This window comes from Cyprinodon tularosa, unplaced genomic scaffold (assembly GCF_016077235.1).
Source record: "Cyprinodon tularosa strain WSP-4 unplaced genomic scaffold, ASM1607723v1 ctg106, whole genome shotgun sequence".
NCBI lineage: Eukaryota > Metazoa > Chordata > Actinopteri > Cyprinodontiformes > Cyprinodontidae > Cyprinodon > Cyprinodon tularosa.
In genome coordinates this window covers 739,273-883,451 of record NW_024037849.1, presented here as the reverse complement: position 1 = coordinate 883,451, position 144,179 = coordinate 739,273, and the positions used below count along the sequence as shown (strand labels likewise).

The following is a 144,179-nucleotide window of genomic DNA, read 5'->3' as shown; positions in this document are numbered from 1 at the left end:
GTGGTGACTTGCCGTTCTGGGATTTTTTGTTTCTCTTTAGTTTTCACTTAGCGTTAGGCTTTGATTATGTGATTATTTTGTTACTGTAACTGTATAATTTTTGAATCACTTCTTGGTTTTACTATTCCTGTTTGGTGTTTTTTCAGTTATCTCCAGTCCGTTCCCCTCTCCTCTCGTTTTCCCCTTGTTCAATTTTTATTTTCAAGTAATTGTCCTTATTTGCCTTTTGCTTCATTTAAGTTACTTTCTAGTTTTAGTTCAGTCCCTTTCCTTTCCCTTTAGCTGCTTCTGTCCACACCTTCTCCCAATTAGCTGATCACTCCACTCATAGTTCTGTCTCCTATATATACATTGCTGGTTTCTCTTCATTTTATTTATGTATGTTTCCCTCAAGTGTCTCTTTGTGTTTGTTGCCAAGTTCCCTGCCAGTTCAGTCTGGATTTATGCTTCTGTTGCTTTCACTTCATCATTAAACTTACAAAAAACCATCTCTGCTTCCATCTCTGCATTTGGGTCTTCTATGGCTCAATTTTAGTTGTCTGTTGACATAATTCAAAGTAACCTGGAGTAAAGCAGCTAAATGAGGTGAAAGGTCAGAGGTGAAGATTTTCTGTGCACAATGAGGCTACAATGGCTGCAAAAATATGAATGGAAAGTTCTTTGGTGGTGATGCAGCTGAAGGCTGTGCTCTCAAAGAGGTCATTCAGGAAGGAGAGAGGAGGGGACAAGCAAGTCTACCTCCAGCCCCCTTTATAAACATGCTTTTTACTGCATCTTGACTAAACTCCAAAGGAAAAACAGAAAACCAAGGATTGGAGATACATCTGGTTTTATTTGATCTTTTTTAGCATTTCCATCTGATTTACTTCAGCTTTTACTCTGTAAAAAAAAATCCCACATCAGAAAAATAATACTTTTTAGTTTTGTTTTAGTTTTCAGCACCAGCAGCCATGTACAGCTCCAGCTACTCCCGTGCCAAACTTGGCCCGGAGTCCAGACAGCCACTGTATAGGAACAAAGGAAAGAGCTGCGGCTACTACATGAGGATTGTTTTTTTCTTTTCATCCCTCATCCAATCTCTCATTATCGTCAGCCTTGTGCTCTTCCTCATCTATGGACAGCCAGAAAAGTCTGCAGAGGAGAAACGAGTCGAGGTTAGAGAGTTCTTCTTTAGTAACTGTTGATGATTTATTTAGTGACTGCCTTTATGACTGAATCATTATAAAGGAATCTTTGTCTGATTATGTATAAAAGAAAAATCTAAAGTGTCATCTGTCACACAGACTTATTGACCTATTGGACTTTTTCCTTTTGCTGATGTGGATGATTCATTTTTTTCCCTGGTTGTATGCAATATTGTTCACTGATGCTGATTATTCTACTTGTTCAGGAACTGGAGCAAGGCTTTAATAAGCTAAACGTGAACAACTTTGAACTGAAGAAGGAGAAAGCTGAGCTCGAAGCTAAGCTGGCTGCTCAGAAAGCTGAGAAAGCTGCTCTAGAGAAACAGATGGCAAAACAGCTAAACGAAACTACCAAAGTAGAAAACGAGCTCAAGAAAAAGATTGTAAGTATAGAGGATAAACACTGGGAAGATGCTTCAGTGTATTTTGCCATGTATTGCACTTTAACCTTTTTAACAGAAACAAACGACGTTTGGTAAATTTAACATTGTGTTGGATAAAAAAAAAAAAAAAAACTTTCTTTAGTTTCTCATTTTAGCACCTTTGCAACACAAAAAAGTTGCTTTGTATCAATTCAACAGCTGCCTTTTTTTTTTCTTTGAATAGACAACCCTTCAAAATACAGTGACTTTGCTGCAGCGTCCAACTCGTACTTTCATCCCGCCCCCACCACCTCCCCCGGTCACAAATAACAGTAAGTAACTAAAAAAATATCTAATACTGGAATTAAAACTTAAACTATACCCCAAATATACTGAAACAAATAATAAATGTAGCTTTCAATATTCTTTAGTTTGAAATGATTATGAAACTAATGAAATCATGCATTTAAATCCTTTCTGTTTTTATATTTTGATGATATTTTGATTATCTTTCCAAACATTTTATACAAAATGCTGTAGCAGATACATCTGCTGTAAGCAAACTTCATGTTTGTGTTTGTGTCCAAAAGCATTCACTGCCATTTTTATTTCTACTCCAAACTACTAATCTGAAAGACACTGCATGAATAGGTAGTCTTATTAAAAACTACTTGCACATCTGTTCTGTTCACCTTGGATGCAAAAAAAAAAATCCTCATTTTGAAAAACTCAATACAGAGTATCCCTAAAGCTTAGGTCTAGCCTATTTCTTTTAAGTTTATAGATAACTGACTTGCCATACATTGATCATGGCACAGTTTTCCCAATACAATACATATAGTAAGAAATGTTGGAGGTGAGGATGTTCCTTCTCTTATAACGATTTAAACTGAGTTGAATTCTATGTATTCAGTATGTTTTACCATCAAGTTTAATTTAATTACATTTTTTGCATTGGAACTGAGTACAAAATCTGAATTAAACCAAAATGAATTGTTATAATAATCAGTCTATCACAGCCTAACACAGAGATTTTTTGGCCTCGGGCATCTTAACAATTAAGTTTCTTAACTAATATATACTTTTTCATCATAAAATCTCATTTAAAATATCACAAGAGAGTCAGGATGGTGTGCAAAGCTTCAAAAATCAAAATGACTCACACGTCCAAACTAATCAGAATCTACTTTTTATATTACCACTAACAAAGCTCAACTATAGAAGATTGAAAACTTTATTGTTTAAAGCTGCATTTAAGCCCATAGGATCACATAACTTTTATGTACTTTTCAAATCTGACCTGTGTTTTTTGTAACCAGATGTCTGACAATTAATCACAAATTAAACGGACAGCATACATGCTGATGTTTTGGTACCAAATCTATACAAATGAATAAATAAAATCTATGTAATCAGAATGTTAAAAAAAATTAAAATAAATAATTTCAGTAACTCAGTTTACTAAGTGAAACACATTATACAGATTAAATACACACAGACTGGGTTTATTAAATACAATTGTAGGTGTCAGAACTATATTGTTAACCTAATATAAACATTACAAAATAAAGATTTTAAATGTAATATGTGTTTTGTTATATTATTCCAACTGGCAGCAATAGTCACAAATCCTGCAGATCTAATTTAAGTCTACCAAACCTAGTAGAGAGGTAGAAACTATGCACTAAATTACACCAACATATATCATTTTTGGAAGGGGAGTGGGAATCTTATTTAACACGGAGGGAAGTCCTGCTGTCATACATACTGCAGAAAAGTTGTTAGTATTGTGGTTCTTTTTTGTGACACAAACCTTACCTTTTGAACTCTGCAGATCAAGGAATTCTAAAAGCAACCATCTCTGAAAAGGAAAAATTAATAGCCCTTGTTAAATCAAACTTCACTCAGACGGTTCAGTATCTGAGTCACGAGAGGGACAGGGCCCTCCGAGAACGAGACATCCACATCGAGGAAGCCATCAACCTCCGCAGAGATAACAACCTCCTGAGGGAACAGATAAATATCTATACCAGGTGCTGTCTACCTGTCCTCATGATGTAGTTGACTTTAAATATAAGGGACAGTCTCATGATGGCAGCTTTTCTTTCAAATCAGGAAATGCAAAGAAGACTTTGCTCAGTCTCTGGATGGGATCCAGTCGGTGACCACCAAGTTTTTGAATCAGATCCACAACATGTTCCCTCACTCGCAGACGTTCCACCTCTCCTGCCAAAGCCAGAGGGAGCAGCTGGAGAAGATCCGAAGCAGCTGCACCAACCTGTCCAGGGATGTGGAGAGCAAGTTCCAACTCTATCTGGACAATGTGGGCAACAAGGTGTGTTAATGCAGACTGTTTTTAATCACCTTAGAATAGTAGTAGAAGGAGATGAATACATTTCCAGTCTTAATAAGTATAAATACTCCAGTAATGATCCTATATCTACTGGTTTAGATTGAAGGTTTGTCTCTATGTACTTTTTTGTAGTTTAGTGAAACAGGAGGGGTGCATCAAGTTTGACACTTTTCTTTATATTTGGTTTTGTAACATTTTCATATGTAAAATCTGAATACATAGAAATATCACAACATAATATCGTACAAAATAATAAGCCGTTATTTAACCAGAAAAATCCTACTGAGATTCATAATCTCTTTAAAAAAAAAAAAAAATCCAGGACAAACTTGGCAGCAGAAAACAGAGTTATACACCATTAAAACAAATCTGAAATTATTAAAATAAACATTTTCCCCAAAAAATAAGTAAATACATTAAAGAATCCTATTGATCTTTTGCCAGCATAGTTTCTAAACATCATTTAACCTCACAGGTAAAGATCGCTGCCAAACCAACCATGGATTAAATTTCCCCTTAACAAATATTTCCTAAAACCTCCTCCAAAGAGCAGAATGAACAGGAAACCTGTTTCTCCAGGGAGGAAGTTTACTCACGACATCATTCCTGATAAATCTGGCTAAAGAGACAGATGTCCTGTGAGGCAAACCGAGGTCAAGTCTAAGGTGAAGCTGTCCGCCCTGCTGATGCAGCAGGACAAAAAAACAATGCATTTTTTTTCCCTCTGTAGAAACATTTTATGTGGACTCCAGAAAAGGTTACAAAAATATATACCGTATATATTTTTTGTTGTCTTCCTTTTGTTTATTATTTTGTACATTCTGTGTTAAAGTTGTGTTGATCAAACTATTTCAGCAAGGCTTACTTTCAGCATCTCTAGGTTAGATTTAGACAGAATGCAGAGCTTAAAGAAGAAAATAAAGTGTGTTTCTTTCTGGGTTACACAATAGAAACATGGGAGCCAATGCCACAACTCAGATGTCCATGCATGTCCACAGGGAACAGGTGTAAATAATAATAATAACAATAATATTAATTGAACTTTATTAATCTCACACTGGAGAAATTTACCTTTGAATTTAACCCATCCCTTTGGGGAGCGGTGGGCCGCCACCTTGCGGTGCCCTGTGAGCAGTGTGGGGTTAAGGGTCTTGCTCAGGAACCCAGAGTGGAGGCTGTGGGGATTGAACTGGATTTTTGCAACCTTCTCAGAGCACAAGTGCACTGCTCTAACCTAATCATCATCTGTCTTAGAAAAAAAATCATGTGTGGAAACAAAAAAACTGAGAAAACAATATAAAGATAAAATAATATGAATAATCTAGCCCAAATAAACATAGAATTCTTAATATAATAGAAAACGAGTACTGCTCTAATTGAAGGCAGGGACTTGCACAGACCAGAAACCACTGCTGAAGGGGCTCTGTGTGTATCTGCAAATGTATTAGTTTGCTATTTAGCTGTTTAGCAGGAGAGCTGTGGTGTGAAAGATAAGACAAATAATTTAATTATTTAAAATAATTTAAAGCCCTATGGGCTTTTAATACCATTTAAAGCTGGATCCTGAAATGGCCTTAAAACCAGTGTAAAGAGGCAAAAGCAGATGTTGTCTGATCTCACTGCTCCACAGCCGTGGGAAAGCTCATTTTTACTGACCTGTAAAGAAAGAAAAGGTCTTCATTCAATGTTTTCAATGTCTAAAACACAGAATAAACAAAAATCAAAAAGTAGAAAAGCAAATAAAAAACATAAAATACATCCAGGATTAAAAAAACAAACAAATATTGAGCTCAATAACAAATACTAGAAAGTTGATGTTTAAAGATTGTCCAGCTTAAAGGGATTTTGGTTTCATGCTTAGATAAGATGAGAAGATAAAACATTAGATAAGCACACAACTGGTCATTACAGACACATAACATATAATCATGTTAGATTAAAACCTCACAGAGAGAACAAAACACAGGAAGGACAATTAAAACGTAAAGTAACCATAATTTCAGCTTTATTTCAGTATCATTATTTTAAAACTTTGTGTAAAATCTAACCTGCCTTATTCCATTATATTTACACAACTGTTTATATCAAAGTATAATTCTTCAAAAACATTATATTAATTCTGGCTCCAATTATCTCATACTGCATGTATATATAAAATATATATTTCAATCTCTAGGTGGTGGAGATTCAGGGTCTCTCTAGTAAGCTGGAGGCGCACAACTCATACCTGACCTCCAGCCTGGAGCAGTGTGAAAAAAAGCACAAAGAAGCGGTCGCCAAGGCTGCCAGCGACTTAGAGCTCAAGCAAAAGGCTCATGATGACAAGGTGGGTGTTGGTAAAGTTGTTGGAAAGATTAAGGACAAGCTTTTGTTTTTCAGTACCTGTTCTCAATGCATGAACTAAAGATTTTTGTTCAAATAACTATTTTTTTAAATAGCCTGTGTCTTTTTTATTATTTTTTTTAGGTAGAGCAAATACTGATTGAGAAGAAACGACTGAGCGAGCAGAAGACACTGCTGGATGAAAAACTGGCCCTGAGAGAGAAAGAGATTCAGATGCTGAAGGAATCGATGCCCAAGGTAGGAAGCACGACTTGATACAGCTATTTTATGTGTAATAAAACAGCCTAACCAGATTGTTTCACGGAGATGTTGTGGAATTTCAGATCGTATCTTAAATTTTGGAAAAATGTTGATTGTTTGGTTAATTAGGCAGGAAAGGCTGCAGCAGCAGGAAGGATGGAAAAACAGGATAACAAAGCAGAACATTTAGTGCTTAAAATCAATCAGCAAACACTGTACAGCTCTTCGGTGTTGGAAAGCAGTTGCAGTGAATTCATAATCTATGGTTCAAAAGAAATGAAATCATGTATTTATTTACAGACTGGTCCACTAACCGCTGCTTCGCCGCAGAGTGTGCCTCAGCAGGGGAGACCGGCTGCAGCGAACTGGCCGGTCAACGGCTCAGCTGGAGTCAGTAATGCTCCAATTGTAAGTTTACATTCTAAAAACCTATGTAAACAATCCTTGAAGCAACTTTTGAATAGATCATTGGTATGTTTTGATTTTTGCTTATGAAGAAGATAAAATAAACTTTAACTTTATTGATCTCAGATTGGAGAAATGTACATGTGCATTTAACCCATCCCCTTGGGGAGCAGTGTGGGGTTAAGGGTCTTTGCTCAGACAGCCAGAGTGGCAGTCTATGGGAGTGGGGCTCGATCTCAAAACCTCAGCATTCCAAGCTCAATGCCTTAACCAATAGGCCGTCACTCCACTCCTGCTGCTCATACTGAAGCTAAATTTATAGCATTAATATCACAAAAAAGATACGATCTCAACAAGATGATAAAGACAAATGCAGAGTTGCTGCTTATCATTTGAATTAGAAACTGAAGTTTTTGAATAATAGTAAAAACTGTCCTGAACTTAAATAAGTTTGTAAATGTGGTTATTTTTCTGCTCCTGTAGAACCAAACTGTCTTTACCATTCATGCATCAAATATACTCCCATCATTTGTGTTGATAATTGTTTTCCATCTCTCAGGTTGGTTGAAAGGAGCCATCCGTCCATCCACTACCTGCTCCATCCACCTCTGGCACAGAAACAGACTCCAGTTCTAATGTACATCCTTCATCTCTTAATGAACATGTTTATAGAACAATTTGCAAACCCTTGGGGAAACCTGTTAATAGCTAATGTAACGCATCCACCTATGGTTTTAGGGTTTTAAGAATAAGAACACAATTAAAACAATCTGAATTTCACCAGGTCGTAAAGTTATTTCAGGCTTACTTTAAAGGTACATAAAATGTAAGAAATTCCACATAAAACAAAACCAAGCAGAAATAGAAAAGCTTTGTGTTTCTGTTGCATGTAAGAGGAGAAGGTTAGCAGCCAGGTGTTTCTAACTGATTATCTGCAAGTACAGTCTCTTTTCTGAAGGGCAGGACTTCTACCTGACTGCTGTGTTCAGGTATAAATTTATTTGATTAAAAAATTTAAAGTTTTAAGAGCAGTAGGATTAAAGAAGCAGATATCAGACTAGAAAAAGCTAGAAAAGTATTTTGAACATAGTTGAAATAATTTCTTCTAATGCACCACGAGACTCCAAATTTACATATTCAATGTAAATTTTAAGATGGGACAACTTTGCTTTTCTGTACGGATGAAAAGAGGCAATGCTGCACAGCACCACGTCAGGCCTGGAGGTGGAGTGGTAATGGTAAACAGTTGTACTTGGATGGTGCTTTATTAAGTCCCAGAAAGCTAAAGAGCTTTGAGCCACAACCAGTGTGGAAAGCAAGTGAAAAGCAAGTAAAAAGTTCTTGCCAAGGACACAACCACTGAGACGGGTTACAGGATGAGCTCTTCCTGTGCCCGTGGAGCCTTCAATGATTTGGCCTGTAACGCTTCCACCAGAATTGAGCACATTGCAGCAGAATCAAAGATGGACCTGTGTGTCCAGCAGCAGCATTGAAAAATAGCACAAAATTGCTCTTAGAAGCTGTGAAGTGAGGGCAGCTAAAGGTGGCTCTAAAAGCTACTGCATCATGAGGTGCATTCCGTGCATTCTCTTACCCCCAACATTTTCTTCTTTATCATATGGCTTCATATATTTATCCGTAGATACTTCAAATCTGAATTACTTTATTGAGAGCATTTAGGGTTTAAGTAAAAAAAAAAAAAGTGAACCTGGTAAATATTAAATTCTTATTGTTTTACAATACTTAAAACCAAACAAGTGTGCTCTGGTTTCCTTTTCTCACATGTCTGCTGTATTAATGTCACCCTTTCAATATGTAAAGAACAAAAAACTGAGTGACACATGTGTAAATATTTTTTTTTGAGTGTCGCTCACAGACTAAAAATGGCCTCTGACTCACTCTGAAACATTATTGTCCTCTTATTGTCTGAGCAGCAGTAAAAATGTAGACCAGGATACAGACAGCAGCTAATCTTGCCTGCTATAAGCTAAAATAGCCACATTTATGTTTCCTCTTGACTCATGGATTATACCACAACCTGCCTGCAACAGTACAGACGTAAACACATCATCAAATCTGCAGCCGGTGGCTCTGCTTCTAATTTTAGTGTTTATGGTGGGCTTAAAAAAGGGTTGAAACTATTAAGCACCCATTTTATGGCTAATTTTATAGTTTAAGTAACTAATATAGGAACCATTCTCTAGCTTTACAGCTTCCTTTTCCTTCCAGAAGCAAAGTGTACATTGGTTTCTGTGACTGGAAACAGATGCAGGTCTTTTTTACGATTATTAGGGGCTCATTCTGGTACACATGAAGAAGGAAGGGGAAAATATAGAAACATCGTAAAAAGGAAACTGTACTTATGTTCAGGATCAGGTGGAGATATAAAGACTGTAAATATTGTACAGATGATCATTTCACGCTGCAGATTTTTCTTGATTAAAATCATGTTTTTTATTCTGAAATTGTTTTTTTCCTCCTACTAACATATATAAATGTATACAAATTGAAATATCTAGCACACAATGTGATGTAATGTTGTTAACTTGCGTGATAGCATTAAACCGATGTATTAATGTGAAACTTGATTTTAAACAGCTTGACTTCTCCTAAATATGTAAATGTAGATGTGTCTGTAACTTGTTTGTGCTTGTAACTGTGATATTATTGTTAAATAATTAAAATAACTTTATTCAGTCAAAAGTCAAATGACTGCTGTGAATGCAAAAAAAGAAAAGAAAACATGTGATTGTCCTGCAGCAAAACCGAAAAACTCAACCAGTTAATCTGTTTCTAATTATTAGAGTTGAAGAGAAGCTAAAATAAACCACTACTGCAAACCTTTTGTTTGTGAAATCATGTAAACGAAACGGTTACTTGACTATCCTCAGTGTGTGCTACTTAAAAACATTTAGTTAATTCAGGAGTTAAACACTGATATATCTGCTTTAGAATAAAACCATATGGGTTCACCTAATATTAGTTGGTAAAAGGGTTATTGGTCTTTATATCCCTGCTTGTGTTTACATTCATGGCCTAAAATTAAGGCTGCTTCCATTGTACGCTGGAGTATGTCAGAGCTGCACCTCGTCACTGATCCTGTTTGTGGTGTTTAAGCAGAGAAGTGTCCGATTTGGGAACCTCAGGATCTTATATTTCTAATATATTTCTTATATTCTTTCTCCTATTTGAAGACCCAAATAGTTTCAGTTCCCACTATCTACTCTTCCTTAAGTCCACAGATAAACAGATATACACAACATGGACAAACCATGCTGCAAGGAAAACAAAAGATAAAAATTCTGCTAAAGTAAAATTATTTGAAATAAAACACAAAGGGTGGAAGTAATAAGCAAAATACGATAATAAATAGTTTAGTACCTGGCTGCAGAGCTGCTTTCCTTCAGCAGGAAAAAAAAATAAAGCTGTTCATAGTTAATCGGAAGTTTGATGAAGACAGATTGTATGAAACTGGAGCAAGAATTTAATTTCCAGCAGGACAAAGATCTTAAAACCCTAAAACACCAAGGTTTACAGAAGAATATAAACGCTTTAACAGTTACAAAACTGGTGTTCACAGACACTGTTCATCAGATTTGACTGAGACTGAAGGATTTACAAAAGAATAGGAATGATTTCAGTCTCTAATATGTAATTTTGGTGGAAGCAGTGAATGGAGTGAATGGTACTTCTACAAAATAGGGGACACTGAGGACGGTTGCAGCTCTTTTTCCTTTTCTCTCAGCTACCTCAAGAAGACTGAGCCAAGGCCAACCACTATATATATATATATATATATATATATATATATATATATATATATATATATATATATATATATATATATATATATATATATATATATATATATACAAGTTTTGTATCACATATGAAGTACTCTTTTTATATAAGTTTGTATCGAAGCAGGAACATGTTTTTTTTTACACTGTGTCCATGAGCTCTGGGGAACAGATACTGGGCATATTGAGTTCTGGGGAGGGTCAGTAGCTCTGGGGAGGTAACACAGATGAAGCAGTGATTGGTACCAGGTACTGGGCATGAAGTAACTTGTTTTTGTATCTGATCATTATGTAATTTTGTTTTTGGTTTCAGCTGTCCACGAGCCCTGGGTGGGTTCGGGGGATGCCGGTTCCATATTTTGGTTTCTGTAATCATGCGCTCCCGTCGTGAGAGGGAGCGGTCACCTTTCCTGATTGGGTGAAAGATTTTACTTTGAAGTGTGGCATAAATGACGGGGGCTTGTTGACACCGGTGGGTTCTGCTAGGGTTGCGTACGGATGCCTAGCTGCGTGGGTTGCTGCCCTGCCTGGATTGACCGGCCCTCGGATCCTTGTGTCACGGTAGGGGGACAATACAAATTGTATTGAGACAATATAATTTGTATTCAGCACCATGCCTTAATTGATGTGCTTGCTTTGCTGTTTTCTGTGGCAGAATAAAACAACACATTTTAATTCTAGCAGAAACAGTTTGTGTGTTCATCTTTATTGCCGACTAGTCCCGATCCTGCCTAAATTTCATAATACGTTACCCTACATGGATAATCTTCAAAATAGTAAAAAAGAGTAAAAAAAGTAAACTCAGTGTTTTTACTCCATTTTGTACTATATCTATTTATTTATTTTTGCACTGCTCTGAACCTCATCAATGACTTTCGCACCATCTGTCCTACACTTTTTACATTTTGATCACTGCTACACTTTATCAATGGAAATATTCACTTCACCGCTAAGCTGCTCATCCACTGTCGAAAAAGCTGTTTGTATTGAAATTTCGCTTTGTATACACCCTGTGCATACAAAATGACAATAAAGTTTTTCTAAGTCAGAATTGTCCCAATAATTATTAAAGTTTCGCAAATCAGCTTTTGATCTTTAAACATTCTGAGTTACCCAAACCGTAACCTTGGGCTCTGGAAGTGCACAACATCAGACATTCAGAAATTAAACGAAATATTTTGAAACTTTATTAAACACTATTATTAACTATACCAATAAACTAGGCAAACATTAAGCTGTTTAAACGATCCCAAAAGCCAGTTTTGAAAAGGTCAAAACTTTTTAAAAAGTAATTTTTTAAAATAATTATTATTAAACTTTCTTTTTAAACATTTTTAATAAACATTCTGACAATAATAATCTAACAATCTCTTCCTTCTCCATCAGTTAGATTCACAGAAGTGGTATTGGTAAAAATCTCCTCAACCATCACTGCAGCCACTCTTTCTTTAGCTATGACAGAACAACATGTGTTAGTTACGCACGCAGATTTCAGCACATGCTAACTATGCAACTTCATTTGTTTAACACTTTTGTAAAGCAGTAATGTTTCCTCTTAAAAGGCCAGAGGGGGAGAGACCATGTGCTCCTTTCCTTATTTCATTAGGAAACAATCCCTCAGGCTCACGTTTCTGATGGATGTGAACGCTACAGGTGAGTCTGTCTGTCTTCTGTGAACAGGAAATCCTTTGTTTAACATAAAGTGTTTGTGATTCCATGTATAGCCCCGGATACCCTCATACACACTGTTTCACATGGATACAGGGTGGACCTGGCTGGATCCAGCTACGTCAGCGCTTACATCTCAAGACGACTACTAATCAAAACTGCAGGAAGCTTACAGATAGTTGAAAGTCCCTGTAATTAGTGAAAATCTGACAGCAAAGTTGGGCATTATTCTGAAACCAAGTCAAATTATGTAAATAATAGACCAACCCGCTGATATCCTTCTTTATAGGCTATTTTTTTTAAATTGGAGTTATTAACCTTGTACTATTTCTGAAGCTATCAAATTATTGCAGTGATTAGCCTTCTTATTCTTAATCTTTTTTCATAAAGGTCAAATTAATTTTGTGTATTATTAATGTTTTGTTATTCAGTTTTTTTAAGGGCTATATAATAAAATGATGATGATGATTCACACACTTCAAACAATTAAACCATCTGAGAAGATTGCTGAAGCTGCAACATTTGGGTTAAGAGCTTTCCAATGCATAATTGAAAACTAGAAAGCAGAAATGCAGCTGCATACCACTTAACCGTTAAAAAATATAGGGTGCATTACTGGAGCTCACGGCTTTATGCAAAAGCAAACAGAAAGGCTATCTTGTGATTAAAACTAAAAAGCCTGAATGAAATAACAGATCTGTGAAAGTATTTGGGAAAAAAATGCTTTATTTGTTGGGGAGCTTAAATATTGGGTAATTATATTGAAGTATAATTACCATGTTTCAGAATGACTGCCCCATCAGGGTAAGCAGAGGCCATCATCTCTAGGATCTATACCTTAACTCCACTGAGAATCTTTGGGATGAGCAAGAGTTGAGCTTCAGCAAAGGTCAGACTCTTTAATCACCCATCATCAACCCTTGAAAGTCTTAGTTGGATAAAATAACACTGGATATAGATACATGTAACACTGTAAAAGTGTCTAACAAAATTTGTGTGTGTGAACTTTTTGATTGGTAAAATTCACATCAAAACATAGACTGACAGAAAGACTCAGAAGTTAACGGATAAATCATATAATGATAAAGAAATGTCCTACAAAATCAGCTGAATAGTAAAAGCCACAAAACCGCATTTGAAATAGAAGCTGCTTCGTCTTTAATCAGTGTCTCCATACCAAACCAAGCTGAAGAAGCTGGACAAGAAGGCCGTCTCTGTTCTAAGAACTCCTCTAGAACCTCTGAAAAAAGATGGATTCTTCAGAAAATAAAGAACATTGAGAATCCTCTTCAGAAGACTGTTAAACAACAATTGTATCTTCAGATAACTTTCTCCTCCAGATTAGGTATAAAAAAGACCGCTATGGAAGATCCTTTCGGCCCAAAGCTGTTAAAAGCAACGACTCATTGAATTATAAAAACATGAGTTACTGCATTTGATTTCCTATTGGGATCAATAAAGTATATTGGAATTGAACTGAATTCAAGAGTATTAAAGAAAAGTTAAATGAAAGGAAAAATAGGAACAACCACAACCTCTGCAGAAGTGAGAAGCAATGCCCATTTAAATGTCATCAATGAAAGTTACAAACATGGGCTACATGTGGTCTCCACACAGACCTATCCAGGACATGAGGAACATGTCAGAAAATAATAAAAAGATCAAAAGTGTAATTAAAATCCCATAGGAAATATATGGTTGATTGGCAAAGTGAAGATATGGGACACCAGAACCGACAAAGACGACGAGCTAAAGGCCACCGTCAAAACGGGGCTATTTTTATACCTCAGCTGGGATCAAGCAATCGGCGAATATTCTGTCTGGTATATGGACATACCTTTCAATAGCCCAACATTTAAAGATTGAAAGTCCTTGTTATAGAATAATTTTTTTCAACCTAATTTTGAAGTTGTTTTGCTTTTGTTAGATTACCAGAAAATTTACCAAAATAGACACTGGAATCATACATTTCAAATAAGTTTCTTTTATAAAACCAAAAGAAAACAATAGCTCTGTGCATCAGCAGAAGGATATGAACAACAATGAAACATGGTGGAGGGAGGCATCATATGGTGGTATTTGTTTTTTTTTTTTTACATTAGAAATATAGTTAGAAGCATAAAACCACATCAGCATAGGTGTGATGAAAGATAATTATAAAATGTTATAATTAAAATATTCAATAAGAAAATTAAATTAGATACTGAGTGTAGTCATTTATGAAAACAAAATGCAAATTTCTAAGCACAAATCAATGTGGCAGCAAATCCCACTTTTATCTCAAACTCATCCTGCGTTGTAATTAATCAGGCAAGACATGAAAGAGAAGCAGAGAGTTGACAGACCAAAGAGGAAAGAGGAAGGCTCACCCACCTCAGACGTAGTCAAACAAACGCAGAGACCTCAGCTGTGCCATGCTGATGCAGGCCGAATGTCGTCAGAGACTAAGAGAGAAACACGAAGCAGGGGAAGAAGGGTAAGGAGGTCAACAAGGAAACATAAATATTTTATGTTTAAGGCCAGATTGACAAGCGAACAAAGGGTGCAGAGATTTTTACCTCCTTTTCCACCTAAAGAAATGTCACTCTGACTTCTGCCTTATTGTCCTTGATCCAGAAAAAAAGGGAAACAGAGAACAGTAGAAGAAGAAAAAAAGATCAAATAAGTTTTATTGAATTCATCAAAAGCATTCTTACAACTTGTTTAAGTATCATTTTCCTGAGGACGTAACATTTACATTCTAATCAGATCCTGTTAATGAGAGAAGTACACAATATATTGAATCAAAATTGCATTATATTACAATATCAGTTTGCCTAATCATGCAATCACAAAGAACTGCTTCCATCCAATATTTGGCCAGATGTATGGTGCATCTGAAAAATATTCACTGTGTTGCACAATTTCCTCATTCCTGCTAGACAGACCGCTACAGGAGACCGCTGCCATCCAACACCTATTAACATAGCTTAAAAAAGCCACATGAGTTACTACATTAATTTTCCCTTTGGTATTTTTAGTTGGATTAAATGTCATAGCTTTATCTAAATGGTATTTAGTGGAAAGCTCTGCACATCTTTTTGCATTGTGACAATGTGGAATTTTTTGAGAGGGATTTCTGCTAACTTATCACACCTAAAAAAAACTAAGAAATCACATTTACAGTATATAAAGTATTTACAGCCTTTGTTTGATGCTTTGTTGATCCAGCTTTGCACCAGTTCCAGCAGCAGGTCCTTTTGAATATGATGCCACAAGCCTATTAAGCCTATTAATGGACGTTTTGGACAGTATTTCTTTGGAGTACATCTCAACTTTTATGAGTTAGAATGGGAGACCTCTGTGCAAAGCCATTTTCAGATATTTTTAGAGACGTTTAATCCGAGTCTTAGCTCAGACTTCGCTACTCCAGGAAATCCACAGAGTGGTTCTGAAGCCACTCCTTTAAGATCTTGATGCCTTGAGTCATTGTGATTCTGACACGAGACCGATTCTGACACTGTCTCTGATCAAAAGGGCTGTGTAGCAGATTTTCATTCAGAATATCTCTGTACATGCCACAACAAAAGTTTCCTATAGCCTGACGCTACAACCACCATGCGTTACTGTAGGGGTGTTGTTGGCTTGGTGAAGGGCGATACCCGGCTTCTTCCAAACATGAAGCTTGGTATCCATACCAAAGATTTCAAAGAGAATTTTGTGTCTCATAGTCTGAGCGTCCTTAATTTTTTTGCAGCGAACTCCAGACATCCTGCAATATGCCTTTTATTAACAAATAACATTCTTCTATAGCGATTCTACTATACAGACCTCATTTGAGGATTGCTGTAGAAATTGTTGTCCTTCTGAAAGGTTCTCCTCTCTCCACAGAGGAACACCAAAAGCTCTAAAAGGCTGACTTTGGCGTTTCTTGGTTACTTCTCTGACTAAGGTCCTTTACGCTGGCCAGCTCTAGGAAGATTCCTGGGGGCTCCAAACTTCTTCCACTTTAATCTAAAAAATACTTTATTATTCCAAAAAAGGAAATTCAATTTTGGTACAGTGCGTCCAAGAAGACCAAAGCACAGACATTACACATGAAGGGACGCAGCGCTTACAGTTAAGAAAAAAAGGATGCAGTCTAATATTGAAAAAAAAGAAGAAAAAAAAACTCAGCACAAAAAGCAACACATACACAAAAACATCTTGCTGGGGGGATTGCGGCATTGGGTGCATATATTTATACCTTTGAGCATGCATGTTTATGTGCTCATAAAGAACTTTCCATGTGGCCATTGTCCTTAATATATGATGTAATGTTCATCACTTGGGCTGAAGAGCAGATTCACAATGTCCTCAGGCAAGGGAGGGGGCGGAACGTCGGTTTTACATAATTTCCAGAAGAGTTGAGTAGATAATGTCTGAAGGCCGCTCAGAGGGAGCCATATTTCAGATAGAGACAGATTTTTGGGATCAGACCGAATGATGATTTTTCAGTTAAGTAAGGGGATTTCTTGTAAGTTTGAGTAATAAGATTATTACCAAAGCATCTTGGCAACACAAAGTAAAAAATGAGTGGTGGGAACATGCAGTGAAGAAAGGGTGGGCTAAATTAAGCTTCAATGTATTGTGGAGGTTTTTTTTAAAAAGACCCGCCCTCTCCACTGCACGTGCAAGAGCACACACAAGCCCATTTCTTCTCGTGAACACCCTGTTTAAAATGTGCTGTTCTCATAGCTCATGCAAGATTACTGTGTCCACATACAGAGCGAACTATATAGTTGACTTTATAGCAAACTTAGTTAACTGGCCGTTTGGAGCGAGGGATTGCTGTTTGCTCCCTGTTGGTCACGTAACTCCTCATCCACTGCACCTGCCTCATCTTTGTTATTAGCCACTGTTACAGCAAATCCCATAGTGCTTTGCGAGGAGAGCTCTCAGTTCAAAGCATTCTGGGATATATCTGCCTCTTCTGAGGCCTTTCTTTTCTTGTCATACTCTTCAAAGACACTTTTACTCTTATGACCCTTAGACTATTTTCTAAGAACTGCGGTGAGAAAGGCGAGCTTTGATGAGCGTTTGAAACTTTAGCACACCACACATATGCGGCTGAAAGTGTGCATGCGCAGAAAAAGATAGTCAAAATCTGTGCATGATTTCAGCAGATGGCTGCTCACACTGAGCTTTGTTCTGCTGGAGGTTTCTTCCTGTTAAAAGGGAGTTTTCCCCTCCACTGCCGCTACATGCATGTTTAGTTTGAGGGATTGCAGAGTCAAAGAGGCAATGCAATCAGCTGGTTTTTCTAAGGCCCCGTCCACACGAAGTCAAAACAAACACGAAATGCTAATATTTTCCAGAACGTTTGTCGTAAAGACGGAGACGTAAAATAAATGTGATCGACCACACGAATGCATGAAAACGCTGCAAAATGTATGCCAGGCCTGTAAGTGGCGCTGTGGTGCCAAAGCAAAAATAGGTGAAAACAGGCAACGAAATGTTGGGCATGCGCAGTAATATTTATACAACAACCAAACCGGAAAACCGGAAAATGGCCCTGCGGGTCCATTTTCGTGGTTCAGTCAAATTCAGGTGCTGAACTATGTCGTCGATATTGCTCTGTTTTTCCTGGAGATATTCCAGAAGAAGAAGATTCTGTTGTAAGCCCGACAGCAGGGTGAGTAGCATTAGCAGCAACCATTCAACACAGTACGGCGCCATTGTTGTTGTGATACTGTGTCGCGCATGGGTGTTTAGAGGCGACGCTATGACGCATGCGTGTAAGAAAATAAATGCGGTTAGAGCTTAAAGATGGAAACGCGAAAACGGCGTTTCAAAATCTTCCCACTCTGAAGGCTTAAGAAAAAAAAGATCGTTTACAGACGCCCGAAACGCCGGCTTCGTATGGATGAGAGGCTGGTTTGGTGAAAAATTTGTGTGTTTAGGCCAGGGTTTGACTTCGTGTGGATGGGGCCTTAGATAGGAAATGTTTTTACTTATCCAACTGTGTTACTTGTATAAACCCACCAATCAAATATTGGCTTAAAAGACATTGAAAAGATGACATGATTTACATCCAAACCACGTCTATATTTAGTTGAAAAGTGAAGAGTGAAAAGCAGTAATTTTCAGGTCGTAGAAAATGTCTTTTCAGGTGGGAATAAATCTGATGCAGCCCACTTGTCAACTATTTCTGGACTAAATCCACACTATGAAGGATCAAACAGATTTAGCCTAAAAAGTAACGTCTAAATGAACTCTGGTGTTTGGGGGGAATGAATTGAATTGAATTGAACAAAACTTTTCCCTGTGCGAGTCTCTCCAGGTTGGATTTATTTTCTGCAACATAAAGGCATAGCATACAAATGTTAATTTCTTGGAATGAAGCAGTCTTTCTTAACAGCATTCCTCATTTCTTATTTTTTTTTACTATTTAACAAATCCAAAAACACTCAACAAATAAATCAAACACTGCAGCTCTCATTTAGGTATTTAAATGTTGCCCAAACATGTTTGAGCAGTGTTGACTTGAATGGACTCCTTGCAACAAGTTGGAGGAAAATTAACAATTTTACTTTCTTAGAGAAATGGATAAGAAAAACATTTCTCATGATTTTCATCTCCTGTGTCATCAATACAACTTAACTTAATCCATTTAAAATCGGAGACTCCAGTCTCCTTTCTCTTGTGCATGCTTTTAACTTTTGTTTATGCCTCTTTTATTTTCTAATTTCAGTCAAAGAAATAAATACAACTACCTGGAATTACAAGACTCAAAAATATGTTTATATAAGGAAAATTTCTTCATTAAAATATTTTACCCCCAACAGATTCTGCTTTTGCTTGATCTGTCAATTTATATTCTGTAAATCATAAAAATTAAACTAATATTCTGAGCAAAAACTTACAAAACCATAATAAAAAAAAAAAAATCCACATTTTATGATTATGTTTGTCTGATATTAGACTTAATCTGATCATCTGAAACATTTAAGCGTGACTTACAAGCAAAAACAAGAAACGTAAAGGGGAAACACATTTTCAGATCATTGTCCATTTCAACATAAAGACTTAACTCTTCACTGGGCAAGAATCAGAAAGGCAACAAATAATTACAGAATTTATTGAAAATATCAAGACAGTGACTTCAAATTTAAATGATAAAAGTAAACATCCACATGCTTTATGGACCTTGAAGAGGTCACGACTGATTTTGTTTTTCCAAGCTTTAAAGCTGGTATGTTGCAGCCCCAGAGGGCAATATTTAGCCTTGGAAAAAGTCTTAGATGATGACCGAGCCAGAGCCAAACACTTGTTTAGTATATTGGGCCCCTGAGGCATTGCCATCATCCTTAAACTATCTGAGCTGCATAAAAACAAAAAACAAAAAAACAAACAAAAAAAAAAAAACAGAAAAAAGTTTTTGTCCTGGGAAAGGAGGTAGTCTGCAGCCAAGAACGCGGTCGATTATCTGAACCCTGAATGTGCCTTGAAGCCTGGCACAATGCCCGGGTTGTTCCAGTTACAGTTTCTGTGGGAAAACGTCCTTCCTTTGGCAGCCATGATTACCTGTGCTTCTTATTTTCACTCTCGATCCTTTATTTTCCAATGCAGAAGTCTTTGAAGATGATATCCAGAATCTCCTCTGCTCCGACTCGTCCTGTGATCCTTCCCAGTCCGGTGAGCGCTAACCGGATGCCCTCAGCTGCCAGAGCGAGGTCATAGTCACGGTACCGTCCATACTGAGCCAGGGAAGCCACACACTGCTGCAAGTGGGCCCTGTGGCGGGCCTGGGTCAGGGTAGGCGCTCCAGAGAGAGGGTCACCACACCTACAGAGGAAGTAAGGGAAATAATGAGCCAGGGCAATAAAACCAAAAGTACTTTTTGTGCTTCACTTTGCTAAAAAAACAGACTAAAAGCAACAAATATTGGAGTTAAAGTCATAAAACTTCATCAGCAGGAGGATGAAAAAAGAGCATCTATGAAAAGCACAACTGTCACAACTGTCTTAGAAATAGACTTTAGGCTTTAGACAGATTTTATTTGTCATTTTGTTTACACAAGTGTAAAACAAAGAGGAGTTTCGTTTGGAAAGAGCTCACTGGATATTTCATCTTTTAAAAGTGCAGCCTTAAAAAATTGTAAAAATGACTGTAAATTTACAGTTCTAACAATTTATTTTTTTTAATATATATATAAATAATGATAAAAAATAATAATAAATGTAATAATAAAATACAATACAATAACCCATTCTACAAGACATTCAACAGTCTAATGGCGGTGGGGAAGAAACTGTTGTGGAATCTGCTAAACCTGCATCCAATGCTTCGAAGTCTCTTCCTAAATAAAAATAAATACTTGTCAAAGAAAACACAAGTGCTGATTTTAAGTGAAATTCCTAACAGCTACAATCAACAGTTTCTGATATCTTGCACATTCCTTTCCAGCTCTTTAAAAGGGATTTGACCCTCTTAACTCTGCAGAATTGTTGTAATTTTCCTCCACCACACTCTTTTGTTGATATGATCTTATTTTCCTGACATGCAGTGTTACTTTAACAACAGATGTAATGGGACATGCGCTTTCCAATGGTTTACATCTTAGTCGTTATTGCCAAGTGTCTTTCTTAAAGTGGATGAATGAACATGGACCTTAACTGAGGCAACTAAAGCCTCTAGTTGTTGTTCTGGGGTCTTTTGTGACCTTTTGAATGAATCGTTAATGTGCTCTTATAATGATTTTGGTCAGAGGAGCACAGTTGAGAAGGTTAACCATTGTTGCATGCTTTCTCCATCTATGAATGAAGGTTCTCAATATGGTCACTGGAGTTTCACAGCTTTACAAATGGCTTAGTTACATCCCAATGACTATCATGTATTCCTGAATTTCTCTGGACCATGTTGTGAAGTCCAGCTGTTTTTGTGGTTCGACGTGGCAGTAATCATGCTTGGTTGTGGATACAAAAAGTAAACTAAGTTCACTTTTTCACACATGACTTGGATTTTTTTCTTTCTTAATAAAAACCTTAATTTGAAACCTACAATTTGTGTTTTCTTTCATTGTCGCTAACTCAACTCTAAATTTGTTATATGTCCTGAAAATTTTTACGTGTGACAAACATGCAAAAAGAAAGAAAGAAAAAAACAGATAACACATGTGTGGAAAAACAAGGTACATTAATATAGTGGTTTTATACTGTAGATTACGAAGTAATTTTCAAACTTTCAAATAGGCCTTGCTTTCAAAATCAAAACAAAATATGTTGATAAAAACTTACATTGATTTGATGCTGCTTTGCAGCAAAGTGAGGAAATCCTTCAGTCCCTCATTGGTTTGACAGGAGATCAGGCACACAGGTGGGAGACCAGAGACCCCTCTCAGCCCCCGATTTAGCTTCTCTCTTTGAGCCTCAGGTAGCAGATCCGTCTTATTTAGGACGAGTAGACACATGCCTGCAATATCACATTATAACCCCAAACCTATTAGTGGTCTGTTATTCTATTTGATGTGACAGACACAAAAACGGTAAAGAGAAAGAGACACAGCACATAGTTTTAACATTATTTACAATGGGAACTGAGTAGTGTGAAAAGCATTAATATTTGATCAACTTTCATCTTAAACATCTAAATAAAATCCAGTTCTGTTAGTGCCTTCAATAATCACCTTGTTAGGAAAAAAGAGATCATCCGTTTGTAATTGAATGTCAGTCTAAATCCAGGTGCTCTGTGAAGGCCTCAGATGTTTGTTGAAGAGGATTAGAGAACAAACAGCCTCATGCAGACCAGACTTGGATATATTTTTACTCAAAGAAAATGGCAAAAGCAGCCACCAAAATACGCATAGTAGTTAAGCTTTGCTCAGATAAGAATAGAGAACTGATAATACAGTAAGTAATGAGTAATGAAGCAAAATGATTCAGACTAATGTAATTTTTGACCATGATGTAATTCTATAGGTAACATGTAAAACAAATGCCAGGTTTTCTTTATATGGAATACCAAGAGCTATGAGTAAAAATACACCACATCCTAATTATCAACATAAAACCTTTACTAACAGTATCACTGACACTACTTAAAGCAGGTAACATATACATTAAGGGTGTGCAAAATAATCGTAAAATCGATGAATCGTGATTCTAATTTTTGTGATCTACTGCATCGATTCTTGAAGGCAAGAATCGATTATTTAAAAAAAAAATGAACAAATAAAATACATTAATGGTTGGCGCACATCAATCAAACCAATCGGAATACAACTTCCAGTCCAGCAGATGTCGCTGCGGATGTGTTGAGGCCTGCTACTTTGTGTCACAAGCATGTCCGGCCGCGGGATACCGAGACGAGTCATTCGTAAACAAAATATGGAGGAGACTGAGAAAATTCGCCCCCCGGCTCCAACACATTTCAAGTCAGATGCTTGGATGCATTTTGGCTTTAAAAACAAAGAAGGTAAAAACGAAATTGATATGATGCACGTAATTTGCAAAAGGGGAAATGTCATACATTTGAATGTTTTCATTTAATTGGTTTAAAAGACCAGTGAGGCCATGTAAACGGCACTGATTATCCTCATTTTGTTATTTTAAGTTTGATGAATCCTAAGATCTTTTTGTCAGTGTGTCCACGCCAGTAATAGTAATATTTCTGTCCAGTATTTGTTTTCATGGCATCACCTCCAAAAGTCATTTCAATAAATACAGCTATGTATGAATTTAGTTGCTTTCAGTCAGCTGTATCTTTTTCTTAATGTGTTCAGTGAAAAATATCGCAATGCATCGCAATATTTCAAGTATCGTGATACATCGTGATAGAATCGCATCGTGGCATGTGAATCGTGATTCGAATCGAATCGTGACTTCTTTGCCTAATATACATGTTAGAACACTACAGGTGTGAAAGTTACTCTTGGTTTGTATAGACGCCTCAATTGGACTCTAGTTATAGTAGAATTATTTCAAAGTAATATTACTCAGGTAGACGTAATAGATATTTTTTTATTTTAATTAATTTTTTTAGGTAAAAAACACTAGTTGCAACCAAACTCTGATGAAGACTAAGGAACAGAGCATACAGGTCAGGGATAAAGTTGGGGAGAAGTTTACAGGTTTGAAATCAAAACCTCAAGCTTGGAACGTCCCACAGCATCATATGTTCAATCCATGATCAGAACGATGGCGAGATTATTACACAGCCTTTAACCTACCCTCAATCTACCAAGACAAGGCTGCCTTTCTAAACAAGGACAGTGTTAATGAGGAGAGCAGCCAAGAGGCCTATGGTTACTGAGGGTCCTGTAGAACTGGTCCTGGTCCCACTTATGGCCCCCTTTACTGAATATTATATATATATAAAAAAAATAAATAAATGTGTTTCTTTAAAGATATTTTTAACTATAATTCCAAAATTAAGGTAATAGCATCAGTGGTATTGAGATAAAATCATTGTTTTTATCTGCTAAATATAATTTTAAACAAAACTAAGAAAATATTATTATTTGTCACGGCTGAATTCATCAGTTCTACTTAAGCTCCAATTATGATTAGATTAAAACTGGTCCTTTTCATTTAAAATACCTTCAAAATATGTAATATTCCTTCAATAGGAATTTACATTGACATAATATTCCAAAGAATAACTTTATTTTATCTAAAATTAAAACTTTCAACCTCAAAACACAAATTTTCAATAAAAAAAAAACATAAATTTTTGATAAAACTAAATAACGGGAATGGCTCTTTTGTTCTCTAAACATATTTTAAATGATAAACTAATTCCCTATTTTTTATTTCATGCTTTTCTTTGCCCCCGTGAAAACATGCTGCCCCCTTCCTGCCCCCCAGTATAAATGATCTAAACCCGCCACTGAACTGAAAGAACTGTAGAGATCTAAAGCTTCGATGGGAGAGTCTCTGACAGCTTATTTCTCATGAACCTTGTTGTTATAAATGGGAGAGAGGAAAGCCTCAAGGAGTCCTGTTTACTAAGTGTAACAAGTTATAATGAGGGATATAGAAACATGTAGAAGGAAACGATGTGCGGATGTAAGTTCATCATGACCATACCCATACAGGCTAACCAACAAAACAATGGTTTTGAGGAAATAATATCCAGGCGTTAGAATGGCCTAGTTAAACTAGAGATATAAATTCAAATAGGAAGGTTTTGCAGAGCACATAATTTGCTTTTCTTAGATGCTCTCTATCAAATCAGACTGAGACTTTAGTCATTTCTTAAAGCAGAAGAAGGTTATTTTAGTCCCAAATCAAGGAAAGCTGAAAGAGACGTACATTTTGTCTATGTTCTGCCTTCAATTTAACTAGGCTTCTCTAAATGCAGGAAACTGGTTTTAACTTACTGACTCAGGACTAAGGACTTGTAGTATTACAGAACAATGGCTGCTCAGTATTTACTGGCCCTAACCTAAGACGTTTGCTAGTTCAGTACTAAAAGTTTGGTTTTACCTTGACATACTCAGACCCCAGAGATTATTTACTTACGTAATAAACACAAACTCGTGGTCATAAAGTCACCTGATCTCTTACATAACTCTTCTTCTCTTTAATCGTGTATATAATTCATTTCAAAGTCACTTCCATCGTCATATTTTTAAATAAAAAACACAAAAGCAACATTAACTTTAACAGATTGGATAAAAAAAGGTCAAACTATTCCCTCATGAGGTCCTAATGAAATACCTGTTTCAGTATTTTCCTGGGAGGACAGGACGCTCCTCAAGTGGTTCAGGAGAAGCGCAGAAGCTTGATGCTCCTCAGAGGGGAGGAGCGTGGAGTCAACCACCAGCAGAGTCAGATCAGCCTGCTGCACCCTAAAAAAAAACACAAACAGCATTAGTCGACCCTGCTTCAGGTTTCTGATCTGAACAAAATAATAAGTGAAGTTAACTCTTTGTTTGGCTTTTTTCCTAGATTCTCAAGGTTAAACCTTGAGATATCATCTCTCAGAATAACTTTATCTTTAGTCAAGGGAACCCATCACTGCCACAGTGGACTCTTTCTTTATGATCTGGAAATAAATTCTGCCAATTCGGAAACCAAAGTATTTTAGATAAAGTGAACAAAACCCAAAGATCTCTTCCAAATATCCTTGGCATACTATTGATTTAGTGAAGATAACAACTAAATCCAATGCTGAAAATGTTCAAAATGTGAAGATTTAATGACACCTAGATACCTTTTATCCTCTGAATATCTGTCGTTATCTCTAAATAATCTTTTTTTTTTTTTTCTGACATTATTCTAAGTCTGAATCCGACTAAGCACATCAGCAACCTATTCTAACTGCGGCAGGCTGAGGTCTGCTACTCGAAATTAACAGAAGCAGACTGTTGTTAAGAAGTCTAATCAGCCTGTTGTGATCCAGTTGTGCCAAATGTTTTTGTTAGCATTAAATGCTTTTATAAGACACATCTTGTTTTTCTTCAGTAACTCTTAATAAATAGGTATGTAAAGTGCTCTGAACTAAACCAAAATGCCTCAAATCTGCACCAACCAGAAGTTTTGAGTTTAAAGTATAGCATTAGGAAGATAAAACAGCTGCCAGTCTAAGGGATGTTTAGACAAGCAGAAGGCCGGTTTTAAGAGAGCAGAACCCCAGCAGGGGATCTGGTAGTGTCTCAGAGAACATAAACAACTGAATCTGACCCACAGAGAGGACGAGAAACGTTCTTGTTTTGATGAGGTGATTCTGGTGTTAGAAGATGGCAAAGCAAAGCCAACTCAGAAATTAAAATTACTTTTCTTTTGATTCTCACACAAAACTTCTAACTCAAAATTAGACAGGAAGCCTTAAACAAATAAAAGTTAAGATAATATTCTTAAAGCCTTCTGCTATATGTTTGTTTGGATGTTTATTTTTACTCCCCATGTGATTAACAAAGAGACAATATAGTGATGACCTTAGTAATTTAATAAATTAAAATAAAAAAATATATATACTGTATATATTGAATCTATTTGCTTCTATGTAAAGCAAGAGCAGCATACTTCTCCTCATTAATAGAGGAGAATAAGAATAATCCTAGATTTCTTTTTAATACAGTTGCCAAACTCACCCAGAGCCATAGCTCTGTTGAACCGTCCATTCCACCTGCTCTTAGCAGCAATGATTTTATGGGATTCTTTATAAATAAGATTGATCTTATTAAAAATAAGATCATAAGCACTCCTCTATCCGCGATTGTACCTGAGGTAGTCATGGAATCTGAACCGGGTTTAGACTGCTTTGATCCAGTTGAACTCTCTGAATTAGCAAAATTATTGTCTTCATCTAAGCCTTCAACTTGTATGTTAGATCCAGTTCCAACCAGGTTATTTAAGGAGGTATTCCCTTTGATCTCCTCCTCCATTTTAGATGTGATTAATTTATCTCTGTTACAGGGATATGTACCTAAAGCTTTTAAGGTTGCTGTAATTAAACCTCTGCTTAAAAAAACGTCTCTTGACCCAGATGACTTGGTCAATTATAGACCTATATCCAATCTTCCTTTCTTATCCAAAATTCTTGAGAAAGTAGTTGCCAAACAAGTTTGCGATCACTTCCACCATAATGAACTTTTTGAAGAGTTTCAGTCTGGCTTTAGAGCTCATCATAGCACTGAAACAGCTCTGGTGAAAGTCACTAATGATATTCTCATGGCCTCAGATAATGGACTTGTATCTGTGCTCGTCCTGTTGGATCTTAGTGCTGCATTTGATACAGTTGACCATAATATTATTTTAGAAAGACTTGAATATTTTGTTGGAATTAAAGGAACAGCACTAGACTGGTTTAAATCTTATCTATCTGATCGAATTCAGTTTGTTCATGTTAATGATAGATCTTCAACACGCTCAAAGGTTACCTGTGGAGTACCACAGGGATCAGTGCTAGGACCAATTCTCTTTACTTTATACATGCTCCCAATTGGTAGAATTATTAGACAGCATGGGATTAATTTCCACTGTTATGCTGATGATACCCAGCTATATCTGTCTATAAATCCAGGTGAAGCTAACCCATTACATAGATTACAGGCATGTCTTGAAGACATAAAAACCTGGATGACTCTTAACTTTCTGCTTCTGAATGCAGACAAAACAGAAGTTATAGTCTTTGGACCAGAGTCTCTGAAAAAGAAACTGATTAGCCAGTCACTTCATTTGGATGGGATTAAACTGATTTCAGATAATAAAGTAAAAAATCTTAGTGTTATTTTTGATCAGGACCTGTCATTTAAATCCCATATCAAAGAGGTTTCTAGAATTTCTTTCTTTCATCTGAGGAATATTGCAAAAATTAGAAATATCCTGTCCAGGGGTGATGCTGAGAAACTAGTCCATGCATTTGTTACTTCAAGGCTGGACTATTGTAATTCTTTACTATCAGGAAGTCCACAAACGGTAGTTAAAAGCCTTCAGCTGATCCAAAATGCTGCAGCCAGAGTTCTAATGAAAATTAAAAAGAGAGATCATATCTCGCCTATCCTGGCTTCTCTTCATTGGCTTCCTGTTAAATCGAGAATAGAATTTAAAATCCTCCTTCTCACATATAAAGCCTTAAATGGCCAAGCTCCATCTTATATCAGAGATCTGATTGTTCCTTATGTTCCTAACAGAGCACTTCGCTCTCAATCTGCAGGTTTACCAGTGGTTCCTAGAATTTCTAAAAGTAGAATGGGAGGCAGATCTTTTAGTTATCAGGCTCCTCTCCTGTGGAACCAACTACCAGTTTTAGTCCGTGAGGCAGACACCCTGTCTACTTTTAAGGCTAGGCTTAAAACTTTCCTTTTTGATAAAGCTTATAGTTAGGGTGGCTCAGGTTATCCTGAGCTATCTCTATAGTTATGCTGCTATAGGCTTAGACTTTTGGAGGACATAGGGACCCCCATTTCATCATTCTGCTTCATTCTCTCTCTGTTCTCCTATTCTGCAGAATCTGTTAGTTCAATCTCTAACCTTCTGCTCTCTCTGCTTTTCCTCAGAGTAGCTTTGCCTCGTCTGTTCCTGTTTGGCTGTGACGTCATCCTGGAAAGAAACATCAGCTGTGCTGCTTCTATCAACACCCTTGTTTATAGATGCTGGAGATCGGCCTGTTTTCCAGTGTGGTCCTGTTTCTCTGACCGTGACTGAGTGGATGTGCTCTCTTCGTCCTCTGGCATGGGAGCTGCCTTGGAGCTCGTCTGCCTGGCTGTGTGTTTCCTGGACGGGGCCGCCTTTTACAGCTGCTTTTTGTATCTCTGCTTCTGTCTCCTTGAACCCCAGTCGGCCTCGGCAGATGGCCGCTCACACTGAGTCTGGTTCTGCTGGAGGTTTCTTCCTGTTAAAAGGGAGTTTTTCCTCTCCACTGTCGCTACAAGCATGCTTAGTGTGGGGGATTGTATTTGAGTCAATGAGTCAATGCAATCAACTGGTTTTCCTTAGATAGAAAACTTTGTATCAATTTGACTGTATGATCTGGTTGAACTGTAAAGTGCCTTGAGATGACATGTGTTGTGAATTTGGCGCTATATAAATAAACTGAATTGAATTGAATTGAATTTGCATGAAAATATTTATCTTATGCAAATTAGTATGTATATATATATATTTCTATATAATAGCTTTTGAGCATTTCAGTTATATCCATTTTATTTGCCGAGCGGAAAATCTGACAAAAGAAATGTGTCTTAACCTTAAATCCCAAACTGAAAGCACCCTAAAACCAAACCCTCCTGCAGGAACAAAGATGGATCTTAAATCTGAATTAATGAATCTGTTTTATGTTGTTTTAGTCTCACAAATAAAAGGTTTTCCTATACAGCTTTTATTTGCATTGTAAATGCTTTAATGTTTCTACCTCATTGATAAACACAATTTATTTTGCTTTATAATATGGTTTTATTTAAATACTTTAAATCCCTTTATTCTTTATGTACCAACAAACTATTTTAGACTGTGCTTCAATGATCACAGCTGTCATCTTAGTTGTTTTGTTTCATATTAGGGGAGCAGCAGCTTCTCATTGTATTGCTCCACTTCATGTTTTTTCAAAAGGATTTTTTTCAAAGACATGACATATTAAATAAGGGAGTTTATACTACCGTATATGCTGCTTAAAGAAACAATAGCAGCGATACCCTTTAATTCATTATGCTGACAGGAATCTACTTGAAAAACGCTGCCTTGCATCCATCCAAGTTTAAGGTAGCAGCAGGAGCGGCGGCGGATGCTTGTACTCGCCATGTCCTTCCTGTAGTGATCTGGGTCATGAGCTCCAGTCCTGCTCACTGCACACCGGTTTCCTATAGAACGCACAGTTCCCACCCTTCCTATAGAGCAACCTACCAGGAGTAGGTTTAGTCTGACATCTGTTCCTTTTTTTTTTTTTTTTTTTTTAATATTGATATATGGACTTACACAATAGTCTCCCATTAGAATAAAACAAAAGAGAGAATTTGCTGATCAATTTTACTCTTTTAATATTTATACTCAATACTCCATTTCTATTATTCCACTACAACATTCATAGCCTTAGAACAGTAAAACCATAAAATATCAAAGTCTGATGCTGATTCAACAAAAGTGTGAAAATAATTAAATGATTAAATCACCTTATAATTAATGTCAATCCCTTCAGAACCTTGTGTAAAGTCAAAATTCCAACTTTGAATAAAAAACTTTGGGTTTAATATATAGGATATTTTTGGCACAGGAAACATAACCAGAAATGCCAACAGGGATTAAAATTAAGGGATTAGGATTAAAATGATCTAGTTTGGCCTTCATCTCAGGAATCTGACAGGAAGAAATGCAAAAAAAAAAAAAAAAAAGGGAAAATTTACTACCGGTATAAATGCTCTAAAAAGCTGCATTGAGGAGAACTAAAGGCCAGTGTTAAATGTTTTTCTGGTTTATAAATTTAACTCATAACTATAATTTTGATTATGAACAATACTGACTAACATTTTACTAACATACCTACACAGGATACAAAACAAAAAAATCTATTATAATGTTTTTAATTTTAGCTCGCACCATGCTTCATTTTAATCAGGCTTTAATGAGAGTGGAGATCCTGCAATAACATTTGTTTAGTTTTAACATCGCTATTTTAATATATATTATCAACAAAAAGTGAATGCTGAGCCCTGCAGCACTTTAAATCTTTTTTTATTGCTTTCTTTTCTTTGATTTAGTGCTTTATTGTAGCGGATGGGATTTTCTGCCTGCCAGAAACACAAGTAGCTTGGGAAACACTTGACATGTAAAAAAAATATGATTGAAACATCTTAAAAAGTGTTGATTTATTTGTACTCAAATATCCTTACTTTTAGCATATAATATAAATAGAGCAAATAGTTCTTCAGATCAGATTATCTATATTATTTTGCATACCCTACCAAAGTCATTATATAAGCACAAATAATTTTACTTGAATGTCCATCCTGTAGCATTGATGACAAATGCACCAAGTATTTTTCCTTGAAATAAATACTTCACACTGTTAACAGTTAATCATTAAAAGCATACATCTAATCTGTCAGCAACACTTTAAAAAAAAACCTCTTTAGACCGACCCAACAATGAGGAAAGGTGGCTTTTCATTACGCAACCTCCTGAGTGCGTTTGTCCTGTGTATTTATAACTGTCTCAGCACTTGTATAAACTTTGGCTGCTACACAGACATTACAGAAAAGACTTATTTCTTCCTTTCTTTGTTTTCCAGCACATGCTTCATTGGTCTGAACTAATTTGTTCTGTTAAATTACACACGTGCAGATTTGCTGAGGCAGCGCTCTTAGTCTAATATTATTATCATTATATAGAGCTATCCTGTTTATGCTGTTAAACAATTTCAATATCAGATGACTGCATTGTCAATTCAGAAAAAGTTGTCGCTCTGCTTCTTACCTCTCTCGAGCCCGACGTACGCCCTCCTGCTCCACCAGGTCTGGGCTTTCTCTGAGGCCTGCTGTGTCGCTTAGCAGGACAGGGAAGCCCCCGATGTCCAGTGCTGTCTCCACTACGTCTCTGGTGGTACCAGCAATGGGAGAAACAATGGCTGCAGGTCTCTGGCCTGAATTTATGAATACAAACAAAAAAAGCCACTAAAATCTTTCTGTTGTTAACTATCATAAAAATTAAACTCTGTCTCAAATAATGATTCATTTTTGCTCCCTGCTCAGCAAATTCAAACTTACTTCAAGTGATATTTTCCACATAAAAGGTAACTAGCATTTTTTAAATTTATATTAAATATGAATAATTCAGTCATTAAATAATCGTTAACTGAAGTATAGAGACTGTATAACGCGCCTTTAGCTGACAGAGCTACCCAATTAGAGCAGCAATTATACGAAAATTGTAAAAACAAATATGTAAATATTTTGCATTTAATATAACATATTTTTTTTTCTCTCATTATATTCTATCCAGAACTCTTTAAGTGGAAATATTTCAGTTTCATCTGGTTTAATTTTGTAAAAAGTCTTAATAAAAAAAATAATCGACAGATTATTCGATTTACAAAATAATCATTAGTGCAGCCCTAGTCTAGGGTTAGTTTAATAGGTGAATAAATGTGTTGCACAACTGCAAAGTCATGTAACTCAAGTAACAGATAAATAAAATGTTTTCAGTACCAGCAATCACATATGGATCAGATCAGAAAGAACTGAGCGGAAATGTTGAGAATAAAAATCAAATCCAGTCTAATCTGAATCAATACCCAGCCCTACCAACAATCATAACAAAAATAATAACATATACAAGCAAACAAGCAAGAGGTTAAGTTGAGAGACAGATTCCCCTTCCAGCAGGATTATGAGATTAAACACAGAGTCAGAGCTACAATGGAGTCAATTAAATAAAAGGCCTTATTTAATTTATTCAAACAGTTTAAGACAAACTGCTTCCAGCTTGTGATGAATATAAATTTGTGATAAATATAAAGAACTGGTAGAGACACCTTAAAAGAATTGCAGTAAAGTTTTGCTTTATTTGTGAACAATGACTAAATCCATGTTATATTTTCATTTAACCTGGTGGTTATGTGCTACTCTTGGTTGATCTACCACATACATTTCCAACTGAATGGGTTTGTGGTTGTAACATTAGAAAACATTTAGAAAAGCTAAAAAGTTTTTACAAAGACACTTTACAGGGAAACTATGATTGGATCATGATAACCAGTTAATGTAATGATGTTTCATCAATATTGGTGTGAAAGTGTATCATCAACCAGATCAGATACTTTTAAGTTTGTCAGAGAAAGGTTTCTGCCCCGCCCTTTTAAGAAATCCAAACGTTGCAAAGGGATCCCGCTACTCTGCTGCACACACATGATTACCATCACATCGTCCTGACCCCCGAATTCTCCAACTTTTCGATTCGACCCCTTTTCAACCCACATGGCCTGAAAAGCCTCCTGGAAACGTCTAACATTAAACACTTTCCAGAGATCCTGTTGGGTTTATGGTTTAAGAAGTAAAATCTGTTTATGTAAGATAATGGAAACAGTCTGTGGTCTTCAGATGACGCTGTTTGCTTAATAAACTCAAGGTAACAAACCATAGAGCTTTATACGACATATCTATGCTTCGCTTTTGTCCACCTACAATTAAATGGTTTTGAGATCGGGTGGCAAAGGCATTCACTAATCGTTTTTATATAATTGCAATCAAGTCTACTAATCACCACTAAACTGAAAACAGTGATATTGACTGATAGCCAGGACGATGCACCAACAATAAGTGTGTAAAATAATAAATGTGCTTCTTAAAGAAAGAGCTGAATCTTTTTTTTTCTTGAGTCTTATTTTGTTTGCCTAAATCTAAAAAGTACTGTTTCCTTTGTCCTTCAAGTCATCTATGTCCTCAAGTTAGGTAAAAATTTCTGAAAACACCCCACCACTCCACTTTAAAAAAAATTGCTCAAAATCGCTCATGGCAGCTTACTGTACTTTCCAAAAGAAGATTTATGATTTTTCCACTATGTCAGACTCACCACCGGTAGGTAAAAATGGGGACGAGCACGTACGACGGCCTTATGTAAACATATCGCCAGAATGATTGACAGTTAGGAGGACCACTTATTTTGATGATCCACCCGGAAAAAGAACCTCCACTATACCTTTAGGTCAAGATTAAAAATATATTTATTTTTCTTGGTCTTTGAAGCACTTTATAGACCTCAAAAATGAATGTAACTGGAATGTGACTGGGGTATATGTTGTCCTCTCACTTTTCCAGCTAATTTCTTAATAGATTGTTTACAATTTTGAGCCAATATATGTGATGCAGTAACTAATGTGATGCTGATTGGTCAGCCAAGGTCTATTACGTACATAAGCCATAGGGGCAGTCCCTTCATCATAAACTGTAACCCAGGAATTAATCAAATTCTGCAACAATTAAATGATTTTCAAATATTTCAATTAAGAGTTTTCACTTAGTTATCTGTATCTAGTCTAGTCTTATAAAGGATTGTGGCACATTTTTAACTTCAGACTCATGTACGTGTTAAATTAAAGAGTATGACAACATCAATTATAAGTAATGGTCCAAAACGATAAAACCAGGAACAACACATAAAATAATCTTTTTAAGAGTCTTTGTCTTATGCAATATTTATTAGAAAACGTGCTTCTCTTGGACGTGAACAAAAGAGACAACAAACCAGAACGAGACAGGATAACCGGATTATTATTCTATTAGAGAGCCCCTGCCAAGCTCCTGTTCCGGAGGGTTTAAATAAACCGTTTCTAAATGACTCCAGGAAAATATATCCAAAACAAAAGTAATATTCAAACAATAAACTTCTCAGGTTGACACCATGTTGTTTAGACAGTTGGAAACTGGAGTAAAGGTGATTTCATAGAAGACTTTGAAGTTACGAAATTAATTTACATATTTATATCTGTAGTTATCCAGTTAGCAAAGTTGGACCAGTCAGCCATAAGCTGAAATCCAATTTGGCTGAAGTATAAGTCTGTGGACATCAATTTTTACATCAACTTTTATAGTCTTTCTAACTTGAACAATAACCGGAAAACAGTTTTATCACCAGCTTTTGATAAATTGCTGTAAATTTTTTTCAGTTTTCACTGAACTTCCTGAAATCTATTTCTACTTTCAGTGATCATTCACATAGAGATTATATTAATCTGCAAAGGAAATATATCCGTCTTTGTTTTATTGTACGGGCCTCAGTATCAGCCCTCTCTGAATCCACAAAGCCTTAACCTTTGATAGATGATACCTGTTCTCCCTAATAAATCATCCATAATGAACAATAAGTCTGTGTTTATTTTACGGCTGGCTTATTCATTCATCATGTGGGTGCCTGCATGCATTCTGATTGTCTCTGCTCTTACAGAGTGTGTTGAGGAGGCTACTTTTCCCTGCGTTGGTGGCACCGGCGATCACCACATGGACTCCACTGCGAAGTCTCTCCCCTCGCCTCTCATCCTTTAGATGCTGTCCAATCTCTGCTTGCAGATCATGCACTGAGATGTCCACTAATGAAGGAGAAAAACTGTCAGAGAAAGATACTGAAAGGGTTTACTATCACTATAATGCTTTAAATTTTTATTTGTTAAAAAAAAATATGTTTTTTTTCTGATGCCTGGCACCCTTTGAGTTAAATAGACCCTTAGAAAAAGTGTACGGAATACATATTCATCCAATTACTATCTGTAAATATTCAATTTACTCAGGTTCTATGCTTTGAACCCATAACTTCGCCTCGTTTAACCCAGATGCAGCACAGTTTCCCCTTCACTAACAGGGATGGCACTCAGAGTTGGTGGGATTGATGCTGAAGAGTCGGAGCAACAATCTTTAAATTTAACCGCTGAGGTTTTCCACTTATACATACCTTGTTCCAAGACTCCTTCCTCAATGAGCTCATCCTCGCTGAAGTCTATGAAGGCTTCGACGTGTGCTAAACACTGTGATAAAAAGACGAGGCAGAAGTTGTCTGCATCCAGCTTGGAAGGACAATTCATTTTACCCAAATCAACAGAAAATATATTTTCTAAAAACATAATATTCCTGTTGGTTAAATTTAATTCATTTATGTGGTTTGAGGGAATTAATAGAGCATTACTGGTACTATATATATATATATATATATATATATATATATATATATATATATATATATATATATATATATATATATATATATAGAGAGAGAGAGAGAGAGAGAGAGAGAGAGAGAGAGAGAGAGAGAGAGAGAGAGAGAGAGAGAGAGAGCACATACACATATATGAATAAATGTCATCTTGCCATGATAAATAGTAGGGCTTGAACTAACGATTATTTTGCAATTCGATTAATCTGTTGAATATTTTTTCAATTAATCAGTTAATAATCAGATATAAAAAAGATTCCTTACAGAAGATGTTTTTTTTTTTAACAAAACCAGGTGAAACAAAAGCTTTTCCACTTGAGGAGTTATGTTAGAGCATATTGACAGACAATCGATAATCGATTAATCGTGATTAATGCGATTGTTGCTGATTGATTTATCCAACTGTTTCCCTCCCTAGTAAATAGAGTAAAACACAGAAACAAAATATGTAAAACCATTTCTTTGGAAACGTCTGTATGTAACCAAAGTGAGTTACTAGCATAGCACGTCATTAAGTCATAGTACAGAACTGAGCCTTATTAGGAAGTTCTGTTACAGTGATGTTGAACAAGATATTTTGTGGTAAGTTTTAAAACCCAGACTAAAGCTTTTCAAACTCATGTACAATGTAATAAAAAGAGCAACTGTAAAATAAAACTCAAAACATAAGTATTAGGATTGTATTTTGTTAGAGAAAGATCTGATCTTTGGTATAGTTTTACATCAATCATATCAGTACATCTAGATGGGACAGTGAGATTCCAGGCTTCCTGTTTTTTCAGGGCTTATCACTCACCAGCTTTCCTTAAACTCTTGATGCATACATGCTTCTTTTTATCTTAATCTAAAGTACATAGGTGGAACAACTTTAATATCTCCACCCCAACATACTGCATCTTGATAAACATTAAGGAGCATACACACAATAGTAGTAAAGTTGAAGAAAAACAGGAAGCATCAGACTCTAGCAGTTCGCCCCGTTCACTTGCATGGAAAGCCATTATAAAATGTTGCATTGTTTAGGTGTCGGATAAAGATTTGACCCCTGTCATCCCACAGATTGCATACTGCTGATTAGCTTCGTTCTCAGAAATTTCAGTCTAAAATAATAGCCTGCCTATACAGCCTGAAGGAACCACAGCTGCTGACAGGCAGCTAAAACAAAGCTTCTCAGGGGAGAACACCTGGATTGGCTGGTGAGGTCTGCTGCCAGAACCATTCACAGAGGAAGACGTTTGGGCCAACTTCCACTAGGATGAAAGCATTCACCTGCGTTCATTGACCTTCTCTGCTCAACTGCCTTGACAGGATATGTGAGAGAAACTGAGCCTTTGTGACGATTAAATCGAAATTAGAAAACATACATTTAAGACCCTGGGTTTAGTCAGTTGTTCTATTGTCAAGCAGACCCGTGCAACAGCTCCATGGATTTCTCCATTAAGCTCACACTCATTAGCCCAGTTAGACCCGTGCATGTACTTTTTATAAAAATGCAAACTAAAAGATTAAGTTCTGCTACTAAATAAACAAGTTTTGTGTCAGATCTATGCACTTTTGCAAATCCCTCCTAAAGATAAGATGGGTATTTTACAGCTCAGTGCAAAGATTCTCTAAAAATAGGATAATTTAATCCACATGGAGCAGATTAAAATGCAGTGTTAACACTTAACTTAGCTTTTTATCCTTGGAATAAACAATACTTCCATTATAAATAAGGTTTATCCTTTGACTGCAGCAGACATCCCCAGTTTAGGGGATCTATCATTAAATGTGTGAGGCTCTCCATTATCATCTCCTCCCTCAGTCTATGAGGGCAACCAAATCACATATGACTGTCTCAGTTCTACGGTTTCATCTCTTCATTAAGAAAAAAGAAAGCAGTTATCTTCCGCAGCAGAGACTGTAAAAGCTCATTTCAATCTGAAAAACTCACACAAAAAGACAAGACGATTAGAAGAATTTTATTGATATAATTACTTTCGCGTTCAGACCTCGGCAGGAAACATTAGCGCAGAATTTGTTTTGATATGCATAAACAGGAATAAATAATAGGGATGTTTCCCCCCCAGGCCTGAAACTAGTGGCGGCATGGAGAGAATGAAGTTGGTCAGTCCATGACTGCTGGCTGGCGAGACGGTGTGCTTGAACTGTATGAAGAAATCCGTTGGGCTGCGTGATACTAGTGCATCACTCTGGGACCTGGAAGATGGAAGTCCAGCTTGGATAACACAGGTTGAGTAAACCTGTCCATGATGAGCAAGCATGAACCGACAGTGGAGAGGAAAACCTCCCCTTTGGGAAGAAACCTTTGGCAGAACCAGGCTCAACATGGCGGCCTTCTGCCGGACCGGTTGAGATGAGGCAGGGAACGCAGTAAGACTCCAGGAGGAATGACACTCTAATGAAGCTTAAGCTACAATGGTGGAGAAGACGATGGAGGTGGGTTGAATCCGGGTCATCTGAATAGAAATCTGACGAAGCGCAACCGCTGCCTGCACTTTAGGCGCCGTCTATGAGATGTCCCTTTGAAGATGAACTATAAATGCTGATTGGCTCATGACAGGCGATTAGTAATCGTTTCTTCAGTTGAACTTTGCCTAGGCTCCATTTAAACTGATCAGGTTGTAGTAACCTACTGCAATGTAATGCAAGTAACATAAAGCTGTTACCACTATGAGCAGTAATTAGTAACAGAGCTGGGGGATTGATCCATAAAAGGGATTCATCTAATTTTCTTTTTAATGTAGATTTAGTTTGCAGAAAATATTTTTTTAGTATTATTGTTATAGTGATTTATTTTTTTTTTTATTATGTATTTATTTTTTCTCAGCTAATGGACTTCTTGGGCTTCCGTAGTGATATGGGTTCATCACTTGTTGTTCTAAAACATTTACTTATAACAGATAAAATAGCTGACTGGGTGAAACCACAAGCTGCAAACATTTAGTTTGCTTTATTTTCATTGTTTGTTGTGAAACATTTATTTGACGGCATAATTGTAAGAGGATGATTAAAATAAAAAGCTAAAAGCTGTCCTTGAAAGTAATGTATTAAATTTTTCATTTTTAATTAAACTTAAATTAAGGGAGAGAAAGAAAACGATTAGTAGGATTTGTTAGGAAAAAAATTGGAGTTTATAAATTAGTTGGTAAGCCATGTAGCCCACTTCTATTAGCTTACTTAATTGGAAAAAAAAAACTAATCCAGCTACTAACCTTTTTTTAATGTAACTCAGTTACTCCAAACACTGAGTCAAACAAAATACACAGAGGCGGCATCATTGTCATAAATAACCTTAAATTAACAAATAAAATGAGATTAATCTAGTAGATCTGATTAGCACAATTTAGCTTTTCTTTGTGGTTGATCGTATTTGTGGTTTTCTATATAAAGTAAAGTACTCAGAGGTAGCAAAATAACAGCTGATATGTATAGATGAGTTTTCTGAACACCAAACACGTACGACACGTCCTACAGCAACATGAAAACAGGAAGTCTCTGATTCCTTTAAGAGAAACTGTGGAGATAAGAACAAAGGCAACAAAAGCCTGTGTGGGAGTGAAACTGCTGAGGCCTGACCTGCAGGTTGACACAGACCACTGCTTTCCAAATTCTCTTTAGGAAATAAAAATCAGAGAGTTTAAATAGAGACTCTTTTTAGAGTAGCTGCTGTGATGCCAGAGACTTCATGTTATATGAAAGTATTTCTCAGTTGAGGACAGAAACATGCAAAACGTATAGCATGTTAAATCCAGCTATGCACTAAAAATCTAATATTGCACTAAATGCTGAAATACAGACCAGCTTTTAGTTAAAGTTTGCAGCAACAGCAGGTTTGATTGAAAAATGATTCTAATGTATCACCAATCAAAAGAGTCAAAAAGGAAAATAGCTTGCAATTTAATATCAATGATTTTTAGGATTATAGGGGGGAAAAATGACACCAGAAAATAATTTGATAAATTCGATTCGATATTCGAATGCTTGGGCTGCTAATCAGAGATGATAACCTTAATGACCCCCCCTCCTGTCCTACCCGTTTCAATCTGTGGCTCCAGTTCTGATAGAGGCGTGCCAGATCTCCCGACATCTGCCTGAGAGCTTGTCTCCGCTGAGCCTCAGTCTCTGCATGGATCAAATCTCCAAGTCCTTCCACCTTCAAGCAGATTTACATGGATGTTTTCATTATAATCATTTGCATCCATAAGACTGTGATATGATTTTCAGTTTGTCCAACATTCTGTGGTCTTTAGTCTCATTGAATCAACTTTGATATTAATTTCCTCACGTTTTTAGGTCCAACAAACAGATATGTTTAAATTTTCTATGTAAGGAAGTCATTTAAATTTGATTTGCAGGACCTTTCAGTCAACTTTTCCATCTTCAAACTTTGAAACACATTTTCAGGTAAAGTAAAACCATAGTTAAATTCCCATGTTTTAGCTAATCATAAAAGGTCAGGATTGTTCTTTTCATTCTTTAATGACTAGACAATTTTTAGGATGTTTTGCCCCAACTGCAAAAACTGATCTAAAAACAAATAGAAATTTCCTAAAATAATTGCATTTGCCCTTAATTTCAGCAGGTAAATCAGACGATCTGCCAATGGAATCAGTATTTTTGTCCTCATATCAAATAATCATCTAATGCACTTGAAATAAGATAACAGTTCTTTTATCTTATTTTAGAATTAAATTACAAAATGTATTTGGTAAATTACTATACTTACCTGCTCAAATAAAAGGAAAATACACTTATTTGGCGTGACTTGCAATTTGGTTTTTTGCAGTGCAGCCAGCACTATGATTGATTTAATTACCTTTCAGTGTTGATGCGCTGCAAAAATTGTCTATCTAACAAAGTCTTACAATCTTATACAAAACCAAAAAGTTTTTTTGATCTTGCTTTGAGATTGATATGCCAAAGAATATACATCTTGATTTAGAGAAGTCTTACCAAGTGGAATTGTCTTACTGTACCAGCAGATTATTGCACATATTTTTCTTCTGAGAAAACGTGTGCCTTCAGCAGTTTGTTTTCCAAACAAAGCATTAAGAAAATAAAGCTCTACATTTCAGTACTTAAAAAAAGAATCTACAGAAGCCTGAAAGCTGCATTTAAGTATGACTACCGTGTGTCTTTCTTAACCCCTTAAATAATGGTATGAGACAAAACATGAGAAAGGGGCATTTTTTATGATCAACTCGCAGGTAAACATTATGTCTGAGAATGCTTTCCTCTGACTTGCCTCGGTTAAATCCAGCTTCCCTGCATGGAAAGCCCTCCGCGTGAACTCACCGGCTTCTGCAGGCCTCATGCCAGGCACGCTTCCTGCAAAACACACACATGCAAACAAAAACTTTAAGAAACAGCACGGCGTATGCCCGCGTCATGCACCCAAAACAAACACATAACCTCAGCAGGATCAAATAAAGGGTCAGGGCATCACAACAGGCAGATATGCAGGTTAACAAAGGTCATGTGTTCATTGTTCTTCAAATCTCCCTAGGAGACCAAGGGGAATACAACATTTTTAGGGAAACAGGACTTATTATCTAAAATAAATAGAGGGCACAGTTAGAGTATTAGAATATTATTTTAGAAAAAAAAATTCAAATCCTTCCACAACCCAAAAACCATTGGTTCAATTGGTTTCTCTAAAAGGCTCTTAGGAATAATTGTGTGCATGATTGGTTAGGAAGTATCACAGCTCCTATTCTACTGTAGTTGTCCCCCAAACTAGTATAAGGTCATTATAAACAATAGATGGATCGGTATCTATCAAAGCACAGTTTATATCCACAGTTTATAATTGTTCCTGAAATTAAAAAAACAAAAACAAATGTTAACAGCTCTGTGCTTTCTCTGATAAAATACCGCCCTCTATGGAGTCCACAGTGAAATTGCAAAGAAGCTTTCTTGGTCAATCACAATAGGACTGGTCATGCTTGCCAGTACAAATATCTTCAGCACTTTAGAAATGGCGACACAAGTGTCAGCTTCCTTTCTTTAAGTCTCCAATATGACTCTAAAGGGTAGAGAGTTTATAATACCCCTAAAGGCTCAGGGCTTTGGAGAGAGAGAGGCTATAAATACCCAGAAATGGAGCCACTGACACCCTGAAACAGAATATTACTTCCCAGTTTATAGTCCTGGTTCAGGTTGAAATATATAAAGATGCAGAAATAATGGTGTTTACCTAGAGCTTGTAGGACAGCAGTAATGACTGCAGGACCGCCATGGATGTGGAACTCTGCGCTGTCTTCTCCCGTGAAGCTATGAGGAGCTGATAACAAAAAAAAACTATTTGTCATCATGAATATACTATTTTAAGATGAAATTGGGATCTCTGGTAAAGATTTGCGCAAAGTCTTCCAATAATTTTTTCTTTTAATACAATCAAATAGAGATGTGCAATAATTGGAGAATATGTAAATAAAAATCTATTGCTAAAACCATTAATAAAGTCATAAATGAATCCACTTTTTTATGTCTTTTCTTTCCACATCATTAGCTTTAGTATCTCATTTACTAAGTATATGGACCAGGTGTGGGCACCAAGTCTATTCAACTGTCCAGATATATTTCATTAAAGAATACAATATATACGAAATATTGCATTACCAAAATATACCAATTTGCACCATGTTTTTTCTCCCACACTGTTTACATTTCACCACTGCTTTACTTTATGGAATGGAAATCTTCATTTACTCTCTAAAAAACTTCTACAAAACGAATTTTTTTGTATAGTACAGCTATAGTAAAGTATAGTTTTGTATTCACTCTGTGTATTCAAAATGACAATAAAAGTTGTCCAAGTCGAAGTGCATCTAAGCTGTCCTTTGGGATGTTGGGGACTCCTTAAGCGAGATAGAGATTGGATCTTTTTGATGCAGACTGGTCTGGGTGTAAGTCTCTGCCTCAAGCAGATGAGCTTAATTATCTTGGTGTTTGGTTCATGAGTGATGGTAGGAAGATGGACACACAGACTGAGTCTTCATCTACAGTTAATTCTCATGCTGCTCTCGATTCTCTGATCCAATTACAAATCAGACCCTTAACTATGGTCATTGGATAGAGATTATCCGAAAAAGAATGAGATCCTGTTCCTCTTACCTACCATCATGAATGTAAATGTGTAGAATTTACTTCACTCTACAGGTAAATTAACTAGAATTGTGTTCTTCAATCCAATGAATCAATAACTGAGTTTTTCAGCTTAAAAGCTCTAGGTGTGTTTGGAGTAGAGCCAATGATAAATATAACGGAGAAGTACCCTAGGGCCACTGTTCAGCAGGGGATAAAATCTATTATGCTGTGGGTCATCTTCTCTTTTTATCCAAACCCTGACAGGGTTCACTACATCATAATTTTTTATGAAATAAAAACACTGTGGGATCCATCAGAAAACTGTTAATGATTCATCATCAGGTCTTTCAACGGGACGAAAACACATACAGTCATATCAACACAGGAATAGTTGACCATCAGCTTTGTGGTGTGACTAATTCAGTCCTCAGACCTAAATCTGGTTGAAAAAACTAAAGGTGAGGAGATGAAATCCTGGAAGAGGATCCAGAACTCTGAAGGATCAGTACTAAGGTAAGGAAAGATGCCTCTCACCTTATTATCAAAAGGGGATTGTTTTGACTCAGAGTCCTTAAAATAGAATTTTCTTTCGACTGGTTAAATGTACAGTTTTCTAGGGAAGCCTGTTTCCGCCCCATGAAAGTGAAAAGAAAAAATGGCAAATAGATTCAAAGTCATAATTTCGACCTTCAAAGTAATAATTATGAGACACAAAGTCATAATTTTGACTTTTAAAGTCGTAGTTATGAAATAAAAAAAGTCATAATTATGAGATAAAAAGTTATAATTTAGATATATTTGACTTTCTATCTTTGTATGTTTGGGAGCTTTATTCTCACCTGGGAACCAGAGGACCAGTCCACGATCCAGGATTTCTTTGGAGTGGGGGTCTGTGATGCTACGTAACATAGCAGTTCGTGGAGGAGGCAGGTGCTTCCTGAGCCCTACCATGGATCTTAATGCTGTAGTTGCAGCGGGACCACTGATACGGACCACAGCCACCCCATATCTTCCATGACCTGATGACAAAGCGAAGATGGTGTCAGCATCTGCAAGCCCAGCCTGCAGAACTCCGTCTCCAGAGGACAGATGACGACACTGATGGATCTTTCTGTGGGAGAAAAGGTTACCTGCGTTAATTACATTGAACCTTTGGCATTTCAGAGTACAGGATAGTAGACGTTAGCACATCAAGACATTTTACTCCCAACTTCGCCCTCGACTATGAATATGGATAATTTAAGGTGAGCAGCTACTTTCTCTTAGTTTTATTCTTTACACATTTACTTTTTTCTGCTTACAAAATACAATACAGAAAATAAATATTAGGTTCCTAGAAAAAAAATCATGCTGCATTACAGATGAAGTCCTTTGAAGGCTCTCACAAATTGTTGGCTGGACTTGCTGCATTTTGGTATTATGCATCTTAAATTAACAGCTTTATATGTAACCTTAAAGTAGATAGAATGCATTATTTAATAAAATTATTTTGTACATATTTTTCTAACTATAGGCTATACAAAACATTAAAGTGACATTGTTTTTCCTTTTTTGAAGGATTCAGATTTAACTATCTCCAAAGTGGTCTTAAAAGTGGTCCAATTTGAGCCCCACTGATCAAGCTTAAGGACTGACCTTGACACTTAGGATGAAATTGTGTTGCTGGACGAAGAAAGTAACATTTTGTAATCCAATAAAAAATAAAAGGGAATAAAAAGAGATTGTCCCCATGTATGGATAACTACAAGTGTATCTAAACTTTGATACATTTTTTTAAAGAGGAAAACTTTGTGGCAAAGTACATGATGCTGGTTGATGCTTGTATTGACCTTAAATAGAGAGATTTGTTAGTTTATGATACATTTAATAATTAGGGGGGGGAAGTATTAGATCTGCTAATCATAGGTTACAAAAGATTAAAGGTTTGATGTCTACGATTCCAATTTCTGCTTTTAGTTAAGATTTTCATAAGTAATTTCTAAGTAAATTTTTCAGATTGTATATTCAAGAAAGAAAGGTAGACATGTAGAGGACATAAGGACTGGATGGTCTAAAAAAGTTTCAGTGGATTAACAACATCAAAACAGGAAGTTTTTCTCAAATAGAAGGGGGGATAATATAATTGTTGGAAAGCTGTGATTGTGATTTGGGCTCCATCTAATCAAATAGTTTGTTACTTTATCTTCTCGAAGACCTAAACCCAATTTTTCTTTTAAATAAGAGCACATACTTTAGTAGTTCGTGCAATTAATGTAATTATGTTAAAAGTTGATGCATCAAGGACGAGTTTTATTTTGACCAGAATATTATCTGTTGTTGGGTTTGATATAAGATTCTTTTAGCGCAGGTATGAATGTGACCTCTTTAATGCTACTCAGTTAATATTAACTATTAGACAGGCACATTATTCGTCATAACTTAATAAAATAATAATACAAATTATTGTTAAAATAATTTAAATGTGGCATTATTAAAATTTGGCTATATATATATATATATATATTTTTTTTTTTTCTTCTTTTATTACAGGCCTTTACGAATTTAAAAAAAGCTGAATGACAAAAATATCCCCAATGTTTTTTTCAATGTTTTGTTTTTGCTCTTTGCAATTAAGTAGATTGTTTGGAGACATGAGCCTTGTTTAGATAACAAATATTATTATTACTAGTAATAACATCCTGTATTACACCTTTACATCGCTGGCATTTTTAAAGGAATAGGCTAAAGAGAATGAAACAAATCAAATCTTTGTGACAGTCTGCTAGTTAAGCAGATCAGATAAACACTATCCTTAAAGGGACACATACTGGATAGAAAAGGCAAAAGGGACCAAAATAAGCACTTCCAGGTTTTTGCACAGTGGCAACTGTAACTTCATGAAACACTTCATTTAACATGTCATTTAAAACGGCACGTTGTTTATGTGAATTTGGTCTGAACTGTAAATAATTATAAAACAGATAAAAACCTTGTCCTGAGCGCACGGGTCGCAGCTCTGTAAATCCCTCCACAAACAGCTGAAACTGGCAGCATTGTTGCAGGACAATACATTAAATGTTTAATTTATTAGCAGGTTATTTTACAAAGTTAGATCTATTCCATTCTCCTTTATTTTAACCTGCTAGCTGCTATTAAGGAACTCTGGCATAGTAGTCGATCACCTGGGACCTTCATTAAACAGGCAAACCCATGCTGTCCAAATGTGTTCTTCCGGTTTCTGTGTTATTGTCTGTATGATGTCTGTGATTGGTTAAACACTGTGCATTACGCAGACATGTGCTCTATTCCTATTCGCGTAAAAACCAGTCAATCAACAAAAAGTCCCGCCTTCTGTACTTTGCAAAATCAAGCCGGTAGAACCAAGTCGGTAATTTATGTTCCGCTCATTGGTTCTGCTCCAATCCAAGGCACCTTCTCGTGGTTTAAATAGAGCATTAAATCATCTATGTTTAAATTAAATTACTTCGTTAATTATTTAAGGTAATACTTTGACGGTATTATTTATGCATAATTTCTTTCTTTAGTTCTTTAAAAAAAATAATTTGCAGTCAACAATGTTGCATCGAAAGTAAAGTCCTACTAATTTCATGAAAATATAATAAAATCTTATGTAATTTTTAAATCATACAAGGAACAGGAAATTATGTCAGAAGTACATAATAAGTTTAAGTGTTATTTGATTAGACTTAGTGACAGTTTAACATTTATTATATAGCACTTCAGGCCAGGCACCATTAGCAATAGAAAGCATACAAAATGTACACATGGATAATTATACCATTCAGTTTTCCAGGAGTAGCTACATCTGAAGGCACTAAATGCTGTAATCCTTATAGCCACATGAGTGACTCAGTAGTCACCGAATATAGCTAATAGAATCATACCAGAGATTCCATATGCATGCATTAGTCCACTAGTATTTGTCAGGAGTGGATGGGGTTGTAGTTTGAGAAAAAATTAGGCTGGGATGTCATGGGATGAGGTGGAGCTAATACGGGGCAAAATACGCCTGCAATGGATGAATAAAGATATTCATTGATTGAACTGCTTACTTTCAACAGAAATACAATCACTTTACTTATCTTTCTGCAAAAATCTAACTCTGTTTGAAACTGATTAGCAAAGCAGAGGGAAAACACCACAACTAAGGAAACATATGCATGATCTAATTAGGTTTAGATGCAGCTTTCAAAAAAATAATAATAATTAAAACATTTCTATATCCTGTCAATCAGCACAAATTTCATTAGCATTGGAAAAGGGCTGTTATACCTTAGATTTTTGAATTAAACAAATTGTTAATCTCACTGAAATAATAAAACCATCACTAGCCTGGATGAAGGCAAATTAATGGGAGCAATATTTGTGGATTTAAGAAAAAGCAAATCCTTGAATTTTTTTAAATCATGTTCAAATATTTGACAGTGCCATAACCTGATTTAGATCATAACTGCAAAACAGAGAGCAATGTGTTAAAATACTCTTCATGCATCATCCAATAAAATTTTTAGAAGGGCGATACATCAAGGCTCATTAGTAGGCTCCTTATTCTTTAGCTCACAGCTATAGAGAGGGTAAACTGGCGTCTTTGCCACATGTGTTTGCCTAAAATCCTGAGTTGACCAGAAGAATATTTTTGAAGGAAATGTCTAATGTATTACATTTGCTCAAAAGTAAATGTATAATTTTAAATAATAAGAAAATGTCTACATCTTCCTCAGTAAGGAAACAGGTTGATGTAAACATCATAGCAATGTTTGATGGCAGAGAGACAGAAGAGGTCAAATAATACAACTTTTTTTAGGTGTTACATTAAATCTAAAACTTAAGTTTGAAAGACACACAAAAAAATCTACTTTCATCAAATTCAAAAACACTTATGGACAGTGGCACGGGAAGGGGGGTGCTGCGGGGGCTGCAGCCTCCCTCGTCATAGCATCAGCCCCCCACCATGGGGGGCTGTGGAGTAACATAATATTGTACTTAAAAACATTAAATTATTTATGTATTTATTTTTTAAAAGACTGTTTGATATGGGATTAAAATGATGGGCTGTGTATAAGATATAAACTAATGATTCATTATTTTAATATTTCATAAAAAACTAGGCTACTCCCCCGGAAGCTTCCGCCACCTCACATTCGTTTAGGCATGGCTAGCAATAGGCAGCAGGAACGTTTTTCTGACTATTTCGAGGTGAGAAATGGTTTTAATTCCCCTATACGCTAGAATAAGGCTGCATATCACTAAATATTATGTCTGTATTAAGCTATTTAGTGATAAAATATGAAATATGAAAGTTTTTTTTTTTTTGTGTGTGTGTGTGTGTTTTTTGTTTCAGATATGAAATTATTCCCCATATCCATAGTCGAATGGACTTTCAAGACATTCAGTGCTCAGTTTAGGCTATATTTAGGCCATGTTTCATTCAAGTATTACTGTTCCTGTAGATTGCGAGCTGTTGTTTGTTTTGAATGATTAAAAGAGAAGAAATAAAGTTTAAAATGTTCATGCTTTGTTCCGATGCATTTTAAATGGCAGTTTTTGGCGACAAATGTAGGCCTACAATATTATGTTAAAAACGTCAGCCACAGCCCTCAACATAATGACGTCATGTGTTTTCCAACCCAGCCATCAGCCCCCCTCGCTTGAAACAGCTTCCAGCGCGCCTGCTTATGGAATATCTAGCAAAACCATCTAAATGCATTTAAACCGTTTTCATCTATTGAGCTTTGTAGATCTCTTAAAGTAGCCCAGTAATTTACACATACAGCAATATTTTCTAATCTATCCCAGTGTATAAATCATTTGAGCAAAGATTCCATTAAAAAACAATTAAAACCATAAAGATCACTATATAATCTGCCACTAAAAATAGCTAAAAAATAATATGAAACCTGTCCCCTGGCAATTGTCTAATTCTACTTCATTCATTTTTGTTGTTTTAATAAACATTTTACAGTTTTTCTTTACTGGTTGCAGTATTTTGAAATCAGTTTTATTTCCAGAAGTCTAACCAGCGACAGTGACCGCAAATTGACTTACATTTTTTTAGAGGCCCGTATATAAAGCAACTTCTTCTTTTATGAGGCAACATTAAATGTATTTCTCTCTTTAAGACAAATAAATACCAGTATGTGTTGGTGAAATTTAGTGAAATTGGGGGAGAGGACACAAATGTTGTGAGCATGTCTTAATATGTTTAAATCTTATTGAATGTGAAAGGTTTTGTATTCTATTTTTCGATTCTTCAATTGAGTCAAAAAAACGTAATTTAGCATAATCCTGTGTTTTTTTTGTGCTTATATGATCTTAAATATCCACATTGTTGTAATCATCAGGTCTTAGATACAGAACACTTGTGCATCCAGCAGAATGAAGTCACAGTGTGCAGACTTCGTGTTCACTGATGTGTGTCGGTGGCCCAATGCAGAGCCTTGCAGCTGTCAACCATCTGAGCTGGTGAGTAAGCAGAAATTCTGCTCGAATCAGAGGTGCCTCTGGGTTGTGAACCATAAGAAGAAGAGGGCCAGAGAGAGTGGCTGCAGAGAGAAACATCATTCAAGAGGTTTTGAGTGATGAAACTAAAGAACAGGTATAAAATATTAAGCCTTCGAAAACATTTTTAACCTGGAACCTCAATAATTTATCATCTATAGTGAGAGCACAAGGTGTAAACCTATCCACCTCACAGCTGCTAAATATAAACACTTTGTTATTTAGACCCTGGTTGTCATTACTGATGACACCATTTATCCCTGTAAAGAACATTTAAACATATCAGTTTGATGATGTACCCCTAAAAATAGACTTTAACAACTTACTCAATGTTTATACAAATCTCCTCATGAATCATTGCAATCTGAATCTATTTATATGTTTGTCCTCACAAAGGTTTAATGAGAGTAAAAATGGATAATTTATTCTGTAAAAGAAACTAAGGATTGCACACTGCAGTTCTTGGTTTAGCTGAAAGGTGACATTACTTGTACCTTTGCTTAAAACCAATAAAAATTTAATCAAGAGAGATATTTTCGCATTGATAAATAAGTCATATAATCCATTTAGTTTCCCGGGAAAGACAGAGGCCACCTGGCTCTGATGTAGGTGTCCCCGATCTACCTCAGGGGACTATTTTCTATATCTACATTAAAATGTAATATTTGCAGAGGTATCACTGTTTTGCTGATCAAAGTAGGTGTCTTATTTTTATATTTTTCAATCTTTTGGTTTTAGTTGATCAAGTGAGAAATACACAGCATATAAACATTGAAAATTAGTCTAAAGGTTCCAATAAAAGAATAAGTGACAGATATTTATATTATAAAGGAAGGAATGGATTTAGATACCACACTGAAGTTAAATTATAAGTTTTTTTGTTGTTGTTTTTTTTTTAGAAAAATCACAGAAATAACCATGGTTACTCAGGAGGATCAGCAAAAACTGAATGCTTAGGTGGGAGAATCCTATAATGAGACAACTAATTGCTTTCTTTTCAAAACTACCTTTTATAGAAAGATATGTGAATGACACTGTGAATGAACCTTAGGGGATTGCAGTGGCACGGGAAGGGGGGTGCTGCGGGGGCTGCAGCCTCCCTCGTCATAGCATCAGCCCCCCATGGTGGGGGGGCTGTGGAGTAACATACAGGTGCTGGTCATAAAATTAGAATATCATGAAAAAGTAGATTGATTTCAGTAATTCCATTTAAAAAGTGAAACTTGTATATTATATTCATACATTACATACAAACTCATATATTTCAGATGTTTATTTTGTTTAATTTTGATGATTACAAATGACAACAAATGAAAATCTCAAATTCATCATATCAGAAAATTAGAATATTGTGAAAAGGTTCAAAATTGATGGCCCCTGGTGCCACACTCTAATCAGCAAATTAACTCAAACCACCTGCAAAAGCCTTTAAATGGTCTTTCAGTCTAGTTCTATAGGCTACACAATCATGGGGAAGACTGCTGACTTGACAGTTGTCCAAAAGACGACCATCGACACCTTGCACAAGGAGGGCAAGACACAAAAGGTCATCGCTAAAGAGGCTGGCTGTTCACAGAGCTCAGTGTCCAAGCACATTAATAGAGAGGCGAAGGGAAGAAAAGATGTGGTCGAAAAAAGTGTACAAGCAAGAGAGATAACCGCACCCTGGAGAGGATTGTGAAACAAAACCCATTCAAAAATGTGGGGGAGATTCACAAAGAGTGGACTGCAGCTGGAGTGAGTGCTTCAAGAACCACCACACACAGACGTATGAAAGACATGGGTTTCTGCTGTCGCATTCCTTCTGTCAAGCCACTCTTGAACCACAGACAGCGTCAGAAGCGTCTTGCCTGGGCTAAAGAGAAACAGGACTGGACTGCTGGTGAGTGGTCCAAAGTCATGTTCTCTGATGAAAGTAAATTTTGCATTTCCTTTGGAAATCAAGGTCCCAGAGTCTGGAGGAAAAGAAGAGAGGCACTTCATCCACGTTGCTTGAAGTCCAGTGTAAAGTTTCCACAGTCAGTGATGGTTTGGGGTGCCATGTCATCTGCTGGTGTTGGTCCATTGTGTTTTCTGAGGTCCAGGGTCAACGCAGCCACATACCAGGAAGTTTTAGAGCACTTCATGCTTCCTGCAGCTGACCAACTTTTTGGAGATGCAGATTTCATTTTCCAACAGGACTTGGCACCTGCACACAGTGCCAAAGCTACCAGTACCTGGTTGAAGGACCATGGTATCCCTGCTCTTAATTGGCCAGCAAACTCTCCTGACCTTAACCCCATAGAAAATCTATGGGGTATTGTGAAGAAGAAGATGCAATACACCAGACCCAACAATTCAGAAGAGCTAAAAGCCACTATTAGAGCAACCTGGGCTATCATAACACCTGAGCAGTGCCACAGACTGATCGACTCCATGCCACGCCGCATTGCTGCAGTAATACAGGCCAAAGGAGGCCCAACTAAATACTGAGTGCTGTACATGCTCATACTTTTTATGTTCATACTTTTCAGTTGGCCAACATTTCTATAAATCCTTTGTTTTTATTGGTCTTCAGTAATATTCTAATTTTCTGATATGATGAATTTGAGATTTTCATTTGTTGTCATTTGTAATCATCAAAATTAAACAAAATAAACATCTGAAATATATGAGTTTGTATGTAATGTATGAATATAATATACAAGTTTCACTTTTTAAATGGAATTACTGAAATCAATCTACTTTTTCATGATATTCTAATTTTATGACCAGCACCTGTAATTGTGTACTTAAAAACATGAAATTATTTATGTATTTATTTTTTAAAAGACTGTGTTTGATATGGGATTAAAATGATGGGCTGTGTATAAGATATAAACTAATGATTCATTATTTTAATATTTCATAAAAAACTAGGCTACTCCCCCGGAAGTGCTTACGCCACCTCACATTCATTTAGGCATGGCTAGCAATAGGCAGCAGAAACGTATTTCTGACTATTTCGAGGTAAGAAATGGTTTTAATTCCCCTATACTGCCGCCGAGCATTTATTTAGCGTTATTTATTTCTTATTTATTTCTATATGCTGTGCCTATTTGTCGTAGTCTGACATGGCTGAAGAAGTCTACGCTAGAATAAGGCTGCATATCACTAAATATTATGTCTGTATTAAGCTAATTAGTGATAAAATATGAAATTAGTTTGGTTTTTTTTGTTTCAGATATGAAATCATTCCCCATATCCATAGTCGAATGGACTTTCAAGACGTTCAATGCTCAGTTTAGGCTATATTTAGCCCATGTTTCATTCAAGTATTCCTGATCCTGTTGATTGGGAGCTGTTGTTTGTTTTGAATTATTAAAAGAGAAGAAATAAAGTTTAAAATGTTCATGCTTTGTTCCGATTTATTTTAAATGGCAGTTTTTGGCGACAAATGTAGGCCTACAATATTATGTTAAAAACATCAGCCACAGCCCTCAACATAATGACGTCATGTGTTTTCCAACCCAGCCATCAGCCCCCCTCGCTTGAAACAGCTTCCAGCGCGCCTGGGGGATTGTTGGCCAAGTGGGTTAGAGCAGTGCACTTGTGCTCTGAGAAGATTGCAAGTAACTGGTTCGAAACCCATTGTCTCCATTCTGAATTCCCAAGCAAAACCCTTAACACCCAACTGCTCCCTTTGCCCCACAATGGCAACAATCTTCTCCCCAAGGGGGTGGGTTAAATGTTTCTCCAATGTGAGATCAATAAAGTTCAATTATTGGTATTTTGTGGGGGTGCCTTTCTACAGCAGGGACAGGTCAGTTGATCGAGCTGGATAAAGATAAATGTAGACAGCAGCAGTCAGAAAAGCTTAAGATATTACACAAAGAATAATGGGACAAATCTTCTGTCTCTACATGTACAAACCTTGTACTGTAAAGGCATTAATCCCTTCAAACTGCTCTGATAGCTGCTTAAAACAAATGCTTTTCTTTCCTTTTTAGTCAATAAATGTTCATAATTTATTTCTGTTCCACACCTTTGCAATTTTTTTTCCTGCTGTCTATCTGATCAAATCCAAAATAAATACAATGACGTTTGTAGCAGCAGTGAGTCTAAATTGGAATAGGTTTTATAGTGTTGGTACGTAGTTTTCCTGTAACTCTTGTAATACACAGTATAATACACTGCAAAAATAAATTACGGTACATTTAAAAAAAGAAGAAAAAAAACAATTGTATTGTCTTATTTTAAGTGCAGATTATCTAAACATGTTAATTTAAGAGTAAAAAAATCTAATTCCATACTCAAATTAAGGGTATAAAGACTTAATTTAAGACATTTTTATTTATTTATTATAGATTATTTTTGCAGTATAAGCTCTACTCTGACCTCTGGAAGCCAGGTAGGATTAAACTGCAGAAAGGAGTAATTTTTTCTAAAAATAAGGCTATTTCTTGTTGAATTGAGCAAATAAGTATGATAATTATCCAACATAACATGACACTTTACATTTAAAACAAGATCAAACAACTGCATTGTCTTATTTCAAGTGCATAATATGTAATTATCTCATTTTAATGGCAAAAATACACATTTCTTTGGCAAACCTGCTCAGATTAAGGGCACACGCGCTTGTTTTTAAGAAATATTTCCTCATAAATACTTTGCAGCCATGCATGCTGCAGCTAAGCAAGGATTTGACATTGTGAACCACCATCACACTGGATTTCTATTTCTGTCTGGCTTGCAGACTTCCCTGAAGGGTGATATTATTACATCTCTGAGAAGATCAAGGTCAGACATGATTTAAAAAACACCATAGGATCTTAAATTCTTCCTGCAGAGTTCATTTCCATCTTCTTTAAATTCTATTAGTTGAATTCTGCCTAAAATAATAATTGAGCACCAGCAGCAGGTCTGCTGTTATAATGTAGGACAATAGATAATTATTAGGGTGAAGCAGTGTAAGGTGAAATGAGTGTGTCATCCAGCTCCCTCCTCCCTCCTCCTCCCGGTCTTTGTCCCTCCTCCAACCATCGGAGCTGCTCTCTCCATCTAGCCGCGCATCCAGCTCCAGAGCCCCGCCGGGATGATCCAGCTCCGCACCGACACCTTTCTCCTCACCACCACGCTCCTCTAACAGCCCTTCCTTCACCCATGCTCTGCCTTCCTCCTGAGATGCACCGCTGCCTCATTTCCCGGCCCCTACCCTCATTGTGCGTCACTCCTCGCTGATAGAGAGCATGCCCGACGCGGGGACGGGAGGCGCTGCGGCCGCCGGGGGCGCGACCACCTCCGGCGACGGCTCCGAGGGCTCCCGGCACCGACACCGAGCGCAGCAGGGGGAGCCGGAGAGGCCGGAGCCCGGTTCTGCCCCGCAACAGAGCTCCTCTGGAGTTCTGGGTGAGTCTTTGGACGCTGAGGCTGGGAGAAGGAGGAGAGGACAGGTGAAACAGCAGCACCATTCCTCCTCCTCCTCCTTTGTCTCCCTAAAATGATCACATCGTGCCTGTTATTCCTGTTTTTATGCCCAGGACACTGCTGCTTTATCTTTTGCATGGAAAATGTCTTCATTATGTGCATCTAGAGCTACTTTGACTTTATTGTTGAGTAATGAGGTGCTCATCACCACCTCCTGTCCCAGCATTCTCACTATGATGTTCTTAGGAGCAGTTTTTCTGCTGCATAATGCCTGTAAGGCCTGCAAATAATGCAACAGCACTTTGTTTATTATTCATTCTTTTTGGTAAACACATATTCTTTTCACACTGGGGGTTTAACTATTGCAGATCCAGGGCTGCCAACTTTTCACCAAACCTTGGGGTGAGATTTTGAAATAGTTTGGACAGGAAACCCTGTCAGGGTTAGATGAGGAAAGGTGCAGCTATAGGTTGGAGGTTTTCAGAGGATTTAACTGAAACAAAGTGTCAGAATGTGATTTTTTTTTATAAAACATTAAATGTTACTGAGTAACAATAAGTGGTCTGTAGTTATAGGAACATTTTTTCTCACAATATCCATTATTTTCTATATTCTCATGATTTTTAGAGAATTGAAGTAAAGCAGAATGGGTCCTACTAAAATACTTGCATCTAAAATATAATTTAAACTAAGAATTTCACAACTTTGTTCACTAATTTTTCTCTGCAGTTCAGGTAAATTGAACAATGGGGAACTAATAAGTTATCACTGGATTACTGGCACTGATACAGGAACCAGTGAAATTAAATCCCATGCAAACTGTACTTTGTATGAATATTTGGTAATAGGCTAAGGATTAAAAAGCTTCATTATGTTATTCGTTTTTCTTACAATCAACAAAACAGCTAAAAAGAAATCAGACCTTCTAGGCTGTAGATTTTGTAAAAACTCTCCATGACACAAGAAAGCACTTCTCTTGATTATTCATTTGGAAAATGTGATGGAAATTAAGTTAACATATTCAATGGACCAAAATAAGGTTACATTAATAAGATAAGAAATAATAAAATGAGAACATCCCTGTGGTTCTCCCTTTATGAATCCTGGATAACTGAGTTGTTCTGCACATCCTCTCTGGATGTGGTTGGTCTTTTCTTTTGTGGCTGATCTTTTGAAAAATAAAATGTAATGTTTTTTTGTTCTTTTTGTGAAGCTTCTATGGATTTGAGAAGCAAACATTAACTCAAGCACTAGATTGCTTAAAATCTTCAATAATTTACAAAGAGAATTATCCTAGTGCAGGTGAGAGAAGTTAAAAATTAAAATGACGTAAGAACTGTCATTGTTCAATATGTGGAACAGTGAATAGTTGGAAATATAGATGGATATGAACCTGGCATGTCATTTTTGTGTTAGCACTAAGGTTGTGTTAAAAACACGGACTGGATTTTGATCACCATGGTATTTTTATACATAAATAAGTGAAACGGAGTTGAGTTTTAATGTCTGTCATTTTTATTAGTGTGAGAAATTGGGAATATGTAATGAGAGTGTATGACGACACTGAGATGGGTGAGTCTCCCTCCCAATGGGTGAGAGTTTGCAACCCTGCAGATCAGCAACATCAGCTGGCTGTTTGGTGCTTTATATGATGCTGTGCACAAGTTTTTACATTTTGTTGACATTATAAGCACTAAAGTGTAGGGATTTTTAAAATCTGACACCTGTAAATAAAATCTAATATCAGAAAGCAAACATCATGAAATCAGCTGCTAGAAATTAAGTACAATTTCAGAGCATTGTTTAATACCCTATTGGATAATGGAAACATATGACCCAGCTGTTAACCCATTAGGGCTGAGAAGAGATGCAGCCAAGATGCCAGTTTTAACTCTGGAGGAGCTGCAGAGAATCACAGCTTACTGTAGTTGGAGGAATCTGTCAACAGGACAACAATTAGTCAACTAAAATCACAATTATCTGTACAGCACATCTCAAGGTGCTTTAAAAACTAACGGGGGGTAGAAAGAATTATAATTAGGTTAAATATAGAAGAGTTACACTAACAGTGAGTGCTATGAAAACACAGCCAAATATAGAGGAGATATAAAGACAAATGAAGTCAAATCAACTTAAATGCATCATGCAAAAGATAGTAAGGGCGTGGTTCAGGGAAGATACCTGCTGCTAAACTGTGAAATGCTAATCCAGAGTTTAGGGGGAAACTCTGAAAATGCAAATTTTGTACACAAATCTGTACTTGAAGGGAGAGTGGCAAGAAGAAAAGCCTTCGTTGACAGGGAGCTGTGCTTGGCTACCAAGCTGTAGGGTTGAGCTGAAAGCATGTTATGTGGTGTAAAACAAACACCTGACATTATGAAGAAGAAACTGCTCCTTTGATGAAGCATGGTAAGGGTAGCATTATTCTGTGGGGATTATTTTCTTTGGTAAATGTAGAGAAGGCATTCAGGACTAACCTGACAACAGCCAGATGCATGTCTCGCTCCGCCCAGCTCCACTCACATACATCTGGGAACCCGCTCATTGAAAGTGATTTCCCCAACCGAATTTATGGTCTGTCCAATCAGGACGCAGGGTGGGTGTGTCCTGGAGTGGAGAAGCGACCGTGAGATTCCAACAACAATGGCAGCTCGCATTGAGGAAGCAAGCGTTAGCATTGATGCTGCTATTTCTTCTGTGTTGTCCAATCTATCTGATATTGTTTAATTAAAAGAACATCAGAGAACGGCTTTGAAGGCTTTTGTTGGTGGAAACGATGTTTTCGCCCTTCTCCCGACCGGATTTGGCAAGAGCTTGATCTACCAAATGGCTCCTCCTCTCACAGCGTCACGGGTTAGCTTCGGTGTGAGTGGTTGAAATAGCACGTCAATAAAGATGACAGACAAGTGGCTTATCCAATCATATGCAAGGAGTTTTGATAAGGCCCAGCCTTCAGTAAAGGCAATTCCTATGGCGGGTTCCCAGATGTATGTGAGCGGAGCTAGGCAGAGTGAGACATGCATCTGGCTGTTGTCAGGTTAATTCAGGACAGTCCTAGAAGAAAACTTGATAAAGTGGCGACTGAGGGAATAGTTCACCTTCAGGACAACAACCCTAAATGTACAGCTTATATTACAGTGTAATGGGATCGGAGGGCCCAGTCAAAGCCCAGACTAATCCAATTGAGAATCTATAGCAGTACATAAAAATGCTGTCTTTGACAAAAACCGACCTTTGATATTAAACCAATTTTCGTCCCTTTTATCATATTTAAGAATTATTACATAAAATTCCTATAAAAAATACAAAAGCTTTTAGATATAATGTAAACGGATTAGGAAAGGGTTGAGGAGTAGGAGCTCCTTGATAGACACTATTTTGCAGGTGGATTTTCCAGCGTTTGGCCTTACATACCAGTATTTGCATGCATAAGGAGTTGGACTTCCCTACAGGGTGTTTTGTTTGTGGTGTTGTTTGTCCTTAGATTCTGGTGTTGTGATGATGGCCCTGCTTTTGTTGCATTCTGTTGCCTGGATAGAGTGTTACAGTCTTGATATTTCTGGATCAGACCACCTCAGTCGTAGGAGCCTTGGCTGGATTGTTTTCTTGCAGGCAGAGTGCAGAGAGAGCCTCTGTGCTCACTGCCAGCACTGCTGCAGAGTGATGCAGTGGAGAGGTGGGCTGTCAGCAGCACATGAGAGCTCCTTTCTACTGTCGGCCGAGGTAACCTGAGCAGGCAGCAGCTGACTGGACTGATGTCATCTTCTTAAGAGGGTGGCACCACCGGGTGTTTGAATGGGTCATGTATGTTGCGGAGGGTCACTGGAGCACAGATTAGCACCCTCTTCATTTGTTGTTAGTCATTTCTGTGTGTTTCTAATGCTAAACCAACCATCAGGCATTAAACCTTAAAGCAACCCTTCATAATAAACATAAGATTTAGTTTTACTTTTACCGTCAAGAGAAAAACCCTTTATTCTTGAAGGAGAGGTGAGAGATCTCTTGAATTTTCTGTGTTTAAGCAAAGTCTGTTTAAAAGCAATGATTTTCTTCTTCAGGGTCACACGCACACAGAGGCTTAGAAGTAAAATCTCCTTTCACCTGTTCAGTATTTCAGGTAATAGATTGGCATTTGGAAAACTTTTTTTATGTATATTTGACTCCAGAAACCTTAAAAACTTATAAGAAGTCAAAGAAAGTCAAACCCTTATTTCCCATATTGGTGTTTATTCTACAGAACATGATGGTGATCTTTAATGGCTTTCTCTTTGCTGGAAAAGGAAAAAAAAAACACTCACATTTAAATCTATGAAAAATTTGTTAAAAGACAAGAGAAAACAAGAATACTGTCAATGGCTGCTTGGATTAAAGAGGAAAAGCAGCAGGTGTGACCACCTCTGTAGATGTAGGGTCTTTGTTAGATTTCTGCTCTGGAGCAAACAGGTGTGTCAAAATAGTCATCACAAAGAATAGCAAACATGGTCAATGGTCCGGATTGAATAACATAACAGCTGATTAATTTCTGAAGGATAATAAGATTGGTCCTAAACCGTATGGACCTCTTTAAACAATTAAAAAAACATTTACAAATGGGGTCAAACAATTTTAACCCTTTAAAGGGCAAGTTACCATTTTCGATCACTTGCCTTACTAATGGAGTCCCCCCCTGTCCTTCGGTGAGGTCTAGATGCACTAGATTTATATCCAGCCATCCAACATCTTATTTTGGCATTTCACCAATTAGATGATCCCTTTAATTATATATTACCTACTCATTAAGTTAAAAAGCAAATGTTAACAATTCAAGAAAAAAAAGGTAAAAAGCTAATATAAAGTTAAATTTTAAAGGTAAAAAGTTAATAAGCCAAGTTAGCAATTATATTTAGGTTTAATATAAACTTAAAAATGTAAGTGCCAGTATCAGCATTAATGCCTTTAAGGTTATGTTGGATAAAAAAAAAATTTTTTCCTTTCATTCTTAGTGTTTTTCATGAATTTCTTATAGAAGAACTTTTATTTTTCTTAATATATTGGGGCAAGTTGGCGTTTGCTGTTATTACATTTACATTTTTGCCATCAAAATATCCATATTTCTTTAACGTAACAAAGGTAATAAGGTCTGGTCCTGGATTCCAATGACACTATTGGCAGGAAATTTTTATTTAAGTATTTCATTGAGCACTCTATTTAACATTCTCCAGTTTTCACAGGTTAAACTACAAAAAACAAAATCCTCATAAGATAAATCTCTGCCTTTATAGGTGTTAGTTAGAATTTCAAGTTATGACTGCAGGGTTAGGGAATGTCTGAGTGTAATAATTATTGACATTTTTTGATCTCACATTGGAGAAATTTACCTCTGTGTTGCCTGGGGAGCAGTGTGGGGTCAGGGGCCTTGCTCAGAGACCCAGAGTGGCAGTCTGTGGGAGTGGCACTCGAACTGCCCACAGGAGGTTTTGAAAGGGGAGAAACCTTTTCTCATTAAAGGATCTGGCTGTAGAAATCTTGCTTTAGAGAAATCTGAAGTCTGGGGTGCCTTTTCCACTGGGCTGATGCTGGAGCTATTATGGCAGTGGAGCTAATAAAGCTCTGGATTTTTTGTCTTCCATCGCTGAAAGCTCCAGCTCCTGGAACTGGTGCACAACCTTTTTGCTGGGCCCAAAAATAAGCTCTGTTGTTGGGGCATAAAGAGCCTGCCTAGCACCAAGTAAGTTAGGCAGAGGGGTGGAGTTTACTACAGCCTGCACATGAGGAGCACCACTGTAAGTGTGGCAACAGCGCTGAAAAGTTCTAACAGTGACAACTTTTTTTCGCTGTATGATAAAAATGCTCCTACAGCTAGAAGTAGAATATGCGTTGCAAGAACAAAACTTTGTCCATCTTGATTGCTTTGTTTGTCTCACTGTCGTCTTGTTACTCTGCTTTTATTTCAGTTGGACTTCTGTCTCTTTTAAATAAATTTGTAATGCACACGTTGACGCAGTGAAATGGCTATGAGCTGGCTCCAAGCTGGCGTCTTGTATCCAAAACCAACATGGTTGGTTGAAAGCACCATTATAAGCTCCTGCTCTAGACGCAGCTCCAAGTAAGCTCCTGCTTCTGTGTGGTTGAAAAGGCTTATCAATAACCCAATGCTTATAGATCTATATGCTATCAGTACAATAGGCCGAGAGTAGATTTTTGTTTGTAATGCACAAAACCATGCTTGCAGAAACTGCAAACAGCAAATTAGTGTGTGCACCTCATAACAGCTGCCATGCTTAGGAGTGGTGGACTGATTTTGGCTTGTTTTACATCCATTGTTCCCTAGAAATGTTGCAGTCATTGAGTCCTTTTACTCACAGAAAATTTTAGGAACCATATGCCATCATCTGGAGAGCCACTCATGTTTTCTCCAAACTGGGTCATCAAGAGGACAAACAACCTCAGAGAGCAACAGTGTCAGGTTTCTGTTTCTGTTATGTTTTTTCTTTTGAGTATTCAGTTTTGCTTTGCTCCTTGTTTTCTAGTTTTAGTGGGTTAATTCTTAGCTTATTGAGTTCTTTGGTTTTTTCTCAGTTACTGTCTCAGTCTTGGTTCTGTTATATTTCCTTTTTAGTGTTCAGTCTTGCTTTACTCCTTGTTTTCTAGTGTTAGTGGTTTTATTTTTATTTTGCTGTGTTCTTTGTTGTTTTCTCAGTTACTGTCCTAGTCTTGGTTCTGTTATGCTTTCTTTTGAGTGTTTAGTTTTCTTTTCTCCATGTTTCATAGTCCTAGTGGTTTAATTATTATTTTGTTGTTATTTCCAGTCTTCCAGGTTTCTTTTTGTTGTCTCTGCTGCCCTCTTATGTTTTCCTTTTTCCCTAACTCTTTCCCTCTCTTGTTCTGTGCACACCTGCTCCCAGTTTCCTCATTAGCCCTCTCTTTTTTCAGTATCATTTAAAACCCCTCTCTCTTCAGTTCCTCTTTGCCGGGTCCTCGTCTAACCTTGTCTACTTCCTCCAACTCCGTCTCTCTGAGCCTACCTCTTTTAGATTGGATCCCCCTGATGTCTCCATGGTTACTGGTTTGTTTAGACTTTGTTTTCATGTTTTGCTTTTGGGATATTTGGACTCCTGGTTTTCAGTTTGTTTTGTTTTTTCGTGTTTGGATTTTTGGATTTTCCTGCCTCTGTTTTCTGTTCTCCTTTTAATTAAACCCACAAGAAAATCATCTCTGCCTCCCTGCCTCTGCATTTTGGGTCATCAATCCACAAACAAATCATGACAAACAGATCTGTAATAGAATAAATGAAAAGGAGGGAAATAAGGTCCAGTATTGGACCATACCCAACACATTACTCTGATTGCTTTTGGGGAACTTAGAAAAGTAAGCCTTACAGAGTTAAAACTAAACCTGAGAGACTGACAAAATAATGCAGCAGAAAACCACATGATGGCCCGTTGGTTGGAGAGCAGAGCAGATCTGAGTCAACAACCAGGACAGCTGTGGCAAAGAGCTACCCACGGCTGCCTAAGGGATTGGTCAAATTAGAGGAAATGTATTTAAATCTATATTGTAATGGCAAATTAAGTTTTTTTAATTTTTTTTATTTATTGCTTGTTATTTGTCCTACAAGCTGCTGCATCATTAATTTTTCCACACAGTTTTTATGATGATGATAATAGATTTGAATAATGATAACGACCAATGCTGTTAACCTGTAAACCTGATTCACTAAACCCTATAATATTGAGAGGGTGCATTTCCTTATTAGCTGGACTGAATTAATCATTGACAGTTTGGTCTGGGGTGCTTTGTTTCTGCAGTGTGGGCTAAAAGCAGTTTGTTTTTCTTAATTAAGGTGTAGGGACTATAGTTGGATTACTGGGACAGCCCATGATCAGCCTCACATGTGTGGCTGTCTGTCAGCTAACACATAGCCCGGGCAGGAGAGGCGACTTCTCCATTTTTTAGACTTTGATGGCAGCTTTGAAGGATTTTCTTCTCTGGAATCTCAGAGTGTCTCAATCCAGCTTCCATATTTTCCTAATCCTGCCACAGTAGACCTCAGCGACTTTGATCCTCAAAACCACCTTCCTTTGTAGCTCAAACCCTCATTTCATGGATTAATTAAGCTCTTGTCATTAGAAAATGCAACATAAAAGTCACAGCAATTAGACCGTGTTCCCTGGGAGGCTGGAGCCGATAAGGTTTTGTGTTGTGGAAATTAGGTCGTGTATTTTGTGGCTGTCCAATCAGTATCCACAGAAATCTGAGACATACGGTTAGATTTAGTCCTGCTGCAGAAAGAGAACTAATGTTCAAAGGTTGGAAGCAAAAATGAGAAGATTGGATACCTTCTCCCAAAAAAAGAAATGATTCTAGCAAACTTGATTAGTTATCAATTCAATTTATGTGGATCTCCAAGATGCCACTTCACTGCACATTCAATAGCACTCAAGAAGCTTGCTGCTTCTCTAAACTACGTGGCTGTTCTATTTTTGCCACCTGCAGTTAATCAACCGCCATAATAAATATGAACATTGGCTTAAACGGGGATAAAACTCTAAACATTTGAACTCACTTTCCAATGATAGATCCAAAGAAAGGAAGGTAAGGTGAACAGATAAAGAGCAGACATGTGAGACACAGGTAATAATGGTTAAATAACCGCTTTCCTTGTTATTTTTCTATTTAAAGTAGGGATGAAACAATTAATCGGATTAGTCCTGATTAATCGATTATTGAAATAATCTTCATCTAATTTAATAATTTATTAATTGTTGACTGGAGTTTAGAGACTGTAAAACATGCTTTTAGCTGACAGATCAACCCACTAAGTGCAGTAATTATATCAAAGTTGAAAAAAAAAAGATATTATTAATATTTTTCTTCTGCCAATATGCTCTATCCAGAACTCTTGCAGTGAAAAAGTTTTAGTTTCAGTTTAATTTTGCAAAATTGTTCTTTAAAGAACCTTTTGCTATCCGATTATTAACCGATTAATCGAAACAATAATCCAAAGATTAATCGAATAATCATTAGTTGCAGCCTTAATTTAAAGCCTACAGGTAGACCACTATTGCATGTTAATGCAGTCCTAATCAAACCCTGCAGGGGCGCTCCACTCTGAAACACTTCCAGTGGAATATATAGCCTGGCAGAGAACAAAAATGTCTATTTTTTATATACAGCATCACAATTAAATTTTCTTTAGAAATTAAAAGAATATATTTAAAAGATTTGCGTTTTTATTCTCTCTTGCCCATCTGATCTCTAAAATAAGAGACTGTGTTAAGTAGCAATCTTCACTTTTGCTGTGAAATAAAACTGAATACTTCAGCTTTGCCTCTGACAGGTTTACTCAGCTTTGGTGTCACACAGGTTTCTTCGAATACAGCAGCACAAGGGTAGTTTCAAGAGGAAAAAAAGACATCTCTCTGAACTGAAGAAATAAAAAACATTTTTTCACAGCTGCAGACAGCATGAGCTACTGGTTTTTGCCCTCCCACAGCTTTAGAAGTGAAGGGGCTGTGGAATGCTGTTCTGTATGATAAAAAGCCAGAAGTGTGTGTGCCTAATGACTCCAAGCTTAATGCGTTTCTCTGCTGCATCTGCCTCTGTGCCTACATCAGTATTTAGTGCATGATTAACCGTCACATTTTCTGTTTTTTCTGTGCTGGAGTTGCATATTAGCTCCCCCCATCAGGATGACCTTGCTGCTGCAGAGACGTTTGTCTTTATTAAGCTCAGAGGAAGGGCCAAGCACATTTACACCTGAATACTTTATGTAAAGAAAAACGAACAACTCTAAAAAGTAGCAAACAAATCAACAGCATCACAGCAGTGTTATGATAAATAGCAGCTATCTTGCCTCATCTTTGCTCATAAAACAGACACCGGTGGTTCTACAAATATAAGATCCAAAAGCTCACATGTGGCTCAAAGAAAGTTATTCGTCTGATTGCTGTTGATGCTGATCTGACCTTATTAGGCGTATCATGTTCTGGCTTCACATTAATCACGCCCTCTTCACTGTCAAAATAAAGTGTTTCTCTTACAATTTACAGCCGTACTGTGGCAGTTGGGTGTCACTTTAATTTTTTGTGTAACAACAATCTTCTCTTGAATGGTTTAGATGTTCCTTTAAGCTGGAATAAATGAGTCATCTGAACTGATATGAATCACTCCAGTAACTTCTGACACGGAGATAGAGATGCAGTTTTACACCTAATGCACTTATTTAATCATGAATATTAATGCCCGAAAATTTTTTATTTGCTTTTGCTGTAAAAGCTGATGTACGTGCTGTGATAAATATTTCCTTTCCCTGTACAGGGCGCCATTTAGTAATTATTATCAACCAAGGTACAGTAAACATGCAAAACGAATTGGTGCTTTGGAGACATTATATCTTGTTTAAACTGTCCTGGCACCAAGAGCTTATTAATTTATGTATTCTAACCAGGAAAAAAAGAGAAACAGGCCCAAAATGACAGATCTTTCACCACGCTTACCTTTTACCCAATTACAGAATTACCAACAAATACATTTATTTTAACCTGTTGCTAATGCCGTTCAAGTTTCTTTTGATCATGATCATTTCCTGTGTTAGCTCACATGGTGCCCCTGTTCTCTTCAACGGGATGCAGACTTTCCAGCTAAAAACTCAGTCCAACATATGTACTGCTTGGTTGTTGGCACACCTGTGGAAACCGGTGTCTTTATATGGTTGAAAAGGTAGAAGACCTCCGTACCTATGAACACTCACTGCAGAAACCCTGCTAACCGCTTTGTTTGCAGAGAAAATTACACTGAAAAACAGAATAAATGGCAAAAAGGAAAAGGACACACAACATTTTTGTGTTCGACTTTATTAGGATGCAGTACTTTTGCATCTTATATGGTAAAATAATTAGCTGGGTTTGTAAGAAAGTAGTTTAAGGGGTGAGCCAAGCGTTAGATATGCAGTGATCATTAAATCTTCATTGGTGCAGACAGAGTATCTGCATTGCACAGAATGATATTAAATCATGTTATTATTAGATCAATGCAGTGACATTTATGTAGCACTGGTAGTACTTTTTGTACCGGTGGCACTCATGTGGGGTGATCTCTCCCAGCTGGTAAAAAATTATTAGAGGTCTCTTTAATAGGACTTTAAACAATAGAAAATGTTGGAATCAGGGTTGTTTCCTGGACCTGGGACCACTGAGAGCGGAGCCTACACCCGAGTAGGGGAATCTCTGAACTTAACTTGGAAAAAGGGCTTTTTATTGAAGCATTCTTGAGCAGTCTTACACCTTGTTTGATGCGAAGTACTGCAATATGTACAGTCCACCTTATATAACCATCTGGAGACATCATTTGATTTAGCCCATAAATATCCGATCAACAGTTTTTGAAAAAACCTCCTGGAAACATAGCAGGGGCTCATATTGTTCTCTTACACCCTGCATGCATCTTAAAAAATATAGACCAACATAACCTATATGTAATAGCTAATTTACACTTTTTAGTTTTGATTTCTAGCCTCTAGGTTCTCCATTTTGATTATTCTAGAAATACCATAGAAAGGAAATACATTTTCAGGGCTAATATGATTTTTTTCATTCAACACCTACTGTACAGTTCGCTTTTTTTAAAGGAATACATAGCAAAGGTTAGTTATTTTAACTCTTGATTAACAAAAACCAAATGTTTCATGTTTAAATCACACTTTAGTTTTTAAATTCTTTCAAAAACTGCCTTATAATACCATGACAATCTCAAACTTAATCTAAAAAAGTTATTAATAATTTTTTTTGATAATACCAGAAACCAACATCCTAATTCGATGGATTTAAAGAGATGAATTGCAAGACAGAAATATTCCAAGAAATCATAAAATGTTAATTTTGGATGTATTATAAAGATTTATTTGGTACAAATTAAATACTGTTTTAAACCGACTTGCGATGGAAGAAATAAAACATGCTGCAGATGATGTTTTTCAGCCACATATAGTTTATTAAGCAGTGAGTAGCGACTCCACCTGGTCTGAGCACAAATGCAGAGCTAAACACAATGAAGACCGAGAGCAGAACAGAGTTTCTCAAAGTTTAACCAGCACCACACACCTATTGGAAAGCATGTGTGAGGTTTGAACAGCACAGCTCACTCACTGGCATTAGAAAAGGGCATGGATGGAGATTTAGCTGATTGATCATAGCATCCATAGTGTCGCTACTGTGTTGCATTCACTGGTGCTGGGAAATTACAAAACTTCTTAACATTTAATGCCACAAAGTGGCTCTGTGAATTTCTTATTTCCCAACTTAAAATGATTAGAATTATTCGGGGCTAGAGCCTGGAATGCCCAGGCCAGGTGAGGCCACTGGTTTGAAAATGTTTAAATCTATACATCAAAAACTCTGTATATCTTGATTCCTATGAGGCTCATGCTCAAACAGAAACAAGTGAGAAAGTTTTAATTTAGATTTAGGGTTTATTAAAGTAGTGAATATAATTGAGTAGTCACATTAGAACTCAGTAATCAAGAGATCACTTAGTGTAATTATTATTAAGGAGATCATATTCATTCGGTTTATTGTCTCTGGGATCCCTGTTTCTTATTTTCTACATCTCCCATTCAGAGGTTTTGTACATATTGTATCATGAACTCTAACTTACTTATCCTTTGCCTTCAAGGAACTGCTCCTTTTTTCTAACCAGTTAGTCAGGCAGGGGTACATATTTATCTCTCTGTCATTTATATGATAAGAAATCTTTAAAGAACTCTTTGTATCAGCCTCTCTGTAGATGGCCAAACCCAGAGCGATAAGATATGCAGAGATGTTTTAGGAAGCGGCAGATAATTTTCCTAAGTTGTGATAAACAATTTGCCTTGCAAGAACTGATTTAGTCGCCCTACATTCTCATGTCTTAAATGGTATTATCAGTTCATGCGTAATTCCTCTTTGCCTCCAGCAAACCACCAAGTTCTAAATCCCTATTCATGCCCTCTTGACATTCACACTTTTCCATTAATAGCCATGTAGATTATCAAACCATATGCAGAAAAATGATAATGCACACCAGCGTACTTAAAATGCTTTAAACTATAGAAGTGCTGCTGGTGTTGCCTGTTCGATGCTTAAGAAGACGCATAGCTGTTTAGCCTGCGATCAAAGAAGTGGGTGTGAGCCGCCTTCCGATACGAGGAAGTAAAAGTGGTATTAAAAGGGTCTCGGTCAACCCGCCCTTCACTTTCCCTGACTGAACTAAGCTTTGGTTGGATTTGCCTTTTTCTTTGCTGCTAAGCACACTCTGAACAAACACAATGACTGGAGCCAGGAATGCTGTGTTTTTTTAGACTCGATTGGCTGAGAGTTGCTTTACATTTATTCCTTTCCTCATCCTCAAATACAACTAGAGGACTGGGTAAATGTGAAGAGGGATTTTCTCTCTTCCACAGCTCATAAATAGACATATTATCCACGTCTGTAGCTGCACAGAGCGGCTCAATGGGAAGCTGGGGAGTTTAAAGCCACTTTATTGCAACTCGTTCCTCTTCCGGTCTTGTTTGTCTGATAATAGCCTCCTGTGACTCATCTGGTTTGGCCACTCTTTTTGATTTGTTTGGTGGAGGTGTAATCAATCCTCATTCTCTTCTCCTTATTACCCTCTTCAGGAGGCTAAATTTCCAAAGTAAACCTTGGTCTAAGGCAGCATTTTCTGCTTGTTTGCAGACTTCCTGCATCTCTTAGGATTGTTCTATTGCTTTCCTTTTTTGTCAGTTTTTAGTCCTGGATTTAATAGGGGGGTAGTTAACTACAATGTTGTATGCAAAAAGGAAATAGGAATTTACTAGAAGCTATCCTGTAAAAAAATGGAAAACAAACATTTCTGTATCTTCAGATCTATTCAAAAACATGTTTATCTCTTTTTTATTCAGGTGTTTAAGGAGACAGATGTCGGTGAAAGAAAAAGACTTGCGTCATCGGTTTGAATGTAAATAAAATACAGACAGTGACGTCTCTTACGGTATTCATTACTTATCTTCTTTGCATCGTGCCTGAGTTACGGGTGGCTGAATTAATTGAATGTCTCTGTCCTTACCTTAACCTTCAAAAATCTGTCCATTGAGAGAACTGGGCAATGTTTTGGATGTTACACTGAATAAAGCAGGAGCCATTAGACCCAAAAAGAAAATGTCCTTACAGAAATAAATATGTGAAAGAGCTGAATAAGTGTTTTATAAAATCAGTGTTTTGTGAAAATCTTATTAATTAATACAATGAAGCACAATGGTGCTAATTCTTCTTTTTTATTCCTAATAACCCTACTTTAAATGAAGAGTTCATACTAATCTTTATGTCCAGGGGCTTTGATAGTGGCACTGAATCCATTTGGCTGGAGAGTTTTATGGTTAAACTGCTTGGTGAGATTGCCTTTACTTCAACGAGGCAATAGAATGAGAGGATCCGAAGGACGGCGGTAAATTGAGAAATTACTTCGTATTCTGCCAGTCCAGTGTGGTTCTGATTGAGGTTGTTGCCTTGGTGTGAGGGCAGTGGGACTAGGTCTGCTATAGACTCTCTGATGACCATGCCATGCATGCGCAAGTGCAAACCACAGGCCAAAAATGCAAGGAGTTTGAACAGCATACGATGGTTTATACATGGATCAAAATATTTAGGGCTTAAACCAAACTCTTATAGTTCTCTTCAGTGAAAGATAAAAAACTCATATTATTTTGTCTAAATCCTTACAGACAAACAGAGCAAATCAGTATGAAGCATTACTGTACATAGATTATCCATGTTCTCTTTTATCAGAGGTTTAAGAAATCAATGCTAAGCTGTAATTATTTGTTTGCTTCTCACTATAGAAAGGAAAATGGGAGGATTGTTTAGTAATCTACAATAACTGTTACTTCCTCTGGGATATTGATCGGAATCTGAGGCTTCTGCATCTAGCCTGTCCAGGAATTAAATGAACAACATGCAGACCAGCTATTCAGGTCCTCCATCTGACTGCCTTTATTTTTATACCAACCATTATGGCTTTCTGTTACTCTCAATAATTCAACAAACCTTTATAACATTTAGTTGCATGCGACTTCGCTATTGAGACATGGCTTAAGTTACAGCAGCAGGCCTTCATTGTTAGGTTTCTGTTATGTTTTTCTTTTGCTCCTTGATTTCTAGTGTTTAGTTTTCTTTTCACCATGTTTCTTTATCCTAGTTATTTGATTATTATTTTGTTGTTGTTTTCTTATTAGTTGCTGTCTTCCAGCTTTTCATTTGTTATCCTCTGCTGCCCTCTTGTGTCCTCTTTCTCTTGCTCTGTTTTCTGTTTTGCTCTCACCTGTTTTCAATTCCCTCATTAGCCTCTCCCTGTCTCTGTCCCCTTTAAAAGCTCTCCCTCTCCAGTTCTTGTTTGCTGGATCCTCATCTTACTTCTCTTCAACCTCTGAACAATCGTCTGTCTGCCTCATCTCTTCCTGGTTATTTGATTTTTGGTTTTCCCCTGATGTCTCCAAGAATCTGGTTCTTGAGCTTTTGTTGGATTTTTTGACTCCTGCCTCTGTGCCTGTGAACTTTAATTAAACCACTTAAAATTCATCTCAAGCCTACTCGTCTCTGCATTTGGGTACTCTAACCAACACTACCTAATCCTGACATTCATTAGATACTTTTATCTGTCTAAAAGTTACAAAAGCCTTTTTGTAATGCTGAAAAGGCTGGGCTTCCCTGGGTTTTGTTTAAAACAAATATTGAGATGTTTTTGAGTGATGTTTGGTGTTGGATTGCAAGTATTTATGATTGCATAATGTAATTAATTAGTTATACAATTATGGCAATGTGTCTGTAGGTCTTCACCTTAATATTTTGTGAAATTAAAAGCAAATGCAAATTTGGTGCAGACTGCCCTATCTAAACAAGTATTTTGCATGTGCTACTCTCTAACATCATGGAGACTTGGAGAACGCAGGGTGAATTTATTAGTAACAATACTGCACACAGATGGCAGGTATGATCGCTATTTGGTAAAGATGTGGGGAGAGCAACAGAAAAAGAACCTTGTCTGTAGAATGAATAATATAATAATAAGGAATAATCTACAGCCATTAAGATGGTGGAGTAGCTCCTGGCATCTGGATCATTCCATCTGCTGCAATCAGTGAAAATTAATGTTTAGTTTCTAAAAGCAATGTGCCCGAGAAAAGGTCCTCATATCATCTTTCCACAACCATGTTTTTTTCTTAAATGTAGATTTTGTAAAATTCTATTTCTTTTATGAATGACGATATTACAGAAAAAATATAATCTCCACAGGAGCCCTCCGTTCCAAGAAACTGGTTCAAACACAGAATAAACCTGACTTTCAAACCCTTAAAATGTAAAGTGATCAGCATTTCTTCTTCGTATTTATAAAGATAAAAATCCTTGCGCCTACCGTTCTATTCATTTTGAAGACCAAAACTCAGTCTGCATCTGGTCAGTAGATCATCTTTGCCCGCACTAACAAGTTTGCTTGATAGTGCTACTAAAGGTTTACTATGCAAGTTGTAAACCTTAAGTAGATCAGTGCTAATTGACCATTTTTTTTCAAGAAAGATGCCAAGTTATTTGACATTAAGCTAAATGATCCCTATGTGCTGCCCATTTTTTTGCACAATTCTTATAACCGATGTTTCTTTTCTCCCTAAATTTACAAGAGGAGAATTGGCCTAAGAGCCTGCAGTGGCTCTTAGGCCATTCAGTGCAATGCAAAGGCCACATTATCGTCTAATCCATGTTTTTTCAGTTTTTTTGTACTTCTGAAAAGCCCTCTTTCCCACTAGAACTGTTCTCTGCTCAACAATGAAGTCTCTCTGTGCCACAAAGGCCTCTATTCATTACTCTATATTAATCATCACCACTTGCCCATTCATAACTCGTAATCCTCATGCTTGACAGTGTTCAATTCAGCTAGTTAGATAACCAGTCTGTGGTTATGTGAAATACCACTTTGCAGTAACTGAACATGCAAAATTACTTCACCTTGTTTACCATAATCTAAGACACAAAACTTTACTTTCTTATTTTACCAAAACTTTATAATGCTGTCAATGTAACACAGTGAAATATACCAGCTAACTCTGAGTTAAACACCAATTAGTCCACAGAGCAGGAGTGAGGACACAGTGAGAAATAAAGGAGAGAGATTTATTGAGTCTGAGTGAGAGGAACATAGAAAAAGTGATGCAAAGAAGAGTAATAAGATGGCAAAGGGGAAAGTGATACCTCAACTGTTCTGCTGTGTGAGCATTAAAAGTCCTTTACCCCTACATCATCTTACCATGCCCCCTTCCTGGCATCCAGCCATGCGTGCTTCCACTGCCACATGCAGTCATTGGTATTTTGAAACCAAGGACAGGTCCCTATTACCCTTCTTGCCACTGATAATGAGGAAACCAGAGTCCTGACATCCCGAAGGTTGACATCTTCATCCCATTTGTCACAGAAGTAGAGCAGACACCTCTGCCTTCCTGCCATAGAAAGAAAATCGTTTTCTCAACTACAGGTCGTGTTACTTTAAAGACAGTTTCTCTATTTATGCTTCTATCAATGTGGATATTGTGTGCCTATAGCCTGGGTTGACTGAAAATAATTTGATTTCCCTGCTCTTGTCTGTCATGGCGAAAAAAGCTGAAATAAGTCAAACAGTAATTGAACTCTCTATCTTTGTTCCAACCCTCACCTACATCATTTGATATGAATAGAGATGTGAACTTTTTTTGAAGAAGAATTACTGGCCATCTGCACTAAAAGAAATTAATTGAGATATTTATCTGATCAGGATTCCTGATAGAGCAAGGGCTTGCTAGAGGAAAGATATTTTTATTTTATCATCAAGTTCCACACAGAAGGGGATAAAAAGTCATGTCTGGGTTTTTGTCTTGGACTTTATGTCTACAACCCTGTCTTGTATAACCAGTCGACAAATAACAAAGTGAAATTTCGTTAGCAGATTAAATCTCTTTTGGGCAACAGTGTCATATAGCCGTCGATCAAACCCAATAGCTTGACCTAAAGGCTGATTTATACTCAGAAACCAGGTTGTCTGCGTGTGTCGCAGTGAATGCAAATGTGCTCCCGCTCCTCCCGCAAACACTCTGGTGCACCTCTCCAAAACTGTAGGTGACAGAAGACAGTGCCGCAGACAGGAGACTGATTGGTCAAATCTACCTCTGCTCTACACTACGTGTAATTCCTGTTTGGTACCTTACAGGCTTGTTTTGTTTGTATGACCGCCATTGTGAAAAAACGACTCGTGAAGATGGACCAGCTAGAACACTGGGGCCCTTTTTGCACCTGGACCCTCACTCTTTTTTGCCCTCATGTCCCTCTGTTGTCACACAAACTTGCCCCCACTTCCTCACCGCCTCGGCCGTATCTAGACCCACAGCTAGTTCCTGATCGTCCCTTTTGCGTTGTGGTGTGGAATAACATAGAGCAGACCATGCTTCAATATTGGGCATAAATCAAAAAATATCTGCGACAAGCTCACTGCGACAAACTGCTGCGGGGAGTATAACCAGCCCTTTAGTGTTAGTTCAGCTACAAGGTTTAAAAATGGTTTGCTTATGACATAACATCCTCAGAAACTATTCCCATATTAAGTACCCTAACTAGCCTTTGTTTTATATTGTTTATGTCAATATCTTTAAGATTGTGGCCCAAAACCGCAATGGTAAAACGTCTTAAATGTTGCAAAATCTTACCACTGGTTGCTTAGCAAAAACAAGAGTTTAAGTGAACATTCTGTTGGAAGATTATAAAGAAGATTACAGAGAAACTATATAGATGTAAAAAATAATGCTTACAATGAAAAACATTCCAAAGAATATCAATAGTAAAGATACCCACAAACAACATGGATTTTATTGCACTTTTTTTCGTTTTTTCGTTTTTTTTATTCTTATAAAATGTTGTACACACATTCTTTCCTTTGCAATTATTCAAATAGTATTTTTCACAACGGACCACAGATCAAAATTCTTAAATTCTAATACTTGTAGTTGCATGTAATTGACTGCATTTACCATTTTCCAAGTTTAATTATACTTCTAACTTGTGTCAATCACCAGACAAAGGTTCCTGTATGGGCAAATGTCAAATTGTAGGGTTAAAAGTTATATTTCATATTGTGATATAATTGATCATATGAATTATTAAAAGATACTGCTTCAGTTCAAACAGTTATAAATTCACCCAATCTCATTTGCCAAGTTTGTCTAACATATTCCTGAATCAGTGCTTCAATGTCAGAGATACTCCATCCTTTCTTGACCTTAACAATGGGCTGCTGCTGGGAGTTTAAACTCTGATTACATGGAAAGTTCAGCCAGAAAAGGGCAATTCTGAGCCACCATGCAGGGCTCCACTCAACTGTGATCAGATCCAATGCAGGAAAGTTTTTAGCTGACGGCTCTCTCATTTACTAAATAGTGAAGCATTGAAGCTAACTAGTTCAACTTTTTAATAAATAATTATATTTTAACTGAAGGCTTTCCCACTGTGAGAACCTTGTACTGGTCTCACCTATTTTCTATCCTGCAGGGCTCGTTTAATGAAGTACACCTGGTGCCCTTAAGAATTGATTGATTAAAAGAAGCAGAGTTGTAATGGAGAAGAATTACAACATTATTAACAGAGAATTACCTTAAATCCTTGTTTCTCAGCCTCACACAGACACTGGTGACAATAGACCTGTTCTTGTACTCTGCTGAAGTTCAGCATCCTTAGTAGATCTGAATTTAGGTGAAGCCACATAGTTTCCACCTGCCTGTAAATAAACAACAGTACTGCATCCTTATTGAAGTCTCTGAAAGGAAGACATTCATTAAGACAACGTCTCATTTGAGGACAATTATGCTATTACTGTAAGAACACAACAGGAGACCAGCTTTGATTGCATTTTTTTAGATGTATTTAACAGTTAGCTAGACATCAAAATAACTACATTTATATAAATTATTTTAATTTCTTCTATCTGCTTTCAATCAGTTTAGTTAGCAGTTTAGATCTTGAAAAATCTTATTTTTACTCTTACTCTTTTTACTAACTCTAAGTAGTCCTTTAATTTTGAATGGATAGCTAAAGTTAGTTTAACCTCAGACAGATTTAGATATATATTTTTATTCAACCAATAAGTTTGTATACTTAAACTAGTTGAATGATACCTCTGTCATGGCTTGAGGGGGTCTGTATCGCTTACAAAAGCACTAAAATACTTTGAGGAGGGTGGCAGGAACCCTGCCATACAAAACAGCTACAAACGTGCAGACTGCTTAAGGCATATGTCACTCTCCCCCGTTCCCATTTGTTATAAAAATAGAAGTCGATGCGACCAAATATCCCTGAGAGACTGTTTATTGGTGCAAATTATGCAGGGTTTATATTCAGGCAATGCGCCATCTTCCTGCTAGGTTTATTCATTTGTTTACTGTGAAATTTTCTAGCATAACATATTTATCTGTTTCAAGGCTCCAGACTTACTATCACGTCAGTCGCTGATGAGTCGGTGAGGTGGGGGCAGTGGGAGGGCGGTGGCGATGTAGGTGCAGTAATACGTTTCCTATTTTCAGCGTTGTCACATAAAATTTTTTCGCCACAATTAGGGCTGCAGCTAACCATTATTTTGCAGATCGATTGATCTGTTGAATATTTTTTCGATTAATTAATTAATAATCGAGTAGCAAAAGGTTCCTTAAAGAAGACTTTTTGTCAAATCAAACCAGGTGAAACTAAAAATTTTCCGCTTGAGGACTTCTGCATAGAGCCTGTTGGCATACGAAAAAGATTTTTATCTTAAATGCAAAATTTTGACAAATTTCTTTTTACAATTCCGGTGTAATTACTGCTGCAAGTGGGTTTCTCTTTCAACTAAAGACATGTTTTAAAATCTCTGTACGCTATTTAACTATTAATTGATTACTAAATTAGTTGATAGTTATTTCAATAATCGATTCATCATGATTAATCTGATTGTTTCAGCTCTAGCCACAATAGATTAATTACCTCATCGCTATTCATCTTTCACACAGCCACTTGAAACAGAAATTTAGTTCGATCCAACTGCAGGCAACTGGGAGATCGGGGTTGATCTGATGGACATCTAGCTGTCATATGTGGATGAGCTGTATATATCCCATGTAGCTTGTTCTTCCTTTGGCACATTCTTCTTCTCCTTTGATTATTTGAGCTGATGTAATGAGTAAATTTCTCCACTGTGAGATCGATAAAGTCAATAATCAATCAACTGATTCTACCACACTATGCTCTGGTCCTCATGGGAAATCCTTTCTTCCAAAAATGATACAGCTTTTGTCCACTGGGGAAAGTCTAATCTGAAACTTCAATAGAACTGCTTAAATATATTTATTAATAGATAATAAAAATATCTGTATTCGCAGGTCATCATTAACACTCTTAAATATTCGTTGACTAGCATGTTTCTGATTATCTTTATAAGTAAACTAGAAGTTTTTAATATTGGAAGGCTTAAGCAAATTTAAGCAAACATTCTTCAGTTAGGATAAATTTTAGTAAAATTAGAAATGAAAATTATTAAAACCTAAATCTGTTTGTTTTTGGAGAATTCTGAGCTTGACTGAATATGACTTTATTTACTATTAAAGTCCAAATATCCGGTACATTATGCTGGTTTATGTATTTTAAAAAAATGGTAAGAATAATAAGAAAGGCAGAATTTTTCTCAATTTGACCTACAAACCATAGATTAGAGCGGATCATCAGAAATTCTGGCTGGTGGATTCCAGGTTGAATTATTGAATCAGAATCATTGGAAGTTGGAATTAGTAGGTCAGAGCCTTTAAGAAAAAGTCGGATTATTGCATCTCTACTCTTTGGTGAAGTGAAACAGTAAGAACATTACAACTCTCTGTAGCTGTATTATTCCTTGGAACAATTCTGGGTTTTAGACCAGGTTTATTTGTAATATCAGTATCAAACACCCGCTCTCCCCCCTCTCTCTCTCTCGCTGGAAGGCTGCATCCAGATAAGCGCTTAAGCACAATGATGACAAATACCTCTTGAGACTGCCTGACTGAGTGTGAAAGCACCAGAGCTGAGATAAATGTTAAAGAAATGGAGAAAGAGAGAGCAGGAAGGACTGATAGATATGGACTAGAGGGAGCCAAGCAGGAGGATTTGGATGAAAGAAAGAGTCGGCGATGGTGGTGGGAAAAATAAGTTAAGAGAAAAGAGAGCTCAACAGGGCTGTGGTTTAAAGGGAAGGATGGTGTTATGGGAAAAAAAGGAGAGGCTGGAGGATGTTCACACAGACATTTATTTACAGCTGCTGGTAAAAAACAAGAAAAAAAACAGGGTATTGAATCTGTCCGTGGAAGGGTTATATATATTATATGCACTCAGGTTGCATAGAGGGCCTATAGAGAAATTGTTGTTGCAGCATAAAATAAAGTGAGTCAGGGTTTTATGGTACAGCAGGAAGGAAGGAAAAAGGTGAACTGACACTAAATTTACTTTTCTGTGGTTTTGTCGGTCAATTCAGATATGAGGCGGCCTGGGCCAGTATAACAACCCCATGGTATAATAAGGAAATACATAATCATTTACCCAAAGTTACAATTATTATCTAATTTATTCAATCCAAAGCAGAATACTAAAATCACCCCTACTGCTAATTAAGTAAAATATAATATTTCAAATAAAAAGTTATAGTAATATAACATATAGTGATGTAACAGAGTTATAGTTATTTGTTAAGCCCCAATCCCTGCCGTTTTTTTCCATTAAGTATCAGGTCGGATAAAAGAGAAAAGCAGATTATTTGTCCTTTTCGTTAAAGAGATTGAAATTGAAAACCCCCCTCTTTCCAATCTATACTTATCATCATCTGACATTATAAAGCTATTTTTGTAGGAGATTAAAATCAGACACCTTGAAATTATCCTGCAATTTCTTTAGTTTTAGATAAGCATCTAACCTCTATTAAAAAACCCTCAGCACTTTTCTCCTCTATAAAAATTAGCAGGTAAAGCATAAACAAACAAAAAAACCACAGTACCAGAGTACTGGTGCATGAATGCATAATTTGATTAGCAGGTTCATCTATGGATTTGGCTATCTAACAGACATGGTGTGTCTTTTGCCTTGCCAACCATTTCTTTTCTGCATTAGTTTCTGTGTTTTTTTATTGTTCATATGGAGTAAAGGCCCATTTTGTGTGTTCTATAAACGAGGCAAACATCTGCCTTCTTTCCACTAGCTCACTGCAGGAAAACAGGAGCATTTACTGTATGTGCTATATCGCTTTATAAAACTACATTTAGACAAACAGTTTCTCTGGTGTCTCTTTATAAAGATGGTAAACAATGTGAGCCGAATGGCCTCAGCAAACATCGGTTACAAACGTTCTCTTTAATGTACAGTATTTCCAATATTAGTGGAAATATTACATTTATAACAGTGAACTGTAAATTTAACATGAGGTTTAAAAGGATGCTTGTCTGTACCGGATGTTACCAGTTAGAGGAGGAGATGATTGCCATGAAGGATGTTGTTGGGTGTTTAAACCTTATTATGCTCTTTGTCTCTGAAGTCATTACCGTGTTGTCATTTGGGTGGTTTGTTTTATTCACAGTATTTGTTGATCTGACAGATGAATACATCTTTTTTTTTTTTTATCCCTTCTGAGCTCTGCTCATATCTGTTTTTATTATAGATCCAGGTAAGAGTGAAAATTTTTTTTAAAAACTGCTACATAGAAATTATCCATCTCCATCATCTAAGGCAATGGAAAGCCCATCCTGATGTATAGCTAAAAACAAAGCTTTTTAGAGACCAATTAAATAATCTGTAAAAGTATTAAGTTTTTATTTATCCCAAATATAGAATGGGAATTGTTTTTTTGTTTTTTTCATTCTAAAAACATTTGATTTGTCTACCTTTAATGTGAAATAAAGTATTCATTTCAGTTCCTAAACACATATATATTAGGGGGTAAACTTGTGCACCAAGATGGCTGTATACATGTACAGTTCCTAATTAAACTTTGCTGAGGCACTTATTGAATATATTTGAGGGTTCAGTTAGTTTTATCTCTATATACATTTCAGCTCTTAGTTGTGGAATTTGGCCAGGCTATTCTAAAACATCACATTCTTGTGGGGGAAGACCTTTAGTTTTTTAGATCTATGCTTGAACTCACTGTGATGCTGAAATATCTCCTCATCTTCTATCTTCAGGTTTTCTAGCAGACACCTGAAGGTTTTGGATAAAGAATGGCTAGCAATTTTTGTCAGTTTGAGTAGAGGTTTGAAGAGGACCCAGAGATGGATGCAGAAGTAGTTTCTTACAGATTTAATAATCCAAAGGGCAACAGAAGCAAAAGTCCATTAACAAAACACAGAAAGCCAAAATGCAAGAGATGTTAGGGAAAACACACATGAGGGACAAAGAAACGATGAGAAACGGGTAAACATTAACTGAAGAGGAGGAGTATAAATGGACCAGGCTAATTAGCAGATTGGGAGCAGGTGCACACAGGAGAATCTAGAAGGGAGCTAGGAGAAGGAGACTGACACCAGATGGCGAAGATTTTTGCTACTTGAAAAAGAACTTGACCAGTTATATGAGATCCCTAAGTGACACCCAGTCTTTTTTGTCCCTGGCATCCTCTCTGGTGAACTTGATTTTGTTGATGTTGTTTTTTTTTAAACAATTTTAACCTTTTTTGTAACCAGTGTTTTTTGGCTAATTTATTCCAGAATTTCAGCTGGTCACCACAGCAAGTCGCTGCGCCAGGCTCATCAGAGTTTGCAAAGTTTTAATACTGTTTACCTTTCCTATACCAACCGATACATAAACCGCTTCACAGCCCCACTTGATTTCTGCCTATACAGAGTAATACAATAAGCCCTTATCTGTCTTTATAAATGCATTTGATAACATTTCACATTGTGAAAATGGTAGTACATAAAAAAAAAAATTCGTGCAGAAAAAGGTAGCAGAAGTAGTAAATAGAATTTAAAGTGGTTAGGAATGTGCCGTTTTAGAGGAGTTTAATTCCACCTGCATTGTAAAATGAATTAAAATCACAGTGATGAATATTCAAATTTGAGTCTGAAGTTCATTCAAACATAAGTAACCTACTTGTTATCAACACAGCACATGAAAGGCTGTAAAAGCAGCATTAGCTCTCTGTTAATGCAACCTTAATTTTTCCATCGTGCTGAAAGGCTGACTTAGACTCGATTGATCTGGGAATTTATATCACAGCCTGTCTCTCACACACATAAAAATCCCAGAGAAATGAATCAGAGAGCAGCTCAGATCTCAGACAGACATGCTGTGTGATGCTCCTGCCTGGCTGCAGTCTGATGAGCATTAGCCCTGGAACCGTCATCTCGACGTGAAGGATGTGGGTAATCCAGGCTTTCTGTATCACCGCCGGTCCTTTTATGAGCTACTATGCAGTAACCTGGATTCTGTTGCATGGCCAAAGGCGCTTTTAGGTTTGGAAAACATCCGATGTTTTTTTTTGATGGGGGGGTTTTGGGGGGAGTTGTATGTATGTCAAGGATTAATTTATCAAAACACTTGGTCTTCGTAAAAACTTCTTTGATGTAAAGGAATAATAAAAAATATAGTTCATATTTTATTAATTCTTTACATTAAGATTGATAAATGCAGTATTTTATATCCCTTCTGTTCAATTATAAAATCTAAACACATCTCATTATTTTGGCACTTACAATATGAAGTGTATTTAGCTGTTTTTACGATGGACTTCATTTGGACTTTAATAAGACTGATGCAAGAAAATCCTTCATGGGTTTCTTTAGATATTTAAAGTTTGCCTAAATAAATGCTGCTGAAACTTTTTGCAGGGTTAAAAGTACTCATTGGCTTTAGTTTAAGTTTTTAATTCGCCTGCTTTGCAGAAAACTAACTTACGGTTTTAATAAAAAAGAAAAAGACAACTTTTTTGGCCTTATCAAATGAAATTAGAATGAAGGCAAAGAAACATGGTTAAGACACTTCTTTTGTATGGCATCTAACAGATTAGATTTTTATCTGATTTTTATATATAAATAATATATTATATATTTATTTTTAAGAGGTAATTTGTCATTGAAAATCTTGTCCAGGAATAAAGTTTTAAAAGCCTTTGCTAGTGGCCAAATTTGTATTATTCTTGAATTGGGATCTGCGGCTGCTCAAAATCAATTCCATGGACAATTAACAGCCCTCCGACCACACTTTGGACATCTCATAGGCTAAAAGGTTTCCATTGGCTGTGTTTCCAACAGGTTTAAGTCAGTACTGTGACTGGGTCAAAGAAAAATGTGGATTTCTGTCTTACGCTGCCATTCTGTTGTAGCTCTCCCACTGTGTTTTGTAATTATTGTCATTTTGGCTGACCTAATTTCTGCTTAGCATCATCTGCCAGACCAATGGCTTTGTGTTTGTAGATTTGGTATGCAGAGGGTGTTATTGTAGTAATTAAATGGATGCAAAATGTCTCTAGTAAGCATATACAGGTGCTGGTCATAAAATTAGAATATCATGAAAAAGTAGATTGATTTCAGTAATTCCATTTAAAAAGTGAAACTTGTATATTATATTCATACATTATATACAAACTCATATATTTCAGATGTTTATTTTGTTTAATTTTGATGATTACAAATGACAACAAATGAAAATCTCAAATTCATCATATCAGAAAATTAGAATATTGTGAAAAGGTTCAAAATTGATGGCCCCTGGTGCCACACTCTAATCAGCTAATTAACTCAAACCACCTGCAAAAGCCTTTAAATGGTCTTTCAGTCTAGTTCTATAGGCTACACAATCATGGGGAAGACTGCTGACTTGACAGTTGTCCAAAAGACGACCATCGACACCTTGCACAAGGAGGGCAAGACACAAAAGGTCATCGCTAAAGAGGCTGGCTGTTCACAGAGCTCAGTGTCCAAGCACATTAATAGAGAGGCGAAGGGAAGGAAAAGATGTGGTCGAAAAAAGTGTACAAGCAAGAGAGATAACCGCACCCTGGAGAGGATTGTGAAATAAAACCCATTCAAAAATGTGGGGGAGATTCACAAAGAGTGGACTGCAGCTGGAGTGAGTGCTTCAAGAACCACCACACACAGACGTATGAAAGACATGGGTTTCTGCTGTCGCATTCCTTGTGTCAAGCCACTCTTGAACCACAGACAGCGTCAGAAGCGTCTAAAGAGAAACAGGACTGGACTGCTGGTGAGTGGTCCAAAGTCATGTTCTCTGATGAAAGTAAATTTTGCATTTCCTTTGGAAATCAAGGTCCCAGAGTCTGGAGGAAAAGAAGAGAGGCACTTCATCCACGTTGCTTGAAGTCCAGTGTAAAGTTTCCACAGTCAGTGATGGTTTGGGGTGCCATGTCATCTGCTGGTGTTGGTCCATTGTGTTTTCTGAGGTCCAGGGTCAACGCAGCCACATACCAGGAAGTTTTAGAGCACTTCATGCTTCCTGCAGCTGACCAACTTTTTGGAGATGCAGATTTCATTTTCCAACAGGACTTGGCACCTGCACACAGTGCCAAAGCTACCAGTACCTGGTTGAAGGACCATGGTATCCCTGTTCTTAATTGGCCAGCAAACTCTCCTGACCTTAACCCCATAGAAAATCTATGGGGTATTGTGAAGAAGAAGATGCAATACACCAGACCCAACAATTCAGAAGAGCTAAAAGCCACTATTAGAGCAACCTGGGCTATCATAACACCTGAGCAGTGCCACAGACTGATCGACTCCATGCCACGCCGCATTGCTGCAGTAATACAGGCCAAAGGAGGCCCAACTAAATACTGAGTGCTGTACATGCTCATACTTTTCATGTTCATACTTTTCAGTTGGCCAACATTTCTATAAATCCTTTGTTTTTATTGGTCTTCAGTAATATTCTAATTTTCTGATATGATGAATTTGAGATTTTCATTTGTTGTCATTTGTAATCATCAAAATTAAACAAAATAAACATCTGAAATATATGAGTTTGTATATAATGTATGAATATAATATACAAGTTTCACTTTTTAAATGGAATTACTGAAATCAATCAACTTTTTCATGATATTCTAATTTTATGACCAGCACCTGTATGCAGAATCAATCAACAATTAGATAATTGCAAAAAGTGTGTTTACCGTAAATCCTCTAATATTGGCCTGTAGTGGCCGGGATTCTAACAATGGTCGGTCTCATTCTGATGTGAAAGACACATGTGATTACCGGTCAGTTTGATTGTAACCAGGCAGTGTTAAAATGACAGAATTTCATTGACCTTCATTCTGAATTTCCCTTGAAATATATGATACTTCCACAGTTTCCGTTAACTTTTTGTCCCATTTTTTTTTTTTTTTTTTTTTGTTTCGCAAGGCGGTTTGGCCAAAATTCAATTCTGTGTAGGCTTTTTTATTCATATTGCCATGCTGAAAAATTGCAGCTGCTGGAAGGTAGGGAAGGAATTACCGGTATTTGTTGATAATCTTCTTTATACCATTATGGTAACAGTACTTTTTCAATAAATGAACCTAGTATTTTATAGGTTCAAAGAGACAAGAAATCTCGTTTTTATTCATTCCACTGGTAGTCTGTTTTGCTCAAATAGAAATAGAGGCCTCTTATTCTGGCCTCCTTCCAATAATGGCCTATACCAAGATGTACCTGAGTGAAATAAAGGCCCCGGCTGTCATGATGGGTTCACTGGAAGCGACCCAAGAATGCAGAACACCACTGACGGACACAAGGATAAAAGTTTAACAGTTTTATTGATGCACAAGCACACTGAATGTACGGGTTCTGGTTCGGGGCCTGGGTTCAGGTTCACTGGAGTCTGCGTGAGAGACAGTTCAGTTAGCGTAGCCAACAGAGGTTTGATTTCCAGATGTTTACTGATTGTACCTTGAGGGTTCTTGAGGTCTGCTTTGGGAGAGTCACTGTTGGTTCTGGAGAAGAGTTCATCAGCAGAGTCCGTTAGCTGCTTCAGCGTCTCACGTCTAATTTGAACAGACCTTGGCTTTGGGATTCCCAGCTCTAGTCCAGAGCTGCTTGGAGGTTCTCTGTGAATCTTCAGGTTTGGCTCAGAGGGTCGGCTCGGCAGGTTAGCTCTTCCAGAGCGTTCACAGAGGAGGCATAGGTTTCCTGGAAAACAGACACAGGGGTTAGAATCCAAGCTGGATTCAAAAGTCATAGAATTACTCTGAGGATCTAGGCTTAAGCGCTGACCAACTGGAACAACACTGCGGCCTTGAGGCAAGGTCTGAAGACAGCTTAAGTAGTGGATCCTCTGATGATCTTGACGAGCTGCAGCTGTGCAGGAGGCTCCCTCAGAGGATCCACGGCGGACTCTGCTGGAGAAAGGTGGAATTTCTCCAGCTCCCAACACCGGCCTATATTAGGGGATTTATGGTATTTCAGTAATTAGATTCTCTATGTGATGCACACCAAGGAATGGTTGTTTCAAGACTCACCATTAAATTGTGCAAATCATGAAGATTTCCTCCTTAAAATGAAAACAGTTTTAAAAATCAAGACATTACATGTCATGTTAATACAGAAATGTAAACACAATGAATTGATGTTAAACATCTGCTTAAAGGTTACATTGAACTGCCCTTAATCTGAGCACAAAAGATCAGTAAGACAAAGAAAAAGAGTATACTATAAACATACATGATGACGACAAGAAAATTCAGGCATGTGATGTTACCTGGTACAGCAGAGCTTGAACCTCAGTCTGGAGCCAAGTCTAAGGTTGAGGTTCATCTGTGAGCACATTGGGGTCCAGTTCATCATCACGGCCCCCTCTCTCTCTTCTTACATTTCTAAATCCATGGGTTTTTGCATTTCTTCTTTTTCTTCTCTGACTATAAAGTTAACAGCAGTGCAACCAGCAGTTACCGTAGCAATAGTCTAAACACAAACTTTATTCCCCTTCATCTTGTGACTGTAATGTATATCAAACTACAGGACAAGTCTTTTAAAATAATTTCCCTGTTATTATTACAATCAGATATATCCTCATATTGAGTTATTGTCCAGCCGTTTTGCAGAGTGTAGGTAGTTAAAGAATTATTTTACTTCTTTAATAACACCTGATACAAATATATACCCACAGTAGAGGGCCTTGTTCTCTGTTTTTGTTGCTTTAATGCATGATTTATTTAGCATTGATCAATTTTTATTACGGATCTTAGTTTTTGTTAATGCAATGCAGAAACAACCCTGAGAGAGGGGTCATTTCCTATTCAGTGCGGCTGAAACACAGTTTATACTGCACCTAGCAACAAATCCATAAAAACATGTAAAGCGTCTGAGCTCCTCTCACACTGGAATTCATAAACTGAAGCCTTGTAGAAGTGGTGAAGCCAATTCACCGGCTGCTTCTGGAGTGTGTTTGTGTTTGCTGCTCTCAGCGGTGAATAAAGGACTCATTAGAATGGCAGTCATGTTGCAGCAGAGCCTGCAGTATTTAAATCTAAATCACAGCTGAGTGACCAGTCATGTTTCTGCATGAGGAAAAACACTCAGGAATAAAAACTCATTTCACTATGTGCTAGATCTATTGTTTTGCAGTGCTGGAAAGGTAGATGAAAATATCCTAAAATAATACTAAATGCAGAAAATCTGAGAAATTATTATTTTCATTGTTTAATAAAAAAAACAAAAAAAAAACAAAAAACTTCTCAAACCAAACTAGCCATCTGTGGGAATCTAATTGCCCTGGGATCCTAATACCTGAAGGAAATTTGGAATTTTAGCAAACTCTTCTGTGGGGAATAATTTTAACTCAGCCCCACTGGAGGAGCCCACAGCCCTCCAGTTGTCTCAATTTAAGTCTGGAGTTGCATGAGGCCCCTCCAAAATATTTACGCTATTGTCGTAGTGAGCTGTGAAGATTTTCTTGGGCTTATTTTTTACATTTGTAGTTGTTTTTGACTATTTTTCTAATCACAGATTTAGGCAGGTTAACATCACACCCATCACACAAACTTGCAATTTGTGTTAGCGCAATTACTTTAACTCCACTAGTTTGTAATCTCAGTAGACCAAGCCAAAAATGTTAAAAACACAATCAAAGAAATAACATATTTCTTGTTTTTGAAGTTATTCCCATTTGATAAATATCATCGATTTAGTGTCATAATGGGCTTTAAAGATCTGACCCACATGCAGTGAACCACTCAGAGACCAGGGGTAAAAGTTAACTGGCTTATTGAGGTGTTGGCAAAAACACAGATAGAGAGAGATATTCAGCGGGTAATACTGCTGGACCTCAGCGGACCGGTGAACCGGAACTCTGAAGGGAAGATCCCAATGATCAGTTCAGGGACCGTGGGAAAAAAGACAGAGGCTTGTATGTTGCTTGAAAGGCACTCATGTTTTGGGGGGCTCTTGGTTTTTCCTTGGATCCAGTTTGTGGGGTTAAATCCAGAGAAGAATGAACTCATTGGAGAGCGGACAGCCAGACTAACTTTGGACCCAAAGGAGTAAAGGAGCGGACTGTCACTTGGTTTTCCAGAAGTGGACTTTAACAGATCATGTGGAGGTTTCACCTTGCTCAGTGTGACTCAGTAAATCCTTCCAGGGTGGGTAGAAGGTCCAGGCTTATCCAGTGATACAGGAAGGCTTCCTGCCGAGGAACAAAGACAAAGCAAGTTTAGACTCAGAGACACAAGACTAAGGTTAGACTCTGATAATCTCAATTTGGCTAGGGTACCCAATACTGGCAAACACTCTGGCGTCAAGGTAGTGAAAGCCTGCTGCTCAAATATAACCTGATAACAGCCAGATGCATGTCTCGCTCCGCCTAGCTCCACTCACATAAATCTGGGACACCGCCATAGGAATTGCCTTTACTGAAGGCTGGGCCTTATCAAAACTCCTTGCATATGATTGGATAAGCCACTTGTCTGTCATCTTTATCGACGTGCTATTTCAACCACTCACACCGAAGCTAACCCGTGACGCTGTGAGAGCGTTTCCACCAACAAAAGCCTTCAAAGCCGTTCTCTGATGTTCTTTTAATAAAACAATATCAGATAGATTGGACAACACAGAAGAAATAGCAGCATCAATGCTAACGCTTGCTTCCTCGATGTGAGCCGCCATTGTTGTTGGAATCTCAACTTCTCCACTACGTCACATCCAGGAAACACCCGCCCTGCGTCCTGATTGGCCAGACCATAAATTTGGTTGGGGAAATCACTTTCAATGAGTGATGTCCCAGATGTATGTGAGTGGAGCTAGGCGGAGCGAGACATGCATCTGACTGTTGTCAGGTTAGCTCAAATACTCCTCTGGTAAAGACCCAACGAGCCGCAGGTGTGCAAGGAGGCCCAACGAGAACAGGGCCCCATCTGGTGGTGGAGAGAAGAAAAACACAAAAACAACCCACACAAACTGGAATCCTAACATTTAGTTTTGTTTTGTATTTTTCAGTTTTCTGTTCTAATGCTTTTTCTGTCATTATCTGTATAGCCGGTCAAAAAACAAAACGAAAGAAAAACTTTAGAAACTGTTTAGAGCATTATATACTAAATTATGTATTGGGTTGCATCGCAATGTAATGTAAAAGCTGGAACTCTGGGTGAGTGCAGATGCAGATAATCTTGTCGATTATTTTCAGGGCAGAAAATCAACCAGTAAATCATAAAGGGATAAAACTGGGATTAAGCCAGAAGGCCTAATTTCCCTGAAATAAATCATGATGCATGAAGCCCCATGATGGGTTTTGTAGCAACATTGTTTTTTGTGTGTTTAGCATGCACACCATGTAAATCTGTTGTTAGGAATCGGTGCCCTTTGCCATTTCTGAACCCTTGAAGTTCTAAGAAGACGAGGAGCAGAGTGTAATGACAGGTGTTTCCTGGGTGTCACTAAGACACACTGGGAGTTTCAACACCATTCTGACAGAGGTGATGTGGTGCTAATATTTATATAACTTATGGCCTTGACCTTTCTTAGTCTTATGTTTATCCGCTTTAACAGTGGAAAGAAAGTTTGAGCCTGAAATGATTACATTATTTTTGGATTCAGTTTAATCTGGAGACATTCTGCTTTTTAAATAGCCAAAAATATATCATCATCTGTTGGGGACTGTGATGCTGAACATGCCTCTGTTTGATCTTTGGAAACTTGCTCCATGTTTTGGCTGATCTGACAGCCTCCGACACCGTTTTTATGGCGCTGTTGAGGGATTGAGATTCACTTCAGGCGGCTGTCATTGTTAGTCAGGAGCCAAGAAACTGTTTTTATGCTGACAGTTGAGCACAGCCTGGCTACAGACATCTTACAGATCCCTTTGAAATGGTATATCAGTGTAAATGTGAGCTCTAAATGGTGGCGAGAGAGTGAAGGAAAGCTCAACAATCTACTTTTCCAGTAAAGTTGTCGTATTCTTGCCAAAGAAATGTCAGTTTATTTAGTTACCTCACTGGGTGGTATCACAGTATAGATTTTAGTGTTGTTCGGTATTGTTTATAACTATTTTTCTAGGACCAAATAATAATCAGTTCATTATTACTTGCAAACCCTACTTTGAACCCTCTCATAGTTTGTCATATTAAATTACATGACAAACTTTTTTAAATAACTTGTAGTTTAAAATGTATTTTAGTTAGGTTGTATGTGATAGATGTAACACAAGTTAGTTTATTGGTATAAAATGGATTAGAAAAATGGAAATAGTCATCTGTAGAGTTTGCCATGCAGCTTTATTCAGCCTCTTTTTTTAAGCTTGCAAAAATAACATTTACTACAATCATAGCTACAGATCTTCAAGGGTTTATTACTACAATACAATACAATATAACACTACATAAGTACTAAAAACTAAAATTCTGGCCAATTCCAAACTGCTAAATAAACTCTGCTCAGTCATGCACGACAGAAAATTTTATTTTTGTTGTTGTTACATATTGGATTTAGGTTCTATTGTAGCTCTGGCTGTTTTTTCAGGACAGTTGTCTTGCTGGAAGATAAACTGCATCTGAGTCTTTAAAAGGATGGCACTGTATTCAAGGCCTTACATCTGACTAGCTTCCCTGTCTCCTCTGAGGAAATAGAATAATCCCACCCTCACCACACCGCACTTTGATATAGTGATGATGGGTTTGTGGGGATACGCAGATGCATTTCTCTGCTAAACATTAGGTTTTCTATTGAGACCAGGAGTTTTAGTATTTGTTACGTGTGACCGGAAAACCTGCTGTCTACCCACTATGACTTATGGCAAACCCAAGATTTTCCTTGCAGCTCCCTGCAGTTACTACAGAGAACCCTTGGGCCTTCTGGCTTATTCTCCAGTTATTGCTGCATTTGTCTGTCCTGTCAGTTCAGGAAAATGGTCAAGTCAATGTTTGCACTGATGGATTGAGTAGCTCTCTGTTGGAGACTCAAATCTGCTCATATATCTCCATAACATCATCAATGATCTATCTTCTGCGTTCCTTGGTCTCTATGGCGCTATTTTTTCTCTAAAAAACTTTGGTGCCTTCACAGAGCAGCTAATTTTATAGTAAAATAATCGCTATTAGGGCTGCTGTCAGGCTCCGAACAAGAGGACCCAGTTTTGGAGGCAGAGAGAAGTTCGGTTTCACAAAATTTTTATTTTAGACGGAACTGTAGAGAACGGCATCAGCATCTAAGATAGTACCCTCTGCAGGGGGAGAACACAGGTTAGTGACAACATCTATCTGGTGGAGAATAATGAACGTGTGAGTCACTAACCTGGTCTTAAAGTTCAGTCAGTGCCCAGAGGATGAGGTTGGTTCCAGCTGGTTGGCTGCCAACAGGATGCTGCGGGTGCCGCCCAGAGAGTCCCAGATGGTGAGATCCTGGAAGTCTGAGAACAGGCAGGAGATCAGAACCGAGCAGATGAAGGGAGGCAGGATTATCCAGAGGGTGAAGCCAAAGCTGGTATCGAGAACCAGCTCAGGAGTCAGGGCCAGGAGATCAGAGATCAGAAGATGTACCTAAAGGAAATCCAGGACAGTGTTAGGAAGCAGTTCCAGGTTCAGTCAACAGGCGGAATCCAGCAGGAGTCCGGGAAAAGATCAGGCGAACATATCAGAACAGGGACAGGAAGGCTCATAGGTCCAGAGGCAGAACCGGTCAGGTTTAGGCAATCACAAACACTCTATAGCATATACAGGTATGCTATAGAGCTCTCACCAAAGGCTCGAATAATCTGGCACTGATAACTGTTTGAAGGCTGGTTAAAGAGAGGCTGAAGCAGGTGGATCAGATGAACTGTAATAAGAACTGGGCGGAGCTTGGCAGTTGAATTAAATTAATAATCAGGCCAGTCATTTGTGCCAAGATCATGACAGCTAAATCTAAGAACTTTTTACTTTGGGGTTTCAGAGTAAATGGGAATTAACGGAAATACAAGTCACATTTGCAGATATTAAAATCATGTCAAATCAGTCATTCCTATTTACATTTACACATCTAGCTAGCTTATAGTTAAAATTAGACCATAAACACTAAATCTCATCTCTTGTTAATAATTCTAATTTGTTTTCTTAACACATCTCTATAAGTTTGCCACTTTAATAGAGTGAAATCTCCTTTCCTGGGTTTGTGTGTGCATACTGGATGATCCTGCCAATTTTGGGCCTTTTTTTCAATTATAGTTTTAGATAGAGATAAGGTCATATGGTGTAAATTATTATTAGGTGGTCAAGTTTAAGACTACGAATATACTGGTAATGGTTACTGTTAGGCATAAATGTAATTATTGAAATAAGCAAATATCACTAAAAAGTGCTAAAATTGGTAGAAATTAAGACTTTTGTCTGTGTGTTTTCTAACATTTGTTATAGTGTGAGGCCTGTGTTCCTCTACCTGCCATCTATGCTATCCTCATACGAAAAAGTCCCTATTTATGCATTAGGTTTATGACGGTATGAGTTGAGTTTAGGCAAAGTCTTTGTAAGAATAGACATAATATGTGTGTGTTGGTGAATATGTGTGTCTGTGTGCAACAATTCAAACAGTGCAGACAATTTAGAGCCTGTGGTCTTGGCAGACCAGGGTTATTTCTGTCAGGGTCGTGTTGTGAAGCAAAGCAGCGTGACATTTAAATGTGTCCTGATGAAAAAGACAGTTTTATTTGTATTCATGTGTCTCTTTGTCGTTGTGTACTGGAAGGATTTTAAAGGGTTTAAAAAATTTTTCCAAATGTCAGTGATCTTTACACATGTTGACTTTAAAATGGTGTCTCTCTTTGTCTTCCAGATAAGTTGTTTGGGAAGCGGCTTCTGCAGGCTGGGAGACACATCCTGTCTCAGAGGTCTTGGATGAAAACAGTGCCCACGGAGAACTGTGATGTCCTCATGACATTTGCAGGTCAGGTTCTTAAAAACACCCAAACAGAAATCACTTGTTAAGAAGTTTGAACTTTTAAAAGACCCAACAAATAAGACAGCTTTTAAAGAACATGACGAGGGAGGAGATCTGGTTTTCAAAACTGGATATCATTTCTAGTTTAATCAAGATCTGACTTGCTGATTCTGGACTATATCAATTGAAAGAAAAAAATTTCACAGTTTTCATACAGAAAGATTGGCCAAAAATTAAAATATGCAGTGGTGTCCAAAATCCTTTTAGAAACACGTCTAGCTTTTATTTAGTAAATCTTTTTTGTTGAAACTTTAAAAAAAACTTTAATATTTGTTAATATTTATTCAAATATGTTCCATATTTGTATGTATGCCACAAATATTGGACTGCTGAAATTAAACAGAAGCAATTTTGTTTTCCAAAAAAAGTCATTTAAAAGTTGAAAATGTATGTTGTTTCTCTAACAATGACTACTGTCCCATAAAATGAAATGCAATCTGATTTGATTGTTTAAGCAATAGAAACTGACTTAGACAGAGGGGAAAAGCATAAAGACTGATTGGTTACATTCCTGTAGTTTTTACATAGATTTTTTTAGCAGAAGTAGCCAAGTAAGGTGTGTATTTTATAGCTAATAGATGGTATTCAGGAGAAAAGGAAAACCACTGTGAGAGTATAATGCTGATCTTGCTTGTTTCTCTTTTTTGCTTCAGTCACTACAGATGACCACACGTTGCTATGGCTACTAAACCACATCCGGCTTGGAATCCCAGAGCTCATCATCCAAATCCGGCATCATAAGCACACCAGAGTCTATGCTTTCTTCATTACTGCTACCTTTGAAAAGTAAGAAAAGCTTTAGTCAAAGTCCAAAGATTGGGATTCTTTAGTGTAAGAATGTATTTTATAAAATCTATATAAAAAAATATAAAATCTTTTTTCATGAATTATTAATCAGTAGCAGAGCTGTTATGCCATTCGGCTTATAAACAACTCAGAGGACTTAAACATTTCTTTATTTGCAAGAAATTATTCAGTGTTGGTTCTTTACTCATTTTGCAGATGCCTGACTGTAGCAAAAATCTGCTAGGCCTCCACCGCCTAATGATTTGAATCATTTAGTTTTGTTTTAAGATGCTAAATTAGTTCAGATGTTTGAACCCAGCTTGTTCTTCCCTGATATTAATGAGGTTTCCACAGGAAAGCTCTATATAATCTGAATAACATCTAATTAGTATGAATGGGGAAATTATGACAGCATGATAAGTGTGGAAACTCTCATCTTTTAACATGGACGGACATAAATGCGTACGTCTATACAACAAGATTATGACTTAAATGGCTGGTAAAATTGCCTGAGTATTTTTATTTGCATTGAAATTTTACAAAATCACCAGTAACCAGTAAAGGAAATCCAGCAAAAACTAAATTCTTCCTCCTGAGTGAGTTTCCCTTGCAGAAATATAATATGAGCTTCTCTGACACAGCACTTATTGCTCATGCCTCGGCTCTGACTGTGCACTTTACAGCATGCTACCCAGTTCTGCTGTGATTTATTATCACACATTTTATGTCTGATAGGCATTTGCTAAATTAACATAAGCTTTAGGAGCAGCGACCTTCCCCAGCTGTGTTAAGGTCCTTCACAAGCTTACCTTTGTCCATAATTTGCCTTAACTAAAACCAGGGCTGTCTACACCAGAGTGCTGAGAGTAAAACTGATGAAACGAAATGGGAGTGTCTAATTTAGTTTCTTGCTGTCAGTTGGCACTGCAGTTGTCTAAATGAGGCTCAAACTGTACTAAACATTTAGTTTAAGTTGATACAGCCTTTTTATTGCGATGGTTATGCTCACTTCACAACATACTGCAGGGATTCGGCAGCTTACACCTAATGTTTCTATTGTCATTCATCACTGTGCTGTCTGTGCTTTATTGTTCCACCCCTGCAACTACATGCAGTTGCAAGATAGATGGATGTTACAACCCCCCTAAGCTGTACCCCCATATGCTTGCATAAATAAAGATACATGTGCAGAGGAGAACAAGGGAAGCTAACAGTCCTCAGGGAGAATAGGCAGAGTTGTGATGTATTAGCAGTGCAAATTCAGCATAAGGCCCCTAGGAAGGACATAAAGATGGGATGAAAGCAGTATGGGGAGGCCAGAACTCTGATAGAAGTTTTGAAATTTGACAGAGAGGAGTAATATGGTGTTCACAAATGGAGGACAAGAAGTGGCTTTGGGCTTAAAGGAAGGGATGTAGAAAATACATTACTTTTCATTTCTGTTTGTCCCTTTTTTCTCTGTCTCTGATTGAGGAATTGAAGTGGTTAAATGTAAGGATAAAAAAAAAAGGGAAAATAGATATGCAAAGCCTTCCCTCAAATTTGATCATAGCAGCGAAAGCCTTCTCTTAACAGCAGAGAAAGACTGCAACAACGGAACACACAAAATCTGCCAGAACAGCCTTGCATGGAGGAGCATATTGAAGCAGTATCAACTCATTTAATGGAGCACTGGCTATTCTGAAGGGACAAAAGCATCCAATCTTTATAGGAAAATTCAACTGATAGTGGTAAAAAAAAATCCTAGTTTCAATTTGAAAGTCTATCATTTTAAATCTTGTGACTTTTTCCTCTCTGAAAAATCGAAAACCCAGGTTTGAATTCTTCAGTAGTTAAAGGAATTAGGGGCAGGAAATGTGAAAGAATATACATGCATAATGAAGCATTAAAACCAAAACCAACAAGCTCAACCATGTATCTCTCTATTGCCTTGAATAGTCTGTGTGCGGCCTAATATGCTGCCATTCAGGAGCCAAGTTTCCCAGGCAGTTCTACAGATGTGACGCTAATTGATACAGGAAGTAGCGGCTCCTTCAATAGTAATAGTAGTTGTTTAAAAAACTTTCTTCATCATTTGACATGGTGCTTGTTGCTGTCATGAAATGAGCACAGTGGTCTTGTAGTAAACCATCACTTAGTAAACAGCATTACAGCATCACCAGTACAAAAGCGTTTCTGCGCTACCGTGTTGGTTTGAACGATGGCTGCAGTTACTAGCTGCGCCAGTCCTGTCACTCGTCTGCCTATACTTTTTTAAAAGCCGTCCTCCATTTGGAGGTGAAAAGGCGACCATGACTTTAACATGACTGAAGTCAACACTTTGAAAAGGCCTAACTTTAGTGTCAAGCTATACCTGATGCTACTGTACTATTTGTTTTTTTAAGACTTTTTCATCATTCTTTTAAAATTCTTTCCCTGTTGGTTTAATATCTGAACTGCAAGATGTTTTCCTAATTGGGAGCTTCGCTGTAAATGAGTGGTGTTTATGCACATAAACCATCAGTTTCAGTCTTAAGGAATTGGCATCAGGACTTGCACCAACATATTAGCAAAATATCAACCTCAGAAGTTTTGCCCGTGTGCATGTCTTAACAACTATCACTCAAATGTTGACTCCATTGCATTCTTTATGCAGGCCAGGAGACCTCTCTGAAATAGTCCATCTTTATTCTGGGTGTTATTTGGCGGCATTGGTGAAATGTCTACAAAAACAAAGCATTTAAAAAAATGTTTCATGGATAAAGTCAAACTGAAATAATTGCTTATTTTTTCTCAGAGGAAAGAAATAAATTCCTACTTTGCTGTTACTATGAGATCACTCATAGCACTGCTCCCTCCGCCTACATGTCTTGTTGAGCAGAATGCAACAGCATGAGGGTCATTAAAATGTGTGAGTTCTGGGACATGCAGGCAATTAGCAACAAAAGGAAACCTAACCAGAGCAGAATGAGATGAAAATGTCTGCACCACGGATCTGAAACAAGGCTAGGGAATCATTTTGTGTTCCCCATGTTGCAGTTTACTGCGAGGTGCAGAGGAGATGGGACTGAGGAAGGGGGTGAAACCTGAGTTTGGTGGAGGAGCGCGGAGCTTCTCCTGCGAAGAGGACTACATCTACGAGAACATTGAGAGCGAGCTGTGCTTCTTCACCTCACAGGTCTCTCTCCCACACTCTCACATACATACACCCCCATATCTTAGACACATTTAAAGGTAGTAAGTATCCTCATAGATATTTTTCTCTTATCGCAGGAGAGACAAAGCATCATCAAATACTGGTTGGATAATCTACGTGCCAAACAGGGCGAGGTTCTTCATAATATCAACTTCCTGGAGGGCCAGCCAATCAGTAAGCAGAAGCTATTACTGGGTTAGACATATGAGACATATGGGTATTTGATTATATTTTTTGATTGTTATGTTTATAGATGACTTTCTTTTGTTATTGTTGATGACTTAATCCGTTTCTATCCCGTCCCTGCAGTACCGGAGCTGAAAGCTAGAGGTGTGATCCAGCAGGTGTTTCCTCTCCACGAGCAGAGGATCCTCAATCAGCTGATGAAATCCTGGGTCCAGGCAGTCTGTGAGAAACAGCCTTTAGGTTAGTTTCTAATCACTCATCCATCGATCCATCCGTCCATCCATCCATCCCTCCATCCATCTGTCCGTCCATCCATCCATCCATCCATCCATCCATCCATCCATCCATCCATCCATTCATTCGTCCATCCAACCATCCGTCCATCCATCCGTCCATCCATCCATCCATCCATCCATCTGTCTGTCCATCCGTCCATCCGTCCGACCATCCATCCGTCCATCCATCCGTCTGTCCATCCGTCCATCCGTCCGACCATACATCTGTCCATCCGTCCATCCGTCCGACCATACATCTGTCCATCCATTCATCCAGCCATCCATCCATTCATCCATCCATCCATCCAACCGTTCATCCATCCGTGCATCCGTTCGTCCGTCCATTCAACCATCCAACCGTCCATCCATCCATTCCAACCGTTCGTCCATCCATCCATTCCAACCGTTCATCCATCCATCCATCCATCCATCCATCCAACCGTTCATCCATCCCTGCATCCGTTCGTCCGTCCATTCAACCATCCAACCGTCCATCCATCCATTCCAACCGTTCGTCCATCCATCCATTCCAACTGTTCATCCATCCATCCATCCATCCATCCATCCATCCATCCATCCATCCATCCATCCATCCATCCATCCATCCATCCATCCATCCATCCATCCATCCATCCATCCATCCATCCATCCATCCATCCATCCATCCATCCATCCATCCAGAGCATAATTTATTAATGGCCCAATCCTCTCCTGTCATTCCTGCATAAATTCTTGAATATTTAAAACATGCATCATTAGCAGGTAATTGCAACTTTAATGTACAATTTGCAGCTTGTTCTTTGCACCCTATTTACAGATGATATCTGCGATTACTTTGGGGTGAAGATTGCAATGTATTTTGCCTGGCTGGGTTTCTACACCACCTCCATGTTGTATCCTGCTGTGATCGGCTTTGTGCTGTGGATGCTCACAGAGTCGGATCAGGTGAGGAGACAACATTTGGTGGCCTGAATTATTAACAGGAAGACAGCACCGCCTGTTCACTGCCAGAAACATGCGTCTGTTTGTGTTTCCCAGACGAGTCGTGACATCTGCTGCGTAGTGTTTGCTCTTTTCAACGTGGTGTGGGCCACTCTGTTCCTGGAACGGTGGAAGAGGCGGGGAGCAGAGCTGGCGTACAAATGGGGAACACTGGACACACCTTCCAAATCCCTGGAGGAGCCGCGGCCTCAGTTCCGGGTGAGGGGGGGTTGATTTCTAATGTCTGTCGCTGCATCTCGCTCCTGTTTCGTGTTGTTTAACGCTCTCTGTGCACAGGGAGTGAAGCGCTGCAGCCCCATAACGGGATGTGAGGAGTTTTACTATCCTGCATGGCGCAGGCGTGTGTTCAGATGGCTGGTCAGCCTGCCCATATGTATCCTCTGCCTCTGCTTTGTCTTCCTCGTCATGCTCATCTGTTTTGAGCTGCAGGTCAGCTTCTGTTTGGAATGTCTTGCTCATTTAAACGTAGCAGCTGCATCCTCAAAACAAATTTTTATTTTTATTTTGGCATTCTAATTTTATTGACAATTTTAAATAGTATTATCCCACATCTATGGGTTAAAACTCTTTTTTTACGTTTTAGTTTTCCTTTAATACAGTAAAAAAAATAAAATAAAAACAGCTGCATTTGTGACCTGCAGGAGTTTGTGATGGGGATCAAGGAAATGCCTCGGCTGGCTCGCTTTATCCCTGAAATCATGCTTGCTATCACTGTGAGTGCATGTGACGAGGTGTACAGGAAAATCGCCTGCTGGCTCAATGACATGGGTAAGAGTCCAGCTTTAGCTCATCTGAACACAGTTAGTGAGTCTCATTTGTGCTTATTTTTAGGTTCATTCTGCTTTTTCTATTTTTTTATTTCATTAATGTAGAAAACTACAGACTCCAGAGTGCCTATGAGAAAAATCTCATCATCAAAATGGTTCTTGTGAGTAGATTTATCACTACTGAATTTTTACCTGTAGCATTAAAATAATTTTTCTCACCTTTCCTTCCTTTTTCTTGCAGTTTCAGTTTGTAAATTCTTATCTCAGCCTTTTTTACATTGGATTCTACCTCAAAGACATGGAGCGTCTGAAGGAGGTATGAAAAGACCTGAAACATGTTTTTTCAGTCCAGTTAACCTTAAACAATACTTACCCATACACCATAGGCATTAGCATAATTTTACCTCTTAAATGCTTTGCCGTGTCTGTCTTCTCACACTGATGTCCACGGCCATTCTTCTACACTCCCATCTATGTTGTTCCTGTATGGAAGATTCTGCTGCTGTTGTCTCTTTTACGGAGTCTGCAGCGGCAGGTCCGGGAAAATCTGCTTCCTTACATCCTCTTCAAGATCCAGATGATTGTGGTCTCTGTACCGTGGTTCTTCAGGGCTTTGCTCAGGTCTAAAGTATGACTCCTATTAATCTGGGTGGGACTGGAGGTCCATTTTTGTCTTCCTCTGTCTTGGCTCATTGCTGCCACTGCGTCTGCTTTGTTCTGGTTTGCCCGTTGGTGATGGGAAGGCTTTTTTGAAAGAGATGCAACATGCAAACATTCGGGTCTGATTTCTGAACTTTAGCTGTTATTAAACTGTAGCTTTTCAGTATCAATGGTAGCCGAATCCAGTCCCTCTCTAAGAACTATACCGTATGGTTGAGGTAGCACCTTCACACCATTTTAGGCACGTTTCTATTCACATCTTGCTCTTTGTGCAAGCTTTAAAAAATTGTAAAAAAAGAAAAATCCATAAACATCAACATCATGTCATATTACCTCAATGCAATGCTTGGCTTTAATAAACAGTAAATAAAGGGAACAAACTACTGTAGCATGGACCACCAATCAGTCACTGACTGTGGTTTTAACAATAGTGTTTCAATCAAATAAGCTGTACTTTCTTTGTCATGCCAACTGGTTTTAGCAATGGTCAATACTTTAGGTGTCAAAACAGAAATGCAGTTCCAATGCTGGCATTCAAACCTCCTGTTATCTGATCTAAGTCTTGCTCTCTGTTGTTTTTGCACGGCCTGAATGAACTGGAGACATGGAGGTTGCATAGGATATTGGAAGTAATACATTTTTTTTCTTTTAAATAGATCTTAGATCACATTGGTTCCTCTGAATTTATTTTCAACATCTCATAAATACTGAAAATTACTATAATTAAGCCTTAAATTATTCATACTTCTGGCAAATCTGGGTTTAATCTTGAATTTTTTACTAGACTTCGAGCTTATTAGCAAGCTTATTACCAAGGATAAATCGTTAGGACTTTGATTGGGATCATGCAAAGAATCTGGTCAATATAGAGAATTTGATTGACACCATCCTGGAGAAAATGTATCAGCTGTGCTGCTGCCATCAACACGTTTGCTTATAGATGTTGGAGATCGGCCTGTTTTTCCAGTGTAGTCCTGTTTCTCTGACTGTAACTGGCTGGATGTGCTCTCTTTCATCCTCGAGCTGGCTTGAAGCTCGTCTGCCTGGCTGTTTCCTGGACGGGAGATGGCAGACGGCCGCTCACACTGCGGCTGGTTCTGCTGGAGGTTTCTTCCTGTTAAAAAGGAGTTTTTCCTCTCCACTGTCGCTACAGGCATGCTTAGTGTGAGGGATTGCGTTCGAGTCAATGAGTCGATGCAATAAACTGGTTTTCCTTAGATAGAAAACTTTGAATCAATTTGACTGTATGATCTGCTGAACTATAAAGTGCCTTGAGATGACATGTGTTGTGAATTGGCGCTATATAAATAAACTGAATTGAATTGAATTGTTGTTTTTAAAAAATCTAATTTTTGTTCTTTGATAATTGAAAAAAATTACACACAATATTTACTTACCTTTTATTGGACTGCAATGAACTATATTATTACTCACAAAGTTTTATCTCCATTTTCAATTTTTTATTCGTTGTCACAAGGACATTCTCATTTCCTTTTCATAAAAATGATGTATAGGTTTATAAATAATTTGCGGCTTAATGGTAACTTCTTCTGTCACAAACATTATCAACACTTTAAGGTGCCTGTTGCTGCTGGTGGTAGAGAGTTTATTGTTAAAAAAAAAAGATAAAGACTGGATTCAGTTGTTCCAGCTGACTACTTAGATTAAGCTCTTACCTCGATGCATTTCTAATGCGGTGCATGTCTGTGTTTCTTTGCAGCTGCTGAAACAAACAGTCTATCAATGAGTCAGGATTGTTTCTTTTCGTGAAACATCATCTATTGTCCTTAACTGCGAATCTTCTTTTTTGGGATGACATTGTATGGGATTTTCCACCTTCTAATACACTCTAAAAAGAAAATGCAACTCCAACTTAAATTACTTTTTTCAGTTGGGAAAAAGGAATTGAATTTAGTTTGCCCAAATTAATTTATTTAAGTTTTCAACTTATATGCTTAAGAAATTAGGTTGGATCAACTTGCATTTACAATTGCAGTGGAGCAAAGCTCAATTTTCAAATTGCAGAAGCTCTCAGTTTGTGCACACTTCATTTAATGAGAGTAAGTTTGCTGCCACATAGAAGGTGAAGGAGTTTTAGCTAACATACATGCATGCAAGTAGAAGTCACGACTTTGCTGCACAACAATAACCGTAAAGTCCTGTAATAGTGAAAGTTTGGACAAGCAAGTTTTTAAGGTAATTAAAAAACAATCATTATACCAATGGTTAGTGTAAAGGAAAATCTAAAATAATGCTTAATTCTTCATAATGTTAAAAAAAAATCAGCCAGTAGGCAGAAAGTAAAGTAAGATGAAAACAGAATTTAATGTGAGCCTATAGTTAAACACTTCAAAGTAAAAGACTCAAATGGAAATCCTGGTCATCTTATTGAGTTTAGTGTAAATGTTTAGTGTTGGAGCAGGTACTGGTGGGAGGACAGAAGCTCCTTTTCTCAGTTTCCTAGAAACTGGATGGGACATTGTATCCGAGTCCTTCCAGGGATCTATTGTGTCTCTGCTTGTTTGTATTCTGCCTGCCTTCACAGCTGCCCTGAATATGTTACCATGCGAACAGTCAGCCTTTTTATCTGCATTTTTTTTACTCTTCCACAGATATAAAATGACTGAAACATTTACGACTGTTTAGTTTACTGCCACTTTAGTTGTGGGATTTGCCAGTTCCCATTCAGCTTGTGTTTGTCGGCCCCACATACATTTTTTTAGCGTGGTTCTAAATGGGACTTTGGTCACACTTAGTAAGTCCACATTTAGATATTAAAACAAAACCAAGAGGTGACCTTTGTGTAACCTATGGAGCATTTTATCTGGGACCTATTTTAGGGATAATTAAAGTATTCATATGGACCCTGAATGTCCCCTACATATAAACAATACCTCAATGACAGATTTAATATATTTTTATTTACTTGTTAGTGATAATGTGTCCAAAGAAACATTATCTCTGCAAGAATTAGGGGAGAGCAGAGTAGGTAAAATGAATTATGTTCTAAACTTGATGAATATATGAATATAATTCTGTACCCAAATAAAATTTCCTTTGGGACAATAAAGTTAATATAATCTATTCTAATCTAATATGAACCTCAGAAATGGTGAGTTGCTTACATATGTAATCAGAAACATAAGATTGATAGCATTAAAGCTGATGAGTGCATGTTAACCTCTCTTTTTTCTCCTCCTCTCCTGGTTTACTTAAGGGGAAACAATGCTTGTTTAATTTTCTTTTAGATTTGGTGAATTTTCCTACTGGGGGGTGTCCTGATCTGCCCTTTAAAGCCTTTGCCTTTCTCTAACACCTTAAAATCTCTATTTGTTTCCTGTTTTTCTCTCTCAGTGTGAACTAACTCTTGTCCTCTCACTGTCAGATGCTGGCCACTCTGCTCATCATCCGTCAGTTCCTTCAGAATGTGAAGGAGGTCCTGCAGCCTTACCTGTATGAGCGACACAAGCTGGGGGAGCTCTCGTTAAGAGCCGTTTGGGATCTGCTGCTCTCTGTTCTGCTAAAATACGCCCGGCTGGCGGCTGGAAAGGTCCAGGCCTCTCCCACGGACCAGGCTGTGCCTGGACCCGGACTGAGGGGCACCAGACCTGGATTGGGGCAGTCAGAACGAAGGTCCTTGTCATCAAAAGTGATGAAATCAGCTTTAGTGTGCAGAGGAGTAACTGACACCAATCATTTACTCTCAGAGGCATTCAAACACATCTGCTCTGATTCACTTTATCTTCCTCTGTCATTGTTTGTGTGCCACATGCTGTTATGATTCATGCCTGTCAAACATTTAGAGAATAGCTACAGCGAGCTGCTTATACTCTCAGCTTTCCTGACACGTAATCAAGCATTTAACTCCATGCAGGGAGAGGAAGTGTTTGAACGGCGGATGTGGAGTGCCTGATGAGGACGAGGGAGGAGAGCGGGACGAGGCTGATAGCGGGAGGTTCAGTGAAGGAGAAACAGAGGAGGAGAATGTGATTGACTGCGGTCTGAAGCTGAGGAAAGTCAGCTTTATAGAGAAGGTACAGATCTGCGCCTCAGTTGAACTTTGACTTGTTGTGAGAGTAAAAATAACAACAGCAGCTGTTGTGTTGATCTGAAGGTGGACAGAAGGCCGGCCTGTGGTGGAGCCTCCATGGAAAACAGCTTCCTGGAAGAAGGGAGCCCCACCATGGTGGAGAAGGGAATGGACCCTGCTTCTGTGTTTGAAATGTGTGACGACGACGACGATAATGGCATCCATTATGTGAAGGACTCAGGAGGGGGTGGCTCTGAGGGGCTCAGCGCTGCTGCTGCAGGTGGCGTAGCCTCGCCGCCCTCTGCCTCCGAGAACGGCACGTCACTGCGTCACAGGAGAAGAGGGCAGAGCGTTGAGAGGGCGGAGCCTAAAAGCAAAAGGGATTCATGGATGGATCCTCCTGAGGAGATCGAGAGCACCACGCTCACTCAGGCTGAGATGGAAAGCTGCATGCAGACCTACGCTGTAAGAACCCCTCTGTAGAGTTTCAAGTGGTAAAAAACTGAAATCTGCAAATCACCAAACAAGCTGACGCCTGGACCTCATAGGGCAGCTTTCCAACAACAACAAACCTTTTTTTAAGCTGTTATAATTGACTTTTCTAGTTACTAAAGCTTATCTGTCTTTTAAGATAAAGGATAAAGAAATTACAGGAATTTGGGGAAAATGTGATTCAAGCTTTGATTAGCAAACAGATCAACCATCAACAAGGGTGTTTTCTTTGATTTTCAATACAGGCAAAATATTCAAACTTGAATTATATAAAGATGTCAAACTGATGCAACCTCAGCCCACTGTTTAAAGTGATCAAATAAAGTTAAGAACAGATCAATAACTGAGTGAAACATATAACTGACTGGCATGCCCCCTTCTGGCTATTTTAAGTAGGGTTCCTAAGGCATCTGAATATGCAAAGAGCATCTTGTGCAATCTAGAATTACTCAGAAGAAAAAGCACAAGATGAGTTGTTAAAGTAGTGGACTGCATGATTTCAACAAAATTGCTTTTACTCAGTTTTATCAATTATTATTTATAAATAGTTTAAAGGTTTAGTGTTCATTAATCAATATGAGCATTTTAGTCTGTCTTGCAAATTATCCTGGTTTAGCCATAGAAGTTAAGTTTTATCTTCAGTCCCTGTCACCTTGATTGTACATAAGAAACATATTTAAGAATTCATTTACATCTTTGTTATTTTGAAAATTCAATAACTGAAAGGTTTAGCTATAAAATCAGTCTAAGTAGAAGCTAAACTTAGGACAGTGCTTATGCTCTGTACTGAAAGCTTGTGTTTTATATCGTCCTTTTCACTCCCTCAGCACAACTGCTGGACAAATCAAGCACAAGATAATTCCTCCATATTTACTTCTTGGTTCTTGACATCATTGTACTATTTTTATACCTTTACTCATGTGAATGTTTCACCCTGTCTGTTTTGCAGGACACCTTCCAGGACTATCAGGAGATGTTTGTCCAGTTTGGCTACGTGGTGCTCTTCTCCTCTGCCTTTCCTCTGGCAGCCATGTGTGCGCTCATCAACAACATCATCGAGATCCGCAGCGATGCCTTTAAGCTGTGCACTGGGCTGCAGAGGCCTTTTGGAGTCCGAGTGGAGAGCATTGGCCAGTGGCAGGTGAGACTCAGGGATTCATGTAGGTTAGTCAGTTAAAATATTCACAGTGAAAATGTTTCAGAGTGACTATTAATTCACAGATAGCACAGAACCTGAATACAACCTTTTCATTTTGCAAACCAACTCAACAGAACTGACAATCTTTTTTTTTATCATGTCCTCTCAGACGGCGATGGAAGCCATGGGCCTGATTGCTATAATAGTGAACTGTTACCTGATTGGTCAGTGTGGTCAGCTGCAACGCCTGTTCCCTTGGCTCAGTCCTGAGATGGCCATCATCTCCATCGTCATCCTCGAGGTACCGTGTTTATTCCCGACCTCACCTTGTGATGATTAGTACCTATTGCAGTTCTTTGGTTTGTACACGTTAAAATGCAAACATCCATCCAAAGGTTGAAACCCCACCGTCGGTCACATCTTGAGATGATTTTTAAAAATCTTTAAAAATATTTTTCTAGTGTTAGCAACAGTACTTTTCTCAAAATTGTATTTAGAGATAAAAACTGTTTTCAGTAATAAATAAAACAGTGTGATTGTCATTAAAAAAAAAATTATATATATATATATACAGTATATATGTATATTTTTGTAGACTATCTTCCACAAAGTACTTAATAAGATCAAAAACACATTACCTATGCCCCCAAACCCAAAAAAGTAACAACACCTTATTCAAATCGTATTAACAGAGGTCACCATATTCAAATAGGCACTGTAGTACAAAATGTGAACAGAAATGTTTAGATGAATCAGCACATCTAATCTTTTGATTTTTAGAAATGAACTTTCTGCCATTATTTTTGGCAACTGTTTATTTCACATCAGCCAATATCTGCATGCATTTGCTCATTCATTCCACATATACCACATTCTGCAGCCATGCTGTGGACATTCTGCTACAAGGATTGCCTTTCCCTTCATTTTGGTTCTCTTGTTAATGTGATTAGTTCATAATTTTGTTATGCAGTTGAGACCTGTAGAATTTATTACAATATCATCTTGTCATTTATATCAAGTAAATAGATGAAAAAAACAATATCATCTTCAAGAATCTGCCCCCCAAATATAAATAATACATTTGTGGCATATATAGTGATCGAATAATCTGTATCAGTATAAAAAAAGTTATGTTGGTGCATCACTATTCTGAACTATTGAAAATGAAATTATTTGAAATGATAAAATTACATTTGAAATAATCAATACTTACCAATATACTATATATTAATATACTTTATTTTAATAACAAAAATCCACACTTAGAACAGCAACAGAAAGAAAAAATGTTTGTGTAATATAGGGTAAATAGACGTGACAAATAATGGGATACACATATACATATAAGAAAATTTTACACTTGAAGTAGAATAAATGCATAAGTAAAAATGGACAGAAGGTTAAAAACTGTGCAAGTAATGTTAAATTATTAACCTAAAAACACCTTTAAATAATTTTATATTATTTCAACCTTAAAAATGCAAAACTAAAACAAACTTTCAGCACTCTCTCGTTTCCAGTTCTGTGAGGCCTTGCCTAAGGCGGCACGGCGTTTCAAATACTGCATATTATCACAAGATCAGTGCACACAGCATTAATATTGAAAAGGACTGTTAGAAATGCAATATTTATAGACCATTGTTTTCCAAGTGTGATGAATTTTGAATGCAAACATGATAATTTCAGTTTTTAATTTTGCCATAATAAGCAACTCACAAGCAGAAGATCTAAAGATTCCAAATGTTTCATATAACAAAACATCTCTAATAACTTAAATGGGTAAAAACTGAGGCAAGACAGTTAATATAGGGTGTTCTTTTTATTTCTATATTTTCCCCCAATTTATCCTCATTTCACCTTTCCCCCTCAAGGAGCACCAAGCTGAACACACTAAATGGAACCAGGGAGTATTAACGGAAACATTTGAACCAGCATCAACACCTTGCTCTATCTACTAGGCTTTGAAAGGAAACCAGAAAGTTAAGAACTAACAGAATTGAGGAAAAATCAAAAAGTGTGCTGTACGATCAAAACATCCGTCAACAATCTTCACTGCTTCCCCTCCTAATTACCCTAAAAAAATTAAAGAAACACATGTTGTGTCTGGTTAAAACATTATACAAATATTTTTTAACTACTTGTATAAAATAACATTAAGTCCTTATGTGATCTGAAATACCAAAAAGCTGACAGTCTGTGTTCTTTTCCTTGTAACATATTTTATTGCATGATTAGATGAGCTTAAAAGGGTCAGTGCCGCTGATAGAGTTAGGTCCTGCCATTTTTGTAGAGATGAGCTTCAACAGTTCATGTTTTCTAAACATTATCCTGCATTAGGTGTGACCAAGTCCAGTCCTTGAGAGCTATTATCCTGCAACCTTTAAATGCATCTCTACTGAGCCGAATCACTAAATCCCCTCATCAACACGCCATGCAGCTCTAGAGATACCTGTTGATGAGCCATTCATTAGGTATACTGAAGGGATGCATCATAAGTTCAGTTTATACACATATTCAGGATAATTAATGTAGATTTTGAGCACTTTATTTTTAAACAACCAATCAGAGCAGTGTTGCAGTAGCTATATTGTTAACCCTTTTTGGGTTATGTGCCTTAATCAAAGGACCACTGACATAGATGGGGAAGCTGAAGCTTTTCCTCTTGAACACTTCTTCGACTGTTCTAGTTAAACAGTTCAACTAAAACATATTTTCTTTAGTCCAACTGTTTTTGATATTCTTTTTTGTTTCTGCATTTTTTTTTTTTTTTTTTTTTTCCTACTTGCTTTGATTCTGTTTTATCTTCCTGTATTTTAATCATGTAAAGCACTTTGCATTGTCTTTGTACTGAATTGTGCTATACAAATAAATTTGCCTTGCCTTCTAATAAAGTGTCTATTGGGCACTTTGATGAAGTTTTTACCTATAAACAAGTAAAAGTTAAAAAGCTATTACCATCCCAGCAAAATATAAAAATAAATTCCTCTTATAGCCAACTTAAATTAGGGCTGTAATAAGTTATAATTTTGCTAATTAATTATTCTATAGATATTTCTTTATTAACCAACTAATCTGACAGTAAATTGTTGTTTAATTTGAAGAAGGTGAAGCTAAAACTTCACTTCAGGGATTCCATAAGAAAATATTCACAAAAGTTTTACATCATTCATTCATTTGATTGCTGAAATAGTTCCCATTTACTTCAACACTCGATTGATCACTCCAGACCTAACTTGAATGTATGTCTCTGCTGCTGCTTCTGCCAGTGTTTTTTATTTTTTTATTTTACCTTGGTCCGCTCTGCACTCTGCTGCTGTTTGTGTCTGAAAGACAAGAACAGCTTGCGGCTCTGTTCTGGCCTGATTAAGAAGTCAAGCATAACCAGAAGGACATTTTACAGCCCACAGATTTTGGTGCTGCTATTAGTTTGAGTAAAATTAGTTTTTTGAATCAATACGTATAATTTTTTTCATGTCTGAATAGAACATAAACCATTCATATCAGGAATGCGTTTTCAAAATGTGTTTCATATGCCTTTTTTCCCTTTGTCTCTTTAAGCACTTTGCTATTCTCCTGAAGTACATCATCCATGTGGCCATCCCTGACGTCCCTACATGGGTCAAAGAGGAGATGGCGAAGCTGGATTACCAGCGTAGGGAGGCCTTTAAGGTAAAGTAGGAGGATGTTTGTAAGAGGTGCCGGGAATATTTTAGGGTACTGCCTGCTGGCAGCTCCCTGCTGGCATGGCTACTGCCTCTGGGTGCTGCTCTGCTTTATGGTGAAGCCAGATCTTAGGCTAAAAGCAAGTTATCCCGTTAGTGTTCCAACTACAGTAGTAGCCATTCAAAATTTCCTTTCCTTTCCTTGATAGGTCCTTGGCTGGTCCCCCACTATTCCTTTTTAAATAGCAATCTTTGTACTAAAATATTCTGTCATGTTTTTGTACATCAAGATCTTAAGACCCTTTAATTCAATAAAAGGGTGGAATCAGATTACAAAAATATGCACGCCCAGGAGAAGAAGGGGGGTCACTCCAGTGGCTGGAAGTTGGAGGAGATTTTGCTGGGATTTGCAGGGAAGTGGCTGCCATTCGGATACTACTCAATCAGATACTACTGAGAATTGCATAATTGTATCTTCTTAGACGATTTATGGAACTGTCGCCGTATCCTGAACCTTTATCACGTGTTGTACTTCATATGGGGCCCACCCACATAATATTGCTTACGGGCCTATTGTTGTGTCGTTACGCCATCAACAGCACCATACAGTTGCTTAATCCTAAACACAGAGCTCTGTTCAGTTTATCACCTAAGAAAAAAACCTAAACTGTCATCAGCTGAAAATAACAGGTGTTACTTAGTGTATTAGACCTGCAGCTGTAGCTGTAAAGATTACCCTTAACTATAAAGGTTTGTCTTGGGGATGTTAAATCGAAATGCCCAATACATGTTTTTGATATTTGGTAACAAAACACAGTTAAAATCATGCTCTATATGGATGGATGGATGGATGGATGGATGGATGGATGGATGGATGGATGGATGGATGGATGGATGGATGGATGGATGGATGGATGGATGGATGGATGGATGGATGGATGGATGGATGGATGGATGGATGGATGGATGGATATATGATCTATTTCAGGATGCTACTTTTACTGCAGCACCCTACGTGTTTGTTTTGTTTGTGGGGAAATTGATTCCTCTTCACCTGATTTGTATTTAACTTATGGAAGCAACATGCTTAACAGCTCAACATAATGAAAGAAACTCTGCAGTGCAGCCTTTCTCCTGCAGTGAGGGGATTTGTTAGATGGGGAGCAGCACAGCAATATTCGAATAGTTAGCAGAGTTAATGCTGATCTAGTAAACACCTTTACCCCCCTTCCTCTGCAGAAGCATGAGCGGCAGGCACAGCAGCATTACCAGCAGCTGCAGAGGAGGAAGAGGGAGGAGGAGGAGAGGCAGAGGCAGGCAGAGCACATGGCGCGCAGGGAGCGGGAGCGGGAGCGGGATGACAGCAAAGGTGACTCCTCCACAGACCATCACCACGACAAGAATCACGGAAGCAAATCTCGTTCTGGAGGCAGCGGTGGCGGTGGAGGGGGAGGAGGAGCTAGTGGTTCTGATAAACCCAAGAGGCCCAGCTCCCTGCTGGCAAACAACAATGTGATGAAGCTAAAGCAGATCATCCCACTGCAGAGTAAGTTCTCCTCAAGTGGAGCCCGCTCCCCTCAGTCGCCCACCGGAAGCGAGCCCAAGCTACCCGGGTTTCTCAGCTTCAAGTTCCTCAAGTCACCCGAGAACAAGAAGGAAGGAGCAGCCGCCTCCTCGTCCTCCTCTGCAGCGGCCACTAACGCAGCAGCATCTTCATCATCTTCATCATCAGGTAGCAGCTCTCAGGAGCGTTCTCAGTCACCCAGTAAGGCCTTCAACTCTGGAAAACTGTTTAACTTTGGGAAATCTGAAGGGGGGACATGTGTGAATGGGGCTCCGCTGCCCAGACCCGGTGATGGATCATCGTCACAGACGTCAGAAAGACAACCATCCCGGTCCGACTTAAACGGCGTTCCTGACGAGATCCCCTCACCTCCGGTCGAGGGATCTGAGAATGGACATGCCGCTGACTTGGACCTAACCAGCTCTAAAATCTAGTGGCTCAGGAGAGTGAAAACTACACATCAACCAGAGTTGATGTGCTTACTGTGAGAAAAAAGGCCTGACCAAGGTACTGGAAGCAAACCGATAGAAATGAATCAGACGAAAGGCGACTGTTGTTGCTGTCTGCTTTATTGCAGAGAGACAAACATAATCTGGCTTTCTACGACAGATGTAGATTCTGTCATGACCGACTAAAACACACTCACTCAAATTCTTCCTTTTCTGCAATACGTTAAGAAATGCATGAGCTGCGTTTCGACTATTTAAGCCTTTAAAGCAGAGAGCTATGTTTCCTGGGTTCCTTCATTCAGAAATTGTAAGCATCTTGATGGCCTGGCGTGACGAGACAGCCCAAGAAGCAGATTAAAAAACCAGATGGAAATATTTCCAGACTTCATGCTTCTTAAAGCAAGTAAACATTTTATCTCTTCTTTTTATTGTGAGGAGTTTCTGGGCCTTTCTCTTTTATAATGAAGTGGGTAAATGGAAAAGCAATATCAGTCAGTGTTTTAATATTTCTTAGCAGTAACATGAAATCTGTTTTCCCTGATAAAATCACCAGCTTTTGTTTTTAAAACAGAGTTGACGTCTGAGCGTTCAGTTTCCTTCCCTTTCTGTAACAGACGAAAGAAGAAAGTAATTAGCTTAGTAAGCCAAATTGCTCGTTTCAGTATTTTTCCCAGGAGAAATTTAAGAAGGGAAGGGGAGAAGAAGGCGACGGGTGAAGGTGACGGTGGAGAAAGTGGAGCATGGATGCCTGTTGCGAGCTGTTCTGCATCCAAGCCCGTAGAGAAGCGGGTAAACACAGATGGCGCTTTGTTCCAAACACACCAGCCAGACTTGGCTAAATGAGTCCAGAGTTAAAGAGAAGACAGTTGAGCTAAACTCAAACGACCTGACAACAAGCTGGGCTCCAGCCTGATTCACAGAGTTATGCAAAAACCTGTTTTTATTCCAATATAATAAATCCTCCTCTGCACCTTCCTCATTTATTGGCTCCTCATAGTAAGGATGTGTAAAAGCCTTAAAATGAATGCATCTTGATAATGGTTGATTGAGCCAGCAGTTATAGCTTTAGGGGAAAGTTTTTTTTTTTTTTTTTTTTTTTTTTTTATAGATTTAGAAATAAAATTCAGAAAAAGCTATTTTAGGGATGAGAATTCAGTGTTCCAGTGTCCTGCTTCCTCTCATGCTCTTTTCTGTTTAATCAGGATTTAGCTCTTGGGACTAAGATGGCCTTGGACCATTTAGTCAAATGTTTTGGACTATTTTCCCACTGATAGAAACCTCAAATTTTTTTTGTCGTATTTCATGATATGTTACATTCTAACATGGTTCTCATGGCCTCTAGTAGCAACACAGTCCCACAGGATCACACATCCACCCCTTTACCCAATAGTGGGAATGAACTGTTTTTCAGCAAATTCAATATTTAACCACCAACCCAAGTTAATTGTTTGTTGACAAAACATCTGACCAAACCAAGTGGGGTCAATTAAAGTCCCAGCAACAGGAAAGACAAATCTTTTCTTTCTGAAATACCCCCATAGTTCCTTTTATGGAGACTTGGGGACCTTAAGAGGTAGTTTTTTAAGTGATCTCTTGAGATTGTTTTTTTTTTTACTTCCATTAGCAAGAGAGACAGAGATGTGAGTCCCATCATATTTCTACCCCAGAGAAACAAAATATTATGTCAAGTCTAATAAAGGATATATTAAAAGTAGACTCAATTAGAACACATTTATTTTTAGAAGTACTATTAAAGACATCAGACAGTGTAAATTTTCTTTTTCTTTTTTATGTGAGAACATGATTGTTTTTAACACCAAGGTAAATTTTAAAAAAAATATCCACTTCTTTTATTCTCTTTAGGCATTTTTTTTTAAACAAACTGTTTTTTGGGAAATGCTGTTAACTCAAAGTGTACACTATTCCACAACAGATTAAGAAACCGAAAACAAACAAAAATAGAGGAGAAAATGCAAAAAGTGAATCATGTTGGAGACCTAAACAACCCGCTAGTTGCTTTACTTGTTGTTTTGTTTACACCAACATATAAGAGGAGGGTCATAAAAAGATGGTTTCTAAAGCTCCTGTTGTATTATTGCTTATATTATCTGTTATCAGTTAACTTCATGTAAATCCGTCATCTAAAACACAGTAAGTCATTATTATTATTTCCCTTCTGCGTGGCCTCCAGAAGGTGGTGCCAGCTTATAAAAAAGACCATAAATATCACCAGACTGTGGGCATCAATGCGCAGCAGCACTGGTTGAATCAATGGGTGCATTATGAGATGGAAGTGCATCATCACAACGTCTGACACACATCTTCCATGTTTCAGAGGCCGCTGAACTGTTCTGTGGGCTGACAGAGGGAAACATTAACTATGCATTTACACACTTTCACCTCCGATAAGGACTTTGGCAATAACAGTGAATGGAAGCTGATACTGTAGATCGACATCGCCCGCATTTAGTTCTAGCTTTTTTTTTTCCAACCTTTCTTTACTCTTTATTTCCACTGCTTCATTAAAATAATCTTTTTCTGTTGCATCTGCCTTTTTAGACCAGTTTTGAATAATAAAAGAATTTAGGCAATACAGAAAAACACAGGATAACTCATGCTGCAACATCATTTAACCGTCAGTATAAGTGTGTTCACTTCAGTTTCTCTGGACACTGTCCATTTTAAATGTAAACTAGGCGTACCCAGGATGAGAGGCATATATTCTGTCTTTGTGTGTACTGTTTGGAGGCTGGGATATGAATTGTTGTAGGGAAGCAGTGCAGCAATTTAGATTTTATGGAGCTCAGTCTCATAAAAAAACACTCCCAGTTTGCTGCATTTGGATTTCAGGGATGAAGAACATCACAATGCATTAAGAGTCCCATCTTCATCATGTGTAAATGCTTTAAATATTCAAGAAGAGGCTGGGTTTGGGCTGTTTGCTAAAGCATTACATTTTCCTGTGCAGACATTTTCACTTTTTCCAGTTTGAAACAACAACCATCAAAATAATTTGTCTTCATTAGATACTGGAGGCATGAGGAAACCATTGAGAATGGAGGAGGGACTATAGAGAAAAGGCTGAGCACAGGCATCCACCGAAGGAAGCTCATCCTCTCTTAGCTTTTACCATCTTCGATCCGATGGGGAATCAGTGCAGGGGAACTGGGTGGATTTATCAAATGCATCACGCTCTAGATGTTAAGGTTGGGTGTGAACAGGTGAGGTTCTCACTACAGCTTTGTGAGAACCCACCGACCCTAACCTCAAAACAATGACGTTTTCATAAAAGTCTCACAGAAATGACATCAAATGCTCTTCCAATGTATAAAAGAGAAGAAAAAAAAAGATCTTTTAAAGACAAATACTGGGAAATGGGTTTATTTATTTCTTTTAATTTATTTTGTCATATTTTTGTAAAATCTGAAAAGAATAGTTAATAAAACTCTTTTCAAATGCTTTGAATGTGTTGGATTTTGTTTTAGATATTTCCCTGTTGACCAGATGAAAGGGGCCTTTCATGGTTCCTCAAGTGGGTTTCAAGGAGAAGAAATCGGTAGAAAACATTTTACCTGCAGGAGAAGACAGTGTTTGGTAAAGGTTTTAAACCCCTTAAAACTTTTTTTTAACTTTAAACCGTGATTGTCTTTTATTCACGTCTTAGGTCTGAGAAGATTACCCAAATAATTTCTATTTGCTAAAAGGCAAAAAAAATGTTTGGTTTTTTTAGCTTCTTCAATCAAATGTTTTCGTACACTAAGATTATTATGCCTTGTTGATATATTGGGAAAACACATCTGCAGGCTTCTGTTGGATTAATTCACAAACTAGGTCAGTTGAAGGCACACTGCAAAAACTGCTTCCTCTGTTGGATTGAGAGAAAATTAAAGGAAGTTATCAAGAGATACCTGAAGGTCCTACTTTCATGGATATATTTGTTCAGGAGGGAGGATAGGTTCTGAGGCCCAGATGTGAAGGTTTAATGGTGTGAGATCTAACCAATAAACATGCTGAAGCTGAACAGACTCCACTGGAAACGCAACTGCCAAGTCGTCCATAAGAAAAGACAGAGGAGGCTGTACTTTCAGTGTTTGCAGCAACATTGGAAAAAAAAATCAAAATCTAGATAAGTAATTTTTTCTTAAAATAAGAGTTTTTTCTTGGATTGAGGAGGTAAAAGAGACAGTTTGCCGATGGAACAAGACAATTTACTCTTAAATTAAAACATAATTGCATTTTCTTATTTTAAGTGCATATTATCTAATTCTATGAGTAAAAATACTAATTTCGTTGGCAAACTATTTACCTACTCAAATTTAGGGTAAATACACTTAATTTCCGAAATTTTTACTGATTTTATAGTGATGCATATCATTTGTTGTGGAGACTGATCTTTTCTGCCTTAATCTGCAGAGTTAACAGCATCAATGACAATAAAAATGCTGGAATAAAAAACTTGAATCAGAGCAAATGAATTAAAGAAGCTAAACAAGCTAATAAAGAAGGCCATTTCTGTTTTAGGAGCTCCTCTATATCCTCTGGAGATGATTTCACACAGAATTCTTCATAATAAAAGAAGAACTGTGAACATCCTCTAGAAGACAGTTAAACAACAAGTGTCATCATTCAAAGGGTTCTCCATGTGTCTGTAAGACAGACCATTACATTAGATCCTGCAAACAGTTAACATCTTAAACTCATTACTGGAGCATCCATTTTCTCTTTGTGATCAAATAAAATATTAAATGAGTTACATTGTCAGGAAATGCTGGACAGACATTTGTCGATCTGAGAGGAAGAAATCAATAATTTTAAGTGAACACAAACCAAAGCTAAATATGACCAGAAAAAAAAAATCACTTAAAATATCCTGATGTGTGTAAAAAACAAAAAAACAAAAAGAAAACCACACATTTGGAGTTGTAATTTGACCAAAAGAAAGCTTGAGTTATCCTGCTGCATGATATGATGATACTGTATAATCATTAAATAAGAGTAGGACCAGAATGTTCTATGCAACCATGTATTATTTATCAGATCCCTCAGTCCTTCATGTTCTTTCTCTTTACCCAGTTCCATGAGATCCGACTTCTTATGGTTGGTAATAAATACATGTTAAAAAGAGGAAACAAGTTTCAATCAGGCTTTATTTAAGCAAAGCTTAACAGAACATCTGATCAAACACACAGTATGGGAGCAAGGCTTAGGGTGGAGCTGAACAGTCTATCAAAGCAGAAGTATATGTTTTATAATTAATAAAAAAAACAAAAAAAAAACACTGGAGCTGTACACTGCTGCATCGTCGGATAAAAGATCAGGAAAGTTCAACGTGACTGCCGGGCAGTGATAAGAGCAAGTAGCTTCATTGCAGCGGTGGAGCCTAAACCACCAGAATCACCTGAAAGCAGGACTGGGACTGAACGCTACTGTCCATGCTTGATGTGCGTTATGTGGCTGGAAATAATAAAAGATCCCTTTCAAACATCGCTCTGCGTTTATTCATGCTCGAACTCAAACAAAAAAACACGCGAATCTGGAGAACACCTTCGAGCCACGGCAGCTGAGGGGATCCGACCCACGATGAGCAGTTGTAAGGCCTCTAAGCTGATACAAGACGTCATCACAACCCCCCCTTCAGTTATGCAACATAACATCCAGCAGTTAAAACAACAACATGCAAGCGAGATAACATCCACTGGGTTGCATCTTTTTCTTGTTGTATCCAGGGGTATGTTTTTATTTAGTGAAACACAAACTTGTTCTGGTTTTATTTATTTAGGGAAAAGTTAAATAAAGCCCTCTCCACCCATCCTCTCATGTAATTGGATATTTTTATTACTATCTGTGCTGTTAAAGGTCTGAATATATCCAAATTCCTCCCTCTAAGAAAATCAACTGCTGTCTGTAGCCATAGTTAGCGAGATGCTAGATTTAAAATGCATCTCAGACACATTAACACCCTAAACCCTACGAGCAATGGTCCCAGAATATACAGCACACAGGGATATATTCACAGATCTTACATGGGGGAGATTTTAGAAGAAATTGCTCCTCTTTGTGCTCTTTGTCACAGTGCATTCTTTGTTAGACTGGGTTTTTAGGGATGCTGAAGCGCCCCCCAGTGGCTAAAAAGTGGGCAGTGAAGCAGAGTGGGCACTGCCGGCTGGCTCAACGACAAGTGGCAATAAAATTAAAAGAGTAAGAAAATGTTCATATGGATCATAGAGGACGCTGCAGGTGACAGAACTACATGTTTATCTCTTAAAGTAGAGTCTGACCTTTCCTGTCCAGTCTATCTCCATTTTAAATCTACACACTCAATAGTCGCTCAGGTCAGGCATACAGAACACACATTCACATGCATACAAACACTTACAGGCGTTCTGGCTCACATGGAGAGGAGTCAACATGTTCGGACTGTCAGAGCCAAAGTAAAAAAAACGTACATTTAGATGGATTCTGACCCAACCTTAACACAGTCAGCCGGGAAAACCCTGATCAGTGCACCTCTTTTCACAGCTACCACGTTTTTATTCGGGTTCACCCAACTTTTCTGTGTTCATTGCTTCACATTGGCTACACCCTGGATGTGCACACGCATCCTCATCCCCTCACACACAAACACACACTTTATGAATCCTCATTCATCTCTTGGCTGTCTGTCCTGGCGATTTTCCTCGGAGGTGCTGGGCTGTCCGCTTCGCCTTGTTCCTGTTCCCTCTTCTTTGCTGCATTCTGCTTAAAAACAAAACGTTTTAGAAAGGTCGGTACAAGGAAGTACCAGGTTGGAGATTTTTTTTTTTTTATTTCGAGAAAAAAGTCGTAATATTATGACAATAAAGTCGTAAAATAATGAATATAAAATTGTAAAATCACAAGAATGAAATTGTAAAATTACAAGAATAAAGTCATAAAATTACAAGAATAAAGTCATAAAATTACAAGAATAAAGTCGTAAAATTACAAGTTTACCCTAGTACTCCGTCATAGTACAAGTGATTATCCAGCTACCACACAACAGATATGAGAGTCTGTGATGTAATTAAGATAAAAAAATAATTAAGAAAGGAATCACCTTTTTGTCCCACTGCTGATGCAGGAAACGCAGGAGGATGTTGGTTTTCTCTGTTACAATAACTGTAACCAACAAACATATGAGATAAACAAAAGAGCATGGTGGTTAACTTTACACAGTTTTAACTACTCACAAGGAAAATAGAATATCAATAATATAAAATCTTAATAAAGACACAGACATCAGAACTTCAATCCCATTCCCCATTTCAAAAGTAGAAGGCAACAGAATGCAGACTGCATCTAACCTAATGTGCTTCAGCAAAGATATATGCAGATATTTACAGAGCAGTAAATGTCTTTTTAAAAGGCTTTATGCATAGAATAACTGCTACTATAGATATATACAGGTTATTGCTATGTTTTGGTCCAGAGGCTGTGGCACCTCCCAGAGGACAGGAAGATTAAATCTATTTACTGGGCTATCGGGGCTTTCCTGATGTCACCTGTACAAACTTTGCATCTACATTTTTTCTTTTTTTTTTTTGCTTACCCCTTCCTTTCGCATGTTTCCTACAATTTATTCCACAAACCCACAATCTGACCTTTAAGTCCCTAAATATCCTTAGTAGCTTCTTTTAAGCAATATACAACCAACAAATTACAGCTTCAAAGTCATTAATTGTGTTGATGCTGTTTATACTCTGAACATTAAAGTCACCAAAGTCCAGGCTGTTAAAATAAATGTGTGATGTTGTGGTTGTACTCACTCTGTTCAGACGGATACTCCCTTGTGGGAAGGTAAACAGAGGGCCGTCGATTCTGTACAAACAAAACAGAAAGAACTAAGAAAGTACAGTAAAGACTTTTTCAGATTTACTTCATTCGTTCAACAGTTTTTATCAGAGAATAACTTCTATATTCAGTTTCCCAACAAAACTACATCTAAATTTATAACATGCATTAAACAAATTTTAACTTTAAATCTATTAATAATAAAGATAGATTAATGGTTAATGAACAGAATCTCCTTTTCCTCAAACTCATATGTTAACAAGCCTTAACAATGATGGTTGTTACACAGTAGATAGAAAAACAATTGCAACCGAATGACTGTGTGTAGCAGCGGCAGCTGTTTACTGAGGGAAATATGGGCAGTTTTCCAGGGCAGCATCATTAGAGGTTTGGGGCACAAATGCTGCAGAAAAAAACAACTATATTCCTCAGTTTCCCCTTGGAAGAGTTTTATATTGCTCTTGCCTTTGCAGATGCTGAGGAGTTAGCTCTCCAATTAGGGCACTGTGATTTCTAGAATGCAAAAAAACGACAAACTAACACCCAAAAAAACAGACAAAAAGGAATTCACTTTAAAATTTGGATCCCTAATATGAGAGAGAAAAGCCAAAAGTATGGTCTGATGTAATTTGCTACGTGCCTTTTTCCTTCTGCCACAGCCTTCTGTACTTGTTGCTACCTGTTTAGGTGGAGCTCTGCTTGTGTCTTCACAAAAAAGGAGAAAAACAGTTTGCATATAACTTTGTCAGCAGACAGCTGACTGGACCCATAATTCATCGTGGGAGTTCATTTACATATTTAGAGTCATATCAGAAACAGGCGATGGAAAAGCAAGCCGGTGTGAACTGGTCTCACTTGCAAAGAGTTGAACAAGGAACCAAATCAGTAGCATTGTGCCATCATTGAAGATTTCTTTATGTGATATATAAATGATTTTACAAAATCTGGAAAAGAGTTAATCAACTTTCTTGCCCTTCATATCATACTTAGAAAACTTGCAGGTAAATAAACACAATCATAATGGAAAAAAATTTAATGTTGGTTAAAAAAAACAAACTAAAGGATTTTATTTGGCCCACTGCTTTTAGAGTAGGCCTTATATGATTACCTGCCAGGGGCTGTAAGGCACCTCCTCACATCAGATAGGACAATTTATGATTTTTGCTGTGACCAGGTTATAGCTGCATAACAGAAGTTTTCATATAATATAATTATTTTTGTTTCAGTGATTTCAGGAGGAAAGGAATTCACCAAGAGGCTGAGGACATTGAAAAAAAAAAGAAAAAAAAAGTATTGTATTAAAGAGGGGAAAAAAAACATAGAATGATGCATCCAAAATAGAACTTGGCAATCATTAGTGATCTCAGCAATAAGGCTCAAAGAAAAAATACAGCAGCTCTGCTCTCCTTCCCTATACTCCAATGGGTGGGTTAATATATTCAATTAAAAAATACCCACAAATATCTATCTGAACAACATATGGATTAAAAAAACTGTAAGAAAACTGTGTTTCCAAACTTAAATTTAATTTATGGCTACTATAATTCTTTATTTATGTATTAACTACCTACTGTTAGTCATTTTTTAGTATAGCAGCTAAAGTCTGTGTACGTATTAGATACTGGGGATGAAGGTTCAAATTTAAGTTTTATTAGGAAGGGTATCTGCAGTAGAAAATCTAAAAGCGTTGTAATGGCTATATAATGGAGCAGCTAAAAGAACTCACCTGCCTCAGCCTGCTATTGCTGCCAAGTCACGGCTAAATGTAGTACTGCCTTAAGATCAATTTAGTTGCTTTTACAGTAAAAGCTCATCCTCCATCTACATTGTTGAGTTACAACCACTTACTGCTGCTGCATTTAGCTTAACAGCAGCAAACAAACCCATCATTACATCACATTAGTAACAACACCTATTATTACTAAGAGCTCCTTGTTATAACCAGTCATGTCTTATGAATTTTCCCATATTCATAGCAGATATGTCACATCCTTCCTATTAATAATAAAGTTTAATTTGGTTAAACTGCAGATTTGTGTAAAGACTCTGGCCTGATATTAATTTTTACTGATAAAAAAAAACTAACCCTTTTCTAAGACTCCTGTGTAATTATAACAAATAAGAGATTAAATACAGAACAGGGAAGTTCATCAAGAAAGTTAAACCTGAGGAAATTTTACAGAGAAAAACAACAACAGGGACCTTTAGAGATCTATTGTTTAAAATGTGGGGGATTTTACTTTACTGGTGTAATTACGGGGATGCAGAAAGCTGTGGTGTTACTTTACTATAAGACCATTTATTACCACTTCTACATTTTCAATTAATCATTAGATCTAATTTATCTTTTAACACCTATGTAATAACAGAGGCTACTTACAGATGCTTTGCAAACTGAGTCTGCGTGGAATCTGCTGAAGTTGCTTTTATTGTAAACTGGGAGTCCTTTCAAGAAATCAGCCTGTGGGGAGAGATAGGTTATGGTTATAAAAATCATATGGATCTTTACAGGTCTTTAGACTTTTATATAAACTCCTTTACTTTCATTTAGTTGAAATGTGTAACAGGCGCCTTTTAAACTAGTTATTTGAAGACATCAACAAGATTTTTAGATCAAAGTCTATTTCTCATCGCCTCTTTATAAAACCCTAGAAAGGTAACGGTGTTCAGCTGCCATCTCTGAATCGTTAGCTGAATTGGTTCACTCTGTATCAGGCGTAGTTGAATAAAAATGCCGGTTTGGCCTGAACCGAAGCAGGTGTGGCTAAAACCCAGCTAGCAATATGCTACATTAAACCAGAGCGCTATCCCAACACATTCTTTGTATTCGAGCTAAAAACGTAAACAGCAAGCGTGTTGTACAACAAGTACCTTCTCCATGATGACGACGGCAGGAATGTGTAACGTCGACTCGCCGACCAGGAGGCCTGACTCGGTGTTTGTTGTGCTGCTCGTAATGCCCCCGCAATAGCTAACAGGCTAGGCTAGGCAGCTAACCAGACGGATTTTATAGGAAAAAAAAGAACTATCAGCCTTTACATAAAGCCTCTGGTGTCCATATTTAGACATATGTCCAGGAATTCACCAAAACTTACACAGCACTCACACAAAAAACAATCCAAGTTGACATTCTATAAGCTTGTAAAGCTATTTACATACAACCCCTTCGGCTAATGTTATAGCTGAATAGCAAGGATGTTTACGTAACCACGCCCACTAAGCGGCTATTGGTTAATTTTTGCATTGAAGTGACGACAGCTGAACCTGACAGCCAATCGGAATACAGAGCTCAACCTGCCGTGTTGACGAGCCTCGTTTCCGATAGAATGAGTAGTGATGAGAATTAGGTTTCTTTTATGGATCCAAATCGTTTGGCTCACATACTTAAAATAGTCGACTCGACTTAAATGGCTTTAGAATAATTCTGTTAGCCTATACACCACAGAATAGCTTACCACCGAAACACATTGCAGATTTGGTGTTAGTGTATCAATTGCTCAGACATCTCAATCATTTATGCTCCCCTAATCTGGAATAATCTACAATAAAAGTTTAAAATCTCTGAACCCTCAGTTTATTTAAATCCAGATTAACAATTTATTTGTGAGAATGTTTTTTTCACTGTGCCATCTAAACATTATGAGTTTAACTGTAGTCCAACTTTCTTTTATTTGATTATAAATAATTCTATTAGTCATTTGTATGAATATCTTATCATTTTAATTAATAATTCTTATTCTCTAATTATTCAAACTCAGTAATTGTGTATAACCTCTGTACCAGTGGAGGGCAATTTTCATTGCTTTCCTGTGTTTTTTCATGTACAACACTTTAAAATGTTATTGTCTTGCTAAAATGAACTTGCCTCACCTTGCCCCTAAAACTGCACCCTTTAGACACTTTCACATTTAAGTAGGTTAAAAACATCAATCTCGATGTGTTCTTTTTCCACATACTAACACAAAATAAAAGGCAATAATTAAATAAGGAAAATAATGTTTTTTCAAAGACATTTCTAAAAAGCGTGGTATGCTTTTCTTATTATAAACCCTGTTTTTTTTCCAAATCTTTTCTATACTGAACAGTATGGGGAGGGCGGCCTAGTGGTTAGGGAATTGCACTTGGAATCCAGATGTTTTAAAATCAAGCCCCACTCCCACAGACTGCCACTCTGGGTCCCTGAGCAAAGACCCTTAACCCCACACTGCTCCCTGGGGGCCACACAATGGCATCCCCTTGCTCCCCAAGGGGATGGGTTAAATGCTAAGAGTGGATTTCTTTGCTCTGTACTTTTGACAGTGTAATAACAATACTTTGTATGTACATAGATCTCATTTTAATCATTAGCAACACTTGAAAAGTTGTTGCTTTCATTTTTTTAAACTTATAGCTGATCAGATGTCTTATGGATACAAACATTTTTTTAAATTTTCAGGTTTGTTTTTGTTTTTTCTATTTGCAGCTCTCATTTGGGGCCTCTTAAGGACCTGGTCCCTGGCTCTTGAGAGGAGTGGGGTATAACCTGAACAGATCACACGTCAACCACATGGCAGGCAACATGTTACTGCGCCCATATTCTAAGAAGTCTCTCAAATAAACAAACGTAATCCCACAAGCCGTTGGAACCATTTCCCCACTTTCACCAGCAGGGGGCAGCTAATCCCATGCGTAGCAAAGACTAGAAGCAGGTGGATTTAAAAGCCGCTGATGCAGAAGAGGAGTTCTGGAGCGTTTCCAGCGCCTTCTTTGATGTCCCACTATGAAACTAGAGGCCTGGAGCTCCTGTCTGATATTTTGGACTTACCTCTGGTGCTTAGGAAGACTTTGTCAGCTGGTACTGGTCGGTCGCCGTATGGTGGCTCCCAACAGGCCAGTGAAATCCAGAATAAATTAGATTATTGGATTGGCTACAACAGATTATAGCGTCCATGCTTCATAAGAAAAACGGCACCAGTTTGATCATAGAAGGTTTCATTAGATAGTGCCCTGATGAAGGTAAGATTTCTGATTCAATTTAGTTCTATTTTTGTTTTATTAATAGATTGCATTATATTTTAGTTTTATTCAACAGTGCCTTTTCAGCATACCAGATTTGGGGCCATTCCAGACACGCAGATTATTTTACTGTTTCTTTAAATGAAATATTACATTTGATTTTATCATTTATTTTTCCTTTAGATAGAGATATTTCTTTATTTCTTTTTGCTTAAATTACATCACTCTGTTCAAATGGGATTCAGTGTTTTAGGCAAATAAATGGGAAAACACACAACACTGCAGCTATATTTATTTCTCAGAATATTCTTTTAATCCAAGATATTGTTTGTGTTTTAATACACTTTTACTATAAATAAAAACAAAAAAAATTGTCTTAAATTCAGTTAAGGACTTTCTTGTAATCTAAAATATCATAAACAAACTTATTTTGTTTTATTAAAGTTTTACTTAAAGTAAATTGAAAAACTTGGTATTACAGTTTGTCTGAAAAATGCATTTCTGAACTTGAGTGAACTAAATGTAATTTTAGTACTCAATCTTTTGTCAACAATGTAACTAAACATATCAGTTTATTGAACATTTATGATAACAGTAAACAGAAATAATTATTACAACTAGCATTATTTAATTGATTTCTGGTGACTTTTTACAAATCAGGTTTGCATCAACATTGAGTGAATTGTTGTTTAACTGTTATGTTGCAGTCTTTGCCATTTTCCTGGGCACCAGAGCTGTGATTGTGTGTAACACGTGGGATGTTATGTCATAACCTTTAACAGTCAATGACAGCAGTAGCACTGCAACCAAAGTAAAACACATGTGTTTTAGTTGCAGGGAAATTTAAAGTTTGGAAACAATTCTTGAATCTGTCAGCATGTGAGACTTAAACTGCCGTAAAAGAATGGCAACCATGCAGGCTACCCTGAGATCCTGAATCAGTGACAATGAACCAAATTTGACAGAGAGTTACCCTAAGAATGCCAATATTGGGGAGGCAAAACTCACAACAATCAGATTTACATAGTAAAGCCTAACAGAAAAATAAACACTTTATGCAATGCAATCCAACTGGTTGATCAGGATTGGTGCTAATTTGACTGGCTTTTTGTGATTTGCTGGTTCTGTGGTCTCACTGAAACCTGTGATCTTCTAAAAAGTCCAGAAGTTTCTTGGGAAAGAGTCTCTTCAACTTGTTGAACTGATTGTTTCTCCACAACTTATGAACTTTAAGTAGAGTTATCTATGTTCACGTATACATCAGATAGAGTTTAGGTTTCCTTTGCTTTTCCTTGATTGGATTTTCTTTTTTTGGGGTGCTGTATGGCTGCCAGTGGGGTGGTGGTTAGCTGAATATGCCCACTAATCCTGAAACAGGCACTGGATGGATGGATGGATGGATGGATGGATGGATGGATGGATGGATGGATGGATGGATGGATGGATGGATGGATGGATGGATGGATGGATGGAATCTACAAGGGAGTCATCAAGCATGCTTTCAATAGATTTTGGAGAAAAGCAATTTTTGCTGCAATGTGTTTTGCTCACAGTGCATATAATACTGTGATCATTATAATTCTGCTTATCTCAACTGATGACAGCCTAAAGGTAGCCTCTTCCTGCCTGGTGGGAGATGTCGGTCCAGATTAGAATAATGTGTTTCAAGAGAAACTGATACGATATTACCTAGATACCTAAACATTCTGTTATTTGTTTATGGCCAGAGGGAAAAGATTTACTGTATCTGCAATAGCTTCCTTCTCCCAATAGTAAAGGTTTTCAATGTGGTAATGCTCTTCCATATTCTAACTGGAAAACATACAGGTGCTGGTCATAAAATTAGAATATCATGAAAAAGTAGATTGATTTCAGTAATTCCATTTAAAAAGTGAAACTTGTATATTATATTCATACATTACATACAAACTCATATATTTCAGATGTTTATTTTGTTTAATTTTGATGATTACAAATGACAACAAATGAAAATCTCAAATTCATCATATCAGAAAATTAGAATATTGTGAAAAGGTTCAAAATTGATGGCCCCTGGTGCCACACTCTAATCAGCTAATTAACTCAAACCACCTGCAAAAGCCTTTAAATGGTCTTTCAGTCTAGTTCTATAGGCTACACAATCATGGGGAAGACTGCTGACTTGACAGTTGTCCAAAAGACGACCATCGACACCTTGCACAAGGAGGGCAAGACACAAAAGGTCATCGCTAAAGAGGCTGGCTGTTCACAGAGCTCAGTGTCCAAGCACATTAATAGAGAGGCGAAGGGAAGGAAAAGATGTGGTCGAAAAAAGTGTACAAGCAAGAGAGATAACCGCACCCTGGAGAGGATTGTGAAACAAAACCCATTCAAAAATGTGGGGGAGATTCACAAAGAGTGGACTGCAGCTGGAGTGAGTGCTTCAAGAACCACCACACACAGACGTATGAAAGACATGGGTTTCTGCTGTCGCATTCCTTGTGTCAAGCCACTCTTGAACCACAGACAGCGTCAGAAGCGTCTTGCCTGGGCTAAAGAGAAACAGGACTGGACTGCTGGTGAGTGGTCCAAAGTCATGTTCTCTGATGAAAGTAAATTTTGCATTTCCTTTGGAAATCAAGGTCCCAGAGTCTGGAGGAAAAGAAGAGAGGCACTTCATCCACGTTGCTTGAAGTCCAGTGTAAAGTTTCCACAGTCAGTGATGGTTTGGGGTGCCATGTCATCTGCTGGTGTTGGTCCATTGTGTTTTCTGAGGTCCAGGGTCAACGCAGCCACATACCAGGAAGTTTTAGAGCACTTCATGCTTCCTGCAGCTGACCAACTTTTTGGAGATGCAGATTTCATTTTCCAACAGGACTTGGCACCTGCACACAGTGCCAAAGCTACCAGTACCTGGTTGAAGGACCATGGTATCCCTGTTCTTAATTGGCCAGCAAACTCTCCTGACCTTAACCCCATAGAAAATCTATGGGGTATTGTGAAGAAGAAGATGCAATACACCAGACCCAACAATTCAGAAGAGCTAAAAGCCACTATTAGAGCAACCTGGGCTATCATAACACCTGAGCAGTGCCACAGACTGATCGACTCCATGCCACGCCGCATTGCTGCAGTAATACAGGCCAAAGGAGGCCCAACTAAATACCGAGTGCTGTACATGCTCATACTTTTCATGTTCATACTTTTCAGTTGGCCAACATTTCTATAAATCCTTTGTTTTTATTGGTCTTCAGTAATATTCTAATTTTCTGATATGATGAATTTGAGATTTTCATTTGTTGTCATTTGTAATCATCAAAATTAAACAAAATAAACATCTGAAATATATGAGTTTGTATGTAATGTATGAATATAATATACAAGTTTCACTTTTTAAATGGAATTACTGAAATCAATCTACTTTTTCATGATATTCTAATTTTATGACCAGCACCTGTAAATAGAAATTAGTGTAAATAATGTGTAGATTTAAGGCTGGATGATATAGCCAAAGATTATATCATGATAAATTTCTTGAATTTGGTCAATCCAATATAATTTCGATGTCATTATATTAAAGAGCCTTAGAGAGATTTCCAAGAATGCCCAGAACATATGCATATACAAATGTATGACAAGCATTTTGCCATGAGTATAAAACTCCTCCGATATACAATTTTATAAATATTTGCCTTAAGACACATCAAACTTCATAAAAAAAGGAACATCAGTCATTGACAAATGATGTATTCATACTGTAATGTATTGAAATATCACTGAAATTAAATACAATTATACTTTGATATATATTGAAATATTGTGCAGGCATATTTAGATTGATAGATGTTATTGACAGACTGTTAAATGAAAAGTTTAATGTTTGTTTGGTTTTTTTTGCAACATCTTTAAGTTAAGGCAGGAGTGACCTTCTTATGGATTTTTTTTTGTGGCCCTGGTGTGCAATAAAGAATGGGACACATTTAGCTAAATTAACGCTCTTTGACCGTCTTAATGCAAGAAATTACTGATTGATTTATCTTTAGTCAAAATCCCTCCCCGGCTTTCAGTTTTCATTAAAACACCCAGGAGGAGTTATCCATATCCTACAGTAGATGCTGAGAATCGACACAACACATCTTTAGATCAAGGAAAGAGACAACATATCTCACTGGAATGCTAAAGGCAATATTTTTATTTTATTATTAAACAAGCCAAACTTGCAAAACACCTACATTTTTTAAGATGGATCTTTTATTTATTTATTTTACACACCTTGTTTCTTTCATAAAAATATTGGTGAGGTTTCTGCAATTAAATACTGTAAGCTAACAATACTTTTAACTTCTAGATTCTGGTCTAATTAAAAAAATGATTGGACACTTTAACATCTTTAACACAAATAGTTAAAGATATCAGATATTTACAGAAGTTTCAATGAAGAAGTATGGCCACACAGACACAGCTGGTTAACTTAACATTCAAAAATAGAGACTTTGGCTCCTTTTCCTCTTGTTTCTTGTAAAACAAGCTTATCTGTTTAGGATTCCCCTCACTACACAATAAGCCTGTGCAGACTGAAAAAGAAACAAATTAGACTGCAAATCAATAAGGCTGCTTCACAATGTGTATTTAGTCCCCAAATAAAAGCAGCAGGGAAAGAGAATAAAAATGCAGCAACTGAAACAGCAACAAGGGCATCTGTGACTCTTTTTTCATCAAGATGAGATGGAAAGATTTGTTGTTTGTACTTAGAGAGAGTTTAATCCTCCCAACAGGGAGGTAAGATAATGTCACCAGCAAACACTTGGAGACCATACTTGCTGCTTCTGTGGCTGATAAATAACCTAAATAGATCTGAGCTTTATAGGAGACTGAACTGCACTGGGTGCATTTTTTTGAGGGGATATTAATCAATAAACTAGTGAATAACCTTGAAAAAGAAGCTGTTAAAGCCGTTTCTGATGTTGTTTGCTGGAGAAACATTACTGTACAGAAAACCATTACAATGTATGTACATTTTTAATTTGATCTTATTAATATATGATATAAACTTTTAATGGAGTCAGGATATAGCTAAGTATGTGAATGTTCTTTATTGTGATCCAAAACTAACTGATAAGGTTGTTTGTTGCCCTGTAGGTTTGACTGAATGTTAGACAGAGGATCACATGGTGGATAGCTTTAACTCAGGGAGCTATAACTGTCTGCAGCTATTTATATCTTTAAATGCTGCCGTAAGAAGTGATGCTTAGAAAATCACAAGGGTTTCAGTTGTAAACAGATGCCGGACCTGGAAGTGAAACCCAAGCTTTGCTAAGTTTATTTTGTATGATTTCTAAAGATAAACAATCTTTACATTGTAATTTTCTATTTTGGAAATATATCAGAATATAGTTATAAAGAGAGTTTTTGTGCAGAATGTATACACAGAACACAGAAACAACAACATATAAAGTCTACTTTTTTTGCATGCTTTGACATTTTTTAATTGCAACCTCCAATTGTGATGTGTTTTATTGGTGTCTAATGTGTTAGAAGTTACACAGTGGTGCAAAGCAGTGGGTAAACAACCAATGCTTTCAAAGATTTCTTTAAAAGTAGCTGAGTGTTGCTTCTATATTCAGTGGTTATAAGTCAATGCTCACAGTTATTTATAAGAGTTTGTCTCTGCCAGTAAGCTACCCTCACTAATTTGTCTTCATAAAATAGTTCTAGTTCAGTCTGGATGGAGAGAGATGGTGAACAGGAAAGTACAAGTCTTGGCGCAGATTTGCAATTAGATTTTAGGTTATGTTTGCCTTGTCCTGTTACTTTTGCCATACGGGGCTTGTCAAATTTGTTATTTAAATTTATATGTTATTTTCTAGTTTATTTCTCTTACATAATTCGTTGTGTTTTGAGTTAAATTTAGCTTTATTTCCATACTTTTAGATGGGTTCCCTCAGTTTCTTCCTCGTATTTTTCCTAACTTAATCATTTCCCCCTCAGCTGTATGTTTTAATTTCTGGACTTTGACTAGGCTACTCTAACACATTAATATGCTTTGATCTAAATAGTCAGAGTTTGTAAAATTCATTCTAACTAGTTGTTTTAAATAGATGTACAATGAGGTAGAGATTACTGTATGCTAAAGTTAGGACTGTCTTAGTCATAAACTTAAAGGAATAATGGAGGATTTTCATTAATTTTTGAATAGACCCGCCCTCTCCACTTTTAAAAACAAGGCACATGCACAACCCTGTACCCGCTTCTTTGAGGGAACGCCTATTAAACACGTGCAAGAGCATGCACAAGCCCATTTCTCCTTGTGCACACCTCGTGGATATTCTTTTCCAACTTCTGTTGGAAAAAGAACATCTTCCACTATACCTTAAACTCTCAATTTGGTTAGAATTTCCACCCCCTGACTGAAACTAACATCCTCAGATGAAATAAAAGGTAGAAAACACCCTTTTCAAGTTTTTTTGTTTTGACCCAATGCAGAAGAACCAGATGATAAATAAAAACTAAGTTTTATTATGAAGACAAACTTTACAGCAATGTCATCAGGAGAAATGGAGATTAAACTGGGCTCAACCAAGCAAAACATCAGGGAACAAAGAAAAGCAGGCAGATTAAATGTAGCCATTTAAGGGACACTGAAGCCAGGTGAGTGTCATCAGGGGGATTTTTGATCAGCTGAGGGAGAGTATTTAGTAGAGGGATTAAGGGTGAGTAATTTATAAAAACAGAGAGCACAGCCTTAGGGGACAGACCGAGATGAAGCTAAATAAAAAAGGAACTTAATAAAGTAAGAGAAAACAACCTAGGAGAATAAACCAAAATGCACAGAGGGATAAAAAAGAATAAAGAAAAAAACTAATACAAAGGTGAAAACTAATTATGAAGAGCTACTGTAAACTACAATAGTTAAGAATTAAATTAACAATTTAAATAACTGAATATCGAAGGAGGAAAATAAAGATAAATGACATTACCAGAACACAAACAGGAAAAACTAACAAAGGCCCATACCAACCATGACCAGGGTATTTAAGCACAGGTCAGGTTCTTTGAATTTGTATCAATAGTTAGTTGGTTGAAATGCAGTTTGGTGGTCTGATGGGACAATGTTTCAAAATGTACATCAGAGCTGGTTAAGGAGGGGTTAGATCAGGCATGTCAAAGTCCATCCTTGCGGGTCGCTTCCCTGCAGGTTTTGGTTTCCCTTCTTCAGCACAGCTTCCTCTGATAGCTCATTAACAGGGTTTTGCTGAACTGCAATCATCAAAATTAGCAACTCTGAAGCCAACAAAACAGGATAGCCATCGATGATCCACTTTCAACATGCCTGGGTTAGCGTAAGGTAGCATTAAGCTTCTGAAGACTCAAACCAAAATTAAAACTGCTGCCCAGACCTGGCTGTGTAGAAAAACACCAGTTTAGGTTCATTTAACCATTTCCAAACAGGATAATAATAAATCATCCAAACAGAATTAAGGCAGAAGCTTGACAGTGGCTAAAGAGGTTGACCCCTAAATGTTACTTCAGGGGTTGGCCAGGATATTATATGAAGAGAGATTCCAAATCTCAATGGATTTATTTTCTGGTAAAAATAGAAGTTAAATAATAAAAAATAACAATAACATTAGAGGGACTGTATTTTTGTTTGAGCTTGGTATTATATATTTGACAATGTATGAAAAGAAGAAAATTAACCTTTAATTCTAAATTATTCACCTGATTTTTGCTTTGTTAAAACTGTTTATATGATATAACCATCCAACAAAGTAATATTTAAATGTTTCAAGGCCCAAAATGAATATGCCTATGTTAGATGTAAGGGTTTGACTAATAATAATAATGTTTTCTGTGACTGTTTTCTATTCAGTCTGGCAGCCATGCTGACCAGCTTTATTGAAGGCCTCCTCTGTTGCCTCACCTCCAAACCGGCCAATACTGTGGTTCCTGTAGAAACCTCTGAACCTGCAGACGGTTATGAGTTTGTGGAGGTGAAACCGGGCCGTGTGCTGCGGGTTCGACACATCATCCCTGACAGACCAGTGGTGGAGGAACCCTCGCTGGGTGGGATTGTGAGCTGCAAAAGAAAAATCACAGTCTACAGGAACGGACAGCTGTTCATTGAGAACTTGGGTGAGAGGGCGAGTGCAGAGCTGAAAACCTGCCAGAATGGAGAGACTGAACCCAACAGCACTGTGGAGGTTGAACTGACAGACTGCCGTAAGTCTTCACCTCCTGTAAGCATCCCGGAGACACGGTCAGAGTCTCTCACCGCTGGAAACAACGGGGCCTCAGAGACAAGATCAGCAGGAGAAGCACCTGCTGCAGGACAGGCTGAGCAATCCCAGCAACCCCGGAAACGGAGGAGGAAGCCGAAGCGCTCTGTGGTGATTGACTGTGAGAGGAGGATATCCAGCTGCAAAGGAACACATGCAGACGTAGCTCTGTTCTTCATCCACGGGGTGGGGGGGTCTCTGGATATCTGGGGGAGCCAGCTGGACTTCTTTTCCCGACTCGGGTACGAGGTGATTGCCCCGGATCTGGCAGGTCATGGAGCAAGCTCATCTCCACACATAACTGCAGCTTATACCTTCTACGCCCTGGCTGAGGATATGAGGCTAATCTTCAAGAGATATGCGAAGAAGAGGAACATTCTCATTGGACATTCATACGGGTAGGCCACAAGCTTTAGCATTTAGATAGAAACAGGAGAGGGAGAGAGAGGGATCATCCATACAGTCTCAGGATATTGTTTATGGAAAACCTTTAAAAAAATTCAGCATTTATGTAAAAGATAACCCCACCAAAAGCACAGTTATGTTTAAGGAGACCATAAGATGTCCATATGTCTCTTCCACTCCGTATTATAACCTACCATTTGTTCACACTCTCCAGCGTGTCGTTCTGTACGTTCCTGGCTCACGAGTTTCCAGACCAGATTCACAAGATGGTGATGATCAATGGTGGTGGTCCAACAGCTTTGGAGCCCAGTCTGTGCAGCATCTTCAACCTACCCACCTGTGTGCTTCACTGCCTATCCCCACTGTTGGCCTGGAGCTTTCTCAAGTGAGACATCTTTTAATCTGTGTCCTCTGTACATATTTAAGGTATCTTATATAATTTGTTAACATAGTTTTAACACCTCTATGGCATGTCTGTTATCTAAGGTTTGATTTATTTTTATGTAATGCATGTAGACAGTGATGTTGGTGCTTCTAAAGATAGTGATCTGGTTTATTTCATGTTGAAATTAAGCAGATTCAGGTAAAATGTAATTTTACCTGAATCTGCTTAATTGAATCCACCGCTTTAAGTGAAGGCTATTATGGTTCCTAGATTGAATTGCTTAAATACAGTTAAGATCAGTGGCGGCGATTTGAATGAGTGATCATAGAAAATTGTATTTACAGAAAAACTAAGAGAAGGTCTTTTAATAAATGGATGAAGAATCATTGGAGCAGTGAAGATACATTTGTTTGCAGCTCATTCCCTGCACGTCCCAATCTTAAAGACAGAACAAACCAAAAAGTAGCTAAAATAGAAGGTTCAATAAAATATTACAAACGATGGCTTAAAAGAGCAACTTTGTGCATTGGGCATGGAAGTGGCTGTGTGCAGATAAAGCAGGGCTTAGGTCATATCTCTAGGCTTTCTTTTCCTGCCCAGCCAATCAGCTTTGAAAGGACAAAAATATTATTAAAGAAAACATGTTTATAAAACCAATCCTTGGAGTGTCTAACAGAAGCAAACAGGTCTCCCAACCCCAAACACTTAGAGCATAATAAGTTTGTCTGCTGCAGAGTCATTAGATATTTCTTAAATGATTGCTGTAGATTTTCTAGATCATGCTCATTTTACATATGACATATATTTTATAATACCGTATTTTTGATGATGCCTTTCTCATGTTGAAGCAATCACACTTTTAGGATGAATAAAAAAAAAGTTTATATAATCCTCATAGAGGGAAGAACACACTGTGGCTGCAGAAGCTGCAAAATGTGAAAACCTATTCAATTACAGTGACGGTTTGGTAATATAATATAAAGGGATAAACTCAGTGACTTATTCTGGGATTCTTTGTATCTTATAGCTGTAACTTGTAAATGCTTCTTCTCTCTTCGGAGTTTCATCCACCATAGGTAGCTCTACTAACTCTTTTTCAGGGTTAGCTGAGTTTCTCTTCTGCAACACCAGCTACCATGATCCACAAGGGTTTTCTGCATTAAAGACAGCTGAGTCTGTATGATGGCAGTAAGGGTTGTGTGATAAAGTCACATCCCTAGCATCATGTTGTATAGGTGATTTGCCATAGAAGGTACTGTTGCACAAAATTAACTGTACAACTAAGAGATATCATTATGTGGTAGTACCAAAGCGAACATCTCAAATTAAAGGTTGTTAGCAAATATCCACATAGTAAATGACTCCAAACTTATTCTCAACTAAACTATTGAGAAGCATGTGGAAGGAGACAAAACATTTTAACCGCTTCATGCAGTTTAAAATGTAATTCTAAAAAATTCCAAAGAAATGCATGTAGACTAGTCTCACTACCAATGATAGAAACAATTTTGTGTCCTAACTGGCCTATAAAAGGACCTGGTTACTCTCACGTCATGCCAAACTTAAAGCTGTGTTTTGATGCACAGTGTATTGACATATCTGTCTAGTTCTAAATCAGATACATTTCTGATTCTGCCTCTGCAGGGCCGGCTTTGCACGGCAGGGTGCCAGGGAGAAGCAGTTGCTGAAAGAGTACAATGCCTTCAATGTGTCGTCATTTGTGTTGCGTGCCATGATGAGCGGTCAGTACTGGCCTGAGGGGGACGAGGTTTATCATGCCGAGCTCACTGTGCCCGTCCTGCTGGTTCACGGCATGCACGACAAGTTTGTCCCAGTAGAAGAGGACCAGCGCATGACTGAGGTATGGACTGATCCTGGCACCGAGTACTGAACTAATAGAGAGACCGATCATGTTAAAGTTGAGTTTTCAGTTCAGTTGATTTATATACAACACGTCATCTCAAGGTACTTAACAGAGTCAGTCAATCAAATCATACAGACAGACTGGTAAAAAGTCTCTCAACTTTTCAGAACCTACTTGATGGTTATGCTAATCACAACACTAAATATTTCAGTTGGCTGCAGCTCCAGCAGGATGTTTCTTGAAATCCAATTGCACTTTTTGCAAAAGTTTAGTTAATGCATGTACTTATTTTATTTTATTTTTTAAATTCTATTTCTGTCATCTATATAATTGTTGTTTTTGCCAAGAAACCCCTTGAAAATTAGATGTTTTCCACTGAATTATCTCTGTGAAGTGCCTTGACATGCCATGTTGTTAATTGGTGCTATAAATAGCACCAGTAAGCCTTCTACCAAGGCTAACTGGTGGTTCAAGGAGCAAGAAGTCTGCATACAAAAGAACGTAGAAGCATTGATCCATAAAAACTTTCTCTGTTAGAAAAGGTAACTGGAAACCAGCTCCATAGGTGTCCCTGTCTAGAAAATAAACACCTAAGCGACAAGCTCTGAGCCAGTGTTCACATAAAATGATGAAAGGGAGCACACAGTTACAGTAAAAGCTGAGCCCATAGCTACTGTATGTCTAGGAGAAAAACAAGACTAAACACTGAAAAACACAAACTGGTTGACCACAAACACCCAAAGGCAGACAATAAACATGTGGAAGAAGGTGTTCTAAATGGATGACAGCAAAATGAAAAGCTGCATATCACCTTGAACATACCATCCCCACTGTGAAACACACTATTGGCAGCACCATCATGCTATGGGGAAGCTTTTCTTTAACAGTTGGATGGGGTTATGAAGGGTTGGATGATGCTACAGGTCATATCCCATACATATCCTTTGAGTATTTTTGCTGTTCACAGATAACTATTTGGTAAAGAAGTGGAAACTCATGGCTGGTTTATCTAATAAAGATCTTTATTCTACTGGTCTTCTACTGATCCCAGTAGACTGCATTGAAATGTGTGGTTGTTACTACAGTCTGTAGTTTCTAGCTTTGGGTGTTTTCTACTTTAGATTGTTTTGTTCATTTTTCTCAAGTAGACTAAGATGTCATTAAGGACCTAAACACTGTCAAAATGACAGGCACAAAATTACATATTTTAACCACCTTTTACCACATGTTTAAATTCAGAAACACAAAATGCTCCATAATTAGCTGATCCAGTAATGTTTCCTTTACACATTAAAACATAATACCATAATATAGATAAAACAAGTGGAGATCATGTTACTGAAATCTGGCTAGTGTTAGGCCACAACATTCAGAGTTGTCAAGTTTCATCAAGAGCATTGACTGCAACTGCTGCTTTCTTTTTTTTCCCTCCAGATTCTTCTAATGGCGTTCCTAAAGGTCTTGGAAGATGGCAGTCACATGGTGATGCTGGAGTGTCCTGAGACTGTCAACACACTCCTGCACGAATACTTCCTCTGGGAACCAGTAACACTTCCACCGCCAAAGAAGGAGCCCAAAACCCGCCCAGAGACCGCCAAAGCCCAAACAGACAACATCATCCCTGAGCCAGCCAAGGTCAGGCCTGCAACAGCCAGGCAAAACTAATCCAACCAAGAGGAATCAGACTAAAGAATTGAAATGATCAAGGTTTAAACATGCAAATTGTGTCTCAGAGCTGTGTGTGAATGGAATATAGAGCCAAATATGCTGATTTACCTGAACCTGAAAACCTCTAAAGGAAGACAGCCAGGAGGCATGCTGGTGAGATGTCCAAAGCACCTCAGCTGACTCCTTTCAATGCAGAGGAGCAGCGCCTCTTTCAAGAACTTCTCCTCAAATAACGGAGCTCATAATCCAATCTATGAGACTGAGTGCAGATACTTTGTAAAAGATCATCTCAGTCTCGTGTATCCAGGATATTATTTATAGGAGAATTTTTTTATCTTTATTCCAAAGCTATAAGAGAGACAGAGTAAATATAAGAGAGATTTACTTCCTGTGTTCTTCTTTGCCACAACAAACAGAAGCAAAGTCTGAAAAATACAAAGCAGAAGAGTTTTACAGTAGCTTGATTTAGATGTACATTTTTTAATCTGTTGAATATTTTTGCACCATCACAAATTGCTTGTAAAAATATGAGTTGGACATGTTAGTACTCGCTTGTCATTACTGAGATACGTATGAGTATTGTTAAAAAAGATGCTGATCTCAGGAGAGAAGTGAAAGTAAATCTGCAGCTTTATTAGATTGTGTCCAGTCAACCATATTTTAATAAATAAAGCTTTAGGAAGTGAACTAGCTGAGGATTTTTTAAGAATTTTAACCTTTGAAAGATAAGGTTACAAATCAGTAAAGTGGTGCTTTTTTATAGTGTTCAATTTAAATGATTAAAAAAAATTAAATATTCTTTTTAAAGCTTAAACACAAAGCCATTATTTTTTTCTGTCTTCACATAATGTCTTCACAATAATTTTATATTCTATATTTACCAAATGGCTTTAAATTTCATGATAAAATGTGTATCCTATGGACATGTGTTGAATAAAAGAAGTTATACAGTTGTCTTTAAATTTTGGTTGGATTTTCAAATACTTTTCCTTTATTGAACAGCTATGTGTCGTTTACAATTAAATGTGGAGGATTCTGCAGTTTAAGCATGTCCAATTTTTTCCTATTATTATTTCCTATTATTATTAACCTGGACCAGTCATGGTTATTGGCATCCCCTGGTGGAGCTATATCAAGCCTTAAATGTAATATAGTAAATGCCCTTCAGTGAGCCTAATGCATGTTTTGTGTAATCAGGAAATTATGAAAGAAAATATCTTCTCACTTAAATGTATAGTGGAGGATGTTCTTTTTCTGGGTGGATCATCAAAATAAGTGGTCTTCCTAATTGTCAATCATTCTGGTGATATGTTTACATAACGCCCCCATTTTAACTGACATAGGGAAAAAAATGCATATCTTCTTTTGGAAAGTAAGCTTGTATTAGTGATGCAAACAGCAACTTTTAAACAGAGCGTGCACGAGGAGAAATGGGCTCATGCACGCTCTTGCAAGTGTTCAATAGGCATTCCCTCTATGGAGCAGGTACACAGTAATGCATATGCTTTTTTTTAAGTGGAGAAGGTGCGTCTTTTCAAATATTTGCAAAAATCTTCCACCATACCTTTAAACCATAAATTAAAGGTTGGTAGAGGAGTTAAAACAAGTATGTTAAGGTCACTGTTGAAGATCAAAGTATGCCCTATGATTCCTAGGTATTCCATAAGAATAACATACTTTCTAGCTTTAGTCACATGGGTTAAAACTTTCTGGTAATCTTCAGTTTACAGTCTTAAAAATGAACTAAGCATGCAGTACTTTCATCAAACAAATTAATTTGGTGAGATTTTTAACAGAAGAGGTTAAGTAATAAAACTAAAAAAAGCCTTTTTTATGAAAATAGGTTTTTATAAGGTTTTTAAATTATTTTGGGCTCTGAAGAAAAAATATATACTTTTAATTCTCAATATAAAAAAAAAAGAATTTATATAATTTCTTATTTAAAAGACTTGTTGGATTTAGCCAGGTTTAACAGATTAAAATAAACCTTTCCCCAATGAATGGTAGAAAAAGTTGCCATCTGTATTAATAACTTGTGCCGGAGGAGCAATATTTCCATCATATTGGAATTGAAGTAAGAAGGGCGCTTTAGACATCTATACATTAGGATATATCTTTACCAGGACTGCCAATAATTATGATGGCTGCTGTATCTTGGTCAGCATTGCACATGTTAGCAGCACTTTATTCGTAGTATAATGTGAAATCATATGTAGGTCTATACAAAGATGAAAAGTTGTGTGATCTAGGAAGCAGCTTTACTTTTTAAAGTAATTATTCCCAATGTTTTATACTCTTGATTATTTATAATTTATCTCCTATGGTGTCTTTCACAAAAAAAATCCTGATTTTAGCAAAAGAGAGAAAATGTTTGTGTTAGTGTCCTAAGTTAACACTTTTTATGCTCATAGGGTAAAACACCAGTGTTTGTAATCTAAACTAAGCCAAGAGTTTAGTTTAGAATAAATGTTTTTGCAGCATGTTGTCCATATCAAATATTTCTAAGGTCTAAAAAGAATTATAACAGCTATCACAAAGGTATTTAACTCAGTTCACATGACAATTCGTCATTATTACATTCCTGTCATTTATGCTGCATTTTTTAAACCCTTACAATCTTAATTTTTTTTTTTATTACTAATAAATTGCAAATATTATTTGTGTAGTTTTTGATGTGTTTAGTCAGAGAGTGTGCTTTTATATATTGTATTTAAAGGCAGGTAAGTTTTAGATTGGTATTGAACATGTTTTGTTTTTTTTATATAAAGCAGCTTTGATCAGAAAAAAAAACATGCAGCTGTTTGATTGTCCTGAAAAACGAAAGGAAGCAGTTTTCTCTTGTGTCTTAAACATTTTAACTGTTTGCCTTTGACGGTTGCAAACTGATTTCAAAAGAGAAAAAGTATTAAAGTTAATAAATATGTATTGTGATTTTTGGGATCTTTTTATACATTTTTGTGATAGTAAAATACATTTTTATCAAGCTTGTGTGGGATTTCTCTTTGAAATTAGCCTATTCTGAGTTTATTCACATATTTACTGACCAGAGATAAGCTATATTAGTGTGCATAAATGAATTGGTCAGATAATCTATAAAAAATATGTCTGAATTTTAACTTTGTATGGAGTGATCTGTTTTTTACTGATATAAAGGAATAACGAAAGAGGTTATAATTTTATAATGTATAATTTTGTAGGATCCATATATATTCACAATAAACACTGAAATAGATTATTTAAATTCAAACAGCTATCATTAGAACCAACAAGTGCTGATAATCTATTGGATCATGCTTTAATAATTAAATAACTGATTAAACACGCTACAATGACATAATTCTGACCCAGAGAGCAAACACTAAAACACTGCTCATTAACTGATTTAATGTCGGAATGTTTCAAGCATTTGCCACTCAGACAACTAAACAAATTGGATTTATCAGCTCCTGGTTTCTAATAAATCAGTCGAGGAAGAAAACAACAATTTCTGCTTCAACATCCACTTTTATCCTTTAACTTTGAGCATCAGAACCATGAGAGTTAAACTCAAAGAATCCCTTATTGTGACCGTGAGCTCATACATCCCCTTTAATCTGCAAACTATGGACATAAAGAGCCCGCTTTAAGGATCTGTTTCCTGGTGTGGACAGGAAGCAGTGAGGATCTCCTGGGCTCAGTGCTAAACTTCCTTCACAGCATGGCGGTGCTGCGTGTGACAGAGGCTTAATACACCCTGCTTACTGCCACAGCTCTGCTCTGCTCAGGTCAGGTATCAACAATTGGTAAACATTTTAACCAGGGACTGTTTAACAAGTTATAGAACAAAGAATCTAATTGTCTCAGATAGCTTTCTTTAAATAAAGTTAGTTTCCCGTATAAACTAAAAGGACTTAAAGCAAATCTTTATGTGAAGGTTTCTATCAGCTTTGCTCATCTAGAGCCCTTTAATTACCATAACAGATCAATCAGAATGAAAGGACAATACCTTCAGAAGTGAAATTAAGATTTTTTTTTTTTTTTTTACAGATTCTTATCTTTTTTAGGTCTGGATTTTGACTGGGCCATTCTAACACATGAATAGGTTTTGATTCTAATAGACTCTAGCTCATTCTTTATGCTTAGATTAGTCCTGTTTGAGGGGGAACTTCTGAATCAGACTCAAGTCTTTTGTGGCCTTTAACAGATTTCCTTCTAGGACTACTCTGTATGTAGTTTACTCCATCTTTGCTTTAACCCCTGTAGCTTCCCGGCTGATGGAAAGCATTCCCATAGCATTATACTGCCATCATGCATGTTTCCTGGACAGGGCTGCCTTTTACAGCTGCCTTTTGCATCTCTGCTTCTGTCTCCTTGAACCCCAGGCGGCCTTGGCAGATGGCCACTCACACTGAGCCTTGTTCTGCTGGAGGTTTCTTCCTGTTAAAATAAAATTTTCCTCTCCACTGTCGCTACAAGCATGCTTAGTGTGAGGGATTGCCTTCCAGTCAATGAGTCGATGCAATCAGCTGGTTTTCCTTTGATAGAAAACTTTGAATCAATTTAACTGTATGATCTGGTTGAACTGTAAAGTGCCTTGAGATGACATGTGATGTGATTTGGAGCTAAAATAAAAAAAATAAACTGAATCGAATCAAATGCACATTCAGGAAGATGCACATTTTCTTCCACACAGTGGCAGATTTCATTTTTTACTATGGTTCCATTTTATTTTAGTTGTCTTGTCCTTACTCTTCTACTAGAGCCCGGTACGAACTATGTTTCTAAATATTTACAGGCCTCCTAAGTCCACGTCAAAATTTTTTAATGATTTTAGTGACCTCCTGTCTGTGATATGCGTTGATTATGACTGTTTAATTATTGTGGGAGACTTTAATTTTCACGTTGACAACCCTGAAGACAGAAGTGCAAAAGAACTGTGTGACACACTTAGAAACTTTGGTTTAACTCAACATGTTAAACAACCAACACACAAACAGGGACATATTTTAGACTTGATCATCACTAAAGGTCTGAAGATTTCTAAAGTCAGTGTTACTGATGTTGCCCTATCCGATCACTTTTCTGTTACCTTTGAGGGCATCATTTCCAGTGACTCATTTAGCCAAAGGGACATCATAAGAAAACGCACCTTTAAGGAAAATGCCACAGAAACTTTTATTCAAGCTTACTCTGCTACTTCAACCTTGGGGTGCAACTCAGTAGAAGAGCTAGTAGATAACTTTCAGTCTAAAGTCTCAGACATCATTAGCTGCATTGCTCCAATTAAAGTGAAAGTCTTTTCCGGTAAGAAAAAATCTCCTTGGAGAAGTGCTCCAGCAGTTAGAAGTGAAAAAAGGGAGTGTCGTAAAGCTGAACGCAGGTGGAGAAAGACGAAACTCCAGGTTCACTATGACATCTATAAAGAGAGACTTTACAGATATAGCTTACAACTGAAAAATGCAAGAGAATCTTTCTTCTCTGAAATCATTAACAAGAACATTAATAATACTCGTGCTTTATTTGCCACAGTCGACAAGCTAACAAATCCTCCTGTGTCCGTGGCTCCTGAACTCCACTCCACCCGGGCCTGCAATGAATTTGCTAATTTCTTTACTGAGAAAATCCTAAAGATCAGAGGATCAGTTTATACATCCATATCAAGTTCAGTACCAAAGTTGTCTCCAACTGGAATTGATCTTGGCCAAATGTCCCAATTCAGCCAAATAAACTATAAAAGCTTAGAGGAAATCATTCAGCAGCTAAGTTCCTCCTCCTGCTGCCTTGATGTTCTACCCACAGCTTTCTTTAAGAAAGTTTTGCCTGTCATAGCATCTGATTTGACTCAGATAATAAACACGTCCCTTCTGTCAGGTGTTTTCCCGCAGTCCCTAAAAACAGCAAATATCAAACCACTGCTGAAAAAGAACAGTTTAGACAAACTACTACTCCAGAACTACAGGCCCATATTAAACCTCCCCTTTATCAGTAAGATTATTGAAAAAGCAGTGTTTCAAGAGTTAAACACTTTCTTAGATATGACCAGCCGCTTTGACGTGTTCCAGTCAGGTTTCCGTGCTCACCACAGTACAGAGACCGCCCTTATCAAGGTGTTTAATGACATCCGTATAAATACAGACTGCGGAAGAACCACAGTGCTGGTACTATTGGACCTCAGTGCAGCATTCGATACTGTCGATCACTCCATCCTGTTAGAGCGCCTGGAAAACTGGGTCGGCCTCTCTGGTACAGCTCTCAACTGGTTTAAATCCTACTTAAAGGACAGGGACTTTTTTGTGTCAGTAGGCAACTTTACATCAGAGATGACAAAAATCACATGTGGGGTTCCCCAAGGGTCCATTCTGGGTCCCCTCCTATTCAATATCTACATGCTCCCTCTTGCTCAGTTAATAAAAAACAACAACATCAGCTACCATAACTATGCAGACGACACACAGCTTTACATCACCATGTCACCAGGTGACTATGAACCAATTCAAGCACTGAGGAAATGCTTAGAAGAAATCAATGCCTGGATGTGCCATAATTTTCTTCAACTGAATAAAAACAAAACTGAAGTAATAATCTTTGGACCAATAGAGGAGAGATCTAAAGTTAGCACACAGCTTCAGTCGCTTCAGCTAGTAACCACTGATCAGGCCCGAAGTCTAGGTGTAGTGCTGGATTCAGACTTGAACCTCCAAAAGCATTTAAAGACAATTACAAGGTCGGCTTTCTATCACCTGAAGAACATTTCCAGGATTAAAGGACTAATGTCTCAGCATGATCTGGAAAAACTAATCCATGCGTTTATTTTTAGTCGAATTGATTACTGCAACGGTGTTTTCACAGGTCTGCCTAAAAAGTGGATCAGACAGCTGCAGCTGATCCAGAACGCTGCTGCCCGTGTCCTCACTAAGACTAAGAAAGTAGAGCACATCACCCCAGTTCTAAAGTCCTTACACTGGCTCCCTGTATCTCAGAGAATAGACTTTAAAATACTTCTGTTAGTCTATAAATCTCTGAATGGCTTAGCACCTAAATACATCACAGACTTGCTATCAGTTTATCAACCCTCCAGACCACTCAGGTCTTCTGGCTCCAGCCTGCTCTGCATACCTTGAACCAGAACTAAACATGGAGAAGCAGCATTTAGTTCCTATGCTCCACTTATCTGGAACAAACTTCCAGAAAACTGTAAAAGTGCGGAAAGCCTGAGTTCCTTTAAATCAATACTAAAAACACATTTGTTTAGGATTGCCTTCGACTGTTCTAGTTAAACAATTCAACAAAAACATGTTTTCTTTAATCCAGCTGTTTTTAATATTATTTTTTTGTTTGTGCATTTTTTATTTTATTTTATTTGTTTTTTATTTTTTCCTACTTGCTTTGATTCTGTTTTATCTTCCTGTATTTTAATCATGTACAGCACTTTGCATTGTCTTTGTACTGAATTGTGCTATACAAATAAATTTGCCTTGCCTTGCCTTACTTTAGGAACAACTCTTTGACCAACACTGCAAATGCTTTTTTGTGTTAATATGCTTTTTAACAAACTTGAACTTAGATGAGGGTTAGATAAGTAATAAATGCACCACACACCTTTTGAAAATGATCTGCCACTTTGCATCGGTCTAAAATCCTGTCAGTTATGTGGAACTTTGTTGTTTTAACAGAAGAAGTTTAGGATGTGTAAATCCTTTTGGGATGTATGTTCTGCAGTTGTTTGAACATGTATCATCTGTGCGGTCCTGTGCAGATCGAGCATCCCTGCAGGCAGTCAGCTGTGTGGAGAAAATGCAGGAGCTGATCCTGGACCTGCTCTCCAAGGTTTGCGGGGCCCAGGCTGGAGCAGCAGCCAGGGGAGGGCCGCAGCGTTTCGGCCGCCTGCTGGGCAGACTGACGGAGCTACGCACCCTCCATCACAACTACCTCCTCCTGACAGGGCAGCAGCCAGCACACTGATGAAGAGGAGATTCTTCTCTTCCCCAAGCAAAGGCCTCTTTGAGACCAGAAAGAGTTGAACTGGCAGCCTTTTTTTCCTCTGTGTTCATTTAGCTTTGGTGGTTTCAGATTATTAGGGTGAAGCAATCAATCTGATTTTTTCCTACTTATCAACTGCTACCATGAACACCACCCAGACTGTTTATTTTGTTGAACAATTTGAAAATAAAGTCTCCTTTACTTTAATAAAGAGATATCCATTAAATGAAGACTAAAAATAATGAAAATGACCTCCAAGATTTCTGTTTGTTACTTGAAAACCGTTTCATTCATCATGTTAGACAAACTTAACCTGCTAAATGTATAATTTATCAAAACAAATGAGATTCTTTAAATAGAAAATTAAGTTTAATCATATCTCTGAAGTGTCCCTTATAACTTTCCCCTTTTTGTAAAGCATGGATCTATCAGGATGGAGTCTTTTCCTGTGATGTCAGTCTAGTCTCATTTTTTTCTTACATATTTAGAATAAAATTAGCACCTGAGCATCAAAGTCCAACACTCTACACATAATGGATCCATCCAAAAGGGCCTCAAATTACTGGAATTAGATGACTTAAACAAAAAAATAGGTTAGTCTAATCTGCAGTTGGAGCCACTTTAAGCATTTATTATGCAGAGGTGAGTGAATTTTCTATAGTTCAGACAGACATTAGAGTATCACTTGTGTCAGTTCTCTAGCAGCGGCATATATGGGCGTAACACAAGCGCGTTGCTAGGCACAAAGCTTTACTGGTGCACTGGCCCCCTAGTGCATATGCCCCTCCTTCCATACATAAATACAGACAAGCACACTGCCCCACGCTGATATATTCCTACCAAAATTACCAGTTGAGATATTAATGAGTGTAAGAGCATATTGTTTTAACAAACATGAACATTTTCAACATTGCAGCTATAAAAAATAAGACATCAACAACTTTGACAAATAAAAAGTTTCCTTATACACATTCTGAAGTAATCATTAATTCCTAGGTTACAGAGTTTTAGTTCGGGGGAAATTTTAACTCATCCTGAACTAAGGTTTCCTTTTATTTTTTGAGCATTAAAGTGTACCTCCTATTTTTCCTTTTTGCAAAGCAGTCAATCACTAGACTGTGACTCAGCTTAGAAAGTTCTTCCTTTTCAACTGATAAAATAGCAAGATGATGGAGCCTGTCTTGTCCCATTGTGCACCTCAGCCAAGTGTGGATCCTTCTCAACACACTGAATGACCTTTCACAACTACAGCTGTAGACTGGGATTGTGAGGGAGATCTGGATGACCTGCGTTAGTTTTGGGAATATGATGTTATCAAGCAAGCTGAAAACACACTGCATATCCTTGATGACAAGGCTTTCTTTTTTAACCAGGAAAAGCTTTCACACGATTTTGAATTAAATGAACGTTTTTTTACTCCAAATTTGTGCTGGGAATAGTGGGACAACTTAACTTGTCTAGGACCATCATGCTTTCCCCCTAAGTCACTAATGTCCCCTTCTTGTTTGTGGAAGCTGGTTGTTGCATCCTCATAACTTTAATGGTCCTGTCTTTCCTGTCTCTCACCTGTCTCTTGCCTGTCAGTCTCACCTCCTCCTCCCTTTCCTACTCCAGCACCTTCATTCTCATTCTCTACAGCAGACATTAAAAAAACGTAAATTTATAATTATGTAAATATCAATCATATTGCTTATAACGTTCCTAATGTAACTGCTTAGCAGGGCCGTGCAGAGACCACTAAAGGGGCAGGTGCTCAAAAAAAAAAAAAGGGCACATCTTATAGCATTTTAG

General features: G+C 37.5%; 5 protein-coding genes across 6 annotated transcripts; 3 read left to right on the top strand and 2 right to left on the bottom strand.

The window, feature by feature from the left end:
- Positions 1-755: 755 nt before the first annotated feature.
- On the top strand, positions 756-9,596 carry plvapb (plasmalemma vesicle associated protein b). Its single transcript, XM_038286509.1, has 9 exons — positions 756-1,154; positions 1,391-1,567; positions 1,791-1,878; positions 3,381-3,579; positions 3,662-3,881; positions 6,076-6,225; positions 6,366-6,479; positions 6,783-6,890; positions 7,447-9,596. The coding sequence occupies exons 1-9, from the start codon at positions 951-953 to the stop codon at positions 7,453-7,455; spliced, it is 1,269 nt and encodes a 422-aa protein (XP_038142437.1). The 5' UTR covers positions 756-950; the 3' UTR covers positions 7,456-9,596.
- A 9,842-nt stretch (positions 9,597-19,438) lies between these two features.
- Positions 19,439-45,757, bottom strand: gtpbp3 (GTP binding protein 3, mitochondrial). The gene is made up of 11 exons (XM_038286499.1): positions 45,512-45,757; positions 43,383-43,654; positions 41,651-41,737; positions 40,700-40,782; positions 39,488-39,607; positions 35,194-35,266; positions 34,691-34,834; positions 31,228-31,393; positions 25,036-25,166; positions 21,613-21,787; positions 19,439-20,161 (listed from the first exon to the last, which is right to left on the bottom strand). The coding sequence occupies exons 1-11, from the start codon at positions 45,592-45,594 to the stop codon at positions 19,930-19,932; spliced, it is 1,566 nt and encodes a 521-aa protein (XP_038142427.1). The 5' UTR covers positions 45,595-45,757; the 3' UTR covers positions 19,439-19,929.
- An 8,266-nt stretch (positions 45,758-54,023) lies between these two features.
- Positions 54,024-110,127, top strand: ano8b (anoctamin 8b). The gene is made up of 19 exons (XM_038286488.1): positions 54,024-54,411; positions 90,698-90,808; positions 91,516-91,648; positions 94,667-94,805; positions 94,901-94,997; positions 95,133-95,249; positions 96,102-96,229; positions 96,323-96,484; positions 96,563-96,715; positions 96,928-97,054; positions 97,159-97,214; positions 97,295-97,369; positions 101,099-101,346; positions 101,588-101,747; positions 101,828-102,208; positions 103,185-103,376; positions 103,543-103,674; positions 106,932-107,042; positions 108,275-110,127. Exons 1-19 carry the CDS (start codon positions 54,252-54,254, stop codon positions 109,031-109,033), a joined length of 3,441 nt encoding a protein of 1,146 aa, XP_038142416.1. The 5' UTR covers positions 54,024-54,251; the 3' UTR covers positions 109,034-110,127.
- Positions 110,128-115,106: 4,979 nt separating this feature from the next.
- Positions 115,107-120,073, bottom strand: dda1 (DET1 and DDB1 associated 1). Of its 2 annotated transcripts, none has more exons than XM_038286470.1 (5): positions 119,729-120,073; positions 119,238-119,318; positions 116,833-116,884; positions 116,124-116,185; positions 115,107-115,786 (listed from the first exon to the last, which is right to left on the bottom strand). In XM_038286470.1, exons 1-5 carry the CDS (start codon positions 119,735-119,737, stop codon positions 115,679-115,681), a joined length of 312 nt encoding a protein of 103 aa, XP_038142398.1. In that variant the 5' UTR covers positions 119,738-120,073; the 3' UTR covers positions 115,107-115,678. The 2 variants fall into 2 exon arrangements, with proteins under 2 accessions (XP_038142398.1, XP_038142404.1); XM_038286476.1 differs by having other exon boundaries at positions 115,107-115,783; positions 119,729-120,071.
- Positions 120,074-121,531: 1,458 nt separating this feature from the next.
- abhd8b (abhydrolase domain containing 8b) lies at positions 121,532-135,475 on the top strand. Its single transcript, XM_038286459.1, has 5 exons — positions 121,532-121,852; positions 129,702-130,505; positions 130,727-130,897; positions 132,542-132,758; positions 134,196-135,475. Exons 2-5 carry the CDS (start codon positions 129,712-129,714, stop codon positions 134,424-134,426), a joined length of 1,413 nt encoding a protein of 470 aa, XP_038142387.1. The 5' UTR covers positions 121,532-121,852; positions 129,702-129,711; the 3' UTR covers positions 134,427-135,475.
- Positions 135,476-144,179: the final 8,704 nt, after the last annotated feature.

Coding starts and splice junctions, on each gene's coding strand:
- plvapb (XM_038286509.1), top strand. CDS start 951: ATGTACAGCTCCAGCTACTCCCGTGCCAAACTTGGCCCGGAGTCCAGA. Junction 3,882..6,075: donor TGGACAATGTGGGCAACAAG/GTGTGTTAATGC, acceptor TTCAATCTCTAG/GTGGTGGAGATTCAGGGTCT. Junction 6,226..6,365: donor AAAAGGCTCATGATGACAAG/GTGGGTGTTGGT, acceptor TATTTTTTTTAG/GTAGAGCAAATACTGATTGA.
- abhd8b (XM_038286459.1), top strand. CDS start 129,712: ATGCTGACCAGCTTTATTGAAGGCCTCCTCTGTTGCCTCACCTCCAAA. Junction 130,898..132,541: donor TTGGCCTGGAGCTTTCTCAA/GTGAGACATCTT, acceptor CTGCCTCTGCAG/GGCCGGCTTTGCACGGCAGG. Junction 132,759..134,195: donor AGGACCAGCGCATGACTGAG/GTATGGACTGAT, acceptor TTTTCCCTCCAG/ATTCTTCTAATGGCGTTCCT.
- dda1 (XM_038286470.1), bottom strand. Junction 116,885..119,237: donor ACTCAGTTTGCAAAGCATCT/GTAAGTAGCCTC, acceptor TTGTTTGTACAG/AATCGACGGCCCTCTGTTTA. Junction 116,186..116,832: donor GGAGTATCCGTCTGAACAGA/GTGAGTACAACC, acceptor TGTTGGTTACAG/TTATTGTAACAGAGAAAACC.
- gtpbp3 (XM_038286499.1), bottom strand. CDS start 45,594: ATGTATTGTCCTGCAACAATGCTGCCAGTTTCAGCTGTTTGTGGAGGG. Junction 34,835..35,193: donor GGAAGGAGTCTTGGAACAAG/GTATGTATAAGT, acceptor CTCCTTCATTAG/TGGACATCTCAGTGCATGAT. Junction 21,788..25,035: donor CCAGGAAAATACTGAAACAG/GTATTTCATTAG, acceptor GTGATATTGCAG/GCATGTGTCTACTCGTCCTA.
- ano8b (XM_038286488.1), top strand. CDS start 54,252: ATGCCCGACGCGGGGACGGGAGGCGCTGCGGCCGCCGGGGGCGCGACC. Junction 54,412..90,697: donor GAGCTCCTCTGGAGTTCTGG/GTGAGTCTTTGG, acceptor TTTGTCTTCCAG/ATAAGTTGTTTGGGAAGCGG. Junction 101,748..101,827: donor AAGTCAGCTTTATAGAGAAG/GTACAGATCTGC, acceptor GTTGATCTGAAG/GTGGACAGAAGGCCGGCCTG.